Source organism: Anomalospiza imberbis, chromosome 27, assembly GCF_031753505.1.
Source record: "Anomalospiza imberbis isolate Cuckoo-Finch-1a 21T00152 chromosome 27, ASM3175350v1, whole genome shotgun sequence".
NCBI classification, from domain to species: domain Eukaryota; kingdom Metazoa; phylum Chordata; class Aves; order Passeriformes; family Viduidae; genus Anomalospiza; species Anomalospiza imberbis.
The window spans coordinates 68,017-210,010 of record NC_089707.1 but is presented as its reverse complement, the minus strand read 5'-3'; the positions used below and the strand labels follow the sequence as shown (position 1 = coordinate 210,010).

The 141,994-nt window shown below is 43.9% G+C and overlaps 5 protein-coding genes across 9 annotated transcripts; 3 read left to right on the top strand and 2 right to left on the bottom strand.

Moving 5' to 3' along the window:
- Positions 1 to 355: 355 nt before the first annotated feature.
- Positions 356 to 38,086, bottom strand: SLC1A6 (solute carrier family 1 member 6). Of its 4 annotated transcripts, none has more exons than XM_068174212.1 (12): positions 23,194 to 23,577; positions 12,840 to 13,097; positions 11,840 to 11,977; positions 10,830 to 11,034; positions 9,925 to 9,967; positions 9,056 to 9,396; positions 6,676 to 6,909; positions 5,432 to 5,626; positions 4,871 to 5,005; positions 3,364 to 3,467; positions 1,143 to 1,169; positions 356 to 475 (listed from the first exon to the last, which is right to left on the bottom strand). In XM_068174212.1, exons 2-11 carry the CDS (start codon positions 13,051 to 13,053, stop codon positions 1,165 to 1,167), a joined length of 1,614 nt encoding a protein of 537 aa, XP_068030313.1. In that variant the 5' UTR covers positions 13,054 to 13,097; positions 23,194 to 23,577; the 3' UTR covers positions 356 to 475; positions 1,143 to 1,164. The 4 variants fall into 4 exon arrangements, with proteins under 4 accessions (XP_068030313.1, XP_068030312.1, XP_068030311.1 ...); XM_068174210.1 differs by lacking the exons at positions 356 to 475; positions 1,143 to 1,169 and adding exons at positions 36,635 to 36,682; positions 37,843 to 38,086 and having other exon boundaries at positions 2,462 to 3,467; positions 23,194 to 23,306; XM_068174211.1 differs by lacking the exon at positions 1,143 to 1,169 and having other exon boundaries at positions 361 to 475; positions 23,194 to 23,579.
- Positions 38,087 to 51,549: 13,463 nt separating this feature from the next.
- On the top strand, positions 51,550 to 110,342 carry RANBP3 (RAN binding protein 3). 2 transcript variants are annotated; one of them, XM_068173851.1, is made up of 18 exons: positions 51,550 to 51,688; positions 71,277 to 71,332; positions 79,898 to 80,101; positions 85,411 to 85,447; positions 85,536 to 85,622; positions 87,602 to 87,673; positions 88,828 to 88,893; positions 90,395 to 90,487; positions 91,565 to 91,668; positions 96,976 to 97,095; positions 97,623 to 97,726; positions 100,019 to 100,097; positions 101,003 to 101,105; positions 101,946 to 102,070; positions 104,332 to 104,452; positions 106,053 to 106,195; positions 107,880 to 108,063; positions 108,927 to 110,342. In XM_068173851.1, the coding sequence occupies exons 1-18, from the start codon at positions 51,667 to 51,669 to the stop codon at positions 108,968 to 108,970; spliced, it is 1,764 nt and encodes a 587-aa protein (XP_068029952.1). In that variant the 5' UTR covers positions 51,550 to 51,666; the 3' UTR covers positions 108,971 to 110,342. The 2 variants fall into 2 exon arrangements, with proteins under 2 accessions (XP_068029952.1, XP_068029953.1); XM_068173852.1 differs by lacking the exon at positions 79,898 to 80,101 and having other exon boundaries at positions 51,552 to 51,688.
- A 15,891-nt stretch (positions 110,343 to 126,233) lies between these two features.
- KLHL33 (kelch like family member 33) lies at positions 126,234 to 135,740 on the top strand. The gene is made up of 6 exons (XM_068174252.1): positions 126,234 to 126,409; positions 126,489 to 126,581; positions 129,424 to 132,539; positions 132,786 to 133,719; positions 134,128 to 134,298; positions 134,868 to 135,740. The coding sequence occupies exons 3-6, from the start codon at positions 132,017 to 132,019 to the stop codon at positions 135,442 to 135,444; spliced, it is 2,205 nt and encodes a 734-aa protein (XP_068030353.1). The 5' UTR covers positions 126,234 to 126,409; positions 126,489 to 126,581; positions 129,424 to 132,016; the 3' UTR covers positions 135,445 to 135,740.
- Positions 126,328 to 129,536, top strand: NDUFA11 (NADH:ubiquinone oxidoreductase subunit A11). Its single transcript, XM_068173706.1, has 3 exons — positions 126,328 to 126,409; positions 126,489 to 126,581; positions 129,424 to 129,536. Exons 1-3 carry the CDS (start codon positions 126,328 to 126,330, stop codon positions 129,534 to 129,536), a joined length of 288 nt encoding a protein of 95 aa, XP_068029807.1.
- Positions 135,741 to 137,727: 1,987 nt separating the features above from the next.
- On the bottom strand, positions 137,728 to 141,734 carry LOC137463185 (platelet glycoprotein Ib alpha chain-like). Its single transcript, XM_068174253.1, has 2 exons — positions 140,800 to 141,734; positions 137,728 to 140,250 (listed from the first exon to the last, which is right to left on the bottom strand). The coding sequence occupies exon 2, from the start codon at positions 140,245 to 140,247 to the stop codon at positions 138,103 to 138,105; it is 2,145 nt and encodes a 714-aa protein (XP_068030354.1). The 5' UTR covers positions 140,248 to 140,250; positions 140,800 to 141,734; the 3' UTR covers positions 137,728 to 138,102.
- Positions 141,735 to 141,994: the final 260 nt, after the last annotated feature.

Sequence of the window (141,994 nt, the reverse complement as noted above, 5' to 3'; positions counted from 1 at the left end):
TGTTGGAAAATGAGGCATCCAGTTGTTTGTGCTCTGTTAATCTTATGTGAACAGCAGGAAATCACAAACGGCAAGGCGTGGTGCATACTGCTTTGTGGGAACATCTGTGAACATGTGGATGCAATGTGGTATGGAGAGTCCCTTTTGTGATATGTGTACATGTCTACTAACAGGAACTGAAAACAGGTTAGACTTCTGCTGAATTTTATTAAAGTATCATTAGAATCCCTTCAGGTAGCTTTTTAAAATGATTGGGTTGGAAAGACCCTTTGCAATATCTCTAAGCCAGAAAGCACGTGCATATATTATAAAGCCAGAAGGGACCCTTATGACCATCTAGTCTGTGTAACCCAAGCCATTTGAGCTAGAATCCAATCCAACAATCTTCTGATTCATCCTTCAGTTTGCCCTTTTTATACAGGAAGTCACTTCAGGATTAGAATTCAATGTTTTCTTGAAAAGTTGGACAAGTAGTCTGAAAAAAAAAAAGAAAACCAAGAAGCAGTTCAATATGGACAACTTGAAATTACTATACTTCAATAGTAATAATCAACTGCACAGACACAAGCTGGGAAATTGCTTGATAGGCAGCAGACCTGCTTAATATGATGTGGGAATTATCATGTATTACCACTGGACTAGGGTCAATGCTATCATGCTGTTGTTAAAAAATAAAGCACTTCATTGGGTTTTATAAGCAGGTCTGTTCTTTATGAAGGTTTAGACTCATCAACTGAGCAGTGTTATTGATAAGCTAGTGCTGTCTTAGCTCACCATAGATACAAGCTAATGCAGTGTATCTGAAAACTCTTTGATTAAGATCCAGTCCTCAGATAGAGTCATCTCATCATAGTAAGAGTCTAACCTTGCTAAGAGTTAGGATAAGATGAACAGACTTGAGTTTTCTCTATGTATGCATCAGAGGCAGTTATCCTGATCAGCTGATGCATAGCCTGCTAACAACCATGGTAACATGAGTCCAAGATCTAACTCTTAATGTACAAGAAATATTCTTTCCTCAGTGTTCAGTAATAATAAATCTTTAGTTGGATTGTTGTGTCAAATTTTAGTCATTCCACTTCAAGAAAAATGTGGAACAGCAAGGAGAATGTCCAGAGGAGAGGAACATGAATGATTATTACCTGTGATATATACGGGATCTGTTTAGTCTAGAAAGGAGAAGAGCAAACATTATAAAAGTATTCAAACAATATTTAAAAAGTGCTACAAAGAGAAGGATACTCATTTGTTATCCAGCTCACTTTCCTCCTGCTAGAGTAGATCTCTTGTCAAAATAAGCAACCTGCCTTCCACAGTCAGCAAACAACTTGCTGCCTTACAGTCTGGAGCTAGCCACAGCTAAACAGAAACTACCACACACTTCTAGTTACCCTGCTCTGCTACCAGTCTTACATGAAAGAGATGCATTTGTGCATTTATCTCAGGTTCCAAATAATTGTCCAGCCCACAAAAATGGAATACTCTGCCTACAGGATGTGGAATGTAGCAGCACCAATATATACCCCTGCAGTTTCTGAACAACTAAAAAGAGCCTAATGATTTGGCTTTGAACATCTCAAGAAATGTGTTTGAGGAGGCTTTGTTAGTGCTGGGTGGTTAGTGTGTGGTTGTGATTGGCAAAGTTGACTCCAGCAATGCCTCTGAGGTCTTCCTTCCATGATGTGCACCTCTCAGTGTATGGATATGGCTAGGGATTGAAAAACATCAATGTGTAAAGCCAGGGTAGAGCGGTGTAAGTGACATAGTGGATTGGGAATAACGAGCAGATCTCAAGTGAAACTGGCCAGTTTAGATAGTACCTCGGTGGGTCAGGAGTCTGCTCACTGCTATTCCTGCTCTTAGCCATTGTTAAAAGCAGGACCGCTACAATGCAGCAGCCCAAGCACTGTGGATCCTTAACATCTTCCTGGTTAAGTTATAGACATTCATTTTTCTGGATGTTCATGGACCTGAATGTTATGGAACAAGTCCCAGTGGTCCTCTTCATTGGTGTGAGAGAAATCAGCCATATTCCTGGCCATGCCAGGGAAGGGGGAGAAAGCATGGAAGAAGCAGGTCCCTGCTTCTATCTTTAGACTCTGAGATGTTATGGATGTAATTTGGGTTTATGTCCAAGTGTGTTAAACAGAAGCTGAATTCCATTTGGTAGGAATCGAAAAATATATTGTGAATTTTTAAGCCTGGGAACTGGCAAACCTGTGCAAGTGCTAAGATGTGATTTGTCTCTGCCTATGAAAGATAAAGATCTGTAGAAAGACAGAGGTGTTTGAAAGCACATTCCAGAGCAATGTGACTGAGGGGAAGTCACTTCTGAAAACAGGCAGAAATGAGTACAGGAATCATTTCCTTAGGAATCCTGTGATGAGGAGTGAAACTGTTTTCTGAGAAAAACTTGCATGGAAGGGAGTAATTCCTGGCATGGATGTACCGTCCAGCTGCTCAGATGGGCAAATTGTTCTTAAACTTTGTGTTTCCTCTCCTGGTTTCAGCAGGATGAGAAGAGCTTGCTAAAGAGAAATAAAGTTAACTGGGTCTTGGCAGAGCTTGGTAGAGGGGAGAGCTGTTTCAAGACTGAATAATGGATATAATACATTTTTTAACTGTTTGCTTCTTTCACAATCCTTTAGGATCTTCCATTAATGAGAATCCTATTGATCCCTATTGGTGCTACCAGCCAGCTGTCCCTGCTATATGATCCCACATTCCTGCAGGAAGTGGGTGACTCTAGTATCTGCAACCAAACACATTGTCAGTGGAGTTCTCAGGAAGCATCAAGTGCATATCTGTGCAAACACCAGGACTGTGAGCAAGGAGGTAAATGCTAAAAGCTTGTTTGGGTGAAGGTAGTAAACAAGCAAAGACTTTGCAGCTGTATCTTCCAGGACAGAATTACAGCAACATTTTGGTGCCAGTCCACAGATGGTGGTATTCCCAACTCACCTGGCTACTTATTTCAGAAATAAAGGAGCTGCTAGTTCAGCTCCTTCACTAGGTCTTCCTTACTCAGGTCTAACTATTGAGCCTCATAAGAATGACTAAATCAGGCTTTCTTTGCACTTTAATTTTCTCCTCTTTAATGCCATTTAGAGAGAAATAAGGGAGCAACAGGATTAGGGAAGACTGCATGTGGCAGAGGTGATATAAAAGCAAGTGTCTTGCACAATGGATCTTTCTCTGTCCTCCACTCTGGACTTCTGTTTCAAGTTTTCACTTTTTACAGCATTAATCTGCACTCTGCTGCCCAATTTCACAGTGCTGTCTCCCTCCTGGAGTGCCTGTGGGTGTCATTCTGTGGGCAAACCAGGTGGGAGAGCTGTTCTTTCTCCTCTATCCCAGAATTACCAAGTTCGCAGTCTTGCGCATCCAGCTCATGCCGGGAGAGATGCTCCACAATGCCAGCCCCCAGAGAATCCCCCAGGACGTTCGTAGTTGTTCTAAGGCGGTCCCTGAAAAATCAGAGAAAAAAACAAAAGAGAGTTTCATAGTAGCAGCTAAGGGGATAAAGATTATTTCAAGAAACATCTTCAGTGAAACTTTTTCTACTTTCTAAGTCATTCTAATAATGGATACTTCAACACTGGCAGGAAAATGACTCCCAGAGAACCTTCCTTGATTGACATCCTCGAGCTCAAGCTTCACATGCATTCCTGTTTTATTGCATTCCCAATTTCTTACTGAAAAGTTTTGGACTTGACACAAGTGAAGGTTGCTGTGTTTATACATGGACACTGTTCTTTCCAAAAGCCTTGCTGCAGACTCAGATGGCTTCAACACATCTGTTTCACTTAAGTTGCATTTTGTTTTACAAAAAGTGCTGAAATTCTGGTACAATCCTATAACAGCACTGCTGTGGATGCAGATTTCCTCACCATGGACAGTGTGCAGTAAGACAAGGCACCAAGTTCTTTGTGCAAAACAGCACATCTAAAAGACCCTTTGCAATGAGATAGTCTCCTCAACCACAACAGTATGTCAGAGCTGCTGAAGCTGTCACCAGTCCAGCGTCCCATCAGATCTTTCAGTGGTAACAGTGCAACCTGATTGAAGTAATCTACTCTGAGTAAGCACAAGAACCTGGCTTATTAGGAAGCAGGGCTCTTCCCAGCCAAGTCTGTTTTTATGCACAATCCACAGAAGAAGTGAAGGTGTTCTGCAAAACTGTTTCCAACTGGTCAGCCATGACTGGGAGCAGAGTTTGGCTGCTTTGGCTACAAACCAACAATACAAGATACAGAAGAACAGAGGAGAACACTGACAGTGTATCCATCTGTCAGGATTTTGGTGTTTGAGAAGACAGAGAGGTGGGACAATGCACAAATGCATTCTTCAATATGGTTCCTAAGAGCACTCCTATAAAATCACTTGTCCCAAGTGATTTTATTTAAAAGGGAAAGAAAACTGAAACGTAGCAGTGTGGCTGACTAGCTGCACCCATGTAAACACTCTTCAACTTTGTACAGCCCAGTCTCATCCCTCTTTCAGTGTTTGGTATCCCAGAACTATCATTCTGTAGTGTGGATTTGCTTATTATTGGCACAACTTTTCTCTATGACTCTGCAGATCATTTCTGGATTCATTTTAAATAAAGCAAAGGGAGGACATTCTGTTTGGTCACCAGGCTGATCAGCAAGTGACCTCTGATGCCTTGAGTCACTGAAGCACATGGCGAAGACTCCAGCATGGGCAGAGAGGGCTACTGTGCAAAGGTCTCAGGGATACAGGTGTGTTTTAAGCTTAATGGTACAGGCTAGTGAGCATGATTTTAGCAGAGACATCGGGAATACAGATGTGTTCTGCAAACACTGGCAGGAATGCACAGAAGTGCATGCCTGCTGGGCAAGGAACTTACAGAAACCAGTCCACAGCGATGATCAGTGTAATGTCTTCAGTAGGCAGCCCCACTGATGTCAGCACTATAACCATTGTCACCAGTCCTGCCTGGGGAATACCTGCAGCTCCGATGCTGGCTGCCGTGGCAGTGATGCTGGAGAGAATGGGAAAGCAGAGCTATCAGCAAAGGGAAGAAAAGAGCTGGTCGCATTTGCAGAAATGTCAGGAAGTAGCTCAAACTCATCGTCTTGGCAGCCTTTCTGCCCTGGTTGCCATGAAGGATAATGACACATGGGACATCAACAAAATGCCAGGCTGCCCCTGCCAGACACCCCCTCACAACAGACTGCATACCACAGCTTTTCCTAAGACCTGGACATGCGAGAAGGGCTCAAGTGGCACCTCAAAGACATGATGTCCACATGTGCTTTGACACCTGGATCTGTAGTACAGCCCTTCTTTCCCATACTTTTTTTTCCCTTATTGTCTCTTCTGAGCAAAAGAGGAACCTGATCACACCTCAGACAAGCCAGCAAAACTGAAACCCTTTCTGTAGTCCCAAAACTCTTTCAAAAGTCACCTTATTGTGATGATTTGCCCAAAGTCAAGTTCATAGTTGTTGACTTGTGCAATGAAGATGGCTGCAAGGGCCTCGTACAGAGCAGTGCCGTCCATGTTAATTGTGGCTCCCACAGGCAGCACAAACCTTGTGATGCGCCTGTCCACACCATTGTTTTCTTCCAGGCACCTGAAGGTTATGGGCAGAGTCGCTGAGCTGAAAGGGATTTACAAAACCACATGAATTTCATGTATGCTGTCTTTGGAAGAAGGACTAAGCCTCTGTCTGGTTTATGACCTTACCCGCCTGCTTTTTCACCCTGCCATGTGAGCCAGAGGCCAGTAGCTGCTAGAAGAAAGAACAGTCTAAGCAAGGCTTCCTCAAATATGATGCATGCTGCAGTTGCACATTCTGACATGGCTTTTCTCAGGGGGTTGGGACAGGGGCTGTATAACCCTGAGGCTGATGATGCTGGTATAACACCAAAAGAAGGAGGATTCAGGGTATATAGGGCAGAGTCTCAAGACCAGAACTCCTTTTTCTGCTATTAAAAAAACTTGAGCCCTTTCTCATCCCTCCCAGTCCATAAGACAAGAATGACACATGTTTGAGAATATAACTTGCAGAGAAAGTAAAGAACTGTTTCTGAAAGAGAACATGAGCAGGAAAAATGCTATGTGTTTTTTTATGAGAATGTATGTGAAAGAGCCAGCTATGTGCTTGCCAGGACACCAGTATAACAAGAAACATAGCACTTAGTGAAACAACAGTTACCTATCACCCCTTGCTTTGGCTGTGTGACATGGCAGTGTGAGTCATTGAACATACTGGTGTTGATGCCTTTGCTCAGGTCTCTGGGAAGTTTAATGACATACAGTCTGTGTGCTTGGGAGAGATGGACGTGAAAATGTGTGCAGGTACATGTGTGTGATAGGTATGTGCATGTGGAATAATGCTGTGATTCAGCAGGATATTTTTCCTGAGCTCATCATTTCAGTGGTAAGCAAAGTTACCCTCATGTTTGGTCAGGAGGAATATGGGACATTCACTGATGGACAGAGCTGGTCATGTAAGTAGGGCTCCTGAGCTTTCTACTGCTTCTGGCAGTGGGAACCTTTCCACTGCCAAATGAGTTGGGCTGGTCCACTGCAAAAAAGCTGCTAGTGCTAGAAATTGTGAGACCACAGTGCTGCATTGAGAGCAATGGAATGCTGAGATGTAGTATCTACATCAGCCCAAACCCCACTCCTACATAGCCATCATACCTGGAGGAGGTGCCCAGGGCTGTGATGAGAGCCTGCAGGAGCCCTGCAATGAACACCCAGGGGTTTCGGTGAGTGACAATGAAGTAGAGCAGAGGCAGGATGCAAAGGGCGTGAATGAGGAGTCCAACGATGACAGTGAGTGTGTACATCCCCAGCTGGCCTCCCATCACTGCTAGGTCATCCATCTCCAGGATTTTGCCCGCAATTAAAAACATTATTCCAACTGGAGCATACCTGTGACAGAAACACAAGGCTGATGGTCAGGACTGGCTCCCACACTTTCACACCAGCTTTAACACATGCTGTCTGGATAAATCCCCAATAAGTCAGCATACCATAAGTGCTCACTGAGCCTAATCACTGGATTACACTGCTGGTTTCTTTTCTAGAAACCTGGAGAGAGCTGGGACTTGTTCATCCCGTGGTTAAAAATCAGCTCTTGGTGCATGCCTGGAGACCTCAGCACTCTGTTTTGCACACATGGGCAGTGGTGGTTTCCTCCTTCTTTGGGTTTTCTACATTTCTACAACACTCCTTCTAGAGTTGATAAGGAAGGTTATGTAGAGAAACCTTCAGAGTCCCTTCCTTTCCTAACAGAGCTTAGACTGACAGTATTTTTTTTTTCCTGAGAGACACAGGAAAGTACAGGAGAAACAGGGAATCAGGGAGTAAAAGCAAGAGTGTCCTATAGGCTCTGGGATATCAGCCTTGCTATCTTCAGATGCTCATATTTGGGGAATATGAACATCTAGGGATTCCAGATCTGGTGTAACAAGGACTGGACAAACCAACACCTGTAAAAGCAGCCATGGCTCATATAAAACCTCATTTTGAGGTATCCCGCTATCTTTTCCATTCCTCATGTCTTTTTCCTCCCGTCCATAACAATGCAGCTGACAAGCAGCACTGAGATTCCACAGAAAAGACGTAAGTGAGATATGGAGAGAATCATGGGCACTAATATAATAATCAGACCGAAGAAAATTCCAGCTCCATGGCCACATCTCTCAGGGCTGGGACTCTGCAGCTCAAGAGTTCACATGCACCTCATGCACAAGGCTCAGAGTTCCACATGCCAAACTCCAGCTTAGCCCGGGAGGTTTGGAAAAGTTTCAGGAAAGGATCTAATAAATATTTCATTTCCTCTGACCTTCCTGTTAGAACACATCCTTGGCTGCAGCCAGTGATCAGATCTCCCCAGGAAAAACAAGCTTCTGGGAGATGGTCTGCAGACTGTGGCTACAGGAGGGCATGCACAGGCAGTTTCCCAAGTGTAACCAATGTTCTATACATAAACACCCTGCCTTCCTTCATCTAAAGGGAGGTTTAAGGAGGGGTGTTGAAGGTCCTGGAGTAATGTGAGGTCTACTTGTTCCACTGTGCTCATGCTCTTGCTTCTGTGCCCCCAGGCAAGTCTTACCTGTTCTTAGGAAAGCAAAGCCCCAAATTCTGGTTCAGACATGGAGTAAAAGATCCCGGGGACCTGGGGCTTCCCAATATCTCCTATGAGCTCAGGGATACTCTTCCCCTTTGTGCCTTTTTCTGTAAGGCCTGTCTTGCTGTGCTCAGGACTTTTCTCTGAGATACAAGACTGTGACTTATAAGACCAAGGAAAGGAAGCTGGAGTGGTCTAAAATGGGAGAGGGTGTCAGGCTAACATTTCTTCCCCGTCAGACATTTGCATCTGTCCTATTTTGCAGTACCTGACAAAAGTTTGAGCCCTAACTGGGTAAAAAGCTTAAAATAACAATATTTGGTAAAATGCTGCATTCTAGAGTAGACTTGTCTCAGCAATGCCTTGTTTGTCTGCACCATGTGGCATAGGCAGCCTTACACAGAAAACAATGAGCAGCTGAGCTTCAGAGGAGTCATGATCTGGGAAGGATCTGAAAGGCAGTAACTTTGAGCTGATCCTCTCAACCCAGCTCAGCTCTCAGAACTACTGCTTTACTGCATACAGCTGCCACCCTGAAAGCAGGAAAGGGGCAAAGGGTTGCTCTGATTCACAGCTAAGTCAGACTCCTGGAACACAGCTGTAAGGAAAGCTTTTCGTGAGAAAGCCCCACACCCTACTCCTGTTGGTAAGGCTAAGAGATCTTCCACTCCAGCTCTCTGGTCTTCCAAGGATGTTTCCAGAAGCCTCAAGAAAAGCAAGTCCTGGTGTATCTGATATTTCTAAGGTAAAAACAAAAAGAACAGGAAATGAAATGTGAACAAATATCCCTTCCAGACTTTTCCCTCCAGCTTGATGGAGCCAAAGTAGAGCTGTGCCCATCTGCTTTTCCTGTCTTGTGCATGAAATCCTTAAAGCTACCCCACTTCTCATCATGTCAATGGAAACTGCACCTGCAGACCTGCTCCAACCGGCCGTGCTCCTCACCAGATGATAATGGCCACCAGCCTCATGATGGCTTCGTTGAGGCAGTTAAAGAACTCCCGCAGAGCCCGTCCCTTCTGCTTCATGCTGCCGATCATCAAACCGAAGCACATGGAGAACACTACCAGCCCCAGCGCGTTCACCCCATTGGCTGAGCCTGGGATGGGAATGACTTCTTCAAAGGTCAGCACCTCAGAGATGGTTCCCAGGGAATGAGTGACATTCTCCATGATGCTGGTGAAATTCTCAGACACAGGGATCTGAGTGGTTGCCACACCTGCTGTGGCATTGCTGCTGTGGAGGATGGTTCTGGTGAAGACCCTGGTGCTGTACTGAGTCTTGTACTGAAAAGACACAGATTATCAAATGCACTCATAGGCCCCAGTTCAGATGATCAGGACACATGCTAGGCTCTTATATGCTTTGCCTGTTCTCAAGGTCCCCAGTTTAGTGCTTTCACCAGAAAGGTCAGAAAGTTCGTAGAGCAGAAGGTCAAAAGAGACCATTAGAGCATCTCATGTCGCTAGGACTGAGATATTCTGGCTTCTCTGATAACACTTTGTGCTGCTTCTAAGGGCACTAACACTGCAGAAGAGACAGATTCTTGGAGATTCTATTCCATATCATTGCCAGTCCAAGCCTGCTACCCAAGATCATGCACACCTTTCCTGCCTCTGTGGGATGGGAGGGAGGTTGAAGCCCCCATGTACAGACAGTTTGAAAAGCTTGCATGGGGGATGCTACAATACAGACTAACATCTGCAGTGCCTCCTGCAGCAGTCAGACCTCGGGAATAAAGTGCTATTCCATCCCTCAGAGAAGTAGATAGGACCATAGTCCAGGGCACAAGGTGCAAAGATGAGATTTCATACCTGTTTGAAGCAGGCTTCTACCAGGTTGGGTGGGAACATATTCCTACAGTAGATAAAACAAAGAAAGAGTTATTTTCCTGTTGAACTAGGAAGACAACATGGGCTTCTTGGCCAACTTATTTGTCTTGGAGCAGTGTCTGAGGTCACAACTTTCACAATGCCCACTTAAGCCCTCTTGGTCTGACTGACAGAAGAAGGGAATATGCTGATCTGGACCCAGCACCTCTTGCAACTTGCCAGACTTCCACTACATATTTTCAGACTCCAGAAAGTTATTCAGGTATGTGGAAAGAAATTACACACATACTGCCCTGGGATATAGGTACATTGTACAAACATCATCAAACCCAACCGAACCTCGAAACAATACCATACTACAATGATTAATACACTGCCTTGCTCTCAGCCTTACCTCTACAGCTGTCATGTGAGCTTTCTCTTATCCTGTACTTCAAAAACACAACTTTATACCACTTGAGATGGTACAGCTTTGCAATTCACTGAGTAAGGTCACAGCAAGGGAAGAAAAGGCAATGTCTTGGGACCCACTTCCTTGATTTCCTTTTGTCCTTGAAGATGGCTATTTGGAGTAGCCTTTGCCAGGTGAATTTCTGAAAGGTAGGTAGCCCACTGATGGTTTTCATTACTTGCTTTGTTGAGCACACCATGACTTCTTACATTAACACCTCTGGAGATAGGCTGGACTCCAGGCTAAGCACTCAGTCTCAGAGTGGCAAAGCCAGTTAGCTAGACTAAGCTAGAAGTAGTATGCTTGCCAAGACTCAGCCATTAACCTCTTTCCCTAAGACTGTATGACTAAAGCTGTGATCCTTCAAAAGGATGCTCCATGGAGGAATGTAATCTCACTGATATGGTCTCAACATGAGGCCATCTTGTTTACCTACCTCACCAAGTCCATGAAGGCATCTGTGGTCTGCACCTGCTCAATTCTGCCTTCTCTGTGAAGTTTGTCCTTAGATCCTCTTCCTGGATGTATGATGATCACCATGAAGATGCCGATGAAGACAGCTATGATTGTGGTCACCATGTAGTAGATGATAGCCCGCATCCCCATCTTCCCTGAGACTCTACTATCCAGTGAGGCCATTCCTGGGGTGTCACACAGGGAGACAATGTGAGGAAGCCTATCATCTTAGAGAGAAAGGGAAAGCTTGAGGAAGATTCAAAGGGTGCAAGGCTCATGCATAAGTTGGACAGGGAGCTAGGGTCTCTAGGAAGCACAGCCTACAAGGAACAGAATTTGGAGTTCCAGGGTGATGTTGATATGGAAGAATGTGGCTTGTGGTCATGAAGAAGCATAGCACTGGTGGATCTTAGTCTGCATTTGGGAATGTAGCAATTTTCTTTTAAAGCTCTCAGAAGGGAAATAATCCACTCCTAGTACATTGGGCATTTCAGTCTCTAATGGTGGGATGTTTCAGCAGGTGGAACACCTTGCAGTCCCTACTGCTGTCTGAACACTTGTCTGTCTGTCATGTCTTACTTGAGGATCTGGGTGAAACAAGCCTTCCGGCTGGTGATCAACTTCAACCCTTTTGGACTAACACAAATTAACCTTCTCTAGGCTGGAGAAAACCTGAAATTTATTTGGGCAGCAAACTTGGAGACACTTGAGGTTATGTAGGATTAAATCCTTGTTAGGTGCTGGGCATTGGAACCACTGCATTGTGTTCTCCCCAGTCTTCTGAGAAAGCACAAGGTCTTCTGCTTCTCTCCATCACTACCGAGACAGCAGGGGTCTCAGTGTGGATCATGTTCCCTATGGCTGTAGATTCAGGCTTGTTACTACTAGCCAAGCTAATCCAAGCACCCCCAGCTGGGTCATGAAGAGGTACCCATACAACAGCTTTGCTGACCATTGTCTTGGCTGAAAGCAGCAGAAAGTATTTCTCACCTGTAATCAAGCTAGAGACAATGAGAGGAAGAACCAGCATCTGCAGCATACGCATCAGCAGCTCACCAGGGAAGGAGAAATACTTGATCTGGCGATAGGTCAGCTGGTAGGGCCGGAGTGAGAAGGCCAGGATAATCCCTGTGGAACAGCAAGGGGTGAGAATAGAAGTGGGACAGTGAGATCCAGTGGTCTGTCCCTCAGTCCTACAATGTGTTTTTTCGCTTTCTCATTTACTCTCACTTCCTCTTCTTTCCGAAGGAACAAATGATCATTTTCTAAAAGGCTATGATCCAGTTTTTCTGGTATGCTCTCTCTCCCTCTGATATATTTATGTGCAGAGGAGTCTTGTGCGAAACCATAGGTCTCCTTGTTCCCTGTCTATTGCTCATCTGGAGTCTGTTCCCAGGAAGCTCATGAATACAAAATGCTGTGATGAGAGATATGATCTCATAGACTAAAAGAAGTGTGACTACACAGTTCAGATTCTTTGTCTACCCACCTCTTAAAGCTGAGTTCAGCCAGTTAGAGTCATGTAGCCTGGATCAAAAGCTAGGGACAACCTGCTATCTGCTAAGCAGATTTGATTTGCATTGTATCATGACCATTTGCAGCATTTCTGGTTCTGTAAGGCTAAAGCGGTGGGACAAATCTGAAAAGGCCTTGTGCCTACAGCTGCAATCATAAGATGCCTCTGAAGAAACCTGGATGATTTGTACAAGGATTGGTTGAGTTGGACCATCAAACTCTTTCTATTGTAGACTGTTTCTATACTGCACTAGAAAGGATCAACAAGGACTCTCCCTCCCACATACACACTCTCTGTTGGGTCTCTTGATCTTTCACACAAAAGTACTCATGATGTGGGCAACACTCTGAGCTGCCAGCTCACCAGCTTCAACTCTTCAGTCAAATCGCTATGATAAAATAAAAATCTTCGTAAAATAAACAAACATTTCCCCATATTTATAAATGGTACCTGGTGTTGCCACCATCTCCATACCTAATAGGACTGCAGCAATGGTGAAGAGGACAAAGGCATTTCTCCTGAAGAAGCTTTTAGCAGTCTCAGCAGTGATGCTGTGCATCCGCTTCTTGGCCCGTGCCGCCCGCTTGTGCACAGCCTGCCGGAACCGCTGCACCCGGCTGTCGGCGTGAAGCCGCTTGGCTGCATCCTCATTGAGGAACAGGCTGTTGACGTGGCTCTGCTCACTCATGGTCAGCACAGCTGCTTAGTCCTCCAGGCACAGCTCTGCCTATGCTGGGCAGGGAGAAGTACAAGCAGGAAAGCATAAGCTGTGGCACATCTTGCCTTCGTCTTTAGGTCATTTCCCTGGGGCCTGCTTACGAAGGTTTATTTAAAGTTGATTAATGACCATCCTCTGACCATCTGCAAGGAGCAGCCCTTGGGGAAGGGTATGTAAAGGGCTGCCAGGGTTTTGTCACTACTGCTTTGGTGCCTCTAGAGAAGCTCTGACCCCTATAGCACCTCAGCCTGCACTGAGGAGTGGCTTATGTTGGCCCAGGCAGCCAGAACAGGTTCCACAGCCACCCAGGCTTGTTCAAAGTTTGACCACTTTGGAATGGAATTAATTTTTATCACCTGGCAACAAGCCCCTTTCCCATACACAACCTCTTCCAAACAAAACCAAGCAGCAAACAACATTTCTGATGCACCTCCAAGGTGGACAGGTCTCTACCACAACTTTCCCCTTGACAGCAAGCGGTGCTGGCTGTTTCTGTAGAAAGGAATATTATCCCCTTGCCTTACATTTAAGACTTTATTTACTGACTTTCCTTTGAAACACAACAGGACTTTCAAGTAGTATCTCTTGTCAAACTCCACTGATGGGATTATCCTGATATTCTGTCTTCATAAATACTAAGACAGAAATCAAACCTACTTCAAAGAAATAAATATAGAATCAATTCTCCTCCATTACCAATTGGCTGAAAGGCCTGGACAGTCTACTGTACTTTATCTGTTTAGTTTTTACTGTTATTTCCATATTCCTCAGAACAGAAGAACAAGGCGGCTGCACAGGCAAATCATTCCCCTCTAGAGTGCTAGAAGGCACCAGCAACCCAACAGTTCACATAATGAGAAAGATTATTGCCTGACTATGCAGATGCCATTTTCCTTCTGTCACTGTGCCTTGACAGATGGAAGGTCTGAAAATTATTCTTATTCCCAGGAATTTGCAAAGGTAATACAAACCTAAATGAAACCAAAGAAGAGCAAAGTCACCTCAGCACATCAGCAAGTGCTGGAAAACCTTCTCTGGTGTTGCAAGTCAAATAAGAGCTAGTCCATTTGTAATCCTAAATTTAAATCAAAGAAACCCTCACAAATGAAACTATGTTCTCTATAAATTACACACCTAGTATCTTCCACTTGGACCCAGATAAATGCCTGTAGTGAACTGAAGACATTGCCTTAAAGAGGAACGTCTTCGTGGTACAAGATTGCAAGGTCATGCACTTGGTGGAGAAGAAGGGGGACATCAACCTCCATTCTGAGACAAGGTTTGTTTGCATAGATACTAATGCCTTCAAGAGGTTCAGAACAGCAGACACACTTGAGGTGGCCCAGCCAGGTCACTCTAAGCCCTCCCAAGGATAAGCTGCACAAAGGCCACTGTCAAAGATTATGTGTATTTGCTGCAGGAACCTTGCAGTGCTGCTGTGGTCACTCCAGCTTTTAGGTCAGCAAACAGCATTCCATGGATTTTGATCCATGCATTCCATGGATCAAAGCATTGATGCTTGACCAAGCATTCCATTCCTTACTATTACCATAACCTTGCCATTACCCCATTTTTATCTGCTGATAGAGACAATACACACCAGACTGTGTGAAAAGTTTGCCTGTCTTCCTTCCTTTTACTGCCAGTCCTGCTTTTCACAGCTACACATGAGAAAAAAAAACCTACAAGATTCTTTCAGTTCATTGAGATTGGGCCACCTGAACCTGACAGTAGGTTTAGAAACTATGAATTCAATCCCCTTGTGTCCCACAATAAACTCATATCATTTATAGCCTTCCAAATATAGAGTTGAACAAATCACCCAGAACAGGTGACACTGAAACACATCTAGGTGGGTTTGAATGTCTCCAGAGGGAGACTCCATGACCTGCCTGGGCAGCTGTTCCAGTCCTCTGCCACCCTCAATGTAAGGAAATGCTACCTCATGCTGAGGTGGAACTTTTTTGTGGTTTAGTTTCAGGCCATTACTCCTCATCCTGTTGCCTGGGCATTAGGACTTCCAGTCTGATCATCCTCTGGCATGACTTTGGACCAATCCAAGTTGTGCTGCCCCTGGATCTCAGAGAGAACAGTCCAGCACCTCCCTCTCCACATTCCCTCCTGAGGAAGCTGCCAAAAGCAATGCTTCCCAGCCTCCATTTCTCTGAAGGAGACAAGCCCAGAGCACTCAGCTGCTCCTTGTAGGACACGCCTTCCAGCTCTTCACCAGAAAGTTCACCCTCCATTCCCCTCCTCTGGACATGTTTGAGGACCTTCACATCATTTTTCAATGTTAGGGCCTACATACAGTGTTCCATGTGAGGCTGCAGCAATGCTGACTACTATGGGATAATCCCCTCTCTGGACCTGCTGGTCATTCTGTGTGTGGTGTCTCCAGCATGTAATTTGCCATCTCAGTTGCCTGGGCACACTGCTCACTCCTCTTGAGCCTGCAGCCAATCTGCACCCCAGGTCCCTTTCTGCTCTTCAGCCACTCCTCTCCCAGTTTAGACTTGTACTCAGTGTTACGCCCTCCCACCTGCAGAAAATAGCACTTGGACTACTTCCATTTAATGCCTGAGATAGCCCAATGCTCCAATTCATCAAAATTCTCCTTTGAGGCCTCTTGTTCCTCAAGAACGTCAATGGCACCTCCCAGTTTGATTTTGTCATCAAGTTTGCTAATGGGATATTCAATTCCTGCATCTGGATCATGGATAAAAATACTGAACAGTACTGACTCCAGTGTTAAGCCCCAAGAACACCACCGGTGACCACTCACCAGCCAGTGCCATTCACCACAACCATTCAAGCCCTGCCATCCAGCCGACTCTTCACACTGCACACCATCAACTTGGCCCTCACACAGCTGGACAGCTGTCCAGAAGGATGCTGTGAGAGACAGTATCAATAGCCACACTAAAAGCCAGGAAAACTGCATGCACCACCTTCCCTTTATCAACTTGGAGTGTGACCTCATCCTAGAAAGAAATCAAACTGGTTAGTGAGGACTTTCTCTGTAAACCCATGTTGAAGATTGCATTATTCTTCAAATGCTTTTCAGTAGTATTCAGTAGGACCTTGTGGAGACCCTGGAGGGCATCCCCTGAATTGGGAAGACACAAGAAGCTTCCCTCAAAGAGCCCATAAAACCCCACTGGCTCCTTCCCCTGTTCCTATGTCAGTTCTTGTGTCCCTGAGCCGCTCCCTCCCTATTCCCTGATTGGCCCTTAACTTTGTACTGCCCTGAGAGCAGGGGCAGCCCCGGCCCCTTGGGAGAGAAAAACCTGGACCCTCCATGTATGTGTGTGTGCCTGGGACCTGAACATCTCACCGCACAGCTGAATAAAACATCTGTGCATACCATGCAAAGGCCCTTTCTGCTTCTTTACCCTGGACTTTACTAGCAGTAATTCCAGCCACAACAGGACCTTCTCCATAATTTTTCTAGAAATTGACTCACCAGTCTTTGTGTAGTTCTTTGTGTGTTCCCTTCTAATCTGGTGGATTAGAATAACATTGACTTGCTTCTCAGTCAGCAGGGATGCCATGTGGCTTCCTACAGTAGAGCAGACTACTATCCGAGGCAATCACTTCCAAAAGAAGAACCACCAGAGAAACTTTCAAACGCCAGACACTCTTCTTCTTACTCCCAAACCACTCACTCTTCATCAAACGATGCAACACACATTGGTAATGTGAAGTATTGCCTTACTTTGACATGGAAACAGTTTAGTGAAGTCAAAGTCACATTGATTACTCTAAAATCACCCACCACAGACTTTCTACACAGAAACCAAACTTTTCATTTGCTGTGGTGACTTGAGAGGAGACACATGTTGAGTAGGAAAAAGTAGGCTCCCCCTTCTGCAAACCTTGCATTTCTTAGAGCTGGACCATACCACAGCAATGGCACAATTTCCTGTACAGGGAAGGTGGGAGCAGAACCCACACATATAAAAGGACTCACCCAATTTTTTCTCCAGATGTCTCCCCATCTACCTGCACTGGAAAATGTATTTTTGTCCAAGCAAAATGAAATTTCTATTTTGATATGAGAAAGTACAGGATTAATTATTAGATCCCGTGTTGGACCATGTGTTCAGCTGCCTTCTTAGAGCAAAAGTTATTGGACAGAAGGAACTCATCAGCAGATCTTGCTCCTTTGATGCCCCCACCCTCTTGCTGACTTGCTCCCTTTCTCTATCTGCATATTTTGCAACAGAGCAGCCCTCTCCACAGCACATTTTCTCTTGCTGGTCTGGAATTGTGTAAATGTTCTCTATTGCATGAGCAGGAAGTTCTCAGACTGCTGCAGTAAAGTCAAAAAATTCTCTTGTCAATGGCTTGGATTTTCCTTCTTGTGAGGAAGAAGGTGTCTTTGCTCTCTCTGTGAATGTTGTTCAATCTGTGGCTGCTTCACCAGTCTCCACTCTACCAGAAATGCCAGTTTATTTGAGATACTCTCTCAAATTTTTGGAGGTAACTTCAAGGTTTGAGTAGGGAGCACAAGATATTTTGCAAGAAACATCAGTGTTGCAAAACTAATGCCTAGTTCCTGGCAGTGAGGTTTCACATAAACAGAGGAATTTTGGCTATTTTAGAGGTATCAGTCAGATGTTGGTGAAAGTGAAAAATGGGAAGGAAGGTTTCTGCATTTTATCCTGCATTTTGCAGATTTTTCTGTGGTTATCTCCCCATCTACCCAAGGAGATTTCCAACATGAAGGGAGGAGTGCAATACAGCTTAAGCACTTACAAAGAGCTAGAAAACAGGGAAGCTCTGGATCAACTGAGATGCATCTGTTCCAACTTGTACTGAACATTGAAGAACATCTGTCCTCTTTATCTTTTGTCTCTGTTAAAGCGGTCAACATCAGAAAAGCCAACATCAGCAAAGCATCCAGTGTGCAGCATCTTCCTGTGAGCATGTTTTAAAGATAGAAGGTATTAAAATTCTGGTGGAAGGGAGATTGGACATAGCCATGGCACACTCAGTGCTGGAGGGCCAAATGTGGGAGCATCAGGGCAGGTTTGCATCCCCTTCTCACAAATAGTAAAATTTTGGTCTCACAAAGTTCCACACTCAAAATCTGAGAGTAAAATATTGTACACAGCAGAGAAACTTCTTGAAATAGTATCTTGAATGTAATCTTTGACCACAGGCTCCATAAAGACACACAGCCTACCACATTTTGGCCATGCCCCTCTCCCAGAGAAAAGACCAGCTTGTTTAAATGAAGAACTAGGGAGAGCAGGAGAAGTAAAAAGCAATGTTCAAATGCATCTAGTTGAAGGAAAACCCACATCAGTAAGGACATGGCTTCAGTGTCAGGTCAGTCAGGGTTTTTCAAAACTTTTGTAAAGGATTGTGTATTAAAGGTTTTTAAAACAATGGATATGAAAGGGAATGAAAGCGGAGATCCCCTTTTCATCATCACTTGTGGTGAAAGGATGCCAATAGAGATTTCAGTTGTGAGGTCCAAAAAGAAAGTGTGCAGAGGGCTGAGCTGTTAATCTGTTCACAAGTGACAGGAAGAATTATCTGTTTTATGCATAAATGAAAAGCAGTAAACACAGAAAGAAAAACTTAATTCCAATTTCTTTGTGAGTTGACTCACAAAGAAACTGGAAAGATCACAGAAAAGCACAGACTGGCAGAAGAAAGTACTAGGAATTATTTGGGAGACATTAGGGGACAAAGAAGAAAATATTCCATCCGTGAGAGGATGAGTAGTAGCTGGGACAGATTTCATTTTCCTCCTAATAGTTGGTACAGTGCTGTGTTTGAAATTTAGAGTGAGAGTAATCTCAGACTTTGTCTTGTGATAAAGGGAAAATGCCAAGACATGAATCTCGCTTGTGGGAATGATACAAGCTTGTACATTCCAACATTAAATGCTTGAAACTTGTATTTAGAAACCCCTATACACATCTTAAATATTGCTGCATCACAACAGAAAAAAAAAATGAAATTATCTGGACAAATTTCAAATTTCTTGCTGAAGAAATTTTGCATTTAATGCAGATTCTAGGAAAGCTGCTGTGAAAGTCTTCAATTACTTACTTTCTTTGTTGTGCAGGCTCAACTTCAGAAAAAACCCAGCCAAGTCTGTCTATTATAAAGATATTTGACTGTCATCACTGAAATGTTCCTGCATTCAGTTATTCAAACACCAAGAGGCAGGCTGTAAGTATTTATAAATTTTTCTTCATGACTGCAAAGTTTTGCACTGTCTGTATTAAGACAGTTTGCATCCATGGAAGCTCAAAAGTAAGCTCTTCCTGAGCTGTGCATGTTTCAGACTATCAGCAGAGGTGAAGGGCAGACTTTCCTCAGAAATGAACTGCTCATGAACCCACTCTGTCCACTGGGCAGGCAGGTAGACTCTCAGTCTACATGTTCCACGGTGCTGGGGTAGCCCTGCAGAGCCCCATGGGTGAGGTGCCTGTCACTGGGCAGTATCAGCACAGTGCAGAGCCCGGTGCTGTGGCACTAGGGCTGCATCTGGCGGCAAGATCTGGGCTGAGCTGGAGGAGATAGGTTGCATCTGCATATGCAGATCTACACAGCATGTAGATCTGCAGAGAGGGCACAGTTCCACATGGAAAACATCTCTCAAGAGGTCAGGGCAGTGGTGCTGGACAGAGGAGGTCAGTTCTGTGTAGCAGTGATACATTGATTCTTTGCCAGGGAGAATAGACAGTTCTGCTGCCTGCAGAGAAGCTGTTTGACTGTTTGGAACCAAAGGGGATTATTCTCTGTTTTGCGTGAGCTTCTCATACCTTAACCCTGCTTCATGACAAGAAGAGAAATTACATGTAGGGAAATAAATCTACTTCATGCCTTTATGCAGCTCTACCCTCATTCCAGAGACATGCAACATCTTTGAGGTCATAGAGAAGCAAATGTTCTGAGCATGGGGTGGGCTGCAGAGATCTCTGGCCTAGTTTCATCCAGGTAATGGTCAGAGCAAGGCTGTGGTGGATGAACAAATATATCTGACTACTTTACATGGTCCAGACAGAACTCAATATCAAACCCCTAATAACAGTTTCTTAAGGCCTGCATGTGGTACATCACCCCTGGGACCACAGAACTCCCAGGACATACCAGATGGGACCAGCACTAGAGTTCAGAAACTCTGCTGTGCTTGTGCCAGCAGGTTGAGAGAGGTGATCCCTCCCCTCTGACTCAGCATTGGTGAGGCCACAGCTGGCGTGCTGTGTCCAGGTCTGGGTTTCCCAGTATGGATACAGGGAAGAGTCCACTGAAGGACTGCAGAGATGACGATGGGACTGGGGCATCTCCTATGAGGAAAGACTGGGAGATCTGGGACTGCTCAGCCTGGAGGAGAGACAGCTTGGGGTGGGTCTTATCAATGTACACCTGCAGGGAGGGTGTGAAGAATTCAGTGCCAGACCTTTCTCAGTGTCGCACAGTGACCATGAGAGGTGGCAGACATGAATTGAAGTACCAGGAAATTCTTCTTAAGGATAAAGAGAGTCTTTGTTGCTGCAAGACAGACTGAACACTGGGGCAGATTTCCCGAAGGGGCTAGCAGGATGTTCTCCATTCTTGGAGATATTCAAAAGCTGTCTGTACACAGTCCAGAGCAACCAACTGTGGCTGACTCTCTTTTGGGCAGAGGGATTGCACTAGATGATGTTTAGGGGTCCCTGCCAACTTCAGCAATGCTGTGACCTTCCTTCTGCTGATGTGCTGTGAGATAAAGCTTTATGGGACTTCAGACAGCACTGACACATCCTGTCCATGGCAGTGTCCTATAGGTGATTTACATTTATAATTAGCGCAGGGACATGGTCAGTTCTCCACTCTTCTCTCACCCTCTGACCCCTGCACAGCACTTCTGCACCGCACTGAAAGACAAACAAGAAAATGCTGCTTCATTGAAACAGCCAAATGCCATTTGTGGCTGTTGGACAGATTGTGAGGACGCAGGAGTGACCCAGCAGAGGGGGAGCCATCAATCAAGTGGATCCACTATGAGATACTCCTCTGGGAATGGAGAAGGTCCTGACCACTGGCAGGACATGGCATTACAGGGCACTCTTGCCATGGTGTGTGGGATTGGAAAAAATAATAATAAAAATTTCAGATGAAGACTGTGTCTGCCTTCTTGCCCTGTGCTCCGCTATCTCATGAGGCAGAGCATAGCTGCTATCTCATGCCTGGTTTCTCTGCCCTCATATGACATGCTGACACAGCTTTCTGATTACTAATGTGTCCAAGATATATCAGCTGATGATCAAATAACCTGCCCCAAGAGAGGCAAAAATCAGGAAACAATGACTGAAATGCGGCTGCTTTACACCATTGTCCCACTATTGCTAATGTCTGTGTAGAAGAACACAAAAAGTGGTTAATCCAATTAGCCAGTTTTACTCCTGGGACTGGCAGAAGTCAGCCAAAATAGAAATGCCCATTGCAAACCCTCTCCCAGGTTTACCAGCCTCCAGGGGCTGGTGGAAGAGAGGCAACATAATCCCAAGACAGCAGTGTTTGGTACAGTGTGTGCCATCACACCTGCCACAGGCATGGCACGTGGCACTTGGTCAAGCCATGCTGCTGAAAGGATGACACTGGAAAAGCATGTCAGGTGTCCTCCTCAATGACAGCTGTCCCAGGCTCCCTCTTCCCTCTGCTAATGCAACCCCTTTTTTAGTTTTCACTGCTGAAAGCCAGACAGTCTATGAAATAACCAGCATTTGAAGTCCACTGTTTTTCTTGTCTCCAAGGAAACTCTGCTTTATGTTCAAAATCAAAACCAACAGAATTTTCAGTGAGGGAAGTCTCTGCAGGTGGCAGCAAGGAAGCAGCCAAAGTGGAAGAAGAAGGAGAAATCTCTGCAGAAGGAGAGGTGTTGTAAAGAATTATGCACAGTTAGGCAGATATGGAAGGGCAAATCAAGGGGTCACTGAAAAATCTGTGCCAGTCTTTCTGAGGTGGACTTCTGGTGCTGGGTCACCAAGAGAGAGGAGTTAAATAGCCCATCCTGACATGGTGGGAGGGGAGACTCAGTGCTTATGAGGAAGTGGCATGTCACTCTGCTCAGTTGTCTGAAAGGTGCTGTTAGCAGCTTTCAAGTTCTACTTGCTTTTGAGCAGACCATGGGAACTCCACCGCTACAGTCCCCCTACTGCCAGCTGAGTAAAACAGCTGAGGTTCTTTGTGGGGATTGTCTTTGCAAGGATGGCAAAGGAGGAGTAGATGTCTCCACTCCCACCTGACATCCTCCATTAGTAGCTCAGTGCCTGTGATCAGGAGCATTAAATCCAGCCATTGTACTATTGCCTGGGCTTTTTTTTCAGTCCTGAGGACCAGGATCTCAATCCTCACAGGGTTCACAGACTCTCCTTGGCTGAAGGCATCCGCACCCCTCATGCTATTAGTTCCTTTGCAGCCTGGCCCATTGCTTGCCCTTGGGAAGGGAAATACAAGCTGAAAGCAGGGCAACCAAAGAGCCCATGTTCAAAATTTCCATTTACAAACCCAACTCAGCCATCTTTGTGTTGCTATAGCAGCCCCTGCAAGGGCTTTCTGCTCAGTAGGGCATTTCTGTTTCTTGATACCTGTCAGGCAGCTACCTCCCAGAAAACTCCTACAACAACAATGGACCCAGGAGGAGAACAGATCTATTCAGGGCCCAGCCACTGACCCATCTCTGTGAGAGAGCACCAGCTAAAGGAAGAGGAATCTGCAATAGGCAGGAATTTCAGCCCAGCTGAGCTCTACAACAACAGTGATCACCAGCGGAGCAGTGGGTATGGGGCCTAAGTACAATACTGGAAGGACAAGTGCCACTCTCCACAATGCTCCCTCCTCATGCCAAGGTCCTGTGATAAGGTTGTCTCGCTCAAGCTTCTCACCAGGCATTTAACCCCAACCCAAGACACAGAGTCCCATTTTTAGAGCACCTCCCACTGGGCTCCCTGTAAGCTTCCTGGACAGCTCCCTGTCCTAAAGCAGATGAGAGCTATCCCTGCTTCTCTCATGAACATGCCCAAGGAAATCTCCTGCCCTGCTTCAGCCCCTGGTACTGGCATCACTCCTATTCATGCATTCAGATTCACTGATAAAACCACTCACCTGGAACCAGTGCAGGTTGCCAAGCACAGAGGGAAGCACGTAGTAATCGTCTTGGGGGATTATTCTGCGTTGTTTCGTTCTTTAATTCTTTCAAAGGCAGGAAGAAGGATTTTCTCCTTAGAAAAGTACAGTGTTAGCAGAGAGCTCTGAGCAATACCTCCTGAGAGAGGAAAGGAAGACTGTATATGCTCAGGATACATGGCAGAAAGGGGTGGGGGAGTGGCATGTAGGAGGAGACAGAAAAAATCTTTGATGATTGCACCAGAGCAGAGCACAGAAAGCACCTGTCATCTGGAGGTTGCATAGAGTCCTTACTGGGTTTCACAGTACCAATGTGTTTGCACTTTCTTCTGCCTCCTCACACAAGCTTCAAGGAGAGCTAGCAGTAGCAGAGAGCAGGGCAGCTGTTAAATGAGAATCAAATCTCATCCCCGTTCCACTCCTGCCCCTTGCAAGGGTTCCTTCCACAAGGGAGGCTGCATGCATAGGTCAATCCAGCAGCAACAGCTGAGTACTGGACAGGCAGGTCCTTCACTGGTCCAGTCTGTGTGCACAGGACCTCTGAGGTCCAGACACTCCTGTGGTTTGTCCAGATCAGCTTTAGGGGATAGACATGTGTCTGTGCCTCAGCCAAACTGCTGCAGCTTCTCTTCAATGTATTAGGCACATCTTATGGAGGAATCAGTTCACTGAGCATGCAAAGGAAATACAGTAGCTGTACAGTCTGTCAGGGAAACAGACTCTGCTTCCAAGGAAGCAGGCAAAATTTCCACTGCTCACTAGTTTCTTAAATATTGATTCCTGATGCAGTTTCTTAGATAAAAGTCTCATATTTCAAAATTTTGATCAACGCACTATGTCAAAACCACAAATCAGGTTACAGGTGTGAACACCACACAGCCCACTCTGGCCTCTTAATGTGGCAGAGTGAAAAATTATATCCAAAAATCAAGCCACAGCATCAAAGTTACAACAGCACCTCTGTTTCTAGCCCTACCAGATATGTGACTCACAATGGATGTAGCTGTTTAATGAAAGTAGCCTTCTCCTTAATTGAGGTGGCCCCAGCGTCGGGGTTTTGCTGTGTGCTTTGGCTTTGGCATACCAAGGCTGATATGTTGCGTCTGCAGCTGGAACTTGCCACAGAGTTTGAACTCATCTAGTCACGCATAGGTCAAAGGCAAAGCATCATGCTCATTTTACAGATGATGCTGGAAATTAAATCCCCCCAAATCCTGTGTCCTCATCAGCTCTGTAGGAAGAGGGGAACTGGACCTCTTCAGCCTAGGTTACAGAGAGCAACTCCCAGCACCAAATGGCTTTTTCAGACATTGATCATAGAATTGTTTAGGTTTGAAAAGAACTTTAAAATCATTGAGTGCAACCATAAATCAGGATGGTAATTAGATGGGACTTTGCTCAATGAGCCATTTGGAGTCATGACTGTGTCTGTCATTCTCCTTGTTTAAACTTGCTCCAGACACAAGCCATCGCTGCATTAGGAGACAAGGACACACTCTCTGAACCCAATAAATTGCTTGGTCTTCACACAATTCCATGGCTCACATGGCACTAATCACCCTAATCTTCTTACTGAAGGTTCATCAACATCTCAGGTCATGCAAGTGTCAAGTGGGGACTGTAAATTCAAGTACTGTCCCCTGCAAGGTTTCAGTCATCTTTCCAGAAAAACACATATTGGAATGGGCTACCCAAGAAAATATTTTTATTCCAAAATTAATATTTCTGGTTTTGGGGAATAGGTGTGCTCTGCCTGTACCACGCAACAAAACCCTGCAGAAATGTGCCTGAGAGCCAGTCCAGCCGCAGATGTAAAGGGAGACTGATTGTGGTGGCCCAACCTGGTACATGGTTGATCTTCTTTGCTTCTTCCGATGGTTCACATCAGCCATTGCTGGGGCAGTCCCAGAGAAAGGACATCTCCTGTTCCTCATGACCCTGCTTCTCACGAAGCTTGGCCAGAAGCTGCTCTGGCAGAAGGGCCCCTGACAGCACTGTTGGCACTGCTGGGAGCTGATGACCTGTAGCAGAGCACTCCTATGCAGGACTACTTCATTTCTGGTGCTACCCAGAGAGTGGCAGAGCAGCCATGCACTTGGCCACCTCTCAAATGCTGTTCTATTGCCTGATTCCATCTCAGGCAGCAGTGTTTAGCTAACAGTGATTGGTTGTCCTTTCCACCTCCTATGCATGAAGTTCAGCTTGGCTCCTAGAATCTCTTCTAATTCCTACCCTGGTTTTTAATCCCCTGGTTAGCATGCATAGGCCTTTTAAAGCCATAAACTTGCAGTGACAAGTGCCTTAAATCTTCTTTGGCAACTTTTTCCATATTTTGACTTGTACCTGTGACAATTTCCAGGCAACTTTGAGTTATTAAATAGGACACAGAGCAGCAGCCTGAAGCTATGGAGGAGGTGAAGAGCTCTGCTCCCTCAGGATGGAGCTGCCTGATGCCCAGGCAGTTTTTCCAGGGTAGAGCAATCCTTGGGGAACAAACCCTATGGTCAGCTAACTCCCCCAAGTCTCTCCAAATTCTAGGAGTCCAGGGCACACTTGATCATCCACATTAGAGGCCACATGATGCCCTGTGTTTTCAGCAATGGGTAAAAAGGAAACTCACAATGTCACCTTGTGAGAGGCAATGAGAAAAGACATGACAACTGCACCTCTTGTCATGGAGTCACCTTCCAGAGGGTGTTCTGATGCTATCCTTGCACAGCTGCTTGAAGATAAAGGAAGGGTGTGATGGGAAACAGCTTTCCAAAATCAGCCCCCTGGAAATTTCCTCCACTGAGCACCTTTCAAAATTATTTATGCTAATTCCACAAGTAGACAAAAAATGTTACATAGGGACAGGGCAGTTTTGCACCCTTTCCATCCTTAGATACATCCTCGGTCTGTATTGATTTCTTTTTCTGTAGTCCTAGAAATATGAGCCAGACACAGTATAATAAAAGGGAGTACCTTTATGTAAGGATCCTTAGGTGCATAGTCCATTAGGTGACAAATGCTGCAGATGCTTGCCCCACGTAACCCATGTACCATTTTTATAGATTCTGCAAATTAACATATCTGACAAGACCCCCCCAATTAGAAGTACACTCCATGAAGTAATGCCCCTGAGCTCTAGCACCTTTTAAATCCTCCTCCCTCAGATAATGACCAGGCCCTGTTTATGAAAATATGTCTTGAAGAGCTGGTTTCAACCGTGGTTTCTAAGGAGAACCAAGACAGAATAGGGGTCCTGGAATTTGTTTTGTCTTTCTGCCTAGGAAAATATTGAAACTAAGTTAGAATAATAGACTACAAAGCTACAAATATACATGTAAAGAATACAGAAAATATTCTTTGTATATCTGCATCTCTGCCCAAATTGGAAAGACCCAGATCCTAAACAAGTGAAGTTCTGGGCAAATGACTCTTGAGACAAATTTTGACTAAGGGCTTGTGTGTCTAAAGAAAGGTTTGCAGGTCCGGCAGAACAACTCCTTCTTTATCATCTCTACTTTTTAAGAAAGACTGATTTCTATTTGATCTTTAAAAAGCAAAACACCTATAAATGGGCTAACAGTTGACTCATAATGTAATAAGGTAAATCTCCCGTGTGAGTCTCTCTTAGAATGCAGTTAGAGTGTCCAGTTTGGACAGACAACCTGGAGGAGGTGTTGAGGCTGTGAGGCTGGGATACAAAACACAAGTAGGTGGTTGCATCCACTGTCCCATGGCTTTCCTTGCTTCCAGCAAGCACTTTGCATATCAGTCTTTTGAGAGTACTTGATTTTTCTGAACTGCAGGAAAAAAACCCTTCAGGACCATGATGTAGTGAATGGCGGGTAAGTGTCACAGTCCTGTCAACTGAACATGTGTTGACTGGGAGGATGGATATAGACCATCCATACCTAGACTTGTCCTAGGACATGGATACTTTCTGCTGGAGTGTAAAAAGCCACTGGGATATTCCCTGCTGCTAACTGTCGTGGGGAAAGATGTGATTTCTTTGTGTGTTAAGCAATCCTTCAGCCCTCCCTTCCCTGGATTTTGCAATTCTATAGTTTTGTTCTCCTTGTTACAGTAACCTTAATTTGGGGGTTGGTATTAATTCTTTCTCCTGCATTGCTCACTGGCCCTGGGAACAGAGTCCAATTATGCAGCTGTGACCTTCATTACAAGTTAGCAGACTTTCTGCAAATGAACTTCCTTCATGTTTCACAGAGCTACTCAAATAATGGAATTTCCTTCCTATGGGAAATGCCAATCTCTCAACATCTATTTTTGCCCTATTTTTTAACAAAAAGTCAAAATTTCAACTCTTACCATACATGAAGCTCATGAAAATTCAGAAATGTAAAGAAATGTTTTGGTTTGGATCAGACTGGTAAATCTACTCCTACCCAAGCTATAGCTTTTCTTCATGTGAGTGCCTCTCATAACTTTTTAACCTAATTTTTTATAGACTTCAAGGTCTCATGGTGCTCTGCAATGTCCCAGTGTAGCAATGCTGCTATGGTGCATTTTCCTGGATGCAGTCTGGAGGGAGGAGCAAGGGCCAAGGAGAACAGGCCCCAGAGGGCTAAAAGAGAAACAGCATGTGATGTTGTTCTCACTGACAGCACCTGCTGGGACATTTGGTTAGAATTTCTGATGGGACAACACAACAAAGACGGTGAAACTAAAAAAATTATATATCCAGTGACAAAAATTATTACCCTCAAATTTTGTCTGGGTAGTTTCAACTGATGAATGAGACAAAGTTTTGTGAATTTCTGAAGTTTCTGTCTTTCTAAAGTGACCTCATTTTCTTCTTGGCTGTGCTGAGAGTGTGTGTGACTGAGGCATTTTAGCTATTTTGAATCCCAGCTTATGCTCCCTGCTTCTTCCAGGTGCACTGGGAACTTGTGTTGCACACTCCTAGAAGTTCCTAGGAGTTCTGCATTGGGAGTTTGTGTGATTTGTTATGGTTTTTTGGTGTTTTTTTTTGGTTTTTTTTTTGGTTTTTTTTTTTTTTTTTTTTTTTTTTTTTTTTTTTTTTTTTTTGTTTAGCAATCCCTGTAAATCACTATACAGGCACAGCCAGTGTGAACTGCAGATTCTTACAGTGGTTACTCTGATGCCTGACTTTTCAAAAGCACCATTTTCCTCAAACAGTTTGAGAAACTGCACTGCCACTGTAAAATAAATCCCCTGCTCCCATCCTGAGAGGTTCCCTGGTGGAAACTCACCTGATTCCCATAGCATGACAAGAGGAGTGAGGAGTCATTTTGATTTTCTTCCCTGCCCTAATCCACCTCTGACTCTTCCTCCCAGCCCCATGCTTGTCTGCTGCATTACAAACTAGCAGCTGCTCTCCCTGAGCTACTTGAGACTTGATTCAGGTTTGATGTCACAAACAAGTTCTTTCTTAAAACCTTTTTAATATCACTTGCCTTATTGTATTTGTACATTTATTCTACTGTATTTTGTGCTTTACCCATGACTTCAGAATGCAGCTTTCTTCCACTGCTTATGCTGCACAGAGACAATTCCAATGCCAATGTGGTACTGTCTTTTCTTTTCTTCCTTTCCATGATCAGGCCGCATCTCTCCTTCCTTCCCACCTCTGCTCTGCCTTTTTGCAGCCTGTGGTTGGCTGTGCTTTCTACTGCATAATTGGCCTCCCTGGTTCTCAGACTCCCAGGTTTAGCAGCTCTCTCCACTGCACTGTTGCAGTTTCTGTGCAGAATGGAGTTTCAGTGAAGATGCCAACAATCATCAGCTACCTGGCTGAATATTAGCACAAGATTTATGTTCTTTGTCACAGTGGCTGGAAAATCACAGTCTGTTTCAGCAACATACCAAGGTGCCTTCTCTATGTGTTTTTGGCATTTTAACTATTACATAACTCTTTATACCAATGGGACATTCTTCATTATTACTCTAGTAAGTTTCCTTGCACTCACGTATAAGTTTGGACAGCTGAATTCTACATGTGCCCAATTGCTCAGGCTGCTTTAAAGAGAGACATGCAATGCAACCTCACAAGCAAATTCATAGTCGGTAGAAGCATTTCTCAGGGCCCATCTTTGTACACCCTTTGAAGCACAATGAAATACATTCTGCCAGAATGACAGGTGGCACAACTCCCATGGATTTCCCTTACAAATATATTATTTCTTCTTGAAACTCAGGAAAAACCTTCCAATAAGAGAATTTCCTACTATGGAGAAGAATAGACTTCAATACTACAAGTTGGATGTGCCTTGCCACAGAGGTGGGAGAAAGCAGTGTACATACGAAGACTGTCCCTTTCTCCAGACCGTTATTTCTGAAAACTGCTATCTGCCCAGGAAGAGGCATTTCAGACCAGCATGCTACCTGAATACCCACAATAGAGTGACATGAATGCCATCTGACTTTATCCCTTCATCTCCTGCCTTGTCTGATCTCACTCCATTCCTTCTGAGTCATGCCTTCAAATAGTGAGGATCAAACCTTAGTTTTGTTTTTTTTTTCCCCATGGTCTGCATGGTATTGTTCAGTTTGAAAAAGCCCTCTGAGATCATCAAGTTCAGCCATTCTCCCAGCATTGCCAAGCCCACTACTAACCCATGCCCCCAAGTGCCACATCCACATGGTCTTTAAATCCCTGCAGGGATGGAGATTCCACCACTGCCCTGGGTAGTGCCAGGGCTGGACAGCCCTTTCAGTGAAGAAATTTTTCCAGTCTAAACCTCACCTGGTGCAGCTTGAGGCCATTTGCTACTCTCCTGTCCCTTGTTCCCCAGGAAGAGAGCCCAACCCCTACCTGGCTCCACTTTCCTGTGAGGGTGATGTAGAGACTGGTAAGATCACCCTGAGCCTCCTTTTCTCCAAGCTGAGCCCACACAGCTCCCTCAGTGCTCCTTATGAGCCTTGTGCTCCAGACCCTTCCCCAGCTCTGTTCCCTTCTCTGGATATGCTCCAGCCCTTCAGTGACTTTACTGGGGTGAAGGGCCAAAAACTGACCCCAGGACTTGAGGTGAGGCCTCACCAGAGGGATAACTATCCCTCTGCCTAACACAGAGGGATAGTCACTGCCCTGGTCCTGCTAGCCACACTGTGGCTGGGTACAGGACAGGTGCTATTGGCCTTCTTGGCCACATGGGCTCATGTTCAGCCAATGTTGAACTGCACCCCCAGGCCCTTCACCACCAGCAGCTTTCCAGCCACTCTGCTCCAAACCTGTATTGTCCCATGGGGTTCTTGGGATCCAAGGGCAGGCCCAGCCCTTTGCCTTGTTGGCCTTGGCCCATTGATCTAACCTGTCAAATCGCCTCTGCAGAGCATTCCTGCCCTCCAGCAAATCAACATCCCACCCAGCTTGGTGTCCTCTGTGAAATGACTGAGGGTGTCCTTGATCCCCTCGTCCAGATCATTGATGAAAACCTTAAACAGGATTGAGCCTAAAACAAAGCCCTGGGGAACACCACTGGTCCCAGCTGGATGTGATTCCATTCACCACCACTCTCTTGGTTCAGATGTCCAGACAGCTTTTACCCATAAAGATCCATAAAGAGCACACCTGTCCAAGCCATGAGCAGACAGTTTCTCCAGAATACAGTGGGAAACAGTGTCCAAAGCTTTACTAAGGTTGAGATGTACAACATGCACAGCTTTTCCCTCATCCACTAAACAGGTCACCTTGTCATAGAAGGAGGTCAAGCAGGACCTGCCTTTCATAAACTCATGCTGCCTGAGCCCGATCCCCTGGTTGTCCTACACATGCCATGTGACAGCTTAAGATGATCTGCTTCGTGACCTTCTCTGGCATTGACTGGCCTGTAGTTCACTGGATCCTCCTTCCAATCCTTCTTATATGTATGTCTCACATTTGCTGACTTCCCGTGACCTAGGACCTCTCTCGCTGACTGGGAACTGCTGGTAAAACATGTGACTTGGTGAGCTTTTTCGCCACCTCCTGCCGTACCCTTGGACTTGTGCTGGTCTAAGTGGCATAGCAGATTACTGGCCATTCACTCTTGGATTACAGAGTCTTGATTCTGCTCCCCATCCCTGTCTTCTAGTTCAGGCTACCCTGAGGACAACTGTTCTTGCTATTAAAGACTGAGGCAAGGAAGGCATTAAGTAGTTCAGCCTCTTCCTCATCTTTTGTGGCAATGCTTCTCACCACATTCAATAAGGGATGGAGATTCTCCTCGGCCTTCCTGTTGCTGATGTATCTATAGAAACACTTTTTGTTATCTTTTACAGCATGGGACAGATTAATTTCTAGCAGGGCTTTGGCCCTTCTGACTTTGTCCCTGCCTAACCTCCCAACATCCTCATAGTCCTCCTGAGTTCCCTACCCCTTTTCCCAGACAAATGCTCTTTTCTTCCCTGAGTTCCAGCCAAATTTCTCTGTTTAGCCAGGCCAGTCTCTTCCTCACCAGCTCATCTTTCAGCACATGGGGACAGCCTGTTCTTGTGCCTTGGAGATTTCCTTCTTGAAGAATCTTCAGCCTTCCTGGACCCCTTTGCCTCTCAGGGCTGCTTCCCAAGGGACTCTCAATCAGTCTCCTAAACAGACCCTAGTCTGCTCTCCAGAAGTCCACGGTGGCAGTTCTGCCGTCGTCCTTCCTTATTTCTCCAGTATCAAAAACTCTGTCACTTCATCATTGCTGTGTCCAGAAGGCCTCAGCTGTCACATCCCTCACCAGTCCATCTCTGCTCACAAACAGCAAGTCCAGCAGGGCAGCTTCCCTGGTTGTCTCACTTTCCAGCTGTGTCAGGCAGTTCTCTTCCACGCACTCCAGGAACCTCATAGACTGTTTTCTCTCCACTGTGTTGTATTTCCAGCAGACATTTGGTAAGTTGAAGACACACACAAGAACAAGGACCAGTGATTGTGGGGATTTTTCCAGCTGCTTATAGAATATTTTGTCTGCCTCTTCTTCCTGGTTGGTCAGTCTATGACAGTCATTGACATTACCCCTTAACCATAAATATAAGCATTCGACCTTATCATTCAGATGCCTTTATCAGCCCAAAATGCACAGCAGAATGCACACCGAAATGCACACATGATATAGGGCTATGACACTTTTATATGTTTAGCATATTAGCATAGTTGACAAGAACCCTCGATAATAAGTACAGTTAATGAAGTAATTCCCCCCTTAGTTTAGCCTCCTACTGAAGCCTCCCCTCTTGGTTCTAGCCCCACATTTTTTATGTCTATATACATAGGAATGAAGAATGGACTTGGTTCACTGAAGAAGTAAGATTAGAATAGGATTCCAGGAATGTGTTTGTTTTAACAGAGTACTGGAAAAGTACTGAAGTAAACTAAGAAACTATACAATACAACAATAGTCTACAAAGCTATGAATATATGAAATATATATAAAAAGAAAAAGTTGTGTGGCATCAAATGCCATCATTAAGCTTGAGGCAGTCAAACCACTCCCTCACACACAGGTTTACTACAACACTTCCACTTTCTTGCCTGTCCCTTCTGAGAAGTCTACAGCCACCCATTGCAGTACTCCAGTCATGTGAGTTATCCCATCATGCCTATGTGATGGCAACTATGCCATAGTTTTTCAGCTGCACCACAGCTTCCAGCTCCTCCTGTTTGTTGTCCATGCTGTGGGTATTGGTGTAGGTGCACGTCAGTTGGCCTATTGATCCCACCATCTTTTTGGAGGGAGAAGCCCTAATTCCTATGTGACCATTCTCAGATGATTCCATGGTTTCTAACCCATCAATAACCCTTACTTCTTTGCTGCCACCTCAATCTCCATCCCTTCCCCAAGCATGGAGATTACAGACTGAAGGACCTCACTAGTACATCATCTCTCTAACACTGGTATGGTGCCCCCAGACTTATCTCTAGTGAGCTTGATTTATTCACCTTTGTAGTTTTTCTCACTTTGTCTTTTCATTCCTCTGTTCCCTCCTCAGCAGCACTTTCCTGCTGCTCTTCCCTAACTCCCCAGCCTCCCTGCCACCACAGGTGGGGGTGATGATGAGGTAACAAAGAATGGTCAGGGAGAAGGGAATCCCACCCAAGAATAAGAGTTGGGTTCTTAAGAAGCAAAGGATATTGTTCTGGAAGCAATCACTCTGGAACAGTTTCTGGCTTGAGCGATCTTAGAAGGTCCCTGGTAACCCAAGAATCTTCAGTATAGAGTGATGTTATCCCATAGGGCAACCATGGTAGTAGGAAGGCCAAAACTGGAAGAGCAGCTGTGTTGATAGGAGCTATGTTTAGGTTACACTATATTGTTTGAAGGCATTTTTTATGTAGCCAAGCAATTACAAAAAGAAACCAAACAATCACTGGCAGTAGCAGCAGCAGTCTTCTGAACAGTAGTGGACACAATTATTATTTGTTCTGAGCATGGCTTGTTTCCGTGGCTAAGACTCTGCAATAGAGCACCTTCATATACACCCTGTTCCATGCCAATAGACTGAAATGTCTAAACTAGCAATTAATTATTTCAGGGGAATAGCTTGCATGATTTTGCAACAACAGCATGTGACTTTCATTTGGGCATCCTCTATTAATAAGTTGTATAAACCACAGGATGTCACAAAGCCTTTCTGTTGCTTCAAGTGGCTTGGTCTGATACTGCTATGGGGTGTCTGCCTTCTCTGAGCTGGGAAAAGAGGATGGAAAGGCTTCACTTCTGCTGCTCTGATGATATATTTGTCCAGATTTAACTTGGCCCATTTTCTTCACCATTCTCCATATTGTATTACCATTGGCATTTAGCTCTTCTCCAACAGTACCCAATGCTGTGTATTTGTATATGTATTACAAGGACAAAAGGGACCAAGTGTGATCATCTAATCTGACCTCCTTTTTCAGGACAGGAATAGCCCTGTGTTAATTAATTTTCTTTTAAGTAGAATATACTATTTTAAAGAAATTTTAGATCCTGCATTACTATCTTCTGGTGGTCATGAATTCACCACAGTTTCAGGGAAATTATATAAGCCTGGGTCTACCTGACCCTGGAAATGATGCATAATCACTATGAAGAAGCAGTCAGCTGCTGCTGTAGAGGAGCTGAACTGAAGCTACTAATGCTAATGGTAATGCTGACATTGACACACCCAGAAGCTGTAGCTTAATCACCACGGATAGGCAAACACTAATGCATACAGCACCTGCAGGCAGTCTTAGACACAATGCAAATGAGGTTTGTGGTATGAAAGTCTTAGTCAAGGTGGATGATCCTGCAGCTGTCACCGGGACAGCCGCACCTCCGAGTTTTTTCCAGATGCTCCCTCAAAACACCACTTCCCTCAGCATGGATTCACATGGTTCCTCTTCCTCTCCTTCCAAGTGAGATCTTGAACTACAGACTGAAGCGTTATGTTAACTTTTGGGACTTGATTTTGCAATTTGGTTTCCATTCAATAACAGAGCGTCTACCCTGTTATTGAATGACTTTCTGGAAGGAGAAGAATTAAAATCCACAAGACTTCAGAGAATGCAGACAGCTCTAGAGGACATTTGCTTTCCTTCACTGAATTACAGAATCCCCTAAAACCATCTGCTTTCAACCATTCCTCATGGATTTTGTATTTCATTCTCTCAAGTTTTGTCTAGAAAAAACACACTCTAACTCCCTCTTCTTCAGAGACTTTATTTCACTCCATTAATGACACTCTTCTGTCATGTTTCTTAGGCTCCTAATTTTGACAAAACATCTGTTCACCTTGGGGTAGAACCTTGCCGTAAGACCCCAAATGGAGAACTCAAAGGTTCCCACATCCAGTAGGAATCTCCAACTCTTTCCCATTGTGGAAAGCTCTATCTCCTGGAAGCTGTATCAGAAAGATACAGGATCTCCTCTTTCGGACTGCAGGTGACTCTATGTGCATCTCCATGCCAAACTGCTTTTGTTGTCAAATGCTATCTTATACCAAAGGCATATGTAGCTATCTGCCTATCTTTGTATCTTGTCCTGTCAGCAATTTCTGACAAATCACTCTTTTATATATTAATATTTTAACATATTAATACAATCTGAAGTCAATAAACCAGCTTTCAAATTAACAGTTGAACGGGTTCAGCTTCATAAGCTTTGCCTCTTCTGCTACATCTTTGAAGTATTACAGGGGGAAGCATGGCCTTCTCTTCAAACAGTTCTCCAGAGCTGGTGTCTCAGGGATTGGTTTGCCCCCTTTGGTGCTACAGAAGGGTTTGCTGAGCACACTTCACCCACTGAGACTGCACAGATCTGGTGCCTGGATCTCCCTGGCCCATGCAGGCAGCATGCACAGGCAGTACTGGGCTGTGATTCGGAAGGTCTCCATAGATGGGAAGGGTGCTCCAAGCTGCCTGTCCTGTGCCAGCACACAACACAGTCATGTATAGGCAGTCAAAGTATAGGGAATCACTCCTGCTTCTAACCAAACATCCTTTCCAAATTCCCACACAGGGAGTTTTCTCCCTATCCCCTGTCATAGGTCATAAAGCATATGGGTCTTGAGGTGGCCCTAGATGCCTGTAGGGGTTAGGCTGAGCTTAGGCAGGCATGTGGGGCTCAAGTCCTTGCTCAGAAAAGCTTGGAGTGGTGCTGTGCTGGCTGCAAGCTGTCAACAGAGGCAACACAAGCTATCTCACAGCTCATTACAGAAACTGAGCCAAAGGGAAGGCACATTCCCAGCTTATCAGGCCACCTCCTCTGTGAGCTCTCTGATCTACTTTTCCAGTGATTGTTCCTGACCTAGGAGAAGCCCCTGAGAAATCTCACCGTTCATAGCCTGCAGCTAAATGGGCATCTGCAAACTGCTATAGTGGGGAGACGGCAGGATGGCACGCAAAGTCTGATTAACCAGATGGAAAATTCCACTCTTCTTCATCACAGCACACCATGCTGAAAAACTTGGGAAGCAAACCAGCAGTGTGTTTATCTGCTTGCCAGGCTGCTGCTCTGCTTTGGTCCCATGAATTGTGCACATTTGCCAGGATGCCTGCACTATCTGCTCAGCCCTCTTTTAGCACTGTGATAAGAAGTTCCTCTGGAACAGCATCCTGCACACTTTGCTCTGCTTTGAAATATTTTTTTAGCACTGCTGACAGTCAATGCAGTGCAACATGAAGGGTGAGGCTCCAGCATGGGGACCAACAGAACAGACCTGTCCTTCAGCTCTGGCCATGCTGAGCACAAGAAACCTGTTCCCTGATGCTTGAACTCCATGCACCTCTGCTAAGTGATCAGCTCTGAACATCTCCTCATCCCAGGTTAACTCCCTGCTACCTCGTGTAAAATTAGTGAAACTTACAGACTCTTCTTACTTAAAGACATGAATGATAAAGTGACTAATGAATGCCAGCCTTTCAAGAATTCGGGAATCCTAGCTGATGGTCTGAAAATCTTTGTGTGCTCTCCCTTTGACTTATTTGCCCCCTTCTAGTGCTTTTCCACACACACACACACACACACACTCTTACCTCTAATCTGCAGCTGTGCTCACAGCAGATTCGTTTAGTTCCCTGTGAAGAGGTGAGAAAAGCGTGAGTGTGTCTGGGCAGCAAAGCCTCGTGCTACAATGTCACTCAGGTCACCAGTGTAAAGCCAGTGCTAACCACTAGGAATGAATCCCATGGGAATTACACAGCTCTAAATCCTGGCAACTATGCTACACACTGTGAATGTACTATTGCTGATTTCCTTGCAATGCTATGCAATTAAATTATACAAAACCAGCAAATAAAGTATTAATTATTAACATACAGTATTATTCAGACTGTTCCTTCTAACACTCCTATACCATGGGGTGTCTCACTCGCTAATGGCCACACGGCACCCGCTGCCTCTGATCACAGCAGAGAAGAGAAAATGCGGAGCAAGTGCCTCCACAAACGATCCCGATCCCGGCGGGGGTTGGGGGAGGCCAGTCGTCCACCTTGTAGCGAAAACATGCTTAGGCACTGCCAAGAAGGGGAACGACCCTGAGGAAAGACGTGATCTCTGAGGAATCTTATTTAGGTATGCAGTAACAAGGTTATTTAGTAAGGCTTCAATTCCATTATATGCTTCCCTTGGATGAGGTTTTATATGCATATATGTTTCATCCACATGTTTAAAACATTGTCTCAAAAACCACTTGATGGGGCGGTCTGTTAGCCCTTTCCAAGTCAAATAATTTAAAATGTGCTGTCAGAATAGGGAATGAAATTTAAAGATGTTGTGCTTGCTCAGTCTAACCAACCAGGCATCTAGCACAAAAAAATTACATACTGAGTTCTGGTTAAAATATATAGTTTGCATAGCTGTCAGAAAATATGTAAAAGATTGATAGAAAGCAGTGACATAGCCAATATATTGCCTTAGGCAGGTTCAGCTCCTTTACAACCCAAGAGCAAAGCTGCTTCTTGAAGGTCAGAAGTGTATGAACATCTGTTCACAAAACCTGGATTAATGTAAAATCTGTAAGGACAAATTATATTAGTGATACCTCTTCCCCTGTTCCTGTGATAGTGAGAAATGCACTAAATCTCTAAAGAGTATTTTTGATCCTTTCAAGTCCCCTAACATCTTTAATGATTCCCTGGATCGGGAATCCTGCCCACTTTTGAGATCTCCTGTATGATTAACGAAGTCTTCATGCAAAATTGAGCAGAGTATTACCTTTACAGGGTGCTCACCATACCTTCAAATTGTAGATCTGGAGTAAAGTTTGTGGAGAGCTCGGGGGGAGGGGGGAGTTCAGGCTGTCTCAGGAAACAAGTTCTGCCTGCTCAGGTCGAATGACAGACTCTGCCCACTTCCAACTGCCGAGTAATGCCAGGCACCGAGCTTTGGAAGATGGAAAGAAAGCCTTTGGAGAGGAGGGGTTAGCCACAAGCATCACATCCACAGCTCGTTTCTTATTCCTTCGTTGTGCCCGTGACTTCCGCTGGCCCCAGCGAACGAGGCCCCGTTCCGCCCCCAGCACGGGGCCGCTGCCCAGGGCCGTGCGGATGGGGGTCAGGGCAGGCTGCAGGCAGCGGGGTTCGGTTTATCCCCTGGTGCTCTGGGGAGAGGGACACGGCTGGAGCAGGCACTCGTAGGGCTCAGGGAAATGCCGGGCAGTAGATTCTGAGCTTCTGCCGGGCTGCTGCGGCAGGACGCGAACACAAGCCAGGAGGCCTTGATAGGGCAAATGTGTGCTAATGTCTTTTCAGACAATTCCATGGGTTGACGTCTTTGAAATTGGTCTTAATGTCTCCCCTAACTTCAAGCAGCAGGTTTGTTATGGAGACCAGACAGCCCAACTCCTGAAACAGACAAGTTGGGGACTCTGCACAGGCCTGAACTTCTGAACTTCGGGGTAAAATGACACTTTGAAGGGGGAATATGCAATAGGCAGTTCGGGAAGGCTGTACCTTCCTAGTGCTTCAGACACTGGGGAAAGGAAGAGGGCAACATGCAGCCGGGAGTTTGGGATAAAAAAGAGAGGCTGTGCCCTCCAGAATTTCTAGAGAGACCCCATGGGGATATGTCTCAGTGGACTCTCTCCTTTTATTTGAATAAAGTTGCAGGACTTCTCTGCCTCCTTTTTGGACACAGGCTTCTCATAGCGAGATTTTACACGCAATTGCTTCTCTGCCATTTTGGAGGAACCAGTTTCCACAGACCTGACTGTGGGTGAAAGCCAAAGAAGCAATCTGCCGCGTTGCTCTGCACTTTTCATAGCCTGCCTTCACTATTATGGCCATATCGTTTGCAGCCTTCCTACCTCCATGAGGATCACACTATTAGCAAGGAAGGAATGGCTCAATCATTCAGCAGTTTTGTATTTTAATTACTTTAGGCCACTGAGGTACAAGGCAGTCAGTAATGCTGCTTTGCAGAGAATAACAGTACCTGAGGAAGGTCCACCACTGCCCTGCATCCTAGTTTTGCCTAGTTTTCCACTTTTTGAGTGTGTTTACATCAAACTTTAAAAGTCCTGAAAGCTTTTTTTTTTTTTTTTTTTTTTTTTTTTTATTAAAAAGGAGCATCAAAAGTGTTCCCTTTAGGTCTTGTTTACATCAAAATTCATGGTTTCATAATTCAGGAAACTTTTTCTTGTACAGAGACAGTTGCCTCCTCTGCATAAATCTCACATCTGAAAACTTCTGTTGTCCCCCCTAGCACTTTCTCATTTCTAGTTTGCACATGAGCACTTGGATTGGAAAAAGGGTAACTCACCTTCCTTTAATCTAAGATGGCACCCAGCAAACATGATGCAGAAGGAAACAGACGATTGTTTACTTCCAGCATGGGAAGCGACACCCCCATCCACGTGTGGCAATGGGAGCAAGGAGTGCTGCTGCTATGGGCACTGATATGCAAAGCATGTCATAATGCGGGTATTTGTGATATTTACTGAACTGCAGAGATCAAGGTATTTTTGCTGGAGAATCAGTCATTATGGTTACAAACACTCCCCCCCACTCTTAGTCCCAGACAGGAATGCAAAATGCTGTGCTGTCTAGCCCTGCAGCTCCTCCCCTAGGGAAACCTATTTCATCTTTTAGAGCCTTTTGGAAACTTCAGTGGAGCTAAGGGGCTTTTTGGTGCCGAGGGGATTCTCTGCAATGACCCCTCTGCTTAACACTGGCAAACCCCTCTTCAAGGGCAAGTTGCAGAGGATTGTCCAATTCAGCTCCCTGTAATGTGCTGTTTTCTGGCAGAGGTGGCAAATGCAGCATTGCTGGTTTCTTAAGTTTCCAGTACAGGAGCATGGGGTATAAATTGGCCGGGAATATTTGGTGCCATCTACCCTGAGTGGTGCAAGGTGCCTGCATTATTCCAGGTGGTATGTTGCTGCTATGCCTCTGCTTGGCCCCAGAGTAAAGATTTAGGGGCAGGGAGCTGGAGCTGGTCCCAATTTGTCAGTGAGGCTGGTGTTGTTGCTTGTCTGTGTCATAGAAGGATTTTCATTACTGACCATATTCCTTTCCTGTACAGCTCTGACATGCTGATATCCCCCCATTGCATCTCCAGCATGACATCTCTTACACAGTGCCTACTGTGTAATCATCCTGAAGAGAAGATGTGCTGGTGTAAGTGGTGGCAAGAGCAGTGTCAAGATAGACTTCTGAAAAGTTATCTGGGCTCTCTGCACTTGTCTTCTCCAGTGGCCATAAAGAAAATTGATTTGAGAAATTAGGGTGGGCATGCTGCCATCCTGGTACCTTGGGATCTTCTCCCACACCCTGACCTCAGCATTTCCAGCACCCTGACCCTTCATGATTCCTGGTGTGAAAGCATGTGCGTAGCCTGTCCACTTTGGCTGAGCAGGAAGCTGCTGTGTCCATGCTTATGCTCCCAGAGGCTAAGCCCACAATGGTGTTAACCAAGGAAGAGTGTGTTTGAATTCATACTGGAAAAGTAGAAACACATGGGAAGCCTGTGCTGAATTGCAGCTGCTCAGGGAGGGTCCTGAGAGGGGTCAGGGTTGCTCTCGGTCATGGCTAACATAGGTCTAGTGTCCTCGTTTATAAAGGTGTAGCGAGTGCCCTGCTCAGCATCGCCAGAGGAAGAAGCACTGTTCATGAGATGGAGCCATAGCTGAATATGCAGATTTCCCATTCCTAGTCAGATGGCTTCATTTGTGTGCCTCATGCTCTGCTTGCTTCAGATGTTTCTCTGACATCTTAAGTCTAAGAAGATGCCATTTAGAATAAAAGATGGAATCAAATGCTCAGTGATTTCCCAAGAAAATATTCTAACTGCCTAATCACAAACTTGTGGCAAAAGTCACACTGGATAACCTAAACTAGCAATAGCCTTTGGGACAGACACTGATTATGAAGCACATGACAACCACCCCCCAAAACTTTTTTTTCCTCCTTAATATGCACCACAGTTTTAAATGTCTGGAGTCTGTAATTCCAATTTTCCAAATTGTAGTTGATGGTATTTTTCAAGTACTAGATTGAAACTGAGACAGGTCTCAACTGCTTTTGTTATGCTCCAGGCTGCTGAAGATCTTTAAAAACATAATGAAGGTAAAGATTGAAGAGACGCAAGGAATTGATTGTTTGCAGATGTTATCAGCAAGTCTGTCTGTTTAATAATTTCCCTGTAAGTCATTCTTCTGCTGCACAACCTGCAGAGACCTGGACTCATGCATGACCTTGTCTTAGACTCCAATAGGCATTGGACTTTCTGTCTCTCCCAAGTTGCTGAACTTCCAGGTGAAGGTTGGGGGACAACATCCCTCCCACCGTCAGCAAAGAGCAGGTTCGAGACCACCTGATGGAACTAAATAGGCACAAATCCACGGAGCCTGATTAGATGCATCCCAAGGTCCTGAGGGTTGATGTAGTTGCCAAGCCATTCTCCATCCTATTTGAAAATGGTGGTCAGGTGAAGTCCCAGTGATTGGAAAAAGGAAAACATCAATCCTATATTTTAAAAGGTGTCATGCTTTTAAGCCCAGCTGGAAATTCAGCCTTTTACAGCCTTACACCTTCATTTCACCCCCTCCCATTAGAGAGAAACAAAAGTCAGAGTAACAGCAACAATTTTAATAACAAAAGTACACAAAAGAGCGTGATTTACATTTCAAAAAGTGCTCACTGACCAACCAACCAACCCAGCTTCAGGCTCTGGCCCCTCATAGCTACTGCAAGAACATTAACTCTGTCTTGACCCATGGAACTAAGTACCAGTGACTGTCACCTCTGTGCCTGGGAAGGTGTCACAAGTTAGGGAGGATGACGGTGCACAAAAAACTCAAGATGCACTCAGAATTGCAAAGCAAATTAATTTTATTAGTCACACTAGCAATTAATACAATCTGGCCCCTGAATTCTAGAGAAGCTGCTGAACAGAAGGAGATGGACCATGGCTCCTGAGTGGGAGGCATAGGGAGGCAGCACACCTTCAGAGCATCCCCTGGATGAAACCAGCATGCATCATGTCTTCCTCTCCTCTCTACCCCAGGACCATACCTTATACCTCTTCCTCAGGAGTGGCTAGTTTCAACATCATCTCACGCAGGGCCAGTGTGTGAGATGAGGTCATAACAGCCCATGATAACACCTCTGCCAACAATGGCTTTGTTGTATGTTATTCCCCTTTCACAGGCTGAATCTCCTACCAGGTGACCAATACATATTTTCATTTCTGAATGTTAAAGTGTTACTAACTAAAAATAAGGTCTTCTTCTACATTATCTTGTCAACGTATATAACAGCGGACCAAATATGGCAGGCCTTAGACACATCTTCAGTCCCTGGCACTGGGGGGACTGCAGCAGATCTTCATGGAAGCAATATTAAGGCCACATACAAGACAAGGAGTTTACCCAAGACAGCCAGCACAGCTTCACCGAGGGCAAGTCGTGCCTGACCCCTTTTGTGGCCTTCTATGATGGAGATACTGCAACAATTGACAAGGGAAGATGACCAATTTTATCCACCTAGACTTCTGTAAAGCCTGTGACATGGTCCCACATGGCATCCTTATCTCCAAACTGGGGAGACATGGATTTGAAGAGTGGACTATTTGGTGGTGTTGTGGTTTAAGAATGGTATTCTCCAGTTTAGTACTCTTGCTAACACTATGCACTGCTTCCCCTCCACCCCCCTACAACTGGAGGCTCAAAAGACAAAGATCATGACATAAGAACAATTTACTGGAAACAGCAGTGAGATAAGAAAATTAACATTAACAGCAACAATATTAATAACAAAATGTACAAGAAAAATAAATTATTTACATGGCAAGCCCCCACAGAAAACCCGTACCAGACCATTCTGTCCACCATGTTTTCTTGGCTGGAAGGACCCCCTTCTCCCTGGACAAGACAGAGAGAGTGTCCCTTTTGTGTCAAATAACATCTAGACCTTAGCCACACCTTCTCTTGGCTACTGTAAAAAATTAACCCTGTGCTATCTGAAACCAGGATAGGTGGCTAAGAAATTGGCTGGAGTCCGCAGACACAGATATATGGTCTGTTGAGAAGTAAAGTAAGTTTACATATAGAATATTGGAAATTAATTGTGTAGGTTGAAATTTAATTGTAACTTGCTTACAGTTTAGCATGAGTAGGCCCTGCTCACAGCTTGGCTTTGAGGTGAGCTGTAAATGAACTCTGTGAACATAAACGGCTGAGCAGGGGAGGAGACAGAGGTCTGGAGATCTTCAGATAAGAGCTGAGACCCTGGAGGGCCACAAGGTTACCCCAATCTGGAAGAGAAGAGCAGTTAATGGTCTGCCCACGTGGACATGAAGAAAGAATCCAATGAGGTATTAGAAGACCCCAGATCATAAATTGCCATTGGACCAAGAGGCATGTAAAGAGCATATGAAGGTCAGGGGCACAGACTGTGAGCAGATAAAAGCCCAGGAGTTGTGCTGTTCAGGGTCCCTCTTTGGAGGCACCAGCTCAAGCTGAAATAAACTGGCTGCCTCATAACCTTCTCAGAAAAGAAGGCCCTGGGATGACCTCAACTTTCAGTGCTTAAAGGGAGCTTGTAAGAAGAGAGAGAGTGACTTTTTACACAGGCAGATAGTGATAGGACAAGGGGGAATTGTTTTAAACTAAAAGAGGAGAGATTTAGATAATGCTGAGTCATTAGGAGGAAATTCTTCCATGTGAGCGTGATGAAGCCCTGGCACAGGTTGCCCAGAGAATCTGTGGCTGCCCCCTCTCTGGAAGTGTTCAAGTCCAGGTGGGACAGGGCTTGGAGAAACCTGGTCTAATGGAAACTCCCTCTGCCTGTGGCATGGGATGGAACGAGATGGGCTTTAAGGTTCCAACTAACTCTAACCTGTCTGTGTTTCTATGACGATAAACCTCCAGATTTAGGGTCTTTCTTTTGTGGTCTTGTGCAGAGCCTTCTTTAAATGTCAATAGGCCGAAATCCTGAGGTTGGGTGCTACAACACAAGGTACTAAAGCAGGTACCCAGTCAGAGATGCTAAACAGAGAGGTGACAACACAGTGAATTGTATAAGCATAGCTAAAACCATGGAAGTACAATTTTTCCGTAAGAAATTGTGAAAAATCAAGTGCTTGCTTCCCCATCTAGTGCTATATTCAGAAGGAAGAATGTTCCAGTAAATATAAGCTGCCAGTCTCTGGAGGCTGGGGCTATGTGCATGCACTAAGATCAGACACCACAAATGTGGTCTCAATGTGTTTTTGCACATTGATCCTATTTAGATGGACAAAGAGTTGCAGTTATAACTGTCCATCTCCTCTTCCCCTTCTACCTGCACAGCTCTTTTCAGAGAATCTTTTAAGAGTGAAAGAAATCAAATATATTACAAAATCATAGAAAGGTTTAGGTAGGGCAAGACACTTTGTACTTTAAGTTCCTGCTTGAAACAAAACTGTCTGCAAAGTTAGATCAGGTTATTCAGTCGAACTTGAGCCAGTTAAATTTGAAACTCTTCAAGGATGGAGATTCATCACCTCAGTGAATATACCACCTCAGTCCATATACCAGTACTGTTCCACCATCTTGGGAAATCACTTAAAGAAAACAAAGTCCTAGCAAAAAAAATGCTCCCAAGTCCTGCCAGGGAATGGGAGTGCAGGTCCCCTTTTTCTTGCACACTGTGATGTCTTCAGCGGAAGATGCTGTTTGCGTTTCAGCTCTTAGGTTGTGCAAGAACAGGCTCGAATTGCCAGGGTCTCCCAGTAATGCAGGATGGGGAGTGAGATTTCTCAGCTTTATAGTTCAGGCCCTGAATAGCCCTTATTACTGACAGCCTTGCTCATGCTTTCAGGCTTTAGAGTCCTGGGCCAATGTGCCTGGAGAGTCACAACTCAGGAGCAGCACTGACACTGCAAGTTAATTAGAGAAGTGAACCTTGGACTATGAATTCTTCTAAGGCATTTCTTTGTCTTTGTGAGTGGACTTAGTTGCCCTTGCACAAATGCACTTTACTAGAAGCAAGCCACATCTTGTAAAAACCCAGCTTGCTTCCTCTGAGAAAAAAACATGAGGAAGGTAGCTTTAATGACCCTCTTGTAGTGTTTATAGCCCTTTGCCCCTAGGTCTTGTGTTTTGACAAATCCCTTCAGTCTCTCATGTCGAACAATCCTTTGCTGTCAGGGCCTCATAAGCTTCCTTCTTGTTATCCCAGATCACCATCTAGTGGGTGCTGGAGATCCCACCACAGCCAGGGAGGAGGGCTATGCCGTGGCCTAAGGACACCAGACTGCTTTTTTGAGCAGCCCTTAAGTGATGCCAGGATGAGCAGAGCTGTGTGCCAGCGGGACATCACTCAGCTGGGCTCTTGGTTACATACAAAGGGTTTAAAAGAAAAAACCTTCCCCTTTGTGTCAGTGGTGCCTTGGCCCCTGCTGTTATAAGATCTGCAGTTGAAATTGCATACAATTCCTGGAAAAGCTGAGTAAGCCCTCAAATATCCCCTTATTTTTATAAAGCCAAATTGAGTTCTAGAGTGTGTTGAGCATGTGAGTAGCTTCACTCATGAATCAATTCACTCACAGGACATATTGATCATTCCACTTTAGCAAGGATTTTACCCTGTGAATTTTCACACTGAAATTATTGTAAATCCTTGCAGATGAGGATACTAGAAGGAACTGAATTTAATAATAACCTGAAAAACTCCTGAAACTGCACTAGATGCCAGAGTAAAGACAAGGTGTAGGCTGTGCAGCTGGTTGGTTCCTCAAAACTGTCACGAGATGATGTTTTTCCTTACAGCTGGAGAAAGATTGATGGCTCTCTTTCCTCGGGGAAAAAAATTATGATTCAGTCCTCACAAAGGAGGAAACAAATGCTTAATAAGAATGCCCTTCTGAGTTAGAACCTCTGAAAACATAAATGGTGATAACCAACATTACTGTCATGTTGTTAAAGACCCTCAGACGTGGGGTGCGTGGCCGACCCCATCCCAATGAATTTTGGGTTAGGGTTACATGCAACTATTAGTTTCCAGGGATGAACCACTGGCTTCACATTGCATGTTGCCTGAAAGCAGGTTAACAGATGTATTTTCTTTATTGTTGTAATTTCCAGCAAACAAGTGCTTAAAAATATGTGGCTTGGCCACTGCTGAGTCACCCAGTAGCATTAATATAGCAGTTTCTGGCTCAAGGTCATGATGTCACAGGAGGTGTGACCTGCCACAAGAGAAAACAGGACCTTAACAAAATATTCTGAAGTGGATCTGTAAGACCCACAGAAATGGTCTGGCAGCTGGGAAAGCATGTGACATTGGTTAGTTGAGTGTGACATAAATCCATGAAATAAATCCATTCTGCTGTTGAAAAAGGAAGTCCTATTCCTCTTAAGGTTGCTTGTCCTTGCCAGCTCCCCCATGCTGTGAGGAATGAGTTATCTGAGAAATAACTTCATCAGTTCAGAAACAAGTTTAAAAATAGGTTTCAACTGAATCAACTCCAGCAGAACCTAACTTAAACAGAATCCTGGATATATTTTCCCAATTAATAAGAATAACTGTACTGCTGAAAATCATAGAGATGTGGGTAGAATGGACCTCTGGAGGCCTCTGGCACAACTTTCTGCTTGATCCAGGTATGCTACCAGAAGCAGTCAAGATAGTATATTAACTGACCTACATGGTGTGAGCATCTAGAAACTGCCTCCTTGTCTGGGACACTGATAGAGCGATAAAGCTAGACATGAGACAGAGATTACCTGTGGTGCTGTCTTTACTCTAGAGCATCTGATTCTTTTTTTGCTGATGAATGCTTATGACAATGGATCAAAATGCCATTGTCATGTGATGGAACAACTGTGAATGCTCCAGGGTCTGAGTCCATCCAAATGATGCTCTCAGGAGTAGAAAGTCTTCAAACAGGGTGGATTGGTTTGGGCTGGGGTTTTCTTTGTAAAGTGGTGGCTTTTTGCCTTTGCGGTTTTGTTTGTTTGTTAATTTGTTTTTCTTTTGTTTGGTTGGTTTTTTGTGTTTTTTTTTTTTTTTTTTTTTTTTTTTTGAGAGCTTAGCTGTGGAAAAATATTTAATTTTTCAAAGTCATAGTGACTTTTAGGCCATGTCCCCTTAGAAATACTGACCTAACAATAGTACTAATCAGAAAGTATGGCATTTATAGTATCTTAATGGCATGCACCCAAAATAGATTCTAGTTATATCAGCAAGTTGACAAGCTCATAGGGTACAGATAACTCTTGTAATTAATTTCTAAAAGTCACAAGAACCGTGAAGTTGGTATGGGCGGAGTTTACTTTTTATCGAAATAATAAATTGCTAGAATCACATTTATCCTGGTATTACTACAGATTTACTTGAAGGTAAATTAAATCACAATCAGAAACCTCCCAACACTGTTAGGATAAAACTGTTAATTTTCCTCTCTTACGTTAATGATTCAGAGAAGTATGGGCTCTAATTAGAACATGAATACAGAACACACTGTGACCTGCTGGTTCTTCAGTGTATGCAACTTTCTGAGGTACATTATTTCTAAAACACTCCCCTTAAATAGGTCACATCAGTCACTATGCTGGTACCACACATTCATTAGAGAAGCATAGGACAGCAATTCCTATAATTAAAGTTGCCCAACATTTTCATTATAAAAGCATGTTCATAGTTTCTTATAGGTTTAATAGGTTTTAATGTTCGAAAATGAAATTTTCTGTAATGGATATCTGTATAAGAATAAGTACTTAAATAATTGTTGTGTTTTTAGACACATAATAAGTAATTATTCTGACTCTCACTTTCCAAAACTAGTGTTTGACTCAGTTTGTAGGACATGTCTGCTTTGGGAAAGGAACTTAATTCCATAAAGACTGGAGCTAAATCAGCCATGCTGTATGTCCCTGAAAATTACAGTTCTTGTGCGAATAGAAACATGCTAATTCTTTTGGCTAAGTTCTCTGCACCAAATGTTCTCCAGGGAAAAGGCACAGACAAGGTTTAGAGCCACACACAGACTCCGGCTGCCATGTGGACATCATGCAGCTGCCAGCACTAACGTCCAGCCCTGTAAGCTCCCAATGGACATGCACAAAATAAAAAAATCTTGCAAAGCTATTCAAACTCTCAGGTCATGATCAGATGATATGCTAAAATCAGCTTTAAGTCATCTGGGATCAAATTAAAAATGCTGCAGCCCCAGATATCTGTGGATTCCATGGCTGGAGCTCTACCCTCAGGGAAAACAGGAATGACTTGTTCAGGACCATGTAGCTTATTGACTAGTGGTAAATTTATTTAAGACAGGGAAGCATGACAGGACCCATCTCAGGTGAAAAACAAGACTCTTAATGATATTTTTCTTCTGCCTTGGTAGCTGGAGAGTGAGAAGTTAAACAGAGCCTCCTGCTGCTTAAAGTACCCCCTGGAATGCAGATGTGGTCTTAACTGATCTCCAGGACCTTTTAAAGCTGATGGAATGTGTCTGTTCAGTAACATCATCCAGCTTTCAGCCCCCTCCCACACAGCCCACTGGATCCCATGGACTCGGGTGGTGTCTTGGTTTGAAAAGACGTGTCTGCTAAGGAAGGCAGGAGCCTCCCCTGAAATGGAAAATATAAAACCCCTCCCTCCAAATTGTTATAATTTTGAAATTAAGGGGCTCTCAGGCAAAGATATGGGAGCAGGAATAACAGTGCTTCATTAGGGAAAGAAAATAAAAATAAAATAAACAATGCAGCAATACAAAACAACACTGACAGAGTCAAAATACGACCTGACACCCTGTGGGTCAGGGTCTTGGTAGCAGTTGCAGTCTTCCTGGCGTGACAGATGTGGTTCTGGTGAAGAAGTCATCCTGTAGAAGGATGTATTCTTCCTCTGAAGATCCAGTGGTGGTGTACATGGGCCTGGTCTTCCTCTGGGAATCCAGTGGGAAAGGCTGCCCTGATATCCCAGATTATATAATCTCAGATTATATCCAGTTAGGAATGCTTGGCTCCTCACTCTGGGCGGGCGGAGCATCTCACAATGGGATGATATCATTTTTATCAGTCATGCAGTGAGACACTCAATGGCCTATTAATAGCAGATGTCTCCCCAGAGGGAGGATTGGTTTGTGGAAGAAATAAAGACAACTGCCCAATTAAGAGAAAATAACTGCCATGTGTCTAACAGATGGGAATAGAATACACACATTACCTTGCAATCTAGGACAGGTGGGCTGAGAGTTCTCAAGAGATTTTCGACTTGATCTTGTCTCTGAATCCTGTCTCAAAGCACAGAGACCCGAGCTTGGTGGAACTGACTTGGTGGAAAGTAAGACCGGGAAAGCTTTTGAAGTCCCTTGGCAGTGTCAACTCTAGTTGACCTTTGGATTTCCTAATACCATCTCTGCATGCTGAAGAAGTATTCCTATATTCCATTTCAGTAGTCTGTCCTTGCTTCCATCCCATGTATAGATTTTTTGTATTAATTCACAAGTTCTATATTTACCAAATTTGTCTCCCAACACATTTACTTACTCTTCTGATTGCTGGGACAGACTGTTCTTGTGCTTGGAGGAAATCCTTAACAAACTGCCAGCTCTTGAGCTCCTTTGTCCTTCAGAGCTAACGCTCACAGAATCTTCACTTGAATAACCCAAAATAACTTCACTTGAATAACCCAAAGTCATTCTCTTGAAGGAGCTGCAGTCTGCCATTTATCTTTGTCATGCCTCTCAGAACCGTGAATGCCACAATTTCATGGCTGTTACAACCAACATGACCATGGATTATCATGTCCCCAAACATTCCTCTCTTGGTCATGAATACCCGATACAGCTGGGTGTCCAGTTGAACTAGAGGGCTATCTAGCAAGTGTGGTAAGAATTTGTCCCGAACATGCTTTAGAAAACACCTGGATTTCCTGTGCCCACTGTCTTGCAAATTCAACTGATAATGCAGCTTGCACTGCAAGCAATCATAAAACTCCAAAGAGTATTGCCTGATCTACAGAAGTATTCCATCATATGCTGAAGATGGACATTTACTTACAGATAGGTATTTTGTATTTAAAAATAGGTATCCTGTGTGGGGTGGTCAAAATGCTGGAGGGAAGGGATACCATGCAGAAGGACCTGGACAGGCTGGAGAGGTGGGACTTAAGAACTTTTAAAAAGTGAAATGCAACTCCTGCACATGTGTCAGGGCAATCCCAAGAACAAACACAGGCTGAGGGGAGAAAGGATTGAGAAAAGGCCTGGGGAGAAGGACTTGTGGGTGCAGGTGGATAAGAAGCTCAACATGTCCCAGGCAAAGGCACTGACACAACAGCAACCCTCTGCCAGGCTCATTGCCCAGCATGGGCAGCAGGGGAGGGGGGATTCTGCTGTCTGCCCCACTCAGATGAGACCCCACCTGAAGAGCTGCTTCCAGTCCTGGGGAATGACATCAGAAGGATGTGGAGCTGCTGGAGCCAGTCCAGAGGAGACCACAGAGGTGCTGCGAAGGCTAGAGCCCCTCTGCTCTGGAGCTAGGCTGGGAGAGCTGGAGGTGTTCACCTGGAGAGGAGAAGGCTCTGGAGAGACCTTATAGCCTGTTCCAGTACCTAAAGGGGCTCCAAGAGAGCTGGAGAGACTTTGACAGGACAAGGGGGAATGGCTTCCCACTGCAAGGGGGAAGGGCTAGGTGGGATATTGCCAAGAAATTCCTGGCTGGTAGACTGGTGAAGCCCTGTCACAGGTTGCTCAGAGATGGGTTGACCCATCCCTGGGTGTTTCAAGGCCAGGCAGGATGTGGCATGGAGCTACCTCGTCTAGAGAAAGGTGTCCCTGTCTATGGAAATGAGGGGAATGAGATGAGCTTTAAGGTTTCTTGGAACCCAAACCATTCTGTGATGATTCTGTTTTTTTTTTTTTTTTTTTTTTTTTTTTTTTTTTTTTAACACCATTAATTTATTCATGACAGGTTTTGTCAGTTTTGCTGTTATATTCCTGATGGACAATTCTCCTAACAGGCAAACCAGATGGTTTCAATGGATGGTACTTACAAAAGGAATCAAGAGCCTGGCCCTTGGATTCTGCCTTAGGCTAGTGTGATAGCTTGTGAGGCCTGTAGTCAAATGAAGGGCATGCTGTTGTTAAATGAACCTTGAAGCAATCACTAGGGGTAAGACGAGAATCATTAATTGCTCGGTTTATACCCTCGGTGCCAGCTGCTGCTGAGCGCAGGACGTGGCACCAGGAGCAGCTCGTGGTCTGCCCGCCTGGGCTCCGCAGCCACGGGAGGAAGGCAAGGCCGCACACGGGACGGAGACCCGCGGGCAATTGGCCCCGCTCCGACCGCCGCGGTACACACGGTGCGCGGGCCGCAGGGAGCGATCGGGCCAACGGGGGCCTCATAACGAGTCGGCCCACTGGGACGCTGCCCAGGCCGCCTTCCCGGAGCTGCGGAACCGACTGGGCACCGCGCAGAGCCCGCGAGTCCGCCGGGACGGCCCCGCCCTCCGCGCACGCGCGGCGCCGTCCCGGAGCGGCCGTAAATCGGGGCGTGCGCGGCGCACGGGGCTCGCGGTGAGCGGTGTCGTCCGGCTCCGCTATGCATTGTGGGCGCGGCTGAGGAAGTAAAATGGCGGACCTGGCGAACGAAGGTAGGCGGGAGTTGCAGGCGTCGCTACTCTGGCCCACAGTGGCCCTGTGCTGCCGTGGGTCTAGACTGGCCCGGCCCGGCGATCCGCGTTTAGGGGCCGGTTCGGGGGCGCCATTTCCCCGCAGCCGTCCCGGTCCCAGTGGGGAGAGCGGCCGGACAAAGGGAGCGCCTTGGCCGGGTCACCGCGCTGTCCGCGAGGCGCGGGCGGACGAAGCCAGGCTGGGGCCTGCGTCCTTAGGTGCCTCCCGCGTGTCGGTGGTTCTGGGCTCGCGATGCGGCTACTCCCGGGGCAGGTGGCCCGGAGCCCGTGCTCCCTGGACGCGGACAGCGGGCCCGGCGCTGGGCACGGGCCCTGGAGCGCGGTAGCGAGCGCTGCGTCTTGGCTCCGGCTCTGAGCCGCTTTGTGCCCCGCCATGTCCAGTTGCTTTTTGAAGTTTTTGTCCACAGCTTTTATACCACTGTAAATCTTTCCTTTGCTTACACTCATGTTAATCATTTAGTTAAAAGATTAATAGAAGACCTCTGTAAAACCAGGCAGGGTGTCATAGTAGATGCATTGTGGTTTTTTGAGTGGAAAACGTCAGAGGTGGGCTAGTAAAGTGGCTTCGTTTTTTTCTGAAGAGCATTAGAAGAACCTGGGCTGCAATACTGCAGTATTTGGGTATTCTGCCCCAAGGTGTGTATAGAGTGGTGTTTTAAGTGGCAGTGGGTATCTGTATTTTGCCTTTGGGAATGAGAAATGTCTCTCAGGGTTTTGGCAAAAGCCACTTTGCTCTGTTGTGTCTCATCATTCCACTCAGCTAATGGAAGAGGGAAAGAAATACCTAGTGGGAGGTGAATGAAAGTGTGTGTGAGGCTCCTTCTTTCAGGACAGTTTCTTACTTTTGAACTCTGTAACAGTGGCAATTACTGTTCTGATATTAATGTTAAACAACAGGAAAGAAATAAATGTTGTAGGTGCAGCCTTTGAAGATGAAGTCTACAAACAGCTAACATTGCAATTACACTTAAGTTAACAACTATGATGCAGTATGTCTTGGGCTGTTGGCTTCCAGACTTGAGGTGAGTTGTCAGTGCCTGAGGAGGTATGATAAGTGGCCTCAAGAATAGTAGTAGCCAAATCTGTAACGACTATTTGTGAGAAACTTAACATCAGTACTTATTTTATATGCTGCTATTATAATGACCTTATAATAAATTTTAATGGGTTTTTTTGTTCTTTTAAAATCAGAAGCTTGGCAATACCTGTCTTAAGTCATGCAAGCCCCTCCTTTACCTCCCCTTTCTGCTGGGAAACATTAAGCTCAACAGTTTACCAATATTTATTACATCTTTTGATGATGACTTGTTGTGTGTTTCTATCTCTACTTCCGTTTTCCTGCAGGGTCTAGTAGACTGCCTGGGATGGCAAGGGAGATTGTGATCCCATCCTTACAATCCTTTCCTGCCTCCAGAGACTTACCTCACCTGTAAACCTCTTTAGTTTATACTCGCCTTTCTTTCCACAGATGTCACCTTCATCTGTTGCTGTTCTGTTTCTTCTTGCAGTAAGAATGTGATACAATCTTTCCTCAGATGAAGCAAGATCGGCTTGCTCTGGAACTGTTGTCTCCTCATTCTAATATCATTGAAGGCTGCTAGTTTTGTTCCTTTCAGTGCCATTTTTGAGGTGTATGTTTTTTGTATAACAGTGGAAATACATGCATTTCCCAAAATTTGCATCTTTCTGGTGAAACTTGGAGAATTCTATAGTCTTTCTATGTGGCTTATTTGCAGACTCTGTCATGGCAAGGATCTTCTCAGATGACTGTTTTCTCCTCATTCTTAAACACATCAGTTAATTTTATTTTTCTATTGTTTAGGTGAATGCTTTACTTCCTTGTGCCGAGGTATTTTCATCTAAATATGCGAAGTAACAATTTTGGTACTGATAATTCTTTGACCTTCTGCCTAATATTGGTCTTCAATTTTTATACCATTTGATAGCTCAATGTTCATGTTCACAAAAAAGTGTGATCTCAGCGAAGTTCTTAATGTTCCTGAATCTTAGTTGATCTGTACAACAGTGCTGTCTCAATCATACTTTGTTCTGAGGTGTGAAGCTAATTATTCTTTGACACACAGTCGATACAAATACCTAGAATGAGGCTTCAGTCATTCTTGCAGACTGTTTTTGTTTGCTGTGTTTAAACAATAGCTTTTATTGTTTGTTCATGCAGGTGAAACTCAAGATTTTTACCTGTTTGATTACTGCTACTAACCTTTTCCTGACCTTGAAAAGTGCTGAGATTTGTGTGGCTTGTGTCCTCTAATCTTACTAATATAAAACTCTTTTAACCTGTAACTTTTACCATGATACCCGTCTTTAAATTCATTGATTGGTGTTTCTATTTCCAACAGTATATTAGTTATCTTTACCTTCTAGGTTCTGATGCTCTTAAACTATTGAATGTCTTAAATCACTGTGGAGCTGTCAGTACTGCCTCCAAGTAACCATTCTACCAATGTCTTTTGCAATTTCAAACTATTTTAATGGATGAACTTTTTTGTGATGCATTTCTTCAAAGCTACAAACATTCCCTCTAATAATGACTTCTTTTTTTTTTTTTCATTCTTATTGTTCCTCAAGTCTTCGTCATCCACTTGTCTTTGCTTTGTTTCTAATGCGTAGGTGAAACTGCTCTCTTACCTCTTTATATTGGAGTAATGACCAACTGTATTTTGACAAGAGAAGGTTGTTGGTTTAAGAGGGTCCTCTATTGCATAGAAGGGGGCTAAAAGATGATATAGTCGTAGAACAACTTTCCAAAGAAGTTTGTACTGTGAAATTTCCTAGGAACAGATCCTGGTCTTGGCATTGCCTGTCATGGTGGCAGATGAGTTGATAAGTGTGGAGCTAATGAAGAGCAGGAGAGAGTAGTTTCTCCCTAGCTGTGTCAAGTTTGATTGACTTTGCTGCAAAGATTTAACGACATTGTGATAAAGGTTTTGGGGACTGTCATTGTGAGGGTGATTATTGAAAACCAGGGATTTAGACTGGTAAGCACAATTGTTATTGGTAGTAATGTATAAAGTAGTTACTGAATGTTCTTAGAAACTTGCTTTGAAGTCTTTGGTACTTGACTGCCACATGTGTGAAGTGTCAGTTTTAAGACAATCCAGCTAGAATACCAAAGAGAACTGTCACCTTTCTGTCAGTCCCATATATTTATGGGAACTGGAATGCTTTTCTCATTAACTTGCGGCTAAAACACAACTAGTAGTTTGCTTGTCTATAACTTACTGCTGAAGCTGCGTTTTTAAGACAACAAACTCCCCTTGTGTGTGGAATGAATTACTTAATCTTTTCAGTGGCTGAAAGGTGATACAAATTTTTCTCAGGGCTAAAATTTGATGGATGTGTGCACATTTTCCTTTCAGGAGGTGTCTGCGACTTACTTGACTTTATGAAATTGCTGAGCATACAGCACAATCATAACAGGTTTACTGTATGTAACTGCCTTAAATTAATTAGAGGTTAGAGAGCAGTGGTGCAGGAAGGGACCTGGGGGTTCTGGTTGATGGCAAGTTGGATTTGAGTCAGCAGTGCCCTGGAGCCCGGAGGGCCAACCATGTCCTTAGGGGCAGCAGGTGAACTGGGTGAGGGAGGGGATTTGTCTCTCTGCAGCCTCATCTTGAGTTTTAGGGGCAGTTTTGGGCACCACAGTATAAAAAAAGACATTAAGCTAATAGAGAAGTGTCCAAAGAAGGGCCACAAGGATGGAGAAGGGTCTAGAGGGGAAGTTGTGTGAAGAGTTGCTGAGGGCACTTGGTTTGTTCAGCCTGGAGAAGAGGAGACTGTCTTGCAGTCTTCAGCCTCCTCCTGAGGGGAGTCTTCAACCTCCTCGTGAGAGGCAGGTACCAATCTGTATACTCTCATGACCAATGCGAGAGCTTGAGGAAACAGCATGAAGCTGAGTCAGGGGAGGTTTAGCTTGGATACTAGGAAAAGGTTTTCCATCCAGAGGGAGGTTGAGCACACAAGGCTTCTCAGGGCAGTGAGCTGAGAAGTGCCAAGCCTGAGTTCAAGAAGCATTTGGACAATGCTCTGTCACGTGGTGGCCTTTTTGGGGTGCCCTGTTGTCCTGGTTTAGGGCAAATTTTGGAGAAAACCTCTGAAGGGATTCCTCTACAAAGCAGATTCAAGTGGCCCTCCCCCAACTGGTTCATGAAAATATTCCCTTGGAGAAAAGTGGAAAAAACCCTGTTTATTTAACAGGCAAAGCATTCACCAGCACAAAAATTGAACAATATTAAACAATAAAACCTCTTGCTGCTCTGAAGAGATGATAAACTCAGGAAGTCTCCTTCGTGGGTTGTAGCTCAGCTCACTCAATCTCTTATCAGTCCCTCCAGTGCTTGGAATGCCACAGCCCAGGCCCAGCCCGATGGGCCACAGATGCAAGCTGCCAGTGCTCTTCTGGGTGTTCAGTCCAGAGCAGGTTTGAACAGTTCCAAGAAAAAGAAAAACCACAGTCCAGGGAACTTGTCTGCCTCAGTGAACCAAAAACTAACTAAAAGCCAAGGAAAGCTCTGTCCTGCTATCTGTCTGTGCTGCAGACAGCACAGTCCAGGAGAAGGATGCAGGGGAGTAAGTGCAATTTCTGATAACAAACTCTGTGTTTCTTCTCTCCCCCTCTTTGCTCTTGGAACCGGTCTTAATGGTGCAGAACTTATTTCTGGGCTAAACAGACTAATGGGGATGCAAGCATCATAAAGTCACCTCAGGACACTTCACCCCTTATCCCCATATAGTCAGCTTACTGCCAAAACTAGTATATATTCTAACTCAACACACATGTACATACACAGTATACAGCTATATACAGACAATGGCAATGACATTCATCAGAAAATGATATTTATGCGTAGTTCTCACCCCACAATCAGATCTCCCTGAGGTACACATCATGTTGTTCCATCTTTCTGCATTATGCACCATGTGCAGCCTGGTCCCTGAGCAAAGACAACCCCACGATGGGTTTGTCTGTACTCGAGGCAGAATTGATCCAAGCTGTCTTCCCTAACAAACCTCTGACATGCACCACTGTGACTATGTCTCTGTCTGCTGTATGCAGGGGCAGGGGTTCAGATTGGGTAGGGCCTGCTCGGTTAATGAAGCATTGGGTGTTAACTAACCAGGTGGCTTTTGCTAGATGCTGCTCCCAATTTTTGAAAGATCCCCCACCCAGTGCTTTCAAGGTGTTTTTTAAAAGTCCACTGTACCTCTCCACATTGCCTGCAGCTGGTGCATGGTAGGTGATATGGTACACCCACTCAATGCCATGTTCTCTAGCCCAGGTGTTGATAAGGCTGTTCTTGAAATGAGTCCCATTGTCTGACTCAATCCTCTCATGGGTACCATGCCTCCAAAGGACCTGGTTTTCAAGGCCCAGGATGGTGTTACGGGCTGTAGCATGAGACACAGGGTAGGTTTCCAGCCATCCAGTGGTGGCTTCTTACCATTGTGAGCACATAGCGCTTGCCTTGGCATGGCCAGGGCAGAGTGTTGTAGTCAATCTACTAGGCCTCCCCATCCTTGTACTTGGACCACCACCCACCATACCATAGGGCCTTCACCCGCTTGGCCTCCTTGATCACAGCACACATCTCACAGTCATGGATAACCTGAGAAATACTGCCCATGGTTAAATCCACCCCTCGGTCTTGTGCCCACTTATAGGTGGCATCTCTGCCCTGATGACTTGAAGCATCATGAGCCCATTGAGCTAGGAACAACTCCCCCTTGTGTTGCCAATCTAAGCCTCTCTTTAACACCTCTATCTTTGCAGCCTGATCTACCTGCTGATTGTTTTGGTGCTCCTCATTAGCTTGACTCTGGGGGATATGGGCATCTATATGACTGATTTTCACAGATAGTTTCTCTGCCCTGGTAGCAATGTCTTTCCACTCTTCAGCCTCCCGAACTGGTTTTTGCCTACACTGCCAGTTAACCTTTTACCACCTTTCCAGCCAACCCCACAGAGCATTGGTTACCATCCAGTGTAGAGGTAGAGCTTTGGCGACTTCTCTCTTTCAGCAATGTCCAGGGCTAGTTGAACAGCTTTGCGTTCCGCAAGTTGCCTTGATCCCCCTTCTCCTTCAGTGGCCTCTGCGACCCGTCATGTGGGGCTCCATATGGCTGCTTTCCACTTCCAGTTCATCCCTATGATGCGACAGGAACCGTCAGTGAAAAGAGCACAGCGTGTTTCCTCTGCTGGCATTTGGTTGTATGGTGGAGCTTCTTCAGCCCGTTTCACTTGTTCTTGTTCTTCTTTGTCAGTGAGACTGAAGTTTTCACCTTCAGGCCAATTTGTAATTATCTCCAAAATCTCAGGGCAATTCAGTTTATCAATACGGGTATGCTGTGTGATGAGAGCAATTCACTTGCTCCATGTGGCATGGTGGGTAGAGGGAACCTTTGCTATGAACATCCACCCCAGCACTGGTAGTCAGGGTGCCAGGAGGAGTTGTACTTCTGTACCAGTCACCTCTGAGGCGGCTTGGACTCCTTCATAGGCTGCTAAAATTTCTTTCTCTGTTGGAGTGTAGTTGGCTTCAGACCCTCTGTAGCTTTGACTCCAGAATCCCAGTGGTTGGCCTCGAGTCTCACCAGGCACCTTCTGCCAAAGGCTCCAGGACAGACCATGGTTCCTGGCTGCAGAGTAGAGCATGTTCTTCACATCTGGTCCTGTCCTGACTGGGCCAAGGGCTACTGCATGAGCCATTTCCTGCTTGATCTGGGCAAAGCCTTGTTGCTGCTCAGGGCCCCAGTGGAAACTGTTCTTGTGGTTGACCAGGTAGAGAGGGTCACAGTCTGGCTGTACTCAGGAATATGCGTTCTCCAAAAGCTTATGGCACCTAAGAAAGCTTGTGTTTCCTTCTTGCTGGTTGGTGGAGACATCACGGTGATTTTGTTGATGACCTCAGTGGGAATCTGATACTGTCCATCTTGCCATTTTACCCCCAGGAACTGGATCTCTTGAGCAGGTCCCTTGACTTTGCTCTTTTTGATGGCGAAACCAGCTTTCAGGAGAATCTGGGTGATTTTCTCCCCTTTCTCAAACACTTCTGCTGCCGTGTTCCCACATTCAATGATGTCATTGATGTACTGCAGCTGTTCTGGAGCCTCACCGTATTTCCTGGGGTTCAGTCACCCCAGGGCTCCTGTGCAGGGCCAGGAGTTGGACTCAGTGTTCCTAATGGGTCCCTTCCAACTCAGCATATTTTATGAAATACACAGAAGGTGAGCAAACTAAAGTAGTTCCTTTCAGACTAATCAGTATAATTTCTTTACCAGACTTGTAGGATGCTGACATTGCTTCTGTGCTGTTTTGGTGGCAGGGGCAAGGGGTTGGGGGTTGCCCTGATTGTTTATTCTACTTGTCTCATGGTAGCTTTTGGGCAGAGGAAGGTCAGAGAGAAAATGTGTCATTCACCACTGACTGTCTGCAGACTCTAGAAACAAGATTTTTTTTTTCCCTATGGTGACTTCAGATGGATTAGTGGGTGCAAAATTAGGCTGAGTGACATGTCCAAGTAATTCACACCCTGACACCATAAAGAGCTATTTAATTGACAGGACATCACTATGTAAGTGCTTTAATACTTCTTGTGAACACTTTTTTGAATTTTTTATATATATTTTATCTACTTTACCAAATAGTTGCCCTGCCTCATGGTTTTCCCTCCGCTATGAAAATAAGCTACTTTTTTCTTTTCTGACTTGTAACATTTGCAGAAGTATCTCTTTTCACCATGTCAGTTTTATTCATCGTGACATTGCTTGTGAAGATTGGCCATAAATTGTCCAGTTGTGTTTCTTGTTGTTTCTGACATGAGATATGGCTGGATTTAATTTGTAGAGGTCTTTCTGCAGATAAGCTTTTAGTGGCAGATTGCTCTTTGCTTTGAGTCTATTGTTAGCTATTGAAAGAGAATCCTGTGTTGTTATCAACACCTTTTGAATTGTGTAGTGCTGCAAATCATCTGTATCTCCTCATATGTTACATTTAGCATGATTATTCTGCTCTTCGTAATGTAAATGGTGAAAAAATCCCCAAGAACATTTTTTTGTGGCCTGCAGTGTTCCAATAAGCATAATTAAACCTAACTTTGAACTTTTACTTTGTTGACTCTTAGCTGTTTCACAAGTGATAAATTACCACTCGGAGTATTTTAAGTCAGTTAACAGCCTAGTTGCTGTTCTTTTTAACACTCATTCGTTGTTCACAGGTACACTTTTTGTCTCAAGTGATGTATTGCAAAGAGTTACAGTTGGAGTAGCTATTCCCAATTTGTATGCTTCTGGTGTTGAAGAGTCCTTCTTGAAATCGAAGCAAGGACTTGCTTGCCAAGAAGTTGCACTGTAGGGTTTTTTTTCCCTGCCTCATATAGTTTTCCATGTAATCAGTCACTATTCCATTTCTAAATGTAATTTGGAGTAAATTTAAAAAGAAAAAGTGTTTGAAACATTGTTATTCTTAGCTTTAAAAATAAATTCTCATCTTAATAATGTGGCTACAGCAGATCTGGTGAGGTCTTTAAAGTTGTTTTAATGCTATGGTTCCTTCTAAAATTTGAAGATTAACCTGAAACGCCACTATATTTGGTGGTCTGAGTTGCATATCCTGTGAGGAGACTGGGTGTGTTCAGCCTAGAGGCATGAAGTCTTCAGAGAGGCACATCTGGAGCTTATCAGGGTCTCTGAGGAGGTTATTAGAGAGACAGACCCAGGCCCGTCAGAGTGGTGTATGTTGAAAGGACAAAGACAAAAGGTGAGAGGTGGAAGGAGATGTTCAGAGTGGAAATAGGGGAAAGGTTGGATTTTTGTGGTGGTGGTGGTAGGTTTTTTTCACCGTAAGTACAGTCAAGCAGTAGAGAAGAGATTACCCTGGGAGGCTGCTCAGCCTCTGTCCTTGGATGTTAAGACCAGACTGGATAACCTGAATAACTTGGCCTGACATCATAATGGGCCTTACTTGAAGCAGGAGATTGGACTAGAGACCTCCAACCTGATTTATGCTGTATCCTTATGGCAGAGGCCCAATGGGCTCAGCAGTGAAGAAGGTAACTGCTTTTTTGGCCCTTGTCATTGCTGTGCCATGAGATATACTCTGTGAGCCTGAGAACTCTACAGAGATGCACACTCCTGCAGGTGTTTCTTTCTATTTTCATAAGAATCCATAGTTTGGGTTGGAAGAGACCTTTGAAGACATCACCCATCCCCCATTGTTCAGGGACACCTTCCACTACACCAGGTTGCTCCAAACCTCATCCAATCTGTCTTTGAATGTTTCCAGGGATGCCATGCACAGGTCCATGAAGCAACCTGTGCCACAGCCTCACCACCATTGCAGGGAAGAATTTCTTCCTAATATCTCATCTAAATTTACCCTCTGTCACTTTGAAGTCATTCCTCCTTGTCCAAAGTCCCTCTCCTGTGGAGTCCCTTTAGGTACTGGAACAGGCCGAGGTCTCTGTGTAGCCTTCTCTTCTCCAGGCTAAACACCCCCAGCTCTCCCAGCCTGTCCCCCGAGCAGAGGGGCTCCAGCCCTCAAAGCATCTTTGTGGCCTCCTCTGGGCTTGCTTCAGGAGCTCCACATCCTCCTGATACTGTTCCCCAGGACTGGAAGCAGCTCTTCAGGTGGGGTCTCACCTGAGTGGTACAGACAGCAGAATCCCCCCCTGCCCATGCTGGGCAATGAGCCCAGCACAGAGGGGGGTTTCTGTGTGCCAGTGCCTGTGGCATGTTGAACTTCTTATCCACCTGCACCCACAAGTCCTTCCTTCTCCCCAGGCCTTTTCTCAATCCTTTCTCCCCTCAGCCTGTGTTTGTTCTTGGGATTGCCCTGACGCACGTGCAGGAGTTGCACTTGGCCTTGTAGAAGTTCATAAGGTTTGCACAGCCCCACCTCTCCAGCCTGTCCGATGGCATCCCTTTCCTCTGGGATATCAGCCGCACCACACAGCTTGGTGTCATTGGCAGACTTCCTGTAGGTGCCTTCAATCCTACTGTTCATGTCACCAAAATAGATACTAAGCAGTGCTGGTCACAAACTTGGTCTCCACTTGGACATTGAGCTGTTGACTGCAACTCTGAGTGCAGCCGCCAGCAAATTCCTTATCCATGGAGTGGTCCATCTATCCAGTTTAGAGACATGGGATCTCTTTTGGGACAGTGTCAAATGTTTTGCACAAGTCTGGGTAGACTGTCAGTTGTTCTTCCCCTGTCCACCAACAGTGTGAGACAATAATAGAACCAAATTTGTCAGGCATGGTTTGCTCTAATTGAAGCGATGTTGGCTCTCACCGATCACTGCCTTATTTTCCATGTGCCTTAGCAGAGTTTCCATGGTGGAGGTTTATGGAGGGTCTGCTCCATGATCTTGCCAGGTGCAGAAGTGAGGCTCACCAGCCTGTAGTGCCCCAAGTCTGCCTTTTCTCCCTTTTTGTAAATGGGGGTTAGTTTCCCCTTTTCCAATCACAGGGAACTTCCTCAGGTGGCCACGACTTCTCAATGAATGGAGAGTGGCTTATGACTCATGCATGCATTTCATCGGTTCCCATGGACTTGTGCACCTTAACCTTCCTTAGATGGTCTCAAGCCTGTTTTCCTATAGCAGATGGTCCTTCATTCTGCCAGTCCTTGCTGCTTTCCCCATTTATAACTTGGTTTGGAGCACTTCTTGGTGAAGATGGAGTCAAAAACAACATTGAGTACCTCAGCTCTCCATACCCATAGAAACCAGGTCTCCTGTTGCCTGCTGGAGAGGGCCCATGCCTTTCTCTTATGACCAATGTACCTACAGAGCTTTTCTTGTTGCCCTTGACCCCTTGGATTTTTTTCAATTAGTCATTTCATGCTGCAATAAAGGTCTGACACCTTGTGGCTGCTAGAGGTGCATCATATGAGTGAATGTTTTGTATGGCTGTGGAAAATATGGTTGACATGGGAGAGTTTGCTACAGCTACTAGTGGTCACGCATCTAGGTTAAAAATCTCATAGTAAATAGTATATATGACTTGAAGATGATATCGCTGCATGAGCTATGGAGGTAGTATTTTCTATTTGTGCATTTTGATTTCCACAGCTTGTGAAGGAAGCTCAGCAGGTTTAATAGTACATGCTTTTCTCATAGTACATAGGGCATTTATCGATAGTTAATGACTTGATGGTAAAATATGTTAAAGAAATTTAGCCTTTGAAATCCAACTCTTGAGGTTTTTGTAGTTATTCATGCCGGTTGAAAAATCTGCAAAGTGAAGAAAATGCAGGAAGGAGTTCTGTGGATTCAGTTGGTTTTCAGTTGTGGATTCAATTTGATTTGACAGCCTAAAACCATTCAGGTTTGTATGGTGCCAGGTCTTGAGATTGGAGAGGTATTATCTCTGATGCTAATTACTGAAATTTTGCTTTCCTTCTTACATGCTTGGACTTCATCTGAATAGCTTTATCAAGATTGACTTGGTTAGAAAAAATTGACATTTCTCCAGATCTTTGTTTTGCCATGTTTCTGTCTGCTTCTCTGAAGAAAAAAAAAACAAATCTAATCCTCAGTTTTTAAGAACTCTGTGCTCTGACTGCTCATCTCTTGGTGAGGGAGATCTCATGTTTTCTTGCATGCATTCTGCCTGAAGTTTGAAGGTAGAGTGTTTTTCCTTCATATATCATGCTTTGCTTTATTTTTAAGTTGCTGACAGTTTAGTGGACCTGGCAGATCCATTTTATCATAGGTCATCCTTCAGACATCTTGGTGTAACAAAAGCTTAAGAACCTGACCGTCTGGCCTAGATGTTGGCTAGTACAAATAACAGTAGAATTCTTGTTTTGAGCCAGCACTTGACTGGAAAAACCAAAAAACTACCTAACATCTGCATTTCTGATCTGCAAAAATAAAACATGGTATGGGGGTTCTTCAGTTGATGGAAACATGGTATGTGTAAGTGCTTTTGTACAAAAAAACAATAAATGCTAGAGAGCTCTGCATAAATGCATTTGAAAACATAACTAGAAACAGGAACTAAAATCTGGAGCTGGACATTTGAATGGGAAATTTGACACTAGAATTTTTTACCAAGTGCAGAAATGGATGATTGAGGGCAGTATTACTTTGCTTTTGATGCCTTCAATGAAAATGTTTACCCAAAATTTAAGTAAGTCTTAGAAAAATAGGCAGTATTTAATGAAGGTGGTAAGATTAGGCAATCTAGTGATCCCTTCTTGCCTTGGGCTAGAATTAGGGAGATGTTTTCAGCACTGTGATATTGTTGCAGACTTCAGAAAGGACACAAATGAACAAGTGTTCCTTGTGTCTGTTACTGAGTAAGCACTGGTGGTACAGATGTTAGCTCTGAGTGCCTGTTGTCATCATAGTTCCTGACCCTGTCAGTTGGTCTCACAGTCAGCAAGAGCAGTAGTGAGATTCTTGGACCTTGAATACTGGATGACTATGTTCCTTTAGTAGAAAAAGACTATCAGTCTTGCACCAGTGTTCCCTTTTTCAGGTTGACTGACAGACCTGGCTATAGTTTGCTTTATTAGATCCTTTTGCGCGGTGTCTCTCTGTGTTTTCCTGGTCCCCGGGCAGCTCCGGCACCTAGAGCAGTACCGCCTCCCTCCGGGACCCGGGATCTCCGCGTGTTTCTGGACTCGGCTCCGTGCCGCAGTCTGGGCGGGGGTGCCAGTGGATTCTCGCCACTACGAGCGAGAGACACCAGTAAAGAGTGAAGGAATGTCCGGATTCCCCGCGTGTGGAAGGCTGAAAGTCCTTTATTGCCATGGGAAGCTGTGCTGAGGCACCACAACCCACTCCCAGCTTGCGCATGAGGAAACACGGCCTCGGGCACTCCGAGGCGCGGGATTATATCGGGGAGAGAGTGAGGAGAGCAGGGGCCCTCCCGCCCAATGGGGGCAGGCGCCGTGGTGATAATGTGGACCATGGCACCCAACAGGGACAAGACCGGGGTGGACCCCAGGCTCTGGGGCGGACGGGGGATGGGAATTCGGAGTGACTCTAACAGCCAGGGACCCGGAGTGAACAGACACGGGGGGGAACAGACACAGGCGGTACACGGGGGTACACAGAACACGGCTAGCTAACAGATCAGAACCCCTAACCTAAACCCCAAACCGCGATGCAACATATCACTCTTTTTCAATATATAAAGAAGAACGGCGGCTTGGTCTTCTTTGCTGCTCGTCTGGTTGCTGCTTCTTCACTCAGCTTCTGCTTAGCAATGGCTGCCCTTTGCAGATGGAGAGGGCCAGCTGTGATGATGCCGGGCGTGGTTTTTCTCTGGGTGTTTGGGTGTAGGGGAACTGGGAAGACTTTATTACAACACATGGACTGGGGACACACACGGACTGGGGTAATAGGAAGGGTTTTTTCTGTGGCTTTGGGGGAAGAAATTTTTCTTTTTAGAGGGATGCAGCATTTTTCCTCTTCTCCTTGCATTGCCTGTGGTTTGATGCCACCCCTCGATTGGTGGGGTCATCTGCTGCTCCCACAGGCCCTTCGATGTTGTAAATCACCACCTGCACAACTTGATAAATCACAGCCCCCCTTGAGATGCTGTGATCTGCCTTATTTCTGTCCTCACGTGAGGCAGATATGCGTTCTTGTTTCAGTTTTTTGGGAAAGTGGGGTCTCCCTCCCCCCTCCCGCTTTCCCGGGGGTGCCCTCCCCAAAAATGGTCACTGGATTACAAAATGTCCTTTCTGATCACAGTGGAAGCATTGGAGTTTTGATGGAGGTTGCCTCGGAACAGCGTTCTTTGGAGGCATGGCATTCACAGCAACAACGTAATTTCTGGGCTTTTCAGGGATCTCAAGCTGTGAGTTATCGTTCATGGATGTCATTTCTGGGACGAACTTGTCCTGGACCTCTGATCCCTCTACATGTCTCTCAATTATCCCTTTGACCTGATCTGTGGAATCTGCAAAATGCTCAGAGACCAGTTCCTGCCCCCTCTTCCCACTGCTTCCCTCTCTCCTGGCTCTCCGGGAACCATGGGAATGCAGAAATGGGGCCCTTGCTCCCCTCTCCCTCCTCTTCCCCCCCGCCAGGATTCCCGGGAGCCATGGGAAGATGAAGGTAAAGGCTCCTGCTCCTCCGTCCCCCGTCTTCCCTCCCGCCCGGATTCCCGGGACCCATGGGAAGATGGGGACAGGGTTCCCTGCTCCTCCCTCCCCCTTCTTCCCCCCGGCCCGGATTTCCAGGGCCCATGGGAAGATGGTGTTATAAATGAAAAATGATCCAGCCAAATTGAAAAAATAAAAATAATTTATTTTAGCAATAGAGATCTAACTTAGCCAGCCACATGGAAAAGGACAGTGCCGAGCCCGGGATCGGCGCTGGGTGCAAGACACAGAGATCAGCCTCAGCAGAGGTTTCACTCTATGCTCCCACACCACCATCCTGGTACAAGCGATTTTTATAGGGAAAATTTTGCCTGAGGCCAGGATTTTGGCATTCAGTCCTTTGTTTCATTCAAAGTCCCATAAGTTGATGAGATTTCCTTCTCGGCAACAAGGTAGAGAAATTCAAAGTCTGGTGTTGTGGAAACTCTTGATGAAATTTACGGGAACAGAGTATTCACATGTATCGGCCCGGGGGTGGGGGGGATGTTCCTGATGGTGATCAGCGCCTGGGTGTCTCCATATCGCTTCAGATAAGGCCCATCTCTTGGCGAGATACATCCCCTTGCTTGTAAATCAGGTTTCAACACACACTCAGTTTTGCCTGAGAAGGGAGGCTTTTAATGCCAAGGGTACATTCTAACAATTATATATATATATATATATATCATGCAAAAAAATGGCGCGAATTATACCTGTTACATATAACAATGGGGACAGGGTTCGGGGAACAGGACAGGCGCTGCCTCCTTCCTGAGGCAGCGGGGCAGAGATGGCAGAGCTCTCCCCGGAGGGAGAGGGCAGGGTTGATGAGTCAACTGGGAGAACATGTAAAGGACTGGAGGGAACGCCCACACGAGGGGGAACAATGGGTGAGGAAGTGACCTGATCTCCCAAGGGGGCAACGCCCACGCCCACAGGGAGGCAGGTGGGGATGCAGGGAACAGAGGAGATAAAGGGATTATGGGAAGAAGAAACCCCTCCACGTGGCCGTCCTCCGTCTTGGGAAGACAGAGGCCCCGACCATGTGGCTGCGGTCTCCTCAGGGGAACAAAGAAAAGGATTCAGAGGAGCAGAGCAGCGCAGGGTAGCGCCAGAACTAGGATTTCTACACTGGGAAAAAGGGATTGGAAAAGGAGTTTGGGGTCAATTCCTCAGCAAAGTAGCTAATTCCGCTAAGGCAGGGATGCCAGGGTGGCTCAAGGGAGCTGGGAGCATGGTCCACGTCTGTGGAGCTGCCCTGCGCCTTAGAGCGGCAGAGTACTCCCCCCTGCCTACCCGGGTTAGGGGAAAGTGGGATAGGAGGGGGGGATGGGGAAATGGGTTCAGGGGAAACAACAGTTTTGCCCAATGGCTCTTTCCTTTCCCTGCTCGCTTCTCGCGCGGACCCCGCTTTTACAACCTCTGATATCAGCAAATGGAGGGTGGCAAAGCAAGCTTTAACGGAGGGATCCCTACATTCAATTCCCTCCACCAATTTTGTTTTCACTCTCTCCCAGAACTCCTTTTTGCGAGCCTCCTCCGCAGTTACACTTGGAAAGGAAAAGCAAAGCCATCGTACGAACTGCTTAACAGAACCTTTAGAGTGGGGGCCCTTCACTGAGAGGATAGCCTTAACTAGGGAATATAGTTCCTTCTGTTGGGTAGTTAGCACGGTCCCCATGCTAGTTCTACCCACCCGACCTCACCCTTGGTGCAGAAAAAACGGGAAAAAAAAAGAAAAAAAACTGCGAAAGACCCCAGTGGCTCGCCGCTTCACACTGCACGCGCGTGATCCATACCCTTGGAAACGCGGCAGAGCCCACCCACATGACTTATTAGCTGGGTACCGCCTGTTGCTAAATACTCACCAAACTGGAATCTTTGCAAATAAAAGCTGCCACCAAGGTCCTCGGTCTCGGAAAGTTTCTCTTCTTCGGCTCTTCGTGGCCGTGAAGAGTTTCACTTCCCCTCCCACGCAGGCGGCTCTGGCACCTAGAGCAGTACCGCCTCCCTCCGGGACCTGGGATCTCCGCGTGTTTCTGGACGCGGCTCAGTGCCGCAGTCCGGGCGGGGGTGCCAGCGGATTCCTCGCCACTTCAAGCGAGAGACACCAGTAAAGAGTGAAGGACCGTCTGGATTCCCCACGTGTGGAAGGCTGAAAGTCCTTTATTGCCGTGGGGAGCTGTGCTGAGGCACCACAACCCACTCCCAGCTTGCGCATGAGGAAACACGGCCTCGGGCACTCCGAGGCGCGGGATTATATCGGGGAGAGATTGAGGAGAGCAGGGGCCCTCCCGCCCAATGGGGGCAGGCGCCGTGGTGATAATGTGGACCACAGCACCCAACAGGGACAAGACCGGGGTGGGCCCTGGGCTCTGGGGCGGACAGGGGATGGGAATTCGTAGTGACTCTAACAGCCAGGGACACGGAGTGAACAGACACAGGCGGTACGCGGGGGTACACAGAACACGGCTAGCTAACAGATCAGAACCCCTAACCTAAACCCCAAGCCGCGATGCAACACTTTTGCCATTCTCATTTGTCTTAGGTGGACACAATCTCAAATAGTTGGAGTTTTTCCACTCTCTTTTGTTCTTTATTCTTTCATCTGTTTCTTTTTTACTGTAAGATTTCTGCTGTTTCTGACATCTGTCTGTTTTTCTGAGTGCTTAGTTTTCAATCACTGGACTCTGTTTCATATTTTGTGTTACTTTGCATCAATTTCTCTAGCTACTCATTCCATCTTTTGCCAGCTGTCCCATGCTTTTTTCTGCAGTCTGCATTGTTGTTGGTTCTGTTTTTCTTTGCTTTCTTCTCTCTCATTATGTCAATCCTTTGTTATGCGCTAGAGAGACAAGTAGATTTTGTTCAGTTCTCCTTGGTATTTGTGGAATTTGGTGCAGGAGTCTTTTGTAAGGTGTGCATGATAATGAAGTCCCACATTCTGGTAGATCTCCCTATTGATGGCTTTGGCAGAGGGCATGCAGCTGTAGCAGTAGCACTAATGAGCACTGAAGTATTGTCTTGGTGTCTGCTAAGGAAGGCAGGAGCCTCCCCTGAAATGGAAAATGTAAACCCCCTCCCTCCAAATTGTTATAAATTTGAAATTAAGGGGCTCTCAGGCAAAGATATGGGAGCAGGAATAACAGTGCTTTATTAGGAAAGAAAAATTTTAAAAAGAAAATAAAATAAACAATGCAGCAATACAAAACAACACTGACAGAGTCAGGATATGACCTGACACCCTGGTCAGGGTCTTGGTAGCAGTTCAGTTGAAATGGTGGCTGCAGTCTTCCTGGTGTGACAGATGTGGTTCTGGTGAAGAAGTCATCCTGTAGAAGGATGTAGTCTTCCTCTGAAGATCCAGTGGTGGTGTACGTGGGCCTGGTCTTCCTCTGGGAATCCAGTGGGAAAGGCTGCCCTGATATCCCAGATTATATAATCTCAGATTATATCCAGTTAGGAATGCTTGGCTCCTCCCCCTGGGTGGAGCATCTCACAATGGGATGGTGTAATTTTATCAGTCATGCAGTGAGACACTCAATGGCCTATTAACAGCAGATGTCTCCCAGGAGGGAGGATTAGTTGTGGAAAACATAAAGAAAACTGCCCAATTAACAGAAGATAACTACCCTACTTCTAACAGATAGGAATAGAATACACACCCCCATTTCCAACCGAAGTACACCACATGGTATTAAGAAATAACTGTCACTTTGAAGTCAAGGTTTAAAAGCTTGGCCATTGCCTCAGTGAAGCCTCCCACTGGCAGGTTATACTGAGGCCCAGGGAATAAAAATGGATCCCTGGCTTGTTTTAACACACTCTGAGTTTTGGGACAGGTATTACATTTAAGGGTCTGTATTGTTTTTACTGTTTTCACTTCTGAAATGGATTGTCTGCATTGCTCTTATTAATAAATGTTTTTAAGATTCAGCAGTATTTGATCGAGAGATGAACTTAAAAAATAAAGGGAAAAAAGAGCAGGCAAAATGATGTCATAAGTAGATTAATTTTACCTTTTGTAGAACACGTTATGCCAGTCTTGCTAGATCAGTCTTGCAATGTTTTTTGTTTTTTCTGGGTTATCCCTTTAAGTTAGATCCATAGAAAAATAGAAGGAGGCTCTTCTACCCTTATAATTAAATGCACAGTTCTGGTAATAATTTTCATAATTTTGTGTACGTCAACTAAAGTTTCACTTTTTCAGCCAAACTGATCTACTATAGCAGTTCCCAAATGGACAGTTTCATTCCTTTTTCCTTATATGGTGATCCAAGTACTTTACTGATCCTGCAAGATTTTGTGATACTGTTCTTTTTTTTTGGTGCAAGGTGGTTTACCTTGAGAGCTTTATATTTCATTTTTCTTTTATGCTAGCCTTTCAAACTCTGAAAGTTTTAAAATTTTTAATTTTCTTAAATGTCTAGACTTGTTTATAAGACTGGATAATTGCCAAGGTCGAACTTTTTTGGCTAATTTCTTTGTAAATCTAGCTCTCCGTTAATCCTGTTTTCCAGACTGAAAGACAGACTGAAATATTGTACTCATCTTTAGCCCTACAAACATGCAGGAGGGCTGCTGACTGCATAGTGTGTGTGCAGCTTCTCTTCAAATATAATTCACAGACAAGATACATCAGTTTGTTGAACTCTCTGGAATTCTCACCTCTGTTTTACCACACATACTCCCCCTGTGTATGTATATTTTTATTATTCAGGATGCTGAAGTAGTTGTGAAATCTCAAAGGACAATGGAAATATACACTCATGCTATACATTAATTCTACTCTTGTAGACTAGATGCTGATGTGCTTATTTAGAAAATGACATCCTGCTAATATTTGATTCAGAGCTTTAAGATGAAAGCATATGTGCTCCTAAATTATACAGAAAAGACTTGTTCCTCTGTAATGTGTAATATATCGGGTTTGAATTTTAGACCTGCATATATTAATTTAGGACCTTTCTAAAGTTTTCAGTGATAATGAAATACAAGTGTAATCAAATGTCAGTGTTAGGGGACCTTTAAGAAAAGAGTATGTGGGAGCGTAAAACAAACTCCCCTTTCATTAACGCGTGTCAATGGGGAAGGAAAAGCATCTGTTCAGCTAGTGAACTGCTGCAGCAAAGGGTCTTTTCCTTCTGATGTACTAAAGTGTATGGTACAAGTACTAGCTTGTAAGTGATCTGGAGGGGAAGCACAAATAGCTTTTAGACATTAGTTGTGTTGTTTGCCTTAAAACGTTCCTTTTTACCTTTGAAGATCAAGTCCTTATAAACATCTATTACTAGCAACTGGTAGAAACAATAGATGTAACAGAGATTTAACCATTCATTGTTGCTAAAAGCATCATAGAACATAACATTTTCATAATAGTCAATATGAATGTGGTTGGAAAAAACTCCAATGATTTCTCTTTTTACAGAAAAACCTGCCATTGCCCCACCTGTCTTTGTATTTCAGAAGGATAAAGCACAGAAGGTAAGGAGATATTGATACTTTTTTTTGTTTTGTTCTTAGCCCTGACTCCTTCCTTCCATGGTGATCAGCCCTTTGTATTGTTGTGAAGCTGAAGGTGACTAACAGATCATTAACATCATTAATGGGCAGAGGGCAAGCAGATACTGAAGGGCTGAAAGTGCGACGATGTATGGTGGTTTCACAATACAGGTAGCTCTTCAGACAGAAGATGGACCAATGTGGAAGAAAAAGTATGGTGAAGGTGTATCTTGAACATGTGGCAGAGGAGTGCTGACACACTCAGCATGACAAAGCTACAAAATTTGTTTTTCTGATAATTGGGTTAAGAAAGAGCCAAGAAAACTGGTCCAGATTATTGCTTTTCACCTCAGTGTACTTAAATGTCTCTCATATCTTTGGTTTGTATGCTGTGAAGTGTCTAGTTATCTTGGGAAATTGTAATTCTGTTCCCTCATCTCAATATGGTATTTAATTCTGTCTGGTTAATAGTAAAAGCTAGTAAGATTTATGCGGGAAAAAAATCAACATTACTCTTGTTTCTGTTGAAGATGGTGGGAACCAAGAAAAGTGTATGATATACTTTCTGTTGGATCACTGGATTGTTTTGTCGTCTGTGGAGTCAGAAATGTTTGAATTGAAATACTGAGTAATTTTTCAGTTGCTAGCTTTTCTTTAGTTTAGAACAAGTACCAGACTCAAGCTTTCTCACAGGTTCATTAGGCATATTCCTCAGTAGGAGCTTGAAATAGTTTTTCAGCTTGGAAAGGATTTAAGTCTGCTGTCCTCCTAATATTAGCTAATCAAATTAAATCTGCTAGAGAGTAAGTACTTTCAAGACATCCTTTTAATTACATTTTTTACAATTACTTTTTACATATACTGTGGAATGAAGGGAGTGGTAGTGTTTTCACTACCAATTTTGATGATGTTTCCTTTTAGGAAACAGCTCCCAGTCACCCACTGTTGCTTAGACTGTTCTGAAGTCCCTTCTGAATTGCATCATGGTGAGTGTTCTCTGCAGGTGTCTTTTACCCTGGTGGTGATCGTAGCAGTGTGCAGTCCAGGCAGAGTGACATGGTCCTGTGTCCTTTTTGGCTGGCCTGGTCCTTACATGCCAAGATAGCAGTTCTTGTACTTTAAAGTTCCTTCATGATGCACCTTTGTTTCTGCACCCCTCTAGCGGCCTGCATGCTGCATGCCTTCAGCATTAAGCTGTGCAAATTCCTGCACTGGGCTGTGAGACAGATCTGTTGCACTCTGATAGATCTCAATAAAATATTTGTAAAATATATTAATTAAAGGGATAACGTATTTTGGGGCTGGCAGAGATGATCTAGGGAGGGACATCTTTGATTTAATCTGCCTAGCTGCCTCTGAGGATGCTGAGGTGGTGCTGAGCAGATAACTGTATTCAGGACCGCCTCTGCCTTGCCATAGACAGAAAGTCTGGCTTTGATGGCTTTAGAGTCTGTGGGTTCCTGAGCATCTTGAAGGCACAGGAGTTAGAGATAAGTTATACATTTATTTAAATGCCAAGTGGTGGTGGTGCTGTCATGGAGGCTAGCCACTGTTGCTTTTGGCATGGAATAAGTCTGGCTTGGGTGAGGAATAGGGCCTGTTCCTTGAAACAGATCAGAGAGTCTAGTGGTAGCATCTGTCAGTTAGTTGCCAATTTTCAAAGTAGTGACAGACATAAATGCTTATGCTAAACTGTGTTGTGTGGAGAGGCAGGATTTTTAAATGGGAAGGGGGAGTGGTTAATAATTTTAGTAGCTTTTATTGTAGTGTATTTGACACGGCAGAGAAAGACTTGTAGAAGCATTTACGCTGTGCTTCTTGCAGATTGATTGGATTAAGAGCTTGTTGTTTGTGCCAGTAGTTGTTTTTTGTAGTATAGATACAGTAGTCATATAGTCAGAATATGATGCTGTGAGCTCTAAGTAACAGCCTATGTACTATGCTGTATATATCAGAATCTGGCATTCAGGCCAGCTTTAATCAACTTAACTAAGGAATATGCATCAGGTTACATACTGGTTGAGATCTTTCACTGTATTTTCAGAAAGGCTTAATAGCTAAGTGTTCCCAAGAAGGGTAAACTCCATTACTGTTTCTGTAAAAGGTGCTTGGTTAAGTGTGTTGCCTACCACAAAAGACTATCCTCTTAAAGTTAACAGGGAAATCCTATAAACAGAGGAGTTTTTCCTTGAGCAATGTTTTGAAGAAAATGCAAAAGTAACTTCAAAATAGTTGTCAAACAACACACTACTTGAATGTGTAATTTCTCAGTGTAAATTACAATTTTAATTTAGCAAAATGTCTGTCTAGTCGAGTCACTTTTTTCTGTAAGCAGAAGTGTTAGTGAAGGCTTTTTAGTGCTGACACAGCAGTCTGACAATAAGCTGAGGGGAAGAAAAAGCACTGCATTGTGTATTCAGTTAACTGTCTCTGATGGTTGTTTATATGTTTGTCTAGTATTTTCCCACGTGAGCCTGGACTTCTTGAGCAGAATTATTTCATTTCAGCGTTTACAGATCCTCTCAGTATTACAGTTGGGTTGATATAATTCAGTGGTCTTACTGATTTTTCCGGAAATAACAGTAGTGTCTACTGTTAAGTTAAACAATGTTCTTTTTCTAGATATCCTGACTTAAGTTTGTGCTTGGAAGGTGTCTGACATTTGGTTCATACCAACACCATGGAACACTTGAGGCTTGGAGCAGAGTGGCTGGAAAGCTGCCTGGTGGAGTAGGACCTGGTGGTCCTGGTCAACAGTGGCTGAACATGAGCCCAGGTGTGCCCAGGTGGCCAAGAAGGCCAATGGCACCTGGCCTGTACAAGCCACAGTGTGGCCAGCAGGACCAGGGCAGTGACTGTCCCCTGTGCTGGGAATTGCTGAGGCATTTCAAATCCTGGGTTCAGTTCTAGGCCCTTCATGAAAAGAAAGTCACTGAAGGGCTGGAGCATATCCAGAGAAGGGAACAGAGCGGGGGAAGGGTCTGGAGCTGATAAGGAGCAGCTGAAGGAGCTGGCGGGGCTCAGCCTGGAGAAAAGGAGGCTCACAGGAGACCTTCTCATTCGCTACAACTCCCTGACAGGAGGGTGGAGCCAGGTGGAGGTCAGGCTCTGCTAGCAGGGAACAAGGAACGGGAGGGGAGGAAACGACCTCGAGTTGTGCGGGGGTGTTTTAAGTTGGATATTGGGAATTTCTTCACTGAAAGGACTGTTCAGTCTTGTCACAGCTGCCCAGGACAGTGGTGGTGTCCCCATCCCTACAGGTATTTAAAAGCTGTGTGGATGTGGCATGTGGGGACGTGGACTAGTGGTAGACTTGGTAGTGCTGAGGGGAATGGCTTGATTCTGATCTTGGAGAAGTTTTCAAACCTGAACAATTCTATGGTTTTATGATCTTTTTCTCCACTAGAAATTGGAAAATATTCAGCATGTTCTATGACAAAATTCATACTAGTCTGGAAGCTTAATTTTTTGACTGCATCTTCCAGCTAAGGATGTATACACTTGAATAAAACATCAGACCTTGTAATTTGACATGTTTATTTAGAGGGGACAAAAAATGCATAGTGTTCATAATGCTGCCCCTTAATGTTACTTTACATATGGAAGTTTCAATTTTCTTTTGCAGTTAAAGGTGCTTGAGCATGTCCAGAGACGGGCAACAAGGCTGGTGAAGGGCTTGGACCACAAGCCCTGTGAGGAACGACTGAGGGAGCTGGGGTTGTTTAGCCTGGAGAAAAGGAGGCTCAGAGGTGACCTTATTGCTCTCTACAACTTCCTGAAAGGAGGTTTTAGTCAGGTGAGGGTCGGTCTCTTTCACCGGGCAGCAACTGACAGAACCAGAGGACACAGTCTCAAGCTGCACCAAGGGAAATTTAGGTTGGATATTAGGAAAATGTTTTTTACAGAAAGGGTGATAAAGTTCTGGAATGGTCTGCCTGGGGAGGTGGTGGAGTTGCCATCCCTGGATGTGTTTAAAAAAAGACTGGATATGGCACTCGATGCCATGTTTTAGTTGAAGTGGTAGGGCATGGGTTGGACTCGATTATCTTGAAGGTCTCTTCCAACCTACTTATTCTGTAAAAAGACAGGATTAGTCTGTTCTTGTTTTCAGTTCAGATGTCAATTAATGGTGGATGTCAAGTTTGTAGTTACTAAATATGAGTGAGTCTGTATTTTCATTATTTTCTTGTCTCCTTAACTATTTGAGAACTGTTTTTACAATGTGTGAAATATAATCTTGCAAATATCTGAATAGTAGCACTGTTATTTGTGTTTCTGACAAGCAGAGTTCCTAGGGCAGACACCAGCTGGAAAATTGCATCAGCTTAAGGCTTAAACTGTTGAGATCTGAAAGCGATATGAAGTCTATATGTTAGGTATAGAGTATTTCTGTTACTCCAAATAACTTCTTTATGAGCTAAGCTGTGCTTTTCATAGCACTTTCTGGATTAAATATTTAAATTTATGGATACAACTTGTATCTGTGTTTAATATTAGACACTTTGGTGTTTCTGCTCTGAAACTGATTTTAGCTTCCGCCATAAAACCATTTCATGACAAGTTTCTGGCCATAGGTTACTTTAACTAATTTTCTGAAGTTAGCTTTTAACATGCATTTCTGAGGTGAAAGTATTCTGTCGTTTTTGGATTGACACATTTTTAAGCAAGTATATTAGCTCAAACAAATTTAATCAGTAGTAGTGTAAAGAAACATTTTGTCCAAAAAGGTTTTTAAAGTAGTGTCATTTGTTCTGCTAGTATGACTGTTGGTGTACTGATTGTTACTGATTGTCATCACACAGGATCATTATGTAATCCTATCCTCCCTAGTAACAAGTATAGGAAAAGTTAAATTCTCCACACGGATTTAAAAAATTTTTGCACTTGAAGACACCATTGTTTATGGTGTAGCTTGCACCTTGTCCTCTTCCCTCCATCAGCCTGTGTTGGGGTATTGGCAGAATATAGAAAAGAGTACTTTATTTATAGTTTGTTGTATAACTAGTTTTGATCAGTGTACTGCTTTCCACATGTGAATTGATAATGGTGGCCTTTTAAGATTGACTCTTAAAGAAGGTAAGTTATGTGATACTTGGGTCATGTTCCGTATTAAAGTGGTACAAAGAGTTTAAGGGGTAACTGGGGGTCCTAAAAGCAAAGCTTTTGGAGTGAATAAGGGGTTATGTTGTTAAATTGTTTTAGCTGTCATCATGATCTTAACTATGGAGTTTAAAACTATGTATAGTAAAAGTTGTAAAAGTGATGTAGGTGATTGGAAGATGGCATTCCCAGGTAGCCTGGAGAGCAAAATTGTGAGTTAATTTTTTTTTTTTTTTTTAAGATACGTAAAGTAGGGGTTAGTTGAAGTCCTGCTTTGATGCAGTGTTATTTGGCAATGCTTGGGTTTTGGTGGTTTGGGGAGGCGCATGACTAGAAGAGGTTCTTCATGCTTTGGCCATGACTTACAGGTTTAGGATAATGGCAGAGAGAGAGCTGTGAATGGAAGTAATTTGTGTACAGAGAAGCAGAGCATTCCCTTTCCCAGTCTGTCTCAGCATTGTTCGCATGGATACCCAGTGGAACTGTATTGTAAGTCCATAGTATACTTAAGGAGTTAAAATTTGTGCTTAAGAGCTCATAATTCTGAATATTTTGCTGTATTTAAAAGAACAGTCACAAAGGTATTTGGAGAGACAGTTGTGCAGAAAAAGCTTGGCGGAATATAGAGAGGCTGATAAAGGCTGCTAGGCATATAGATAAGTTGTCCGTTGCTCTAAGCAGGTAAAAAATGTGAAAAGATATACTGAGAGTAGTCTTTTTAGGCCATTGGATAGAGGTGCTAGGGTGAGGAAGATGAGGAAGGGGGTTGCAAATAACTAAACTTAGAATTGGGAGGAAAAGCTGGTCCAAGAGTGCTTGTTCCAGTCTTTATTGAAAAAGAGTATTATTCCTTTGCCTATATTCCTTGACTGTAGTATCATGTGAGTCTTAGCTTTTGATTATTCTTTCATGTCTCTCCTTATTTTCTGCAATACAGAGGAAGCCAAATCTCCAAATAGATGTATTTAGTCTTGGTATGTTATTTTTAGTTTTAAAAAAATAGAAGTTGTTTGATATGGCTGAGCAAGGTGAATTTGTGTAGGTGGATTCCTAATATTATTCAACTCTCCCTTGATCTTTGTCGTAGTGTTTAAGAGACAGGAACAGGTTTCTGTCAAGTTCTCCCTAGAACTGTATTTTTTAAGTTTTTTTCCTTTAGAGAGCGGAGGCTCAAGGAGGGACACATTTCTCCGTCAAAATATTCCAGCAAAAAGGAAGAGAATGAACGGTTCATCAGCTTCAAAGAACTTCCAGAAAAAGCTTAGATCAGAATTCATGAAGCTAAGAGACTAGGAAACGCTTTCAATAGTATGCATCACTAAGGATTAAAATTAATTTTAAGAGTTCACAGTTCCATTTGGATATGCTTTTTTGAGAACAAAAAAGCAGCTGTACAAACATCTGCCTGGAGCAGTTGTGGTTTGATAAATAAATCCTTGAGTCCTTTGTTGGTCTTGTCTTCCATGACTTAAACCATATACTATTCACACAATTCTGAAACTTACAGTAATTTTTGATTAATATACTTTTTCTAATATAATTTTATATTTTTAATGTATTTATGTATTTGCCATGATATTTGCCATGAAATTCTTATCTTGGATTTAGATTTTTCTTCATAGAAGTGGTGATTTGCAATAGTTACTTTTGTTTGTTTCTTTTGTGCGTCTTGAAGCAGATATTCCAGTCTTGCTTAGGATAGAAATCAGATTTATACTTATTTCCACTTTTTAAAATGCTTGACAGCAAGTATTTCAAGTATTAATACTTGCTTGATAGCAAGTATTTAAAGTATTACAGGAGTTATTAAAATCTGTTGGATGTTCACTTAGTTTACTTTAGGGTTAGGATATTCTAAACCATGTCGATATGAGCTACTTGCAAAATATTTTGTCACTTCCAATTTTAAGTGCTTGGCAAAAGTGTGCATTGCATGTTCTTGCCTCTTCTTCATTACCAGCAATTTTCTAAACTGTACCTAGAAGTCAGTGTATATTTTTGGTAAGGCCTTTTTTTTTTTTTTTTTAAACCTATATTGTAAGTGCCATGGCCAGTTCCAGGTAGCCTTTTCCTGCTGTTCTCCCCAGACAAAAAGGTAAGGATAGGGGGCTAGACTGCTAGATTTTATTAAATGTTTGGTGAAAAAAATGTTTCTTTAACTCTTCTCATTCTGTGGGGTTTTAAGTTAGTGTTTGAGTCTGTTATTAACAACTAAATATTAAAATGTTAGATAACTTTGACAGTACAAAAACCCAGCACCCTGAACTTTTACCTGATATCCATAGTAATATCCCCATAAATATATTTTGACTATTTTGAGCCTTAATTACAGTAATTTCTTGCATAATAAAATTTCACGTATCGCTGGCTTTTGTTACCACGACAGGACAAGTGTTACTTGACGAACTTGGCTCTTAAGTGCTGCTGTTTATTTTTCAGGCTTTTACTTTCTTGCACAGACCTGGGCAATGATGAGCATTTTTAGTCTCTTTGTTCTACCAAGTGTTTTCTGGGAGCAAACTGAGTTGTGTCCTTTTGAGTGCCATCTTTTCCTTACTGCTTAATTCTTCAGATACTTCACCATAAGATGCAGGGAAGCTCAGCCCACAGATTGCAAGTGCACATCCTTGGCCTGCATGTTATCCATGGACTATAATTCAGTCCTTAATCACAATGCAATTGTTTGTGCTCAAAGTCTCTTTATAACTTTTTTGTTCTTCAGATATTTACAGAATATGAAAATGCTAACTTTTGTTGTACAGTCAGGGATGTGCAGCATTAAATGATGTGAAGGAATGAAATGTCTGTGGCAGAAGTTCAGCAAATACCAAATCCCATTAGGGTGCACTAGTTATCCAGTCACCTCCCTCCTTGAAATAGATTGAAACTTGCTAATTTATGAAAAAAAAAAATTGGTGTTGCTTTTCAGATAATTCACTGTCATGAAAATATGAAAGGATCCTGTGTCTTGTGTGAATGTTAAAATAATTAATTTCTGTAAGAATTTTATAACCAACCTCATCTCCCTCAAAAGTGGGCTGAAGCAGCAGTGAAGAACACTTATTTAGAGTAATTGTCTAATTTTTATATCTGAATCTGAAGGTGAAAGCTATCAACTGTCCTTTAGTCCTTGAGAGGGGGGAGGAGTTAAACCCCAACAAGTCTGTAGCTGGCAAAATCCACTTTGCTGGGGACACTGATGATTTTGGTAACTTTCAAAAGAGTGCATTTGCTCCAACTAAGGCTTTGCACAATCTTGCGAACTAATTCTGTCAACAGGTTCTGTTACAGAGTTTCTATGTATTTTAATTGGTTTCTCAGCAACAAGCAGCTCCTTCTGCCATACTGTGAAAACAGTGAAATTTTAAAAAATGAATCCTCTCACTAGGACGACCAATCTCATGTTGCAGCCTTGCATTGAAGGGACGTTGTCTTTTCTGCTCACAGTCCCCTGCAGAGCAAAAAGCTTTGTCGGATTCAGGCGAGGACCCCCAGGGAGAGGTTGAGCCCCCCTACCATGGTCTGGGTCACACAGAACCAGCTGGTGAGTGCGACTCTGAGCACCCTGCTCCTGCTGTGGTCTCAGTCAGTGCTACCCTGAGTCCTGCTTCTGAAGCCCAGCTTGCTCCTATTCAACAAGAACTGGCAGGGGTAAGTGTCAATCTACCAAGTACTTCTGCTGCTGAGGGGATTAGAGGAAAAAGTCCCTTCCATTAGGTGGAATCCATTACTGTTCACTGTAGGTAGTGCAAATCACAGTCTGTCTGGTTCTTTGATCTCAAGTGTTAGTCCTCTCTAAGCCCTCGTTCCAATTAGAAGAAATGAAATTTGTGAGTCTCCCTAGTAGTGTAACTGCGGAAGACACCTCAAGTATTTTAAAATTTGAAGTGTAAACTGTGTTTGCTAAAGTCAAGAGCACATCTAAATAAATGAGAAAGTGGGTCTATTTTTGAGGGATTTGCTTCAAGCAGTTAGAGGAGGACTCTTTGTTCCCTCTTGGGCCGTAATGCTGCATCTTGACAAAGTGAGCAGTTAATACTGCTTCCACTGGATATGTCATGCCAACCCATTAAGTATTTAACAGATTAAAACCACCAAGCATCATAGCAGAGTTTTGGATTTGGGTGTTTGGAATGGGGAGGAAATCAGTATCTTGTGGAAAAGCTGTCAGTGCTCATAATTTGATTTTTCTCCTGGCGTGTGGCAAAATCTTTTCTGAAAGATTGGATGACTTAATGACTCCTACCATACAGTCTTTCAGAGCAACTTTAAGTGTTGCTAATCTTTCTGGTTGGTGGATATGTTTTCTTGGTGGAGATGAGTGTCGCTGTTCATTCTGGCATCACACCTTAGGCATGTGCTCTTTGATCAAGCTTTGTTAAGGCTGGTTCACCCAATACATGGACCCTTTTCTTGCACTGGTTGTGGGGTTTTTTGTCCAAGAATCGGCCATTTCAAGAAAACCCAGCACTGAATGGGTTATCATGATAAGGTGCTAATAATAGCTGTAGGTTAAGCACCTCTCAATGTTCAGACTGTTGCTTGATTACCTACAGAACTCTTTCCGTTTTTATTCTGAAGGTTAAAATTTTCAAGGGTTAATATTTTAAAATATAGCTGATAACATGTATAGAAAATAATGTTCTGAAAAGCCAATGCCCATAAAGGAGACAGAGGAGTCCTGCAACTTCATTTGAATAAAAAAGGAGAGAGTCCACTGGGCCATATGTCCCCACCAGGTTTTCTCTCTTGAGGTTCTGGAGGGCGCAGCCTTCTCCTTTTATACCAAGCTCCCAGCTGCATGTTGCCCTCTTCCTTTCCCCATTGTCTGAAGCACTAGGAAGGTACAGCCTTCCCGAACTGCCTATTGCATATTCCCCCTTCAAAGTGTCATTTTACCCCAAAGTTCAGAAGTTCAGGCCTGTGCAGAGTCCCTAACTTGTCTGTTTTGGGAGTTGGGCTGTCCGAGCTCCAGTAAGAAGCCTGCTGCTTGAAGTTAGGGGAGACATTAAGACCAATTTCAAAGATGTTAACACCCATTCCCTTACCCATGGAATTGTTCATAAAGACGTTATCACACATCTTTCCTATAAAACATAATCACAGACTTTTATCTCAGTTTTCTGTCATTTGAAATTGCAGTGTTACTAGAACTGACCAAGAGAATGGTATTAACCAGGAAGTGGTTATCTTCATCTTGTTCTTAGAGAGCAGAAAATCTTACCCCAGTTAACTGTGTTCTGGAAGAAATTTAAAACCCACAGATGCTGTTGGGGATCATATGCAGAAAGTAGTGGCTGTACAGAACATCTGTTTCAGCATTCTTTTTGATTCCATTCAGTTAAATGTACCCAATTGTCTGGTGCTCAGTATGGGTATATAACTGGCACGCACTGACAAGTACTCTTCAGATTATCCCCGTGTCTTACAGTAAAACCATCCCTTACCATGAAATCTAGAGACGGTTGATGCATCTTAAGAGTGCTTGTACTGGCTCATTGGAGCGTCAGTTTTCATGCGGTCTTCCCAGGGCCTGGGAATATGAATGAGTTAAGACAGAAGAAGAGACACTGCATATTTCTTGTTTACTTGTTTGTACACACACTCACAGATATTTCTGATATGGTATGAATTTAGTGTGGCCATAGGTACAGCCCCTTGCAGAGCTGATGGTTATGTCCTAACTCTTTGCTAACCCACACCAACCTCCCACAGCACATGGCCATCCCAGCTGATTAAGAGGTTCTGGAACAGCTTTTAAGTAAATCATAGCAGTTCAAGAATGCCTGTGTATGTGCAGAGTGTCTGGACTGAAGACTTGCATTACTGTGCTCTGAAGTCATTTATATATGACTTTTTGCATCTTAAAATGCATTTTCAAAGGTAAACACTAGAAGTGTACTCTTAGAGCTTTCCCTGAATTGAATTGAGCTTTTCTGCTGTACCCGTGTTCTCCCTTCCTCTCCCTGTTTCTGCTTACTAGTGTAAATACGCAAAAACTGACAATTTAGTTTAAGTTTTGAAGTTCTTCTCTTAGCTTGATGTAACAATTATGTGAGGAATTAATGTTTGTATTTAGTTAACTACTGTGACTTAGGCTTTTCAGAAGCAGTTGGTAGACTTTATGAAGCTGATTTCCTTAACTGGAAATGTGTCTTAATTGTAGGAGCCTCTATAAATAGAGGCATATATGTAACTTTTCTCTAGCTGGATTTCTGAAAGCCGGGGACAGAGGGAATAAGTGAAAAGTGGCTTCTGCTCTTAAATGCGAAAATTCTAGGTTGGATTTTACTGTTACCAGTTTGTGTCTCATCTGCATCTAAGTCCAAAGAAGTGAATGGAGATAAATTTAATTACCTTGGTGGTTTCTAACAGGATGAGATGGTCCTGCCTTTTGTTTCTATTTTGTGGGGTACTTGTGTAAAGCATGTGTTGCTGTAAAGTACAGGCTGAGTAGGTTGAGAAGAGACGTGTAAAATGGATAGGCTGGACTGCTGTTCATTGTCACTAAATGTAATTTGCTCCTTTTCCAGTCTGTGAGGTTTGTCATACATGCATACCCCTGCTTTTTTGTCTAGTGTACCCAGCTTCCTCTGAAGCAGCACTGGTATGCAATTCTGGCTGTAGTGGTGACTTACTTTATCTGTGGCATCATAGAAAAGGGAAGCTTATGCTAATACAGTAAATCTGTGTACCCCCACGGAATCTACCTGGCATCTATTTGTCCAAAGGTACATAGCTTTAATCTCCCAAAACTCTTGGGCTAGGAAGCATGGAAATAACTCTGAGCATATTCTCTGTTCTGCTTTGCCCTCAGTACAGTAGAGTTGGTTTTGGATATTGATGCCTGTTACCCACTACACACAGTTATGGTACATTAGTTGTGCTTGTCTGTTACAAAATTACAATGATAAGATGATTTGAGGCTTGTGCCTCAAATCATATAGGTTTGACTTTTGATTGTGTTACTTGAGCATTGAGAATGAAGCAGATGTTGAGTTTTTGACATTCAGGTGGAAATTATTTGTTTATTTTTAAGGATTTTTGCATATAGAGATCAGCAGTTCCACTCATGCAAATTTTTTACCAAGTGTTTTCTTTTCACTTTCAGGATTTTTGATAAAAGTGGAAACAAATTGCTTTTATATGTGAAAACACTTTATGTGCAAAATGGAATCAATTTGAGTTCAGATGCTGATTGCTGAAATACATGATATCATGGTTTTCCATTTTAGCCTCATCTTTTGGGAAAGTATTGTGTGTTAGCAAGGTCAGTGACTAATAAGACCATCTTATGGTAGTATGGACTACTTGACTAATTATGTGGAAAGAGCCATGGATCATCAAGTGCAGTATTAACATGGCTGGGCTGCTAGGTGTGTGTGAATGCAGGGAGTTGCATTCTAGAACTGTCAGTAGCTTCTTATTCCCAATGCTAAAGCTTTCAAAAGTACTCAACTAGGGTGCTAGTGAGGTAGCTATATTTTTTTATGAAGGTAAAACAAAACAGAAAAGCCCTTAAAGGTAATTAAATAGGCAAAGTGCAGTGTAAGTAGTTTTAATTAGCATTTAGTGGAGTACTGATAGTACAGTATTATCTGGGTTCTGAATGTATGTAGTGCTAAATAGAAAGTTTTGTCTGCCTGCTCTCAGTGCCCAAGTGGGCCGAATCATGGTGGAGAAGGAGTTTTGGGGCATCAATGGGCTCTGCCCATGAGCTGCCATTCTTCCATTTATCAGCCAATCTCTGAAGTAAGACTTAGGGAAGGGGAGGTGTCCATCTGCATGTCTTGGGGCAAGAGTGGGATGAAAAGGGTAGTGTTGGACTAGGTAGATGGTCCAATATGTCAGAGCTGTCTGAAAGGATGGTGTAGCTAAGGTGAAAGTTGGTCTGTTCCTCCAGGTAACAAGTTACAGGACAAGAGGATATGGCCTCAAATTGAACATTTAGATTGAATATTAGGAAAAGCATGTTCCACAAAAGGTTTGTGTAGCTGTGGAACAGGCTGCCCATGGCCGTGGTGGAGCCATCTTCCCTGCAGGGATTTGTAAGATGTGTGGATGTGGCACTTGTGAACATGTTTTAGCATTGGATATGGCAGTTCTGAGGGATCACTTAGACTTGATGATCTTAAAGGTTCTTGCTTACCTAAGCAATTTGATTATTATAAGATGTTTTGTAGTGAGATGAAGATGCTGGTGCAGCCGTGATCACCTTGCACAGTGAAAGGAATCTGTCATGGGGTTATTTTTTGGAGGTGGAAAGGAGATTATATTAGTTGAGGAACTGTCAGAGAGATAAGAGGAAGGGGCCATAGAAATCCTCAGAAAATACATGAAACCTTTGTTCAAAGACTTTTAAAATATCTATGATGGTTGGTAGCCTGCGATGCTTCCTTTTTTGTTCTGGTACTGTGGAAGATGCTAGGGGACAAATCCATTGCTAATTCCAATAAAAAACTGTTGTACTGGTTTATAGAGCATGCTTTGAAAGACATTCCTCTAATGCTATAATTTTGTTGAAGAAACTAATGTCACTTAGAGTAATTAGGTAAAGTGCTTTGGATTGAACTCCCAAATAATGAGTATGTTTATGTTGAGCTTGAAACTTTATAGTTTAAAAATGAAACCAATTTTGAAAACTGTCATTTTCAAATTTTCAGTATATAGAAAAGGTAACTGTAGTAATTGTTACACCATCCCTAAAGATATTATTGCTTGGGAATTTTCAGGAATTTCTTTACTTGTAAATGAAATATTTTGAATTAATTAATAATTTGATAGTATCTATGTGAAACTCTATGCCCACATATAAGTCACGGAAAATTATTGCATTGAGTGTGTATCATTGACATTAAAGAAAATTTCTCATAACTGATGTTTAAAACATTTGGATCAAACTGAAGAGACTGAAATGTTTAGTATGTGATCTTTATTTGATCAGTGTAATCTGATTTCAGAGATCTGCTGATGGATCAAGTCCAGAAGATGGAGATGGTAAGAGATTTTATTGTAAAATTAAAAGCCATGAATGTGTGTCTTGCTGGGATGTTTTGTGTTTTCTCTAATAATTTTTTTTCTACAGAATCTGATCGAGAAGATGGAAGCTACTGCCCACCTGTAAAACGTGAGAGAACTTCATCTTTGACTCAGTTCCCTCCTTCTCAGTCAGGTAAATGTTGCTATAGTATTATATATGAGGGATGGTTTTCCTACCTAGACATTCTTTTTCCAGTCTTACTACTGTCTCTTGTGCTTTCGGTTAAGACCACAGCAGCCGTGTTAGCAAATTTGGTGAAGCCCAAAGGAGCTGATAGATAGTTATTAAAAATGTTTTCTATCTGTAAGTTTATGTGTATTTGTAGGTTCACCTTTTACTGTTGCGCTGTTAAATTGCAGAATTAACCAGAAATCTTCTTGATTTATTGTGATCAGGTTGCTTCTTTCCAAATTTGTATAAGTGCTACCTTTTTCTTAGTTACTCTGCTGCCAGGGAAGTTTTTCAAGTCTCTACTTGTGTTTTAGTCCTCTTCTTTTCTCTTCTTCCGTTCCTTTTAAAATGGGGAGGATTCAGTGCATTTCTTAAGTACCTGACAAATGCAAGAGAGAATGACCACAGTCTGTGTGTGTGCACAGTCAGGGCAGTGAATTCACTGGGGTAAATTCATGCAGTTCACTTGCATGGGAATGGTCATGTTTGATAGTTGTTCACTCACAGGAACAGTCTTGATTTGTGCCGTCTCTCCTCACAGATCATATGAAGGTTTTAGCTTTGGTCAATGGTAATTTTAGTTAAGATATGTCAGTGTTTGAGGCAGATTTCGAGACTGCTACTTTATTTCTATGTCTTAAGTTGAAACAAAGGAGATGAAAAACCTTGAAGGAGGGAATGTTCCTCTCTTATGCAGCACATTTTGGAGATGTGACTAAAAGGTGAAAGCCTAGTTGTTTTGATTTTAATTTTAAAGAAATAAACAACTGTGAAACCCAAAATGTAGTTGCTGATAATTTATGGGCATAGCATTTTCAAGTCATGCACCAGTGCTAGTCAGGGGAAGAAGATCTTCTCTTTCAGATCCCAGTTTTCTGGTGTGCAGCTCAGTGGGTCTCCAGATGCCATCCTGTGAATTGAGTGATCAGTGTTGTTGTTGTCTGCTTGCCAACCACTCTTAGTAAAGGAATGCACAAAAATAATGAATACAGAGTTTTGTAGATTTTCTGTTAGAACAATATGTGCATACCCGGGCTCCCCATAATCTCTTAACACTTGCACTGGGCAATATCTTTGTCATATAAGATTGGAATCTCTATGCTAACATCTGTTAAGAAGTGGAGGAAAACAATTTACTCATCTCTTCCTTGGTTAAATACTGGATATTCCAGGAGTCCAGTATGCTTTCTCAAGCCTCTGCTTAGCTAATGAATTTTGAGAGGATGTGGTAATTTATTCCTTGACGCCTTTCTTCTCTTCTGATGTGTGTTGTTCTCAAGCAGTGACAACTTTGATTTGAATTTCAAGTTCCATGAAGACCTCTTTGAATATTGTTGATGTTATTCAATGGCTTTGGTTTCCAGAAATGTTTTTTCAAACATTTTTTCCCTTTGGTTGACTGTTATGCTGCTGAGGTAACATCTGACAGTACTCTGATGTGCTCTCCTCTGTTTCTATAGGAGTTTTGTCTTTGCAGGGTAGTTCAAACCTAAGTTGCCTCTTGTTGAAAACAGTGCAGTCCATCAGAGCCCAGATGTTCACTCCTACTCTCTAGCAGGCATTACACACCTTTCTGCTCTCTCTCTGCAGGGGCCTTTTGAAATGGTATTATACATTTTGCAATGCTATTATATATACTAACACCACTTCTAATTCCTAATTCAGATACAGTTGAGATTGGGAATCCTGTATTTATACAGGATTCAGAAAAAATGAAATTTGTTCTTTCTCTGTTTCAGGAGACACTGAGAGGATTTTATGGACAATGGCTTGTTTGCTACTTCAGCTGTAATGCTGTTTTAATTTAGAAGAAATAAAATCAAAATTAAAAAACATTACTAGAAAAGTAATCTTCAATTTAAAGTCTGGGAACAGGTTTATAATAAATAAAAACGTACACAACTTCCCTTTTTTTTTTTTTTCTTTTTCCTTGACTGCAGTAACAAAGAACAATGTCTTTATGCCATCAAGCTTTTGTGAACCCTCTACGGGCAATTCTGACTCAGAACCAGGTGAGCTTCCTCATTGTTTTGCTTTTTTCTTGAACTGTTAATTTGTCGTGATCTAAAGTGCTCTGATACTTCAGAAGTAAGAAGTACTTCTGTCTGCAAGAATGAAAGTGATGATGGTTCTGATCTTAGAGCTGTTCTCTTGCTCACTTCATTGTTCAACATCACCATTGCTGGAGGTAATTAAAACAATATCAAAGTTATTAAATGCTTTGGGAGTGATAGTAGAATACTGCAGTATGACCCTTTCCTGCTAGCTTCTCAGTAAAGCCTTTGGGAAAGTTTCATGTGTCGACTTCGGAAAATTTTTTTTTTTGTATTGGAAAGCAACACAACCATAAGGTGTGGTCATGATTGTGTTCAACTGTGACCTGTGAGCCCTGTGTTGACAGAACTGCTGATTTTGTTAGTCTCCATAGTTCTGGTTTGGTTGTCTTGGTATCACTGTAGTGCACATCAATATCATATGCTTATAACCAAGCACAGTGAGACTGTAAGATGCTGAGTTGTCTTATTCTGAGTACAGATATTAAGCCCCTAAAAGGAAAGAAGTATAATTATTATTTGTAAGTTCTAGGGAACTCAATTTTTAAGAGCTGTAGATTTATAATTTTTTTTTTGAGATTTTGGTATTTAATTTAAAAACCATAATTGTAGTGAGTGTGAGCAAAGGAGTTTTTATCTTCATACTACAAAAGCATGAATAAAAGCTTATTATTACAAGAAAATAGCATTAAGCAATTAAGTTTAACTTAGTTCATGATCATTAGCAGTTAGATAGTTGTTAGCAGCTGTCATGTTCAGTCCTAACTTTGATTTTCTTTCTTTAGTTTGATTCTCACTTCAAACCTTTATTATCTATATTAAGTCCTTCACAGAAGGAGCGCCGTTTCTCTGGTGAACATAGTATTTTTCCTGTTTCTTCTGAAAAAAAATATTGAATGTCTTACTTGTGATACCATGTCTGTGATGATTACTGGAAATTGAGGTTTCTTTCAGAAGAAGAGAATTTGTTCTTTGGGAAGCTCCTAATAACTTTGCATATTTATAGAACTTGTGGGTTGTTACAGTGGGGAAAACCTGAGCAATTTTATGACTGAATGGATATTTCTAATATGTTACAGCTTTGTCCTTGTAATTTTGTATTTCACTTCCAGAGGAAAAGAGCAGTGGATTCCGGCTGAAGCCACCAATACTTATCCATGGTCAGGCACCTAGTGCAGGTGAGTTCACTCTTTACTGCAACAGTACAAAGAAATGAGCTCAAGCATTTTATTTAGTTAGTAGTTTCATCAGTCAACCAGTGTAACTAGAAGGTGGCTATACCTATGTGTCTGCAGAAGCCTATGTGTCTGTGTCTTGTCTTCTCTGGGGTGTTTGTGCCCATGTCTGCTGTGCAATGCATATGGACGCATTCGTGTTTTGCATTGGATCAGCTGTGCTAAAGTGGATCTTCTGTCTGAAGCAGCTGTTGCTGCTTAGCAAGCTTCTGTTTGTGCTTGGAGTTATCCTACAGACTGTGAATTTGATTCCTTTGGTAGCAAACCATAAGAAAAAGGGTGTTCAGTGAGTGCCTTGAGCAAGTTCTGGCCATTACTGAGTATTTAGTCTGTGACCATGCCAGGGCAGTTGGAAGTGTCAAGAGAGTGCCCACTTCTGCTCTCCCTGACTTTTGGTGGCAGTGTAAGTGGCAGGTCCTTGATCATGCGTGTTCTGCACTACAGGTTGGCTGTGACTGAGTTTCCTGTTTACTGATGTAGACCCAGCCACTATCAGAAAGATATTAGTATTACAGCTCCTTAGGAATTTGAGGAGGAAAACAAACCCAAAACTATATAGGTAATGAAAGCTATTATTGCATAACTATATGGAAACTCCATTTCACTTGAAGGAAGAGTGGTAAATTTAAGAAAGGAACAAGCTGTTTTGAGCTTATGAGTGTTTGAACTTTGGATAGCTTTATAATTTGATGCCATGCCCTTTTAATATGGGTGACCTGAAATAGAGCTAATTGCTATGAGTGAGTTCTGTTGCAGTATTTTATTGGATCAAGAGTTCATCTTGACCTTTTTTAGTGAAGAAAACTGAATTTTCTGGGCTTACCATAACCTTCTAGAGTTAATGTTACAATGTTTGGGGTTTTTTAATTAGGTTGTTTTAGGTCAATTAGCTTTTTGAATCATAGCAGAATTAGAGTTGTAGTGCTGTGCATCTTACTGTAATAACCAAAGAGGCCAGGTTAATTCAAAAAGCCAAAAGGTTGTTAAATGACACAACACAATTATTACAGTACTAATATGTTTGATTACATGGATAAAAACATATTTTACTACTATCTGGAAATTACTTTATTGGAAGGAGAAAAGAAGACTTGTAATGTGTAGTTGAATAAAATGTCAGTGCATAAATAGGATTACTGGTGTACTGTTCATTTCTCTTACATATTGGCTTTTATTTCTTTTATTTGTGGATCAATTGCTTTCCTGGATAAGGTAGACAGTATATTTTAAAGTGTCTTTTTAGGCTAGGAAATAGTCTTCCCTATTTGGGACTAACTCTCTTTTGAGGCTGAGTAAGGAGGGATGGAAAAGAAGTGAGTAGAAGCTTTTCTAGTGTCTATTTTTAAATTGTGTCTTCTATTGGAAGCAGTTAGAGAAGATTAGATGAAGCTAAATTTTCCAACTTTAAAACTTTATACTTCTTGAAAAACCTTTGCACTTGCAGGTCTCCCTAGTCAGAAACCGAAGGAACAGCAGCGAAGTGTGCTCCGTCCAGCAGTACTACAGGCACCACAGCCAAAAGCTTTCTCACAGATGGGTAAATAATGCTTTTGCATTCTAAGTACAGTGGAGAGAGAACAAAAATATTGAATTTGTTTAGTGTGGTGGTTTGCTTCTACTCAACACTCACCTTGGTTTTTCTAGTTTTCTCCTTTCAGAAAAGAAACATCTTAAACAGTAAGTGTATCTGTATTACATGAAGGATAATATAGTGGAACCTTCAGATCTTGTGTAGGGTGACTGTCTGATGTTGCCAGGCCTCTAACTTTGGTGTAGTCCATACTTGAGTTTTGAAGTAAAAAGACTTTTAAGAGTGTGGTTAAGCAATCAATCTCAAATGACAGCATTGACGATGGTGTAATAAGCTATTACTGGTAATTGATCAACAGTAAAGTACCTAAATCAGTGAGAGATGCCTCTGGGCTTGGGGACCATTTTGCAGTTGGGGCTTTAAAGTACAGTTTTAACTCTGAACACAGAATTTTAGTTTTTAAGTTTGTTCATTCATATAATGTTTATTGTATTATGGAATTTGATGTAGCTGATGGAAATAGACATGATTAAAGTGTGGAAGTTAATGCAAAAAGCTGTTTAAAGTCCCTGTCTCCTAAACCCCATGTTTCCCCAGCCTGATGCCATTTGTTATTTGGAAGTTTAGTTGAACAGAAACAGGGGTAACTTCAGTTAATGCAGAATCTGGCATAGAACCGAACATTTCTATCTTGATTTCTTGATGTACCTCCTGACACAGATTGGACTCTACAGAGGACTTAGTATCGGGGTAAAATTTTCAGTGAGAGTTCAGTATGTGAGCAGGTAGATCAGTCTGAAGACAAGCCCTGCTGGGTGTGAACAGTATTAGATTGGAGAAGGATGGTTGCTTGAAGTTGTACATATTGAAGTCCTTACAACATTTGTATAGAATAATTTGCTGAGCTAAGAATTGCTGAATTGTGGTCCTCATGTCTCTTGCAAAATACTATGGGAAATTTTTAGCTTACATTGCAACGTTTAATGGACTTAAACAAGAAAACTGCATGCAATTTACTTAATTGGACAGTCTAAATATCTAGAGAGTTCATGTATTTTTTTTTTTTTTGTTTCTGTGTTGCAGTTCTCAGCAGTGGCACAAATGGTGTAAATATCCCTCCAGATTCTGCAGCCACATCACAATCACCAAATGATGCAACATTGAAAAGTTCAGACTCTGAAGACAAGGTGAGAGTGAGGAGACTCAAGGTGACAAACATAAATATTTTAGGAAATAAGGCTGGAAAGACAGACAGGGCTGGCTTCTGCTCTGCTAAAAGAAGCTGTTTGAATGTAGAGGCTTTGTTTTGGGAAGGCACTCAATTGGTCAAGGCTTTATAGATTAGGATCAGAGGGGAAGCCAACAAGAGGGAGATCAAAATGAACTTTCACCAGACTTGGACTGATAAAGTAGAGAAAGTAACTAACGCCCTTGAAGAACTAAAAGCTTCACAATTACAGGCCTTGGTTCTAAAGGAGAACTTTAGTACTTGGACACCTGATAAAATGGCAACATTTCCTGGTAGAAATCCTCCAAAGTACTCTTGGAGATTTTAGAAATAAGTTGCTGAGCGTATTTGCATATGCTGGCTAACTTGACATGGAAGGTATTTAGCTGTACCTGGTATTCACAGCAAAGAACTGGCTAGAAATGCGAAGGTTGAGAGTAGCTGTCATTGCAACATCAATGAGATTGAGTTTGAGATCCTGAGGGAGCTAATAAATAGCAGAATAAAGATCCAGACTTCAGGAGAGAAGACTTCAGGTTGTTCTTTGAGCCGGTTGGTAGGATTCTGAAGGACAGCAGAGCTCATGAGAGCTCATTACCTTCATGGACAACCATCTCAGAGAATGAATAATTTATCCCAAAGCGCATGAAACTGCACAAGTTTGGCTGGAGGCCAACGTGTATGGGCTTGGGAGCTCCTTAAATCCAGGAAGAGAATGTGCATATATCTCGTGAAAGCAGTCAAGACACCTGAGAAGTATACAGAAGGATTGCCAGGATGTGTGGGAGAACTGGGAAAGCCAAAATTTGGCTGGAGTTGGAAATTACAGGGAATGAAAAGCTGCAAGCAAGGCTTCCACTAGTATTGGCAGCAAAGGTAAAATGAAGGAAAATTGTAGACCTTCTGCAAAATGTTGAAGGGGAACCTAGTGGTGGAAAAAAAAAAGAAAAAATCTGGGGTACTCAATGCCTTTGTCTTGTTTTTTACTGAAGAGGTCTGCTGTCAGATCTACCAAGTCCTTTATTTAGGGGAAGTTTGAGGGAGTGAATTATTACAATAAATTTGCTTAAGAACTGTTTTAGACCGTTTGACATACACAGGTCCATAGGACCAGACAGGATGCATCCATGAGTGCGGAGGGAGAGTCATGGTTTAACCCCAGCTGGCAGCTAAGTACCATGAAGCCACTTGTTCACTCCCTCCACTCAGCTGGGATGGGGAGAAGAATCAGGAAAAAAGTAAAGCTAGTGAATTGAGATAAGAACAGTTATTTAAGTGTTGAAGCGGAGTAAAGTATAATAATAATAATTGTAGAGAAAAGGGGAGAGAGACAGATAAAGCACAAAGAAAAGAAGTGGTGCCCAGTATAGGTGCTTAGCACCCACTGATCTGTGCCCAGCCTGTCTCCCAGCAGCCATCAGCCAGTTGGGGAACCAGCCGTTTCCCCAGTTTACACACTGGGCAGGATGTTTTATGATGTGGAATATCCCTCTGGTCAGTTCTGGTCGACTGTCCTGGCTGTGTTTTCCCCCAGTTTCTTGTGCAACTCCTTGCTGGCAGAGCATGAGACATTGAAAAGTCCTTGACTTCGGGTGAGCACAACTGAGCCACAACCGAAATATCAGTGCATGATCAAGATTATTCTCATCCTGGATCTAAAATACAGTGTTGTGCCAGTGTTGTACTGGGAAGAAAATGAATCAGGGCAGGGAGCTGGGCGGTGCTTGTGTGAGACCACTACCTGTCCTCAGGGAGTTGTGGTACTGTAGTGGGTCCCAGTTACTGGGGAAGAAGAAAGCATGGCACACATTTCCACGAATGGCAAGAAAGAGGTTCCAGGAAAGTAGAAATGGCTCAGCTCCTCCCTCTCCCTTTGTGGTGAAGGAGTCCTAGGATATGAGGCACCTTAAAGGGATTGAGAACAGCCAGCATAGATAAAACAGAGACTGACCCTGTGGCTGTTGAGCAGGATGGGAATAGAAATGACTCCAAGTCAAAGGCAAGAGAATGAACACTTCTTCTCTTTTATTTCAAATGCACCGCTCTATATATAGAAAACATCATGCGGATTAATTTCATTGGTCTTAGAGTAAAAACATCTCACACCATTGGTGTGCAGTGAATGATGCACGGTGGCAGAACATATCTATAAACAATGTGAATAACGAGAGATTAGAGAATTATTTACATTCTTTCCCAACTGCTTCCCAGGCTCTCACCTGGTTAGAAAACCTCTTTTTCTCTCTGACTGAACTGAGAATATCCACATGACCCAATGGGTTTTTTATCCTCCGAGATTATCTGCTTTGCAAAGAGCCCTACTTGTTGATTTTGACTTTAGGCAAGATCTGTGTATGGTCTGAAGTATCATTGTCATAGCCAAAATGGAGAGAGGTGTACTGGTTGGGTGGAATTTAAAGTGGGTGATAAATTGGCTGAAGCAGTGAGCTTTGCGGGTAGCAGCCAGTGATTGGAAGTCTGACAAGTGTCAGTCACTAGAGGCATTCCTTAGGACTGTTCAACATATACACAAAGGAAATACTTGATCCAGCAGTTTACTGCGAATCTCATCTTCACTTTCAACTTCAGCCTCATTGGCTATTAGCATGAGGCTTAACAATTCCACATATTGTTGGTCCTTAACCTCCAAAGTAATCTCTCAATATTTGAATATTATTTTTGCTTCTAATTGTTCCAATAAATCTCTACCCAAAAGTCCTGATGGAGCATTGGGCATATATAAAAACTTGTGAATTCCCCATTGTTTCCCAAGTTTATATTTCAATGGCCTACAAAAATAAGCTCTTTCAGGTTGGCGAGTTGCCCCTTTTACTATGACATAATCATCTGTTATTGGTATTAAAGCTTTATTTAATACCAAGTATGTTGCCCTTGTGTCTGCCAGAAGTTCCGTTCCCTTTTCATTGTTCCCCAGTGTCATTATAACCAGAGGGTCCCCTAGGGTAAGATCCTCCGGTCCACATCAGTCTTCCTTAACATGGGCAACCATCGCCCTCCCTTTTTGATCTCCTCTTTGTTCATTGCCGTTTCTTCGTTCTGGGAACTGCAAGCTATTCCATTCGCCCCTTCTCGACTTTCTAAATTCTCTGCAGCTGGTTGCTCCCAATCCAAAGCCACTAGTCCCCCAGCAGACATCTGATACAAACCTTCTAAATATACTCTCTCATTTCCCCTGTCTATCCACCAGTTTATTGAATTCACAAACTCCCATGAGTCGAGCCCAAACCACTGAAGCAAAGGACTTTCTCCTATCCATCTGGCCAGATTGGATTCTCAGACCAAAACTACCCCTATTATAATTACAAACACAATCCCCATACCTAAAACCACAAATAAACTCTTAACAAAGTCTTCAAACCAGTTTTACTATTTCACAATCAACATGTGCTACACTTACAACTTTTGACACGAGATGGCAGTATTGCCACAAAAAATACACCATTACTCCTAACACGATTACAACATCACAATCTTATTATTCCCGCGGGAAGCACTATGTGCAGTCTAACAATATACAAACACACTACATTAAGCACTCAAGTTCTATGTTTTAAATTCCACAAACATAAACATCTGAACAGCAAAGTGCCGCCCCTATAATTTCTCAGAGTCTGAACCCTTTTAACGTGAACACCGGGTGTTACAGTAAATTCCATCCCCCGTAACCAAAACACACACAGTCACAACGGGGAGGGGATTTATTAAGGATCATGCACCCCACTCACTTTGTTTTTCCCCGGCTGTTTCAGTCGCCCAAAAATGGAACCAGGGGTCCAAACTCTCACTTGCGTCGTGCTAACAGCGCGTCTCAACAAACACACTCACAATCATTCTGACAGTCAGGATACATTCACAGTAGCACAAGTTGAGACCAGGATTTGCCCTCGTGACTGCTACCCCAATTGCTGCCAGACTGAGTCCTCTATGGTGAAAGGAAATGTCAAACTCCCCTTCTGTCAGCAACAGAAGCCCAAGCTCTGTATGGCAGTTCAACAACTCTTTCTGCTCATGCCAACCAGATTTCAACTGCAACTTCAGCTTGCAAGCACACTACAGAGGCACAAGTTGTATATGGGATGTCTCCCATGACTTACCAATGGCCTTTCTTGACCACGCGTACACCTTACAGGTCACTACTGAAAACAGCTTCAATTTATGAACATACCATTTTGTCTGAAATTTTAGTAGTCAGGGGTCCTTGTCTGCTGCTGGATGATCAGTCCAGGCAGTGGACCCCACTCTTCCAAGAATATCCCGGGGGCACCCCAAGGGGGTCCTTGACCCAGGCTGGTCTCACATCGGAGCAGAGTCTCCTCCTGGCTGGCTTGCCAATTGAATCGTTAAAACCAAAGATCACGGACAAAGACTCTCTAACTAATTAAAGTTTGAAAGTAGTACGTTTATTATGCCATGGGGGGGGGGGTTGTCCCCGACATGGGTGACCTCACCACACAAGGATTTTTGCCTTCTGTTTATTTCCCAAAATAATACATATGCATAACCCCAGCACTTCCCATCTCCGCTCTGTATTAAAATGAGGTTGTTAGTCCTTCACACGTGCGCAATTCTTCTCTTGAATTGGGTTGGTGGTCTCTAATTGGGTCAGTGGTCCCCGGGATGAAGTCAGGAAGGTCTTCATCAGGTCTCTGTGACCCTCTGGCTCCATTCTAGGCCCCCTGCTCCATGATGGATTGCCATGGAGTCCAGGTGCTGGGCATTGTTCTACTGGTTTCAGTATGTTCCCATAATGGTTCACTTGCTTCTTTTCCTTCTACAAATGAGTTCATCATATAACAATTAGCTTTAACTTAAGCATCTAATAATCATTAACCTATCGTCGGTGTATCTAACTTCAATATGAATTGGTTCCAACCCTCAGCTAAAATCTTAACCCTTTAAAATCATGATTCAGAACCAGACAACCAAAATGTAAAACTGCCACATGGATTTTTGTTTAAACTTGATATGAGATCTTGGGCAGCCTAATATAAGTTTGAAGTTGGTGCTGCTTTGAACACAGTTTGGACCAAGTGATTGTTAGAAATTCCTTCAAGCTTTTGCTATTCTGTAATATGCTAAGAAAAACACTTAACAACGGAGACATTATTTAAATGCAAAACATGCCTTGTAGATCTGAAAGTGTTATTGGCTTGTCATTGTAAATGAATGTGTGACTCACCTTGTCATAAGGTGTTTTTATTTAAAGAAACTCAACTTCTTTGGCTACATTTTTCCATTTCTTTAGGCAGCAGAATGTCAGAAAAAGGAATCCAACAATACTTCAGATGATGACAGCTCTGAGAAGGCTGAACTAAATGCACAGCAAGCATTTGTTTTTGGGCAAAATTTACGAGATAGAGTTAAGGTAAACACGTTTGTTCTCTTGACTAAGAGTTTATGAATATATGTAAAATTAAAAGCTATGAACACAGCAGAGTTGTCCGCTTAATAAAACTAGTCTTCTGGACATTTAATAAATGAATTCTGTTAAGTAACATAAAAAGCTTTTTTTTTTAAAAAAATGCATCTACTGCGGTCATGAATAACGGCTAAAGCTCAGTAGAATGTAGTGTCTTCTCTTACTTTTTGAGTTAGAATGAAGTTGAAATGTGGGCCTAAGCTGCTCCCATGCAACCAAGACTTCACAGAAAAGATGGAAAAATAGGCAGAGCCTGGCTTAAACTTGTGCATAGAATAACTGAGTTGGATTGTTATTAGCTCCTGTTGAAGACAGGTTTGCTCAGGTTTCCTAGCATGATAAAAGAAGGTGTAATACTGGGATATATCTTGTTTTATTGTAGAAAGCATTTGTGGATGAAATTTTGTCTTTAGAAAGAATGAGTTGAAAATTTTGTATTTAAAATTATTGATATATACTTGTTCTTTTTCTAGCTAGGAGATGAAAGCAATGAAACTGCTGATGTGCAGAATGCTGGCCTTCTGACATCAGATATACCCTCTGCAACAAACTATTTTCTACAGTACATCAGTTCCAGGTGAGATTACAGGGAAACCAATAGAACAGTACTCCGTACTCTTTATTTACTTTATTGAATATTCTTTATGATTCAGCTCTTTATTGGATGCAGGGCTTAGACTGGGTCAGTGGGGACCCAGACTTCTGAAGAAGGAGATGGCAGTCTTCAGATCTGGGGGAATCCTCAATCATCTCATCAAGGGAGATGCATTTGATACTATTTATTTGACCACATCCTCACCATAGCCTCTTCAGAAAACCAAAAAGCATGACATGAGAAGTCTTCTCATGAATGATCAGAAACAATGATGAACTAAATTTGAGCTGCCAGTAGAATCTTGTGCAGATCTGCACTGTATTTGTGTTGTTCAGTAGGTTTCATATATGATACTGATGAAAGGAAGAATAGTTAAAATTTTTTCATGATAGTAAGCTTTTCAGAGTGGCCTGTATGAATAAGTAGGAGCCTAACTGTAAGAGGTTACTTCTGATGAATAACAATAACATCAATAACATCAGAAAAAACGTGATGTATAGATAGAGGCAGCCAGGAGAAAACTGCCAATCCTGTCTTATGTAGTGATGAGCTCTGAGCTAACAGCTTTCACTTGAGGATAAGGTTGTGATACATGAAATCTGTATCTCTTTGAAGATGCTACCTTAGTAGTGGTCAAAAATGAAGTAGTGTTAAGAATAAGAAAACAGAAGATACAGCTGTGAATTCATGGAAAAATGTGAGGGGAAATCCTACCAAGAGTGATGAAGCAGACCAACATCTCTGCTCCTGGCATAAGCTGAAATTCAGATTGAGGCAATGAAATAATTGTAGGAAAAGCACCAATACATGCTTTCTTTGTCCTTATATTCAGCATTTTTAAGATACTGTTGTTCACCATGAAGGAGGCAGTAGGCAGTTTTGCAGTCAATGAACTTTTGATGCTGAACTTTTCAGACGTTGCGCTGGAGAGGTAGAAAACACCTTTGCCCTCTTGATGCCAGATCGGTGTCTTTCCAATAGACACAGTCAGACTTGTTCAATCAGATTTGGCAGACAATAACTGCTAGTATGTGATCTTCAAATACTGGAATATTTTTTCATATTTTTCAACTCATATCACATCTACTGTCATTTCATTCTTTACTTCGGGAAGATTTGTTCATGATGAGTCAGTTGCAAGAAACCTAGATTTGTACTTGTCCTAAAAACAATAGTTTCTCTAAGGGGAGTCGGCTCTAGTTTTCAGCTGAGACAGCAAAGCATTATGGTAATCAGCTTGTAAAAGGAAACTCCTCCCTTTGTGTAACACTGTCAGTTCTTTAAAAACTGTAAATGTGCTAGGTGGCATGGCAGATAATGGTAAGCCACAATGAGTTCCATGTCAACATTTGGAGCTCAGAACTGTGGTATTTAATTCCCTTAGGAGGTAAAGCTATCTTCCATTGAGGATCTCCTTTTTTCTAGGAATCTCCTTAACAAGAAGTAGCAACTCTACATGTACAATTTAAAGGTTTGTTTGGTTTCACTTGAATCATAGAGATGTGAGTCCCCCTTTTCCAAACTTGGTGAAATGCACATAGGCTTGGTTCAGAATGGTCTGCTTTTGTATGTTCACTTTGTGAGCAAGCTGGTGTCTTAGAAAGGTGTGCCTGATGGGAAGGGACAGGAACAATGACTTGTTAAGTCTTTTGAGTCTGTAAAAGAACAAAACTCATGTCCTTCCTAAATAGGATTAAAAATCTGTTAATAAAAATACTAATGGGAGGGAGATGTTTATTCTATAAGGAAGAAGTAAAGGCTGAGATTTGATAGTGAAACTTCTTGGAGAGTCTGTATTGCAGCTAGACTGATAAAAGGCATTACTTATCCCTGCTACCTTTGCTTCAGTTACGATCTTGCAAGTGCTTTTGTTTCTGTTCTTTCCGTTTCTGAGAGAATTGACCTATGATGTGTAATAGTTCAAGTTTGTGCATGTAGACTTGTGTTCAAAAAAAAGTATGTTATATGATTAGACAATAAGCCCTCACTTAGCATTCAGCATTGTTTTGTATGTTAATAGTTATCTGAAGGGGAAGATTTTTACAGAGACAAAATCGTTTGTTGTCATTCTGAGAGAATTCTTGTTCTGTAAAACTAGAATATGCTTTCGTGTTAAGTTGGATTAATTTTTACCTAGGTTTGTGTCAACCAGTGCTTACTTTCTTAAAGCCAGTGACAATCACTCACTTTCTGAGAAATTTTATTTGTAGAAAATAAAAGAGGTTTTATTTTCTGCCTTGTAAAACCTGGCTTATTTATTGTTTTTTTTTTCAGTGTAGAGAACTCTATGAACAGTGCAGATGCGTCTAGCAACAAGTTTGTTTTTGGACAGAACATGAGTGAGCGAGTCCTAGTGAGTATCCACTATGTATATATTGTAATTTTGCCAGCAGTTTGTTATACATTCTCACTCAGGAATTTTGAGAGCCTTTAATTATACTTCTCACTTAAGTGTGGGTTTTTTTCAGTGGTTTCCCTTGAAGGTCACTTACTTTGAGTGCAGCACAGGAAGTTCATTATGAGCTATTGTATGCCCAGCAATACTTTCCAGGATTTCCCTTTCAAGCTCTCAATGTAAGGAGATTCAGTGCCCTCTCCGTAGTGCATGTGGTTCTTGTACCCAAGCATTTTATGGCACATCTTGTTGCTTTAAATGGCTATTGGAGTATAAGTATTAGACAGTATTTTATGTTTGTCCTCAAAATTGAGAGCAGTTCAGTAATGTGACTCCCTCCAGGATGGAATTTCAAGCCCAGCAGTAAAGGAGCTGCCTCAGGACTGAGGTATGATTCTGGAAATGCTGTTTACGATGTACCAACCTAAGGAATAACTTCTAGTACCTTACTGTTTCCTGCTGTTGTTTTTATTCCTGTGCTGGAACAAAATGGAAATGTTTAATGCTGAGTGTTCAGACCTGTCTAACTACCAAGCAGGAGTTCAGTCAGTTATGCCATGAGTACCTGTAGCTGAAATTGACTTGCTGTGTTGAACAAAGCAAGTCAAAAAGCTTCAAAATAAGGATTGAAATTTGGTATCAGTTCAAGGGAAATAATTTGAACTGTTTTTTAGGTCGCACTCCATTCAGTTCCTTGGCTGACAGTAAGATAGTTTTAACTGTGAAAGCATGTTGTCTTAGATTCTTTTTTTGCCATATGGTTTATAAATACTGAAGCTGCCCACTAGTGGTCACTAGTCTTGTTTAGCAGAATTGGTGTATGCTTTCTCTCTTCTGTTTACCTCCTCTTATTTCTGTGATAGAGTCCACCAAAATCAAATGAAGGTAGTACAGAGAGTAATAAGGAGAGTGCTGCTACAGAGTCTGGGTCTGAATCGTCTTCTCAAGAGGCCACACCAGAAAAAGGTGAAAAACAAAATATTATATATAATGGTAGTTAATCCCTTTTAAAATTACTGTATTTTTCAATATCCTGTTACTTTTCAAAAACATAAGATTTTTATGTTGCCTTTACTGTCTCCTGTAACCAAGAGTTACAAGGCTGAGTGTGGAAGTTGCGGATATAAACATGTGCAGGCTGCGCTTTCTTTTTCATTGTCAGTCTGTGGTTGTGGGAGTATCTTCAATGGAATAAAATTAGAGGGAATTAACAGAACTGGGAATAGGACTTGGTAAAAAACATAGGAGAAATGTGGCAAACTTTTTTTTAACAATTCTGTTTTATTTCAAGTGACTAAATTTCTGGGTCAAATGTGTGTTGCATTGAGTGGGTGCCCCACATGTTGCTTGAACTCAGAACTGTTTTCTGGATTCTATGACTTCAAATTGTCAAGATATTATGGAAATTCTGGGAACCGTGGGTTTTCTTCAATAAACTGTTTGCAAGCCCAAATGGAAGTGGAAAATTAAATGCACTGTCCATGTGTAGGCACAGCTCTATGGCTGGCAAGAGTATCAGTATTGCTGGAACATCTACAGATAAGGAGGTGTCCATGCAAAGGTTTTGAACTATTGCATGTAGGGACAAAACTTCTTGAGAATTTATCTATTTTGTTCGTTATGCTTATAAAACAAGTATTAAAAGACAAGCCTTATCTTCTGCTTTAAATTTCAATCCTTTTTTACATGTTTTGTTAAAGTCTGTTTTCTATACATTTCAAAAGGTCTCAAAATTTGGTGTGAGACTTTTGTATATTTTACATAATTTTATGCTAATCATTCTCAGACTCTCAAAATGTTGTTCAGCTAATAATATTTCAGAATCACTGGCAGAGTCTGCAGCAGCCTATACTAAAGCAACAGCAAGGAAGTGTTTATTAGCGAAGGTAGAAGTGATTACTGGGGAGGAAGCTGAAAGTAACGTGTTACAGGTAAGAAACGGATAGAGGAGCTTTGAGTTTGTGGGGATTCATATGGATGTCTGTCACAATAACAAGTCCACAGATAGGCTGGATTTAAATCTATACAGGGGACCCTCAGCCAACCCTTTTCAAGCTTAGATGCAAGCATACCACTGGCCAGAGGTCTGGGCAGAGAGAGATCCCAACCAATCAGCTGTTCAAACCAGGAAGTTTCAAACCCCCTATATAAGCAGGCCTCCATAATAAACTATTGCTGTTGTCGCCTGGATCTCTGAGAGTTTGTGTCGTCCCTGTCTCTGACCAATGGCCCCACGTAACAGATGTCCAGTGAATGCATACCATCTGATTCCCTACAATTCAGCCTTCCTCTATATCTCTAGTGTATTTTCTTGTGTTAAAATGCAAACTTTAGCTATTTATATCAGATCCCTATTTATTAACTTGTTATCCATTTTTTTTTAATTTCTGCTTTCTGAATAAATTTTAGTGTATAAGCCATCCAGGTGTATCTTAAGCATACTTTCCTGAATCCATCACATAGAAGCTTCTATTTTCTGTGAGACAATTGCTTGAAAAAAATTTAAATTAATTAAATATTTTTAAGTTCTTCAATTGTTGTACTACTGAAGATTTTCTAAAACTTGGAATGGACTATTTATGCCAGTAGTCTAGTTTCTTGCAAAACAGAAACTATATCACAAACACTTAGGAATTTGATTTGAGATACTTAATTGAATTAGTGATGTTGTAGAAGGATATTTGGTCATGACTTGGACTGCTGATTTTAATAATGATATATTTAACATTGTAGTTATTCATTAACTTAAATATACTTGCTAACTCCTGTATATCCTTAAGAAAAACATGCAGGGTTTTCATATAAAATGAAGTGGTACATGTATTTTTTCCCATCTCTCTTTATCCTCCAATTATAGTTTGATTTTTTTCCTTGAGATATTTTGTTTCTCAGCATTTAAACTGTGTTATTTTCAAGGATAACTTTTTTATTCTTACAGACATGATGCTCTATTCTTCTGACACCAAACAGTTGCACTATCAGTATCTAATGCCTATCAGTTACACTTGCATTACCTTACAAAATGATACTCTATAATGTTTATCTTCTTGGACTTCTTTTTACCACACATAAATGGTCTTTAAGTGGTTCTTCTGGTACATCTCTGTTTCTATGTAATTCAGAAATGTCTGGATGCTTCACATAATTGAACAAGAAACTGAAGAGATAAGAATCCTGTTTCGCTTAGGAAAACCACAACTTTTGGCAGTTGTGTTGTTAAATTACAACATATTCATGCAAGTCAAGACCTCTATTAAGTATACAACTAATATGTTTTAATTTAACAGACATCTTGCCTAACTTTAATTCTTTTTTTCTTGTGAAATGTAATGCATTAAAATCCAAGTGGGACTTGTAAAAATGGAACACTGTTAATGTTGCAGAAATATACAGAGCTAGATGTTTTGGCGTGAAGAAGATCAGAAATGGAGGGAATGAAAATGGAAGTATCTTTTGCACTTAGTGCATGCTCATGTGTGGGGAACTTGAGGGGTGATGGTTTGAGGTATAAAGCCTCAGCAGTAACAGTGGAGTTGGATTAGAGAGGGCGATACAGAGTAGAGATGTTTGGCATGGAAGAAAAAGGGAGCTCGTAGGTCAAGCTCCTTCAGGATTCCTACTGTTGGAATAAATACATGCACACCTTTTGAATTTTATAACCTCTGAACCCTCAGTTAATAACGTCAGTTATTAATGACTTTGTATGGTTCAGGCTTTGATAATGAATTGATAATGAGCTAGCATGTTTGTTCATCCTTTGCTTCCTTAAAGGAAGAATTTTGCTTTGCTTTCATTATATTTGCTGGGTCTTCCCAGCAACAAATAACATATTCAGTGGTGCAATGTGTACCTAAGGCTTTTTAAAGAATTGACTGATATAAGGCAGTCTCTTATGACATTAAGTTTCCTCTGTGAAAATTAATATCTTACCTGAAAATTACTTGTTGTTTTGATCTTGAACCCTCTTATTCTTTAAGAATATATAGCTTCTTTTAATAAAACTTCATGAAAACAAACAGCATATTTTGAGAAATTTATTGCAAAAGAGAGAATGATTGTTTTGGTTTCTACAGCTATAAACAATTAAAAATTCCAGTATGAAATATTAATTTTTTTAATCAACTGTAGGTGACTAAGAAATATATTATTACTTCAATCAGCCACTATGCCATAGAGATATTTTCTGTTACAGATTCAGTGCAAGCTGTTTGTATTTGATAAAAGCTCTCAGTCCTGGGTGGAAAGAGGTCGAGGGCTCCTGAGACTCAATGATATGGCCTCAACAGATGATGGAACATTACAGTCTCGACTGGGTAAGAGGAACCAGGGGAAATGAGATACTGGGTTACAGTCATGCTATTTTCATAAGTTTCTTCCTTGACACACAGCAACATTAATTTCAGTTTGTATTGGCTCCAGCAACTCAGTAGCAGTTTGGACCTTTCATTTTGCTTAGGTTAGTGAATACTGCCTCCAGAGAGGGTATATTCATGCCCTTCTATTGTGGCAGATGTTCCAGTTACTTTTTCCCCCCAGTAAAAGCAAGCCATATTTAGTAACTAGAATATTTGCCTAGAAATTTATGGTAACATCATTCAGATCTGGCTGTTTTGGATGGGTTGCTTGTGATAAGGGAAGTCTGAATAGTGCATGATTGTTCAGGCTGGCAGGAATGTGCATTAGTCTGAGATTATCTGCTCAGATACCACTGCTGAACTTTAATGTATTAACATATAAGGCTTCAGACTAAATAGCTTTAGATGTGACTCATAATGTTTAATAGCCTTGTTGCAATTTAAGCCCAGCCAGTAGCCAAGCCCCTTGCAGCCGCTTGCTCACTCTCCCTCCAGCAGGATCAGGGAGAGAGTTAGAAGTGTATAAAAGTTAGAAAACTCCTGGGTTGAGATAAAGGCAGTTCAATAAAGAAAGCAAAATGGCGCATGCAAATTGCAAACAAAGCAAAATAAATTAATTCTGTGCTTACTGTAGGCAAGCAGGTGTTCATCCATCTCCAGGACAGCAGGATCCCATCATGTGTAATGGTGACTTGGGAGGACAAATGCCATCACTCTAAATATCCTCCCTTCCTCCTCTTCCCCCTGCTTTATATCCTGAGCATGGTGTTTTGTGGTCTGGAATATCCCTTTAGTCAGTTTGGGTCACCTGTCCCAGCTGTGTCTGCCCCTAACCTACCACATACTTGTCACAGCACAGCTGGTATGTAGCTGGACAGATAAATATGGCTATAAACAGAGATCCAATTCGGCTTGCCTAGTTTGTGGGAGAAAATAAGTAAAGTCCCTAGGTGAGCAATGATAGGATAGATTTGAACTCAAACAAAGAACCCCAGCCAATTCCATTCAATCCTGAATGCAGACATATCATTGGTCAAGGAGCTAGGCAGTGTAGAGACCCTGACCAATCAGTTGTCCAAGCATGGGAACCCCCTAAAAAAGGGGACATCAAACAATAAACCAAGCTATTTGTCACATGATTGTCGGTAATTTCTGTTGTACCGGTCTCCAACCTATGACCATGACGTAGTACATACTCCCACTGTCCTTATCAGTGTAGTAGTATGAAAAGCAGAAAAGGCCTTGGCTCTGTGCAAGCACTACTCAGAAATAACAAAAACATCTCTATATTATCAGCTGTTTGTTCTCTCTATTAACAACTGTATGCTCAGCACAAACCCAAAATACAGTTCCATAGCATTGTCTGGGAAGAAAGTTAACTCTACCCCAGCCAAAACCAGCACAAGCCTACATTCTTCTCATTTACAGTTGTGACAAAAGCCTAAGAGGGCTTATTTGTAAAAAGACTGAAACCTTTGTACAGTAGAAAGTGTCTTGAGTATTTTGAGCTTCCTGATGTGTCTTTTTCCACCTAACTGATCTTGTAACTTGGCTTTAGTGATGAGGACTCAGGGGAGTCTCAGGTTAATCTTAAATACCAAGCTCTGGGCTCAGATGCAGATCGATAAAGCCAGTGAGAAGAGTATCCGGATCACTGCCATGGATACAGAGGACCAAGGAGTTAAAGTTTTTCTTATATCAGTGAGTACTGTTTATGTCTTAACCATCCTACTAAAGTTGGTGCTTACTTAAACTGTAGCTGAGGTAGCATTCCATTTTTCTTTGCACCCTACATTGTCTTAACATCACCGCTGCCCCAAAGACAAGGCAATTGGCAGATTTCCTTGTCTTAAAAGCCTTGCTAGTTCTGAACAAATGCCACATCAAAGGCTACTGTGGGAAGCCATGTTGTTCAAAGCATTGCCCATGGAGTCATGGGATCTGTTCCACACATACTGAGATTCTAACTACAGTGTTTCATGCCGATTCTTTTCTGATTTAAAAAAAAATCAGAATCTATTTATCTATTAATAAATCCTTTCTTAGTAGATTTTATGCAGTAGTTTAACCAAAATTGGATCTAGTGGAACTTTCAGCACAGGAAAACTGTCATTGTCTGTAGTGTGGGAGGATGAATAGGTGCCCACTGAAAAGGAAACACTAAAACTGTCAAGAACATCATATTAGTACTTAAGGTTTACACATTTTAACTTCTATTTTCCTTTGATGCAGAGTATTACAGCAGTAACAGGACAGCAGAACTGATTTTTGTGCTTACTAAATGGGGAATGGCAATCACAATCAGAATTACTAAAAGACTCGGGATCTGATCATATAGTCAGTAAGGGAGAAAGGTCATTCCCTAATGCCTGCTAAAGCACTAACAGATTTAGAGAGGTCTGAGAACATTCTTTTGATTTACACTGATTTTACACAAGATGTGGCAAAAGAATTAGTGTTCCTAGGGATCAGAAATTGAGAGCATCAGCAAATGGTCAGCTTTCCCTGTGACATTAGGTTTGTAGGGCTGGAATCTGGAATCCCAGAATTGAACTTAATGATACCAAATATGCATTGACAAAGAAAAAAAGTTAAATTATTGGATAAGTTTTTCTCCATATTTTTCTGTTTTTGAAAGTTTTGAGTTAATCTGTCATAAGGTTATTAACTCTTGATTTTACTATTGATAAAAAGTGTCTTGTTTGGAATTACTTTTTCATTTCAGCTTGTTGAAGGAGAATTTTGCTGATACAGAGTTGACAGATTCAAGTGTCAGATGGAGTGGATGTAAACTATTTTTTTATGAAAGAATTTGGGGAAACTATTTTTTATGAAAGAATTTGACAGGTTGTCAAAAATGCTTCCCTCTGAAACAGAGACTATTCAAAAAAAACTTTGAATAATTGCCTGTCTGTTCATTGAGTTTTCTCATTATATCTCATACTGAAATTTTATGCCAGTGTCTCATGAAACAGTTGGATTGATTATGATTAACTAATGTGTGAAGTTGAATTATTGACAGGCCAGCAAAAATCTACAAGATTTTAATTGAAAGTCTTTTTAATATGAGCTTTTGGGAGGTGTCAGGAAAGGTATGTGATTTCTGTGTGAAGAAGGCTATATGAGATCAGCAAATACTGTGTATGTTAGCCAGAGAAAGTTGGAACGAAGCAGAGGAACATACTCTTACTACCAGCATTCTCTGTATCTAATGTCCTGCTGTGTGTACCACAGCCCATTCTGACTGGTTTGAAAAACACTTCATGAGAAATCTAAAAAGTATATTGTGAAATTTGGCATGACTGGTGTGTATTATGTCAGCTGTGTTTTATTGTGTTATAATTCCATGCACCTTTTTCTTATTTCTGTATATTAAAAAATGCAGGCAAGCTCTAAAGATACAGGGCAGTTGTATGCTGCATTGCACCATCGGATCTTGGCCTTGCGCAGTAGAGTGGAACAAGAGCAAGAAGTCAAGAATGTAGCACCTGAGCCAGAGGTAACACAGTCAAATGAGGAAGACAGTGATGATGATGATGTCATTGCACCTTCAGGATCAGTTGGAAGTGGTAAGTAAGAAAGACAATGGTGTTTTCTGTTTTCCATGCATTTTTTCTGTGTCATTTCTTAAAGCAGTCTGTGCTCTTTGTGTATGTCTATGGAGTAGGAATATTACATGGCTTTCCTTTTTGAATGCAACTACTCCTTGCTTCTTCTCCAAACTGGTAAAAGGCCCCTGTGCTGCCTCTGAGATACCACAGTTTAGCAGAGGTTTTCTGTGCTTTTTATCATTTACAGGATTTCTAAGGATGGTTCTGAGTTTCATTTTTGCCTTCATCATGGCCAGGAGTTGCGTAAAACCTGAGATGACTCAGGATCAGTAGACAGCATCCAGACTGACCTTTCAATAGAGAGCTGTTTGGAAAGTAGAAGGCTTACAAAGGGGCAGAGTGTAATGTTTTTTATTGTGCATGAGGAGACCATAATTTAAGAAAAATACTAGTCTTCATTTTGAGGAAGGGTTCCTTTTGTAATCTCAACTTGGAAGTCATCTGTGCTTTGCTTTCTTGTGGCTGGGAACATCCAGCCTTTGACAGTCCTCCATCCTGATTCACAAAAGGGGAAAACAAGAGGAATTAATATGAACAAAAGCAGTGGAAAGATTGAAGAGCTTGGAAAGTGAGCTTTTGGGTTTTGGGATGCTGCTGGGATTCCTGAACTAGATTAGTCAAGAACATAAAATTCTACAGTAGACAAATCTTAGTCTGGAGAAGGCCATATGCAAGGTGGGGGAGGAGGAGTTATATGGTTCTCATCTCTCATTGAACACCTGAATCTGAGACTTATGTAGGCTACTTGGGATGGGTCTCTTACTGCAAGGCAAGAAACAAAAGATATTTCTTATGACCAAGAACTACTTTTTTTGTTTCAGGTCCTAACGATGAAGGTGATGGGCAGAACGTTGGCAGCACATAGCAGATGTGAGCCGATCTGCTTGCAAGGCTGCTATGAACACCATCTTGCAGGCATCTCTGGATACCCCAGGCCAGCGATTATTTCAGGCAGTTTTGAAAGCTCCAGGACTTAAGAACTGTGCATCTCTGTTCTGTTTGTTTGGGGTTTTGGTCTGGATCAGTAGATTCCACACAAAAAATAGCAGACTTGGAAACTACCTGAATGTGGTTTGGGACGTTGAAAGCTCATCATATTGATGAGCAAAAAAAAAAAAAAAATCCAACCCCCAAAACAACAAAAACACAAAATGCAACCATCCCCAACCATTTCCCCTCTTCCTTGTAATTAAAATGGCACATTACAGCTTGTCACAGCTTTTCATTGGGAACTTTTGGCTGTTTCTTCAGTAGTTCATGTCTTGCAGGTCTCCAAGATAGAACTTTTCGATGCGGTTCCAAATTGAATTCTGCTTTTATAACCCATACTCCCCTTTACGCAGAGAAACCCGGTCCTCACCAGCTCCTATGCTCACTGGCTGCCCTTTTGGGTTCCTTTATTGTTTTTTTGGATTGTAGATGGGGCAGGTTATGTTTTTACCGTTTAATCCCAACATTGGTTGTGGGTGTGGACACCATTGTTTGCTGTCTAGTGGCTTTGTAAACAGAAAGAAACAAAACGTTGTTCACCAGAAAAGCTTTTTTAATGCTATAAGAGACTTTAGAGTCTGCAGGACGTTTTGCTAACTCCTTTTTTCTTCCCACTTCATTATTATTTTTTGGGGATTTATATTGTGGTGAGACTTTTTTATTTTAGTTTTTCAATAAGATGCTCTTGTGTGTTGAAAAAGTGAAACTATTGTTTTGTACTGTTCTTTTCTGTTACTATTTAAGGGAGAGCTAAGCCACTATATATAATAGATGTTGCATACAATTTTTCTTAGAAAATTTTGTTTCTGTGGTTACAGTAAAGTGCAGGAGGCATACAGGTTACACCTTCAGAAAAGTTAATGACAAAACAGCTGTTAGCCCTTGGAAGAATAAAATAGGCTCATGTAATGAGCGCTGCCACCCATTAAAATAAATCTGTATAATAAAGCAGCTCTCATTTAATGGCTTGATTCAACAAGCCATTTAAGCACTTGCGTGACTTAACTGTATGTGAATAATCTTACTGAAGTCAATGCAACTCTTCATGCTTAAAGTTGAGGACATTTTTTTAAATCTTGCTGGATTAATGGCCTTAAATAGAAAGTTTAACTTCTAAACCCTTCCTGTCCCTGTTCCATATTCTGAAGTCTTGCAGCATGAAGAAAAAGGTAATAATGCCAGCCTTGAGTAGTTTGGGCTGAAGGTTATTGTATTCTGTTCCACCACAAATAAAAGCAAAAATGTGGCTTTTTGTGTGTAATTCTGAAGTACTCATACTGTAACCATATCTTTTTTTTTTTCCCCCTTTGGATGTTTTTTAATCATTTAAGCCTTTAGTGTGAAAGTTGAGTTTTATTTTCTTATTGAAACATATGGTATGTTCTTGTCCAGCAAGGTTGGGATTTGGTAGTCACCAGGTCACTTTCACGTTAAATTCCCCAAATTGTTCTATTTCCTTTATAAATAGTTTGCTGATAGATAATTTCTGACTTGCATGCTTGCTCTTTTGTAGGTTAAGGATCTAAAATGCATTACCTAAAAGAAAATGAAAGGGGAAGAAGCATTTGACATAGCATGAATTGAAAACAGAAACCCAGGTTATAGCACAAAGTCAACTTTGAAATTTAGTATTCAAATAGCAAGACAGTACATGTTGCCTCTATTTTCATGAAACGCACTTTTCACTGGCAATCAAGAACAAGTCTTCCCCTGTTTTCTGTTGTTAACCATCACTGAAGACTGATGCTGTTGGGGCAGAGGATGATTTCCCTTTTCCTGATAGCCAGTTGAAGTAACATCTGTGATTACTTTTCTGGCAGTTGAAAAGGGCTAATGATAAGCTGTGCCACTGCATCTTGATCTCCCTGGATTGTCTGCTCATGCCTTCTTGCATTTTGGTTTTCTTTTTTCCTCCTTAGGGTTATGGTGGTTCTTACCAATGAACAGACCAGTTGCTGCACCCCCTACTCTTGCCATGCTTCAACAGGAACATGGCAGATTCCTTAGTATCCACCACACAATTGTTTCTGCATCACAAGGTCTGGGGACTTTCAAGTAAGTGAACTGCATTTTGGATCTGGAACCTTTTTACATTGTTGAGATACTCAGATTTAAACTACTCTTTTCAAAAACCCTTGCACCGTAAAGCTGTTTCTTGTCAGCAGCTTGTTCACAAGGAAAATTAATAAAGGTGTCTTGGCCCGCACAGCCTCCTTCTGCAAAAACAGGCATTATTTCCTGGTCCCAGGCTTTATGGTGTCAATGCTGAGTCTCACTTTGAAATGTTTTACCTAAAATGCAATTGATGGTGCATGAAGACTCAGAAATATTGAGTAAGCATGCTTGCTTTGGGGTTTGATGGTACACAATCACCTACAGCTTTCTAAAAAATTCAGCAACTATTTACTGATGCAGATTTTATTTTTAGCTAGAAGCTTTGCGTAAATGTTTATAGTGAAGGCAGAAATATTGCTGTGCATCCCAACAGAATTGGCAATGGGTTGAGTTCAGGCCCTGCCCAGCAAGATACAGTTAGCCAAAGCAAAACCCTGACATAGCTCTATGCTTTAAGCCTTAGTAAGCCAGTGACAGGCAAAACCAGATAATGCCCATGTGTCTCAAAAGATATATGTAAGACTGTCGTATCAAAATGTACATGGGAATTACATTAAAACCTGTGTCAGCAAACAAGCAAACAAAACACCCTGAGCCCCGCGTTGTGTTTCCTGTACCGAGCAGCAGCTATTCAAGGGGAGGGTAATTGTGACCAGCTCTGCTGCCTTACAGCAGTCTTCCCCTTGATCATGCTTGTGCTCCATCTTTCCCCTTAAGCCTCTTGTTAACTTTTGTGTGGTGGTGACAATTCCTGTATAGCCTGTTGGCTGCTGACCCACACAGGCACAACCTTTCAGGTTTCCAAGTGGAAAAAAAATACTGAAGAGTGTAGTAAAGTTGAACATGCTTGCTGATGACTCAACAGTGTACTCTGGCAACCAGGAGGGCCAGCCATGTCCATGGGGGACATCAGGCCAGCTGGGTGAGGGAGGGGATTGTGTCTCTGTGCTCTGCACTGGGGCAGCCTCATCTAGAGTTTTAGGGGCAGTTTTGGGCACCACAGTATAAAAAAAACATTAAGCTAACAGAGAAGTGTCCAAAGAAGGGCCACAAGGATGGAGAAGGGTCTAGAGGGGAAGTTGTATGAGGAGCTGCTGAGGGCACTTGGTTTGTTCAGCCTGGAGAAGAGGAGACTGTCTTGCAGTCTTCAGCCTCCTCCTGAGGGGAGTCTTCAACCTCCTCGTGAGAGGCAGGTACCAGTCTATACACTTTCATGACCAATAAGAGAGCTTGAGAAAACAGCATGGAGCTGAGTCAGGGGAGGTTTAGCTTGGATATGAGGAAGTTTTTCACTCAGAGGGTAATTTTAGAACTGGGATGGGCTCCTCAGGGCAGTGGTCACAGCACCAAGCCTGAATTCAAGAAGCATTTGGACAGTGCTCTCAGTCATAGGATGGGGTGCCCTGTGCAGGGCCAGGAGCTGGATTTGATGATCCTGATGGGTCCCTTCCAACTCATCGTGTTCTATGATTCCATGAAAATGTTGTTATAATGGTGATGTCATTGAAACCAGAACTAAGCCTTGTATCCATAAAATGAAAAAAAATATGACACCCACAGGAAACACAAACATTAAGGTAAGATAATGTTGTCATTACAACATCTTTCTGTAGTCCAGTTCCCAGTGCATTGCTTTAGAGAAGACAGGGCAGGAAATGATCTAATGTATAAATTAGTCCTCAGCCATCCTGCACTAGAACTAGGGTGGAAGGTGACCAGATTGTTAGAAGCCTGCAGGAATAAAAACCGTCCACCTTTGTAATGGCTCCTCTCTGTTCTCTGAAGTATCAATTGATACCATTGCTTGGGTATTACTGCCAGTAAATGACTGCTCCTAACACATCACATTCTGCAGTTCAGCTGGTCTCTTGTTCTCCCAATGAGTGTAGAAAATGGTTTATTTACTTTCTAGAAACATGTTACATATTTCAAAATTTACCATGTTTCCCATAATCTTCTCTAGTTTTAGGAATTCCAGATATGATAATTGCTATAATTTGTTTTACAAGATTTTATTAAACTGACTTTTCACTGTGTGCTTTTTCTCCCGGTGTTACTTGGTCTTTCTGTGCAATGCCTGGCTTAAATTGAACTCTTGTCCATTCTGTGGGTAGCAGATTTTCAGACAGGATGTTACAAAGATGGTTTAATTTTTTTTTAAGTGTTTCTTTTATCCCTCCTGTGAAATCATCACAGACCAACACATGTGCAAGAGAGAATTGCTAAATCAGACAGCCTTGATTCTTTTCTGCTAGGTGAAAGTACAGGTATCTCATTAAGAAATGCTTACAGATAATTTCTGTAAATAAAAGACCTCATTTGAAGGTAGTATTCAGAGCTTCCTTCTGGCTACCTTCTTTCAAGGACTGCTTTCCAAAACTCTTCCTTTTTAAAGATACAAAAGCTGAATTTGTCACTGAGAGCACTGGTAATTCTGTTGCATGGGTAGGCAATGAATACCTTTTCCAGGGTTATCTGTGAATTAAATGTGGGGTTATTTTAAATGAATCACTCCTGATCAAATTCTAGTAGCTTACCTTCAGCTTCTAATGAAACTGGAAAAGCCAAGTGGTGATGTTATGTTTGATTTCCTTCTCCTGTTCCAGAGACCAGGAGGTATCATTGAGCCCCGTGCACAGTGTGTGCTGCTGGTAACTGAACATCCATGTGCTGACTGTACACTGTCCTCTGAAAAGCAGCTTGCTGTCAGTAGTCCTTTTAGCAGACAAGATAAAGTCCTGTTCCGGAGAATTCAGAGCACAAATTCTGCTGCAGACAGATCTATTGGACAAGGCCCTACAAAAAGCTCCCAAGAGGGAAGGATGGGGTAATATTTTGAATGCAATTTGCTGATGGATGGTTCTGCCATTTTTGAAAAGGTTTTTGAGATCGAAGGAACCCCAATTTTGAGAAATTACACTCACTTAAAAGTATTAGAAGGTTTATTAAAACCTTATCAAAAAGTACAACAGAAGACTGAATAGAGAAAATAGTACTGCGCACCGGGAGCAAAGGATTCTAACACCATCTGCTCATCCACACAATAGATGATCTGTCTTTTAACCCTTTAGCTGTTCCCAAAGTTTTGTCAATAGACTCTTTCTTCAATGTCCAGTGGTGGAGATCAATTTCTTATGTCTTGAGTGGAGGTGTTGCCAAAATAACAAGCCGATCCTCCCAAGTGTCCCGACTACCCAGGCCATCCTGTGATAACAATGCAAGGGGGGAAAAACATAACTATACATCTACAAAACTTTTCTTAACATATACTTAATATTCGCTCTCTAATTGTGAGAGTCAACCATTGCATTACTCATCTATAACAAACCCCCCTTTTCCTTTTCTATAAGTCATTTGGCGCAAACAATTAACTCAAAAAATTTTTATCTCTTGAATGAGTCAAGAGTGAATGGGCAAGGACAGTGGGAACTGGAGAAAAAATCTTAGGTTTTCCCTAGACACACTTATTTGGAATGGTCAAAAGAACATCACAGAGGTCCGGTATGGCTTTGACTCCCATGTACCTTGCCTATGGGCTTTGTATCCATAGTAGGTGAATCTTAGTGGTGACTACAGAGCCCAACTTGGTCTTGCCCTCTGATCCCTTTTGTATTAAAAGACAATTGAGAAATAATAGAGGTCCAGTATGGTCTTTTTTGCCCTTACCTACCATGCGGGGTTGCTACTCGCAGCAGGGCTATGGAATCTTCTTGGTAGCGAACAAAGGGGCCAACCTGGTCTTGCCCTCCATTCCTTGTCTTACTTTACTTGTGGTTCTTAAGGAAGCTGCTCCATTACCTCTTATGGTCCCGTGTGTACTTCCTCTTGACAGATGATTGTAATTCTCACCCATTAAAACAGGAAAACAGTTCTCAAGATGGCTGGTGGAAGCTTGACTACTTTTTGGACATCTTGTTTTTCTGTCTCTTGGTCTCTGCTTGAGAGTCAATCTCATTTCACCCAGTCTGGATGTTACAGTCCATTCTTTGGGTTCTTCTGCTGGGCCTTCAACTCTGTTGGCATCAGTCCATCCCTACGCTGCAGTTTGCACAGCCAGTACAGTGGTGAGCAGTACCTGAAAGGGACCTTCCCACTGAGGAGTTAGGGGTTGATCTCTCCATGACTTGATCATTACCCAGTTTCCAGGATTAATATTAAGGATTCTGAAATCCAGGGTGGTAGTTTGAGGAATTGCCCCTTTATGTCTTAGCCCTTCTAAGGTTTGTGCTATAGGTATATTTCTTGGCATAGGCTTCCTCTTCCTCATAGGTAGCAACCTTCTGGGGCAAAGTCAAAAAGGGTAACCCAAACATAATTTCATAGCTGAGACCCCCAGATCTGACCAGGGCTGGGTTCTAATTCTTAACAAGGCTAAAGAGAGACATTTTATCCATGACATCTGGGTTTCAGTCATCAGCTTAACTAGAGTTCTTTTAAGAGTTGGATTCATCCTCTCAACACGACCAGAACACTGTGGATGCCATGGAGTGTGTAATTACCATTTTACACCCAGGGCTTGAACAACTTTCTGCAATATTTTAGATGTGAAATGAGTTCCTTAGTCTGAATCAATCCTGTTCACCATCCCATATTGGGGAATGATTGATTCTAGAAGTGTCTTATTCACAACATTGGCATTGGCTTTAACCATGGGTACCACCTCTACCCAATGAGTCAAGTTATCTACTATCACTAGCAAAAGCTTCCACTGGTGTACCTGGGGAAGCTTGGTAAAGTTTACTTGGGTTTTTTGATAGGGTCGTAAGGCTAGTTCTCGCCCTCCTCTGGGTGTTTTCCTTATGACTTTCTTATTCACTTGTTGACACATCACACACCATTCTGTTACTTGATCACTTAGCGCTTGAGTACCCCAATGTACCATGTATGCCTTCTAGCATTTTCTTGGCAAGGGGTTTATTCAACATTTGCCTCCCATCTGCTAGTCTCCACTTCCCTTCGTTATCATTCTTGGCTCCTATTTTAAGGTGTTCTTCCTCTTCTGTCCCACTGAATACAGGGACTTCTTGCATTTCTCTCATGGAGGCTAATACCATAATTAGTTTTTCTGTCCGTGATTCAGCTGCATTTTTAGCTTCTAAATCTGCAAATTGTTCCCTCGTGCCTCTTGAGTCACACCTTCTTGATGTCCTTTAACATATACTACTGCCACTTCCTCTGGTAATTGTAAGGTTTCTTACACTTCTGAAATAAGTTTCTCATTAATTAGTCCCTTTCCCTTTGAATTTAATAGCCCCCTCTCTTCCCAAATTTTTCCAAAGTTATGCACTATTCTAAAAGCATACTTTGAGTCCATATATATTGTTCCTCTTTTTTGTATTAATATTTCCAGAGCTCATTTTAGGGCATATAACTCACGTGGTTGGGCTGACCAGTTGGAAGGTAACTTTCCCTTTTCTGTAGCTACTAACTCTTCATCTGCTATAGCATACCCTGATACCCGGTGCCCCTGGATTACCCTTGAAGATCCATCAATGTACAGTCGTTTCCCTCCTTGGAGTGGTTGATCTGTTAGGTCCTCTCTTACTTTAGTTTGATAGTTTATAACCTCTAGGCAATTATGTATTAGTTCCTCGTCTGGTTCTCCATACAAAAACTGGGCAGGGTTGAGTTGGTTACTCACTGTTAGCTCTAAATCAATATCTATTGAGATGGCTTCATACTTTAACACTTGAGAATTGGTGAGCCATTTCTCAGCCTTTTGGCTCAGGATACTCCAAACTGTGTGTGGGCTATATATCTTCAATTTTCCCCCAAAGGTTAATTTTTTGCTTTCTTCTACGAGTACGGCAGTCGCTGCCACCGCCTGAATGCCAGTTGGCCACCCCCAGCTGACAGAGTCTTGCAGTTTTGATAAATAGGCCACTGGTTTCCTGGATCCTCCCCAGTCCTGGGCTAACACTCCATGTGCTGCCCCTTTTTCTATATCGACAAACAGAAAGAAGGGTTTGCCTAAGGCAGGAAGACTCAGTGCCGGTGCACTGACTAATTTTTGCTTTAAAGCTTCAAACTTTTGCTCATCATCTTTTTCCCACCTAATCTCTTCTACTAACTTTTCATACAAGAACTTGACGGCCTGCGTGTATCTTTCAATGCATAGCCTACAATATTCCAACAAGCCTAGAAACCTTCTAATTTCAGTCTCAGTTTTAGGCGGTGGAAGTGAGACTATTCCCGTAATTCTCTGAGGGTTCAGTTGCCGGCTCCCTTGACAAATCACATGTCCTAGGTATTTTACTTAACATTCTACAAATTGGAGTTTCCCTTTTGATACCTGAAGTCCTTGGTCCCCCAGAAAATTTAACGTCATGGTGGATTCCCAAACTTCTTTTTCTTCCTGTCCTGAGAGAAACAAATCATCTACATATTGGATAAGTTTTATCTCAGGTTTGATGGAGAAAAGTTGTAGTACTTCTCCTAGAGCTTGACCACTGAATAGGTTTGAGGATTCAGAAAACCCTTGGGATAACCTGGTCCACCAAAGCTGTTGCTTCCTCCCTGAATCAGGGTCCTTCCATTCAAAGGCAAATATATCTCTACTTTATTCTCCTAGTGGGCAAGCCCAAAAAGCATCTTTTAGGTCTATCACACTAAACCACTGGTGTGATGTATGTAGTGTATAGGGGTTAGGCACTTCTGGGTATCAATTCAGTGTTCTTTTATTCACTTCTCTTAAGTCTTGGACAAGCCTGTAAGTCCCATCTGACTTCTTTACTGGTAATATGGGTGTATTATTGGGGGACATACATGGTTCTAAGGTCCCCTCTTCAAGGAGGCCCTGGATCACCAGCTGCAGTCTTTTTCTCCCTTCCAGGGAGAATGAACATTGTTGTACCTGAACTGGATGGTTTTCATTAACTATTTTTATTACCACAGCTTTCATGTTTAATTTACCTCGATTTTTTGAGGTAAAAATACCATACCATTGTATGGTATGGTCCAATACCATACTATACGGTTTTATGAATTTTTTTTCTCATCTTTTTCTTTAAAAATCTTTACCTCGATTTTTTGAGGTAAAAATACCATACCATTTTATGGTATGGTCCAATACCATACTATACGGTTTTACGAATTTTTTTTCTCATCTTTTTCCCTTAATTGGAGAAGTTTAACTACCAATTTTGCTTCCTCTGGGAGTACTCCAATGTCCAACTGCACCTGTAAATCCCATCCTAATAAATTGCACCCAGCTTCTGGAACTAATAGGAAATTCCCAATCCCTATTTTATTTGTCCCTTCAAACTTTACTTGCCTTATAACTGAGACTTTGAACCCTTCCCCTTTTGCACGTACTACTTGCATGGTATCTTGACCCTTTTTATACCTCTTTGGAATTCTGCAAACACAAGTTCTTTCAGCCCCTGTGTCTACTAAGAATTCAAATTCTTCCTCCTGGTGACCTATTTTTAAAGTTATCAAGGGCTTCTGATGGTATTCAGTCCCCATGAGGTAGAGCCCCTGACACCCCTGATCTTCCGCTTCTCCTTTTTGCTCAGTCTCATAGATCCTCAGGTCCTTTTCCTTCTGGGGAAAATTCTTTTTGATATGCCCATTCTCTTTACAGTAAAAGCAAACTGGTCCTAGGTTCCCTTGTTTCCCAAACTCTCCTTTTTGTGTCCAGTCCCAAGGAGCTGCATGACCCCTCCATCTATCTTCTCACATTTGAGGTTCCCCTCCCTTACCTGGGTAGTTCTTTCCATGCTGGTTTCCTTCCCTAATGGCAGTTACCATTACCTTGGCTTTCGCCTTGGCCTTCTCTTCGTCCCTCTTTACATACACCTTCTGTGCCTCTCTTAAAAGATCTTCTAATCTCCTTTCTTGCCAACCATCTAACTTTTCTAACTTCCTCTGTATATCTGGCCAAGCGTGAGTGAGTGACAAAATTTATCTTTAGTAAGATCTGTCTGGCCAATGTATCAGGGTCATATTGCTGGCCAGGGGCCTATGTACAAATCACAAATGGGATGGAACTGCTGAGGAACGTGTCTCGAGCTGTTTATTTTCTAGCATCACTCTCATTACATGGTTATTACAATGGGAAGATGCCAGCAGCTCACATCCCTGGCAGCAGACAAAGAACTCAATGTTACAACTTACTTTAAAAGCTTTTTGACCAATCACACAAAGCAAAAGTATATTGACAGTAGTTCTATCCAACCACTATAAGCACACATACCTTTGGTTAAAACAATGCTCATTTATTTAGAATACAATACCTGCTTGTAAGCCTTAAGATATAATGCACAGAGTTCCATTATTAAGCTTAGAACTTCCTAATATCTTGTTAGACATACTTTTCTGTAGCTTAGGGAGTTATTCTAGCCAAGCATTAATACACAGACCATTGTTCTATTTGTCCTTACTTTTCTACTTCTTAGATAATTTTTCTGCTGACAATGTTATGTCTACTACTTAGCTCTAATTGCAGTTCTGTTATCTCTGAGGCCTGTCTTCTGCAGCTTTCCCAAAACACTCTGATTTTAAGAATTCCCACAGGATAACCCCTGAATATTGCCTCATATTGTTCCTCTGTCTTTCTAGCCACTCTGTTGGGGTTTCTTCCCTCTTTTGCTGCCCATCAAAAGCTTTACAAGCATTTTGATTTCTTGGAGCTGCTTCTTTGATACCTCTTATAATTTATGTTCTGTACTCCTCCATGTCTTGTCTTCCCCTAGTGCTGTTGTGGTCTCAATTGGGGCACACTGTGGGCATTTTCAGGTCCCCAGGAGGTCCTTGCACGTGCTCCCTTTCCCATATCCGTATCCCAGCCACTTGGATCCTCTGTCTTTCTTCTGGTGTGAATAACATGGTCATTACTGATTGCATCTCTTTCCATGTATGAATACTGGGCCCCAGAAACTGGCCTAACTGTTCTGCTAATCCAATGGGGTCCTCTAGTAATTCAATGGGGTCCTCTTTTAATTCTTTCTTGAACATTCTCATGTCAGAGGAATTGAGAGGTACAGTTACAAATCCAATTCCTCCCTGCACCCCACCCAGTGGTACTTTTCTCAGAGGATATAATATTATTGCTTGGTTCCCATCCCCTGATCTGCTTTCCTCTCATTGTGCCATTCTGTTCCTAGTGTTGTGGCTAGACCCATCAGGGGGCAAGGGAGGTACAGTTGGGTCTACTGGAGATGGACAGGGGAAGTTTTCTAACAGGTCCCATTCTTTATTTTCTGATACCTTAAACATACTCACCTTTGAGGCTGAAGTCTCCCCAGCAGGCAGCAGTCACCCTCTTCCTGATTGAATGGTTTCTTAGCTCTTACATAGAAGTTTTATGCCCAACATATCCATCCTTCATCTGATCTATATCTCGGCCAGTATGCATGATCACTCCTAATTTCCCTTTTAGCCCATTCTGCCATGCAGTACTGAATCATTTTGAGCTCGTCGTTATTTCTGGTATTGGGGTCATATTTCCACCGGGCTAGTTTCCTTCCCAGTGGCCTATCTGGGGGTATCCCTATTGGTACTCCCTCACTTCTTCCTTCCTCTTTGGGGAATTCCCTACTTGTTCGCAATCCCATCTCGACAGGTAACCACCGGCCCTCCCAGCAAGGCCCGCCTTCCTAAGAAAGGAAAAGGAAAGGAGGGGAAAAAAAAGGAAACAAGGAAAGGAGGAAAGAGAAGGAAAGGGAAGAGAGAGAAAAAACTTTACCTCTCTTCCAAAAAGTAAAAAAACACCTACGATCAGGGACTTCCATATCACCGGATTGCTCCCTGCCATTCCTCTCCTCCTTGGTTCAATGCTCTGGTCCCACGGTCACAGTCTGCTCCCTGTCCTGCCTGGCTCAGCTCAGCTGTGGCCCCTCCCCACAGCCTGATCCAGCTTTGGCTGCAGCCCTCTTCCCCCCCAATCCTCATCTGCTCTGCTCAGCTGCAGCCCTGTCCCAACACAAGCGCAGTCTTCCCTGATGGGCAACCCCCGCCATAAACCCTTCAGCAGCTGCCCCGCTCCCAAGTCCCCAAAATCCTTAAATCTCACACATCTCACCAGCCACGAGGTCCTTGTCCATGGGGTCCCCCCATGTGTCCTGCTGTTTTTTCCTTCCAACTGTCTAACATCCTGAAGCTTCAACAGACCAGGACAGGTCCTGTGTATTATTTGTTTGAAGCTGACTTTCATACATCAGAATTACCAAAATTACAGTCTGGCCAAAAATAGTTATGAAGATGGTACTCACCTCCCCTTCCCCTTTTTTCTTTATTCGGTCTCCTGGGGCCTTCGGTGTTTTAACCTGTGACTACTGGGAGTCCTGGGAAAGTCTGATAGAGTCTGCCAAACTTGTGGCAGGGGTGTGCCTCTTTTGAAAAGTCCTAGGGTCACCAGGGTGAGGCATATATCCTGGACCAGTCCCCATTTGTGAGAAATGATACTTTCAAAAATTTAGGAGGTTTATTAAAACCTTATTAAAAAATACAACAGAAGACTGAATAGAGAAAATAATACAGCATACTGGGAGCAAAGGATTCTAACACCATCTGCTCATCCACACAATAGATGATCTGTCTTTTAACCCTTTAGCTGTTCCCAAAGTTTTGTCAATAGACTCCTTCTTCAATGTCCAGTGGTGGAGATCACTTTCTTACATCTTGATTGGAGGTCAGGTACTACCATAGTAACAAGCTGTCCCTCCCAAATGTCCCAACTACCCAGGCCATCCTGTGATAACAATGCAAGGGGGGAGAAACATAACTATACATCTACAAAACTTCCCTTAATGTATACATCATATTTGCTCTCTAATTGTGAGAGTCAACCATCACATTACTCATCTATAACACAGTTATCTGCAGCTTGTAGTACAATGGGGAGCCCCTCTCTCTGTTTAAGGGAACTAATATTCTGTATCAGCAAGTTAATTTATCAGCAGTCAAAACATTTGGAACCAACATGGTGTTTTAGGAGTAATGTTACATTAATTATGTGTTGCTTTCCTTGGAACTTGCCCATTTATAGTAAGGTAACTGTTCCCTCTTATTGTAGCTGTCTTAACAGCATTGACTGCCTGAGGAGGGTCTGCAGCCCAAGGATATGTATCTGCTGAATAAACCACTACCAGTAGTGCACAGCAGGTTAGCTGCACTCTATCAGTGAGGCAAGTGGAAAGCTGCAGACACCAGTATGCTGAGTCTCGTAGCTACAGCCATTGTACCTGCTGCAAAGCTGGAGAGATGTGAATTCTTTGTCCCACCTCCCTTGTCGGTAGAAGACGCATTATGAATCTACTGCATGGGATATGGTCTCAGAAGACCTTTTAAGAGCTCCTTGGATCCCAGAAAACTATTTGTTACTTAATGGTATAGAGTCTAGCCCTGTGCAAGATTCAGTGGCTTCTGTATGGATTTTATTGGGGAGAGAACATTTGCAGCATATGCCACCCTGCAGGCAAGTGTTTTCTGCATCGTGCTGTCTGCAAGGGTCACACAGCCCTTCATGTGGTGGGCTTAGGAAGAGTTTTGGAGAAGGGTAAAGCTGTTCTAAAAAATGCTTCCTTTATTAAAGCACCAGTGAGTGCCTGATGGTGGCATTGGTTCTGTGTATAAGAACAGCTAGCTCTCTGGCACGCAGAGAAAGCAGTGCCTGATATAAAATTTCAATAGCCAAACCGAATTTTATTTCTTTATCTTTTATTTTAAAGAAAGCGAGCAAGACAGGGCTGGGTGGCTGGGAAGTTACCGCTCCACTAATGGCACTCACCACTTACAAGTTCAGCAAAGTATATATACTGCTTTTAAGCCTACAAAGCATTTTCCAATGTGCTTGGTTAGTCCAAAACAGGAAATATCAGTAAGCTGGGATCAGCAATTTAATAATCTTTCCAGGTGGTCATTGTCTTCCTGTCCTTCTTGTGGTCATCTCTGAAATGAACAGGGCTAATGCCTTTATTAACATTCAGCTCTTAATTAAAAAGATCAGCTGGGCACGGGGCCCTATACCGAGATTGCCCCAGCTGTTGTAGCTTTCCCAGGTAGCCAGAAGGGAAGGAGGCGTGCAGAGTCTGTCACAGAAGTCCAGAGCAGCAGCTGTCCCTTCTTCTTTCCTTGTGGCACACCAGCAATTGAAGGGTGAGGAGGTGTGCAGAGTCTGTTGCTGAAGTCCAGAACAACAGCTGTCCCCGCTCCTTCCCTTGGCGCAGCACCAGGAAGTGCTCTCTGTCCATCTCCGCTTCCCACAGCCTACTCTAGTCTAGTCTTTTTTAGGTGATCGTGATGGGCAAAAGTCAATCAGGGGTTGTGTTTCCCTCTTCCTCAGCTAGGGCATTTGTCTAGCCCCCTCTACTGTGTTTAGTTCTTTATTTAGGGGTGTCTTTATCCCCTAAAAACACTCCCATGATCCCAAGGGTATTTTTAATTTGCATTTTAGTCCCAGAATGTTGGCGTGGGTGGGGGAGGCAGGTTATCTCCAGATAGTTTAGAGAAAACAAACAGAGCATTTAGCTAATTAACATTTCAATATCAGTACTCAGCTAGAGCCAGCAGTGTTCCAGTGTTGCCATGGGAACTAGGAAGGCCCTGCCCGAGTTCCCAGGAACACCTGGCAACTTTGTTCATTACAATCTGGAGGGAGGCCTTACACCGGTGTCTGCTACATGATTTTGTCAAGTGCATCAAGCTTCTTATTATACGTAAGCATTTTGTCGCTTTGTCACAATATCCCTTAGCTTTACCACAATTTCCTCTATTTTATTCTAAGCATCACTTGTCTGGCTATCTCATCTCTTTACTCTACTATACTTCTTCTATTTCAATGCTTTATTTAGCTATTCAGTCAGAATGTTTCAAAACCGTTCTTTGTAGTTATCCCAGGGAATGCATCCACTTTCAACACAGCAGATACAAGCATTTGCTGATTTTATTGCCAATTGACACGAATCACAAAAACATTTTTCACAGTGCCCAAGCCGAGGATCAGTGGAAGGCCCTGTGTTGTGAATGCACTCCACACCCGCTCCTTCTGGCACTGAGGCAGCTCTGGAACGGAGATGATTTGCCTGCCGCGTTGTGAGTGTACCCCAGCACATCTCTGGTGTGATATAGCACAGTGCAGCTAGTGAACCCTGGCCATGCCCCTTCTCCTTTTCCTGCTGCCGGGCTCATGAAGCCCAAACTTTACTGCCAGCAGGATACAGCACTACAAAAAATTCCTTTGGATAATGGAGCAGTAGCATCCAACTCCAGCTGTTTTGAGCTTCTATGAGAAAGAAAAACTGTGGGAGACTCAGCATACTGGAAAATGCAGAAATCAAATATTTAATATGCTTTTCACATACAGGGAAAAGAGGTAGCGAGGTGAGAAAGCTTGAGATAACAAGGATACAGCTGTAGACTTCTTCACTCAGATCTTGGACTTATTTCAAGAGTCGGTAAAACAACTGGAACAGCTTTGCTTGAAGGGATGTCACTGATAGGGGAGATGCATGCTAATGTCTTTACAAACCAATTCGATGGGTGAGGGTATGGGTGTTAACGTCTTTGAAATGGGTCTTAACGTCTCTACTAACTTCAAACAGGTTTGTTACCAAGCCCAGATAGCCCAACTCCTGAAACAGACAAGCTGAGGACAAGCCTGAACTTCTGACCTTTGGGGTAAAATGACAGGTTCAAGGGGGACTATGTGGTAAGGCGTTCGGGAAGGCTGTACCTTCCTAGTACCTCAGCCAATGGGAAAAGGAAGAGGGCAACATGCGGCCGGGAATTTGGGATAAAAGGAAGCTGCGTCCTCCGAAACCTCGAGAGAAAAAACGCCATGGGCCTGTGTACCTGTGGACTCTCCCTTTATTCAAATAAAGTTGCAGGACTCTTCAGTCTTCTTTGTTATATATGTATAATTCGTGCAGTTGGGGGTGCATGTAATAAACTGTAGTTATAAATGTTATACACTGTAGCCATAAAATGTTTTAGAGTTACTGTAAGTTGCCAAGCAAGTTGCCAGGCACCTAATTAGCATTTAAAAAGCCCTAGCCAGCAGAAAACAATAGCCGAAAACCTGGCTATGAGGTGGCTACCCAAGCATATCACAAGCAGGTGGCCTCGAAGCCGAACCTAGACTCAACATCAAGAGGAAAGACAAGAAAGAAGACATCTGGGCTCATCACCAGCTGATTATCTGCTGTTCAGAAGACATCAGCGGCCAAAATGCCTTCTCTGTGAGAGAAGACTGCATGAGTATGCAGCTTGCTACAATGACTTGTAGCCAAAGGCGGAATAAAAATATAAAAACCCTCTGCAGAAATACAATGGTGCGCAAACTTGACGGAGGCATTGACTGTCGGTTTGCACCCAGAGCTGCTCTGTAGACTGTGGGCAAATTCGAACTCTAAATTTTTACGTGATCGCAAATAAATTTAATTATTAATCCAGATTGGCTTGCCTCTATTTATAACACCTTTATGGACGTTGGCTTTTCATTGTGTGATTTTCCGTACATCACCAAGAAGGCACAGTAGAGAGTTGTCTTTTTATTAGTGTACTATGAACAACTAGAAAAATCAATACAGCGTCTCTATAGCCTGTGTCAAAGCATCTTTATTATTTCAGAAGGAAATACGACCATACAGCAGTATAGACACAGAGAATTAAATCAGAATCTTTGAAAAGTCATTAAAAATATTTCAAACGCCAATAAGTAAGAGTTGTAGACCCTACCAAAACCAAAAACGAACCACAAACAAAAAACAACCCCTGCCCCACAAAAATGCAAAATACCCACAACAAAACAAAACAAAACCACACTGATCTCCCCACCCCGCAAGCAGACAGCAAAGACAAACGGTGGGGTCACAGCCCCAGGCTTAGGCAAACAGCCTGGGAGCCGCGTGTGGGGCACTTGGGAACATGAGGCAGAAATCCCTTAGGCCAGTGACGGTGCGGGTGTTCTCGGGCAGCGGTTGGTACGGAGCACAGTCCCAGCCCGCGCGGGGGGCCCGGCTCCCTGCGGAAGGGAAGGGGAAGGGGAAGGGGAAGGGACGGATGCGGCCACCGGGCTGGCCACGGGCGTGCCCGCGGTACCATCCCTGGCCTCGCCCCCTCGCGGGGCGGTTCCGCGTCGTCCTCTCGCGATACCTCGGTTGTGCCCTTGTCGCCATGGCGGGCTATTGGGAAGGGCCCGAGGGCGAGCAGTGCCCGCAGCGCACCTGGCTCGCCACGCGCGTGGGCGCGGCCGCGGGTGGGCACCGGGGGGAAGGGAGGCACGCGGGGGGTGGCCGAGCGGGGCCCGGGCAATGACGTGCAGTGCTGTGTTGCAGGCCTGGTCGGGGCGGCGTATCGCATCATCCTGCTGCGGCCCGGCTCGGCTCTGGCCGCATTGCAGACGGCGGCGGCGGACAGTGTCACGATGGGTAAGGGCCGGGCCCCTCGGCAGTATAACTGTAGGATGGAACTCCGCAGGGACGCCAGCCTCACCTGTGCCCGGTCTGGCTGCGCCCTCACTTTTGCCCTTGCCTCTGCCCCTGCACGGTTTCGGTGGTTCTCTCTTCCACTGGTCTTGGGTCGTTGTTTAGCCAAGAGCCAGAACACTGAAATGGAAAGACATATCCTTGATTTGCAGGTGAGGTAACATTTTTTGCAATCTAGAGTAAAAGGTACATCATGTTTTTTTGTATTTTTAGAATACTCAGTTTCTGGGCAACAACATAGTATAAGCAAATTTAGGTTTCTGCTTAATATATTTAGGCATTGTATTTAATAAGGTGCATTTGCTAAAGAACAATGCAATATTTGTGGTGGCAAAAGGAAGATAAACGTGGGGTTTTTCCTGTCATGTCATACAGACAAGGAGAAACCATGTAGTTGTCTTGAATTGTCTTTGAAAGAGAAAGTGTATGCTGAAGAGAGGAGCAGGGTGCTGAAGGGGCTGCATGGTTGAAGCTCCCTCTGTCCCTTGTCAAGTGCAGTTTTCCTCTTAGCAGACTTTTGCTTTTCAGTTTAATTCAATGGTTTGTGCCACCTCTGCTTCTCCCCAAATGCTGTTGCTTTGAGATGGAGCACAGTCAGTCCAGGTTTACATTTTTGAGTAGTTCGACTCTAACCAGGATCTGGCATCTCCTAATGAGTTGAGGTCATTATGAAGGGACTGGATCGTGTAATCAAGTGTGATTTCAATAAATCCCTTAATCCTAAACAGGCATATTGGGTCCTCTTACCGCTATCATACCTGAGGAAGGATTTGTCCTGTCTGCTGTTCAGGAGTCGCACCTCATTGCCTCAAGCTGTGCATTTGGCCTACATGCCTTGGTCCAAAGCAGGGAGAGCAGGAAAGTTGAAATGCACTCCTAGGTCTGGGGGTTTTGTTTCTGCAGTGCTCTTTTCAGTTGATTTTGGCATCAGCATAATTCATTTTCTGCAAAGGTTTGTAACAGGAGCTGCTGGTTTTATATAGGGATTGAACATTTTTAATCTGGACATTTTTGTTGTTCCCAAGAAAGATGAATTGAAATCTGCATATGATGCCTGGTAGACAGATTCACCTTTCATGATCAAGAGTTTGTATCAAACCCAGCTGTTCTTGACACAGCTCTTTGCCAAAGTTTGCAGTTATATCAGTGTAGGGTCTGATAGGATGAAGTGTGTAATTCAGTGGACAGGTTGCTTCTACTTTGCAGTTTCTTAGTTCAATTCAAAATTTTTAATTTCAAAGTCAGTTTACAAACAAGAATAACTGACAAACTCTATTCATTTTCCTAATATCCAGTAATCATTGCGAGCTCCAGGCAGGCAGAGGAAGAAAGTGCCAGGACTAGCAGTGTATAGGGAGAGCAGTGCCCTTGGGGTTGCTCTGCCTGGTGGTGTGACGTGGCTTCACAGGGACTTGAGGGCTGAGTTACAGTGGAGAGTCCAGGCAAAGCTGGGGAAGTGGCTGCACAGACACCACTGCTCCCCTCCAGTACTCCCAGCTGTCAGGGGTGCCCCATGCCTTGTCGGGAAGGGCTGTTAGTTGATACCCTGGCAGCATGCAGTGCTGTTTGGTGGCAGTGGGTGTGGAGTGCTCTAAGGCTCCAGCTCGAAGCAGTGCAGGGGGAGAAACCCAGGGAAGCTGAGTGGGACTGAGTGAATGCTGAGTCTCGCTGTAGCATCTGGTAGAGGATGTCCCTTGGAAATGGGAAACGGATCTTTCTTCATTTACCATTGTAGTCACTGTGAATATTGAAGTCGTTCTCAGTGTGAATTATCTGGTCCTTGAGGATTTGGTTTTTGTTTTTTTACTTCTTTGCAGCTACACTGGGAGCTGTGTTTGGCTTAAGTACCTGTCTCAGTGCCCAAGTCCGGGAGGAACCAGAGGATCCTTTGAACTATTTCATAGGTGGCTGTGCAGCAGGAGCTGTCTTGGGAGTGAGAGGTAACTGTGGGCAATGCCTGTGTTGAAATGTGCCCTTGCTGGTTTTAGAAACTTTTCAGCTGGGGAAAAATGTTAAAGAATTTTGATGTCAGGCTTCTTTAGTAATGATTCATGTCAGCCTCTATTCATGCCAGTTTCATTGTGTGGGCCTGCAAAAATAAATATGGCTGTAGGAAGGGAGGATACCAAAGGGAACATGAAGTGATATACAGAATGAAAGGAGAGCTCACTCATTACTGCCAGTAAGAGCTACCAGTTATACCTTAAAATTGCAGGATAGGAAAAATGTAGTTGTGGAAATCCATGTTTTCTTGGCAACAAGTGTGTGATTTATTTTAGACAGCAAGTACAATTAAGTATCTGCCTTGTGAATTTGTCACATAGTCTGAGGGACAAGCTGTGTCCTGCTGCTGTTGCTCCTATAGCCCTTTGTAAGCCTTAAACAGCTCCTGCAGATACTGACACAACTCTGTTTTCTGTAGACATTCATCCTCGAACCTAAAGAAGTGAGGGATTTTTTAAAGTTTTAATGGTGAAAATTTACTTGTCCTGCTTGCTGAGCTGCTGAGAGTTTGAAGCAGTGATAGTTATTTTTGTCACTCAAATGAGCCATTTAAGACTGCCCACTTAAGGGTATGGGGCAGTGGATTACTGAAATTGATATTTCAAATTGCAAGTCATAAGCATGAGAACTCAATTTTATAAAAAGGTCACTTTTCCAATTCCCCATGCCAGACAATGTTGCTGATTGTCAAAGGACTTATGAAAAATGGCAGTCTATCAAGATCTATTGCAAAAGACTTGTGCCTTAATGGGTCTTTTCTGGTTTGATGTGTTTTCTTCAGCTCACAGTTACCTCACTGGCACCACAGCATGTCTGGGGTTCGGAATCACTGCAGCTCTCATGAAGATCGGTAACAAGGAGGGCTGGAGGCTGACGGGACCTCCCAAGCTGTAAATGTCACCTTTCCCCCGTGAACTGGCTTCCAAATGCTGTATGTACTTAGGACATCATGTAATAAAGATTTGGTCCAATCAGCAGTTGTCACAACATGGTGGTGTCATGTGGCTGTTTCCCGGCATTTGGGCTGAGGTGCAGAAAGCTGGAGCTGCTGAAGAGGAGGCAGCATCTTCTGGTCTGGCTGCGATTTCTGTGCACAAGTTACTTTGCCTACATGTCTCAGTATTTTGTGCTTAAGTGTAAGCACTATGCTGTAGCTTCAGTGAGGTTCTTGTAGTTGAGTGGGCCCTCTGGGGCTTCTTGACAAGGTGTGGGATTACACTGCACTGAGCCCATCAGTGAGGGTCTGGAGCCAAAGCTGCTGAAGAAGTGCTTGGCTCTGAGCTGAAGATGGGGAAGGTGGGGTAGGGAAGAAGGTTTGGGTTGCTCACAGTGTTTTTGGGAGCCTGGGGTTTTTGTCCAAAAAGCATTTCAGGAGGTCTAGAGATAAGTGCTTCAGGGTTGAAAGTGAGGAATATCTGAGGCTGGAAGGGACCCCTGAACGCCAGCTGATAACTGGAGCAGGTTGCTTATAGCTGCATCTGATTGGCTTTTCTATGAACAAACAAGTGTGTCCTGCAAAGCCACTAAGGAGATGGAGAGCATGGAGGCACAGCATGCACAAAGAGAGATGAGAACTGGATCATTTTGCCTGGAGGAAAGGTCAAGATTTGATATAATAGCACTTTTTCACTACTTAGTGGCTACAGAAAGTGGAGGCTTAGGTGTGCAGTGAAGGATGGGAAATAACAAGATAGGGAAATTCTAACTAGATAGAAAAAAAATTTCACAAGCAGGATAGGTAAGTACGGAAGAATGGACTTGTAGAGGATGTGAGAACATTTTTGGGGACACAGAATTCAACTGGACATGTGGGAACAGTGTGGTACAGAGATGGGACATTAGGGGATGGGTGCATGAGTTACAGAGATGGGGAATGTGGGCATGGGGGCGCAGTTGTGTGGGAGATGGGAAGATGGGGTGCAAGGGGAGGGGACAAGATGAGATTGGGGTACCAGAGGACAGCAGAGGGAGGGATGGTGATACCGGGACATAGTCACAGCCATGGCAGACTGTGTTGCTCTGATATGTGCTCTGGGGCTGCTGGGGTCCTGGGTGTTTGCAGGGTGGTCCTGGGGGCACTTGAGGCTGGGCCATGGGGGTGGTTTCCTCCTGGAGCTGAGACCCCCAGCTCTTTGGGAGTCACACAGCTCAGCACAGCACAGCTCTCAGGAGCACAGCAAGTGGTAGTGGACCTATCTACTTCATAATGGGAGTGTGGGAGTAGGTGATTGTTTCTTACCCGAGGGCTTGGGTGGGGGCTCTGCTTCACCCTGTGCTCTGGAGAATGTCAAGGTTTAGAGAGGGGCCTGAGGGGCCAGGGATCCTCAGCAGGAGCTGCTCAGGGTAACACAGGGTTTACAGAGCTCCTGTCAGCTTCAGCTGGCCCTGCTGCCTGTCCTCAGAGAATTCAGTGACCCACTGTCCCAGCCTGGGGACTCTGAGGCCTTGGACCTCCCTCTGCCTCAGCCTCTCCCAGCTCCTGGCTGGGGCCACGTGTTCTGTCCAGTCTATAATTACCCAAGCACATTCCTAGGGGGTCACAGAAGTTCTGCAGAGCAGCAGCAGGCGGTAAGGGGGACAAGTGCAGGGCACAGCATAACAGGCCACACAGTAATGCAGGGGCAAGGCATACAGCAACCGCTTCACTGGGCTGCAGTGCATGGCCTGAGCGAGGACAAGCAACACTGCACAAACAGCGAGCAACATGCTGGGGGCAAGGGGTGGCAGTAATATGATAGTCAGCAGACCTTGACAGTATGCAGTGCAGGGGGGCATGACATGTAACATTGCAGACAACTATCAGGATAACACGTCACAATGTGTGACAGGCAGTGTGACACACGACAGGCAGTGCACAGCAGGCACTGCCACGCACCGAGCAGGTGTGACAGGCGCTTCACTGGGGGCCAGCAGCTTGGTTGCTGTTGGACCATCAGTAGTTTCAGCTATGGGGCAATGGCTGAGGAAGGGTGTGGTTGTGTGTGCTATAGGACTGAAGGTTTGAATAGTGACAGTGGCCTGAGGTATGTGGGGAGGCAGCGTTGGCTGTGGGTCAGTAGCTTCATGCTAAGGGTTCAGAGATGAGGCAGGTGAGGAGATCAAGCTCAGATATGGGGCAGTGAAATGGGCTGTTGTTCTCAGCTATGGAGCTGTGGTTTTGCCAAGAAGCATCAAATTCAGTAATGGAGCAGTAGCAGAGCATGGTAGCCCTGGCTGTGGGGTAGAGGATTTGGTGGTGGATCCAGTGGCTTTGCTATGTGGCAGTGCCGGTAGCAAGACCCCATGTCCCCAGTCAGTACTCCTGCCATGGGCCAGAGGCTCCAGCTGTGGAGACAGCTCCCTGACACCCTGCTCCATGTGTTTCCACAGGCAAGATGTGGGTTACAGAGGGGGCGGCCCCAGACCAGTGGAGCCTGCGGGATGGGGCTCATGCTGGACACTTCCTGGCTGTGGCTGACCATCTCCGCACCACAGGACAGCTGGTGGATGTGGCTGTGGGCCCAGAAGGTGACATGGCCCATGCTGTGGTCCTGGCCTCCATCAGCTCCTTCTTCCACCGCTTCCTGGAGGGCAGGACCAGACAACTTGGCCAAGATCCTCTACCCCATGTCCCCCTGCCACCTGGGGCCACACTGTGGGGCTGGCGGGCTGTGCTCACCTTTGCCTATGGGGGAATTGTGCCCCATGGCCAGGCAAAAGAGGTGGAGGAGGCTGCCCGGGCCCTGGGTGCCCCCCGACTGGTGGCTGCCTGCGCCCTGCGTCTGGAGATTGACAACCAGGAAGAAGGTCCTAAGCCCCTGGAGGAGCAGTGGGAGACACTAAGAGCCATGGAGCAGCTCCATGCCAATGGTGTGGGCTGTGACCTTCAGCTCCAGGCAGGGAACGAGGTCATCCCAGGTGGGCAGAAGGTGGGGATCCCTATCAGGGGCTGAGGAGTGGGACAGGGTGCTCTGGGACAGCCAAGTCCTCTGGTGGGGATGATAAGACTGCAGCTCCAGGTGGAGATCAGTCTCTAGAAGTTCCCACAGGGCTGCTCCGTTTGGCAGAGCTGGGACTTTGATGGGCATGGGGCCAGGACACCTGAGTTCTGGGGGCGTAGAGGGTCCCCTGCTGCTTCCCACCATTATTCCTCCTTCCTCCTAGTTCAGCGACTGGCCCTGAGCTGCTCCTGTGACTTCTTCCGGGCCCTTTTCACCTGCCCCATGCGAGAGGCCACCCATGACCCTGCCGACCCGCTGGTCACGGGGCTGTCCCCAGCCGAGCTGCGTCTCCTCCTCTCCTTTGCCTACACAGGCGCTGTAGCAGGGCCATGGCCCATGGTCTTAGAGGCAGCTGAGACCTCCCTGCGCTACCAGGCCTGGGGGCTCCTCACTCTCTGCCTGGATGTTTTCACCCATGGCCTGACCCCAGAAACTGTCCCTGACGTGCTGGCCTTTGCTGTGGCCTATGGGTTGGATGAGGTGGTCCATATAGCAGAGAACTACATCTTGGCCACCTTTCCCTGTGTGGTGGTTACACCGGCTTTCCTGGATCTTCCTGCACACCTTCTCATCCGCCTGCTCCGCTCTGATGGTCTCAATGTCCTCCACGAACTGGAAGCCTTGGAAGCAGCATCTCGGTGGCTTATGGCCAATGGAGATGGCCAGGAGGATCTAGCCAAAGAGATCTTGTCATCTGTTCGCTTTGCCCTCATGTCCAGCCTGGAGCTGAAGAAGGTCCCATCTGTGACTGCAGGGGTAGCTAACCCAAAGGTCCTCCACGAGCTCATGATAGCAAGTTTCACCCCCATGGCCCAGCTGCCATGCCGGGTACGTTCCTTGCAAAAAGTGTTGGTGGTTTGTGGTGGAGACAAAGTAAAGAGCAACCTGGCTGCCCGGAAGCCCAGCAGACGCCTCTGGTTTGCAGACCGCTACCTCAGTGCTGTGGGGCTGGTGAAGCAGGTTGAGTGGCGGGCACTGGGACACTTTCCTGATGGCCCACGCTTCCGTCATGCTGTAACTGTGGTGGGCAACAACCTCTACGTCCTGGGTGGAAAGCACTACTACGGGGTCCATGACACCTTAGCCAGTGTCTACAGGTGAGAGCTACAGAGGACTTGGAGTTGGCATGTGGCACCCGGACATTGTGGGAGGTATTGCTAGAGCTAGAGCTGCCCCGTGGATCCAAGACATTGTGGCATTGCAGCTGGTCAAGTGGCCCCAAGACATTCTGGGAAGGGTTGGGTGTAGGACTCAGAGGTGCCCTCCTACTCTGGGGTGTTACAGGCTTTTTGGGAGTAGGAGTGGGAGGCTTTTATCTGGAGATGCCCCAGGACATTATGGGTTTGATATTGTCCAGAAGGAGGGGATATTCCCATGCAAGGTGACCCCAAGGCATTACGGGATTGGCAAGTTGTAGGTGGGTTGTTGCCCTCAGTGGTGCCAACATCAGCTCATGGTGTTATAGGTAACAGGTAGTCTCTTGCCCCTTTGCCTTTCAAACCCAGGTACCAGCCTATGGATGATTCCTGGGAGCGTCTGGCCAGTATGACATGTGGACGAAGCTACTTTGCTGCTGTGGCACTTGGTAATTTCATCTATGCCCTGGGGGGCAGCTCAGGGGAGCTCTACTGCACAGATACTGTAGAGTGCTACGACCTGGCTAATGACACCTGGAGGTGAGGCTGCTCCAGCCGATGCCTAGTTTTCCTTTTCTCGCAGAGCCCCTTATCTTGGCCATGGTGCCCACTGAGTGCTTTTTGTCACTAAGTCTCCAGTGGAGGATGGACCTGCATTGGTATTTGAGAGAGGTCTACTGGGTGTTGAACAGCCATGTCCCTTGGGACTAGGTGTTGGCCAGTGTTGACTAGTGGGGGGCAAATGAGTTTTTGACCAGCAGTGTGTTCATTGCAGGTCTTGTTGGACATCTGCCAGTGAGAAAAGTAGCTTGATTCCTCTTATAGACAGAAAATTCATGGGGTGATGGCCAATGTTGTCCGTTAATAGAGCCTACTGTGGTTGACCAATGGTGTGGCGACTACAAAGTGTTGAGCAGTGATGGCCCCATCTGTGGGGCATCCATTCTGTGTCAGCTGATGTTGTCCACTGGGGCTCATTGGGTGTTGGCAAGTGTTGCCTGCTGAGTGGTCAATGAAGCCATGGCTCATCAGGGAACCCCTAGGTAGTTGGTCACTGCAGGACAGCCCTGCTTAACCTGTCCTTCACCCCTCCCTTTCTCCTTGCCCAGGAGGTGCCAGCCCCTGCCAATGGCTCTGTGTGGGCATGCGGCGTGTGCCCTGGATGGTGAGCTCTACGTGTCGGGTGGGTGTGATGAAGCATACCAGTGTCAGGCATCCTTGTTCCGCTATGTCCCAGGTGCACCTGTCACACTCCTGGCCCCTATGAATGGCCAGCGAGCTGGCCATGTCATGGAGGAGGCAGGTGGGCAGCTGTATGTGGCCGGGGGCCTGTGTCAGCGGGCTGGGCAGACTGGCTACAGGGACCAGCTGACCTTTGAGGTCTACAGCCCCAAGAAGAACATCTGGGTCCTCCTCAGCCCTCTCCCCCGTGCACATGTAGTTGGGGGTGCAGCTGTGCTGGGAGGGGAGCTGCTTGTTCTGGGAGGGTACAGTCATGAGACCTACCAGGACACGCACTTGATCCACGCCTACCAGCCGGGTACCCGGCGCTGGATCACCCGAGGCACCTTGCCCCATGCCTATACTGACCTACAAGCCTGTGTTCTCACTGTACCCCCTGCCTTGCGTGCTCCCAGCTGCCTTAAGGACCCCTTGAGATCAACTGAAACTCCAAATAATGCTTAGGGTATACTCTTTGCACCCCATGGGATACCCAGGTAGCATCCATGGGTACCTCTATGGGACAAAAGTGTCCAGATCCCTCTCCAAGAGTGGGTTCCTTCTGTGGTTTCCAGCAACACTTCACCCTCAGGGTACATGACCCAGACTGTTGTGAACCTGTGGAACATAAAGCTTCCCCACACTGTAGCCCTCTGCCTCCAGGAATACTCAATCCCCTTGTCTGAGCCCTTCACTGAGAGCTAGGAATCCCTCAATTTCCTCCCACACTTGGGTTGAATAAAAGTGCTTCCTGAACTGTCTGTCTGGGTCTTGTTGTTTCTGGTGGGGAACCCAGACATCCAGGTGCTTCTCACAAGGAACAGGAGGAGAGCAGGAGACCGGAGGAGAGCAGGAGACCAGAGGAGACCTGAGTGTCCTGGGTGGGTGGTACTGGGCACTGGGACTCTGTGTGCCTGTGTTCACTGGGCATGAGGGTGTATGTGTGTGTCTCAGGACTGAGAGGGATCTTGGGGTGCACAGGGGATCCTGAGGGAATAAAGTATTTGTGGGGTTGATGGTGGGGTAGAATAGGGGGTCCTGGGGGCTTTGGGGTTCCTAGGTGGTTTTGAGAGATCTTGGATTCCTGAAGTGACCTGGAGTGCTTGTTGTGTGAAGAGGTGGGAGAATTCCAAGGAGGAGTTGCAAGGAGAGGCAAAGGTAATGGGATTCTCAGAAATACTGGGATACCAGTAGTGCCTATGGGGAGAGAACTGATTGGCTTCAGATGTGTAGAAGACAAAAAATTATAGTCTAAAGAGTTCTGAGGAGAAGGGGATAATCACTTCCCTTGGCCTGCTGGCCCTGTCTCTGTTAACCCAGTTCAGGTTTTGTTGCCCTCCCTTTGCTGCCAGGTGCACTGCTGGACCTTGTTCACCTTTCTGTCCACCAAGATACACAGAGTTTTTTTTTCCACAGCTCTGCTCCCCAGATGTCTGTGCCCCACTGTTGGGCCCTTCAGACTGTGCCAGCACTAGAGCTGCTTGCCTCATTGTTTTCTCAGGAAACAGGGATAGAGAGGATGGTGTGGTTAGAGGACAGCACCAGCAGACTAGTGCCTCCTTACAAACGCAGTATGTGTATGTCCACGGACACAATTGCACACCAGACCTTCACCAGAAGACATACTTATGCTGGCCAAGCACAGGCACATGTTCCCACCTGTGGAACATGAGGAACTCCAGTAGTTAATCTAGCAGAAGGCCATGTTGACTCACAGCATTTTGACAATACATTTGGGGCAATTAGAACTGGAACTGCGTTTCAGGCTGGAAAAATGATTCATAGGATCCAGCTGCTGCATTTATGCATGAGTTCTGGAGCGAGCCATTCGACCCCCACCAATGGTGACTGTTGCCTCGTTCTCACACCTCCCAGAATGTTTGAGTGACATCTAGACAGGTGGTCACAAAGTTTGGCCAGCTCTGGAATGCTTTGTCCTAGTGTAATCCTTTACAAGTCATATCTGTTGCCCTTCAAAGCCTCCCACCCTACTCCTCCATATCCGGCCATCCCATAATGGGTCATGCAGAAGCATCAACACTTGCACTTTCTTTATTACCTGCCAGTGCAATGCTTTTTCCTGTGTGATTCCTGTGTGATTCACAGGGAAGAATCACCCATATGGGGCCAAAGTCAGGAATAGGAGTATAAGTGTGCAGTTTTGAATGCCAGAATACACAAAGCATCTAAAGCTGTTAAAGAGTATCCAAATGAGGCCATGAAATGGGCAAGGGTCTAGAGGGGAAGGGTATGAGTAGCAGTTGAAGGCACTTGATGTATTCAGTCTGGAGGACATCAAGGGGAGACCTCATCATGGAGACCTCCCCTGAGGGGAGGCAGAGGCCAGCTTTGATCTTTGCATTCTGGGACCTGGGACAGGACCCTCATGTGCCCCCCTCACATGGGGGCATCCTAATGGATCAATATTAGGAAAAAGTTCTTCCCCCAGAGGGTGGTCAGGCACTGAACAGTCTCCCCAGGGAATGCTCACAGCTCCAAGGCTGCCAGAGCTCCAGGAGCGTTTTGACAATGCTCTCAGGCACAGAGTGGGATTGTTGTGGTGTCTGTGCAGGGCCAGGAATTGCACTTGATCCTCAGGGGTCCCTGCCAACTCAGGATATTCTAGGATTCTGAGATTCCATAGACTTTTCTTCTCTGCCTTCACTATTCCAAATACTGAAGACAAATTTCTCATTCACTGCCCTGCCAGGGCTTGTGGCAGGTCCAATGAAATCAAACCAGCACCCCTTTTAAATTCAGGCACACAATATTTATTATGTGATTAAGAACCTGGCACTAGGTAGAAAGTGTATTGCATCTTTGTGTGCATAATTTGAGCAGAAGCAGTTGTGACAAAGCACAGCGTAAGTTCTGCTTGCCCACACTCACCTCAAAACCAGGCAGTGGCAGCCCCAGACTATCACTGACCAGTTTAGGACATTATCTTCCTCAGCCAAATACCCAAGTAATTATTTTAGCTCTGGAAACCTCAGGCTGTTTGAGAATACTAGAGGAAGGAGCTGGATGGCTTCCTCCTAGGCAAGTAGATCTTTCCCTTGTAAAACAAAGCATACAAAGCAGAGCCATGACCCTCAATCTCTTTCTCTGAGTGTACAGAAACATTTACATGGTGTTACCTGCATATTTCACTCTGACATCACCGATGGCCTCAACACCCCTGTCTAGGCTGTAAGCAGATGGGGCCCTCAGGATGCTAAGGTCTGTGACCATCAGCTTCCTGGAGAAATGCTTGACTGATGTATGCAGAGGACTGTGGTGAACCCACAACTCCTTTGTGGTGCAGAAGGAGTAACTTGCAGGACTGCGCTGAATCCCCAGATCTTTAATTGTGCAGTAGGTAACCTCAGGGCACAACTCCACTTCCTTGATTGTACAGAATGTGGGTTGCCGGAGGGGGATTTTGAAGCTGCTGAGATGCATCATAGGGTTTCCTGTTAACTCCCTCCATTCCAGCAGTGGATACTGCACCTCTTGGGTCTGCAGGGACTGGTGCCAGGAGGGTTGTCCCACCAGACACATCCATGCCAGCCAACCTGCTAGACCCAGCATGGTCAGAACCAGCAGAGCCAAGGAAGCCAGGTAGAGCACCCAGTGCAACAGGCAGCAGTGCCTCAGCACCCACTGGCCCCACTGCAGACCCTCCCCACCTGCCTGCAAACGCAGCACAGGTACAGCCTGTCCTGGGATAGAGCATGGGCAGAGGGGAGGAGGAGCAGGTAGGGGGGAACATGCAGGTTGGGTGAAGTGTGTGGTGTCCAGGGGAGGTGGTAGTGTTGGAGCACGTGTGGAAAGCATGGTGTTGGCCGACATCAGAGGAGGACATGGAGATCTGACAATGGAAGAGGCCTCTATCATGGCAGTGGAAGGCACTGCTGTGGAAGTGGTAGGTAATGTGCCAGTGGACCCCATGAGACTGCCATAGATACTGCTGGCAGCAAGGGTGGTTTGAGGATGGCCACTGGTGCTAGAAGAGCTGCTGCTCATAGTTGTTGGCAGTGAGGTGGCATTGTCAAGGGTGGCAGGTCTATACAGGGTGATGGTGGTAGCAGCCGTGAGAATGGTGGCAGTGCTGGGGGTCTGTGTGTGTGTCATGGTGGGACTGGCTGGTACAGGAGTGGTGGTGCTGGGAGCTCTGATGCTTGTCAGCATCACAAGCAAAGTCTTTGGGGAAAGGGAGGAGGTACAAGAGGTGCTGAGGGAAGGTCTGGTGAGGGGAGATCTTGTGGTAGTAAGGGTGGGAAGGCAAGAAGAGGTAATAGCACAGGGCATGGTAGTGTGCTCTTTGGGGATGAATGGATGTGGGGGGAAGGTGCTCATGGTAGCTTTCTCTGTTGTTTCTTCCCCATAATTATATTCATCCCCTCCTTCCTCATCCACATCCTCCACAATGCTGCAGTTAAGCTTGAAGTGAATGATGGGCTTCTGCCTATGCTCAGCAGGGCTGTGGCACAGTACCTTCTCAGGTGCAACCTCCACCTTTGTTTCCTCCAGGCCCCGCTCTGGATGATAAACAATGTCAGCATTCTTGTGGATCCAGGTCTGGAGGTAGTGCAGGTCACAGTTGCAACGCCAGGGGTTCTCAGTGAGGAAAACATACATGAAGAGGTGCCCCTTTGGGAAAAAGTCATTTGGCAGGGTCTGCAGCTGGTTCCCTGAGAGCCAGAGGGTCTCCAACTTCTGCAGGTCCTGCAGCAACTCCTTGGGTAGCTCCTGCAGGAGGTTGTCTGAGAGGTCCAACTCCTTGAGTGCCGTCAGCCCTGCAAAGGCTTCCTGGGGTAGCTGCTGCATCTTGTTCCCTCGCAAGTCCAGGTTCTGCAGCTGTGGCACTGTGCGGAAAGCCCCTGGGGCCAATGTCTCCAGGCTGTTGTGAGCCACAGCCAGGTGGGTGAGTGCAGGCAGGCCCTCCAGGACAGGTAGGGCTGACAGTGCATTGTGAGAGAGGGTCAGCTCCTTCAGGGACAGCAGCAGGGCCCCCGTGTGCAGAGACACCAGCCCATTGTTGGCCAGGTCAATGTCCTGAAGCTGGGCAAAGGACAGAAAGGCAGTGGTGGAGAGGGACTCCAGGCGATTGTCACTGAGCAGCAGGATGCCTGTGTCTGCAGGCAGGTCTGGGGGCACTGCGCTGAGAGCCTGCCCCGTGCAGTTCACCTCCAGGAGGTCCTTGACTTTGTTAATCTCTGAGGAGCAGGGCTGGGCTGGGGGCAGCAGGGCCAGAAGAGTAACCAGGGCCAGGGCAAGAACCTCCATGACCTGGAGGGGGAGAACCGAGGGGTGTGGGTGCAAGCAGGCATAAACCCACACATTGCCTTTCTTCCCACACAAGCACCATTTGCAGCAAAACTGATATCCCCTACCAGACTCTCTGGCACCCTCTGAGTTCTACAGCTCCTCCCTGGGATGGTGTAAGGGAGAAATGAATCCCACACCTACTGCCATCTTGTTCTTGGAGGCCAGCAGATGACATTTTGGCCCTTTTGCTCTCCTTGCTCTCTTCCATAGTGGGGACAATCTGACTGATGGGCATCCTCACAGCAATGCCTTCTCCACTGCGGCAGCATTGCTGCCGTCACCACTGTAAAAGCCATGCCTCTGCAGTGTTTGTGTCCCAGCATACCCACACCCAGCTACACCCAGACAAATCGTGTGCTGGAAGAATCTCCCTGAATATGCTCTTACCCAAAACCAGCTAAGCCCTCTGCTAGATTTGGAGGGTAAGAGCATGAAACATGGGCAAAAAGCTTCCTGGGCACAGATGTGTCTTCCATGAGCAACCAGGCCCCTGTGAACACTCTGACTCACCTGCAGATCTTCCAGTGTTTGCTCTCCTGCTGCTCTGCCTCCTCCTGCCCACAGACCAGGCAGTGCTCTGGGACAGTGCTAGCAGGGAGCTGCCCAGCCCTCTATCAGCACCCGCAGTTGTGGGAAGGGAGCTGTGGTTTCCTGAGCAGCCAAAGCCATCTCCTGTCCTTTTGCACAGCCCTTGCTTTGGCTGCACTGTCACATCACCATCTCTCCTTGCAAAATGTTGAGGATCAGCAGGCATTGCCCCAGCAGCAAAGGGTTGTGGCCCACTGCAGTCTGCACTGGATCCTGCTTGCTCTGCTGCTCAAACCAGTTTTCCCCTTATGATTTGCAGGAGTGCTTGCAGAAAATAATTCCATTGGCTTCTGGAAAGGAAAGGGGCAGGAACATTGGCCACAGCTTCTGAGAAGGGGCTGAGGTGGTAACAAAATTATTCTATGCCCATGATGCTGGAGAAGCCCTTGCATCTGGATGCAGGCAGGCCCATCTGGACCAGGATGCTTTGAGGCTCAGGACGTCTCTTGCTGTCTGTGATAGGAGTGGGATGGACTGAGGCTCTCCTCCTTCAGCAGCTATAGTTTAAGGCCCTCTTCTCCAGCTTGGCAAGCCTGTGAGTGAAGATACTCTTTGCCTTTTCTGACAGATGGACTGCATCTGCCCTTAGCAGACCAGGTTGTTCAAAGCAAGTCTGATGGTCTAAGCAGCCAAACCCCTGGCTGTGGCACCAGTCCTGTAACCATTTGTTAATTCCCCAGATTGGACTGGCTCTTTCAAACCTCTTCGCTTGGACTGGGAAAGTTGATGAAAAAACTACCTGTGCTCCAAAGTCAGCAGCTACTGCTGCTCCCAGGGCTCTGTAATCCTTCTTGATGCTGCTCACTGGCACCCACATGAAACAGCTGCAGCAAGTAATGGTGGACTGTGCAAAGCATGGTAGTCTCTCAGTGACAACTCTGATATGAGTCCGTGGTAAGCAGAGTGCAGCAGGCCAGTAAATAGTGCCTCTATGCTTCTCTGAAGAGAGTCTCTCTCAGCCTGGTTGCTGGAAGACAGAGATTAGATTCAAGTTATGAATGGTATGTGTGATGGTAACTGCATTGGGATACTCATCTGCAGATGCATTTCCCTCTGCCATGGAATCTTAATCTCTAATGGTATCTGCAGACGAAATGGAGTCTGAAATGATACCTAC

Excerpts from the sequence above, each read along its gene's own strand:
- NDUFA11 (XM_068173706.1), top strand. The coding sequence starts at position 126,328 with ATGGCGGGCTATTGGGAAGGGCCCGAGGGCGAGCAGTGCCCGCAGCGC. Across the intron at positions 126,410-126,488 it reads GCGCGTGGGCGCGGCCGCGG|GCCTGGTCGGGGCGGCGTAT; the intron begins GTGGGCACCGGG and ends GCTGTGTTGCAG. Across the intron at positions 126,582-129,423 it reads GGCGGACAGTGTCACGATGG|CTCACAGTTACCTCACTGGC; the intron begins GTAAGGGCCGGG and ends TGTTTTCTTCAG.
- RANBP3 (XM_068173851.1), top strand. The coding sequence starts at position 51,667 with ATGGCGGACCTGGCGAACGAAG. Across the intron at positions 101,106-101,945 it reads AGAGGCCACACCAGAAAAAG|CTAATAATATTTCAGAATCA; the intron begins GTGAAAAACAAA and ends AATGTTGTTCAG. Across the intron at positions 104,453-106,052 it reads AACATTACAGTCTCGACTGG|TGATGAGGACTCAGGGGAGT; the intron begins GTAAGAGGAACC and ends ACTTGGCTTTAG.
- SLC1A6 (XM_068174210.1), bottom strand. The coding sequence starts at position 13,053 with ATGAGTGAGCAGAGCCACGTCAACAGCCTGTTCCTCAATGAGGATGCA. Across the intron at positions 11,035-11,839 it reads TGTCTCTAGCTTGATTACAG|GAATGGCCTCACTGGATAGT; the intron begins GTGAGAAATACT and ends GTGACACCCCAG. Across the intron at positions 5,627-6,675 it reads GCCCTGGGCACCTCCTCCAG|CTCAGCGACTCTGCCCATAA; the intron begins GTATGATGGCTA and ends AATCCCTTTCAG.
- LOC137463185 (XM_068174253.1), bottom strand. The coding sequence starts at position 140,247 with ATGGAGGTTCTTGCCCTGGCCCTGGTTACTCTTCTGGCCCTGCTGCCC.
- KLHL33 (XM_068174252.1), top strand. The coding sequence starts at position 132,017 with ATGTGGGTTACAGAGGGGGCGGCCCCAGACCAGTGGAGCCTGCGGGAT. Across the intron at positions 133,720-134,127 it reads ACCTTAGCCAGTGTCTACAG|GTACCAGCCTATGGATGATT; the intron begins GTGAGAGCTACA and ends TTTCAAACCCAG. Across the intron at positions 134,299-134,867 it reads CTGGCTAATGACACCTGGAG|GAGGTGCCAGCCCCTGCCAA; the intron begins GTGAGGCTGCTC and ends CTCCTTGCCCAG.